The sequence below is a fragment of the Rhinopithecus roxellana genome, chromosome 10, assembly GCF_007565055.1.
Source record: "Rhinopithecus roxellana isolate Shanxi Qingling chromosome 10, ASM756505v1, whole genome shotgun sequence".
Lineage (NCBI taxonomy): Eukaryota > Metazoa > Chordata > Mammalia > Primates > Cercopithecidae > Rhinopithecus > Rhinopithecus roxellana.
Genome location: NC_044558.1, coordinates 26,945,247 through 27,089,425, shown reverse-complemented (window position 1 = coordinate 27,089,425; position 144,179 = coordinate 26,945,247).

The following is a 144,179-nucleotide window of genomic DNA, read 5'->3' as shown; positions in this document are numbered from 1 at the left end:
TAGAACAATAGCAATGGGCTTCCTTACTTCCCCCTCCTTTTTCTACTGACTGTGGCAAGGGATAAGAGAGAATACAACACCTCATTTTTAATGCTATCATCATTTTCAATATGACCTAACCAGTAAAAACTGCAAAATCAGCAGTAGATGTAGACCTAGGGATTGCCTTTAAAAAGAGAGATGGAGATGGAACACGCATGTGCTGCATCCAAGAAGCTGTCATTAGATTTCGGGATGAAGTTTGCTTTTGGCTACTGCTAAGTTCAACAGTTGCTACTGCCCCACTTTTGACTGGCTATCTTTAAAAGAAGTGATTTAGAGAATATTTTAAAAGGAACATTTACTGTGAAAAACATTGTCATAAATTTCAATTGAAAAAAAAATTTATTAGGTGCCTACAATGTGCAAGACAGGGTGCTCATGAGAATGGTCAGTAGTTTTCTTCACTGCTTAGATTCTAGACACTCAATAAATATGAATACATGGATTGATTTGGCAGGTCAAGGTTTGGAGGAATTCTTTTATACTTTCTACGTGTTGTCAGTTTCTTGCTGCACAATTTTTACAGAAGATGGTCTGAAAAACTTCCAAAATATGGATGAACTGAGCTTACAAAACCTAAATTATTCATGAAATATGACTGAAGGTTCGCAGCTTAGAGGTTTAGTAGCACCTTCAGGTCATGGAGTTCCTGTTCAGTTTGACTGATAAGAAGTCTAAGACTGTATCTTTGGCTTAGTGAGTTAGAGCTATATGGTAATGAACCCAGAATGCCCAAAGCCTGATCTTTAAGGGATCCTAAGCTGACAGTCTCACCAAAAAGGGATGTAACTTGTGCATTCAATTTTATTGGCACATAGTTGTATGTTTTGTGCATTCAATTTTGAGAGATGAGGAGGAGGAAGAGGAGCATGATACTCTGTCAGTCACTGTACTAAGTCGCTTGCCTTATTTAATTATTGTAAGAACTCTATAAAGTAGACAATTAATATCTCATTTTACAGTTGAGGGAAAAAAGGATTAGTAAGGCTAAATAACCTGCCTAGACATATAAGTGGTAGGGCCAGGATTCAGACTCACGTGGTCTGGATGTAAATCCTATACAGCAAGGAGTCAGTTCTGTAGAACTGCAGCAGTGAAAAGCCATTGAACTTGAGACTAGTATCTGTCCTGATTGCTCTGCCTTCCAGCATTCCATTAAACTGAGGGATTTTTAGGTGTCTTTATCTGTTTTTACCTATAAACTAAGAAAAATTGATTCTTGGCTACTTTTTTTTGTTAATAGCCATGCCAACCCTGAACTTGTGGGCACTAGTACATTCAGGTAGTAGTTGTGTCCCTATAAAAGTGACACAAACATCCTGTCTATAGATTCCTTCAGAAAATGTCAAACAAATAGTTTCCTTCCCAGCTTCCATGCCAAAATGGAGTATGTTTTATGTTTTACACCAAAGACAGGATCTGTGCCAAGTTTAAATTAAGAACAAAAGTCAAAGTAATGGTGCATCAGTTGTGGGTTTGGCAATGACAAGAAAAGAGAGCCTCAAAGAAAACTCATACCTTTTATGGAAACCAAATATTGACCACAGTTGGCACACAGAAAAGTGCACAGACAAACAAAACTGCTGGATAAACAAATCAAAATTACATAGGAAGCTGACACCCATTCTTTACAGTGGAAAACCAAAGATAAAAATGAGTCACCAATTTTATATTCTTGGAAAGGAGAAATATTCACCCATCTGGTAATATGTTTTAAAAAATATCTCCCTGAAGATATCTAATATTTCCAATATTTTCTTAAATAACAAACCAAGAATAACTTCAATGTGTTAATGTCACAGAACAACTGAGTATAAGCTCAATTATGAAAGAAAATAATTTCAATTGAACAATGTGTAAATTGCATTGTGTAATTTAAGAATACAAAATGTATGCTCGCATTGATACAATGCTTCTAGATTATAAAGGAACAATGTATGTATTAGTCCATTCTCACATTGCTAATAAAGATACACCCAAGACTGGTTAGTTTAAAAAGGAAAGAGGTTTAATTGACTCACAGTTTGACATGGCTAGGGGGGCCGCAGGAAATTTACCATCATGTTGGAAAGGGAAGCAAACACATCCTTCTTCACATGGTGGGAGGAAGAGGAGTGAGTAAAAGGGGGAAAAGCTCCTTATAAAACCATCAGATCTTGTGAGAACTCACTATCATGAGAACAGCATGAGGGTAACTGCCTCCATGATTCAATTACCTCCCACCAGATCTCTCCCAAATGTAGTTATGGGGACTACAGTTCAAATGAGATTTGGGTGGGGACACAGCCAGACCACATCAATGTGTATAGGTGGATATGCCTAGGCAGGGGTAGATATTGGATTTCAGGAGAAAAAGAAGTCCTTTCAAAGATAGTTCTATGCAAGGCTAGTATTTTTAAAGTAGAAAAGCTCATAAGAGTATAACCCATTAGTCAAATTTTGTGCCTTTTGTTATCCAGTGCACTTATGTTTACCCTGTCCTGACCAACACCAAACTCAACTTTCATATGCCTAAAGGATTCTAAAGAAATAGGACCAGTTCATTCAAACTAAGATCTATATGTTTGTGAAACTATATACAACAAAACCCTTTAGCCCAAGTCCGTTAATAAATAAAACAAAAAGAGAAAAAGAAAATTCTCACAGTTAGCTGTGAGACTGCAGGAATCTATAGCAAATAAGAATAAGTCATGTAGCCAGAGGCACCCTCATTTTCAATTCCACTGCTCAGTGAAATAAAAGAGGACACAAACAAATGGAAGAATATTCCATGCTCATGGATAGGAAGAATCAATAATGTGAAAATGGCCATACTACCCAAGGTAATCTATAGATTCAATGCCATCCCCATTAAGCTACCAATGACTTTCTCCACAGAATTGGAAAAAACTACTTTAAAGTTCATATGGAACCAAAAAAGACCCCGCATTGCCACGACAATCCTAAGTCAAAAGAACAAAGCTGGAGGTATCTCTACCTGACTTCAAACTATACTACAAGGCTACAGTAACCAAAACAGCATGGGACTGGTACCAAAACAGAGATATAGACCAATGGAACAGAACAAAGCCCTCAGAAATAATACCACACATCTACAGACATCTGGTCTTTGACAAACCTGAGAAAAACAAGAAATGGGGAAAGGATTTCCTATTTAATAAATGGTGCTGGGAAAATTGGCTAGCCATAAGTAGAAAGCTGAAACTGGATCCTTTCCTTACTCCTTATACAAAAATTAATTCAAGATGGATTAGAGACTTAAATGTTAGACCTAAAACCATAAAAACCCTAGAAGAAAACCTGGGTAATACCATTCAGGACATAGGCATGGGCAAGGACTTCATGTCTAAAACACCAAAGCAATGGCAACAAAAGCCAAAATTGACAAATGGGATCTCATTAAACTAAAGAGCTTCTGCACAGCAAAAGAAACTACCATCAGAGTGAACAGGCAACCTACAGAATGGGAGAAAATTTTTGCAATCTACTCATCCGACAAAGGGCTAATATCCAGAACCTACAAAGAACTCAACCAAATCTACAAGAAGAAAACAAACAACCCCATCAAAAAGTGGGCGAAGGATGTGAACAGACATTTCTCAAAAGAAGAAATGTATGCAGCCAACAGACACATGACAAAATGCTCATCATCACTGGCCATCAGAGAAATGCAAATCAAAACCACAATGAGATACCATCTCATACCAGTTAGAATGGTAATCATTAAAAAGTCAGGAAACAACAAGTGCTAGAGAGGATGTGGAGAAATAGGAACACTTTTACACCATTGGTGGGATTGTAAACTAGTTCAACCATTGTGGAAAACAGTATGGCGATTCCTCAAGGATCTAGAACTAGAAATACCATATGACTCAGCCATCCCATTACTGGGTATATGCCCAAAGGATTATAAATCATGCTGCTATAAAGACACATGCACACGTATGTTTATTGCGGCACTATTCACAATAGCAAAGACTTGGAATCAACCCAAATGTCCATCTGTGACAGACTGGATGAAGCAAATGTGGCACATATACACCATGGAATATTATGCAGTCATAAAAAGGGATGTGTTTGTGTCCTTTTTAGGGACATGGATGCAGCTGGAAACCATCATTCTCAGCAAACTATCGCAAGAACAGAAAGCCAAACACCGCATGTTCTCACTCATAGATGTGAATTGAACAAGGAGATCACTTGGACTCTGGAAGGGGAACATCACACACTGGGGCCTATTATGGGGAGGGGGGAGGGGGGAGGGATGGCACTGGGAGTTATACCTGATGTAAATGACGAGTTGATGGGTGCAGCACACCAACATGGCACAAGTATACATATGTAACAAACCTGTACGTTGTGCACATGTACCCTAGGACTTAAAGTATAAAAAAAAAAAAAAAAAAAAAACTGCCATTCTGTTAGTTCCTAAAAACTTTGAAAATTGATTATCGCTTCTTGTGAGTGCTATGTTCTGCCTTTCTTAAATTTTTTTGTGTGCCAGATTTGGAATAAAATCAATATGAAAGTATTTATCTTTCCCTTTTTAATGCTAACAGCATGCCTTGCCATACGCTATTGTACCACTTGTCTGTATGTCACAATTATTAAAATCCACTTCAGACTTTAAATGGAGCCCCGAGATCCACCCAATTTGCTTTACAAGACCCAGAAAGCCAAACAAGACAGTCATGTCCTATATCCCTCCCACCTCTGTACTTACCCAGGGTTATCTTTCATATTTCTTTGTTTTTACTTTTTTTTTTAGAGACAGGGTCTCACTGTATTGCCCAGGTTGGAGTGCAATGGCTATTCGCAGGTGTGATCAGAGCATACTGCAGACTCAAACTCCCGACCTCAAACAATCCTCCTACCTCAGCCTTGCAAGGAGCTGGGACTACAGATGCAAGCCAACAGAGGTTATCTTTTTTTTTTTTTTTTTTTTGAGATGGAGTCTTGCTTTGTCACCCAGGCTGGAGTGCACTGGCATGATCTCAGCTCACTGAAACCTCTGCCTCCCGGGTTCAAAGGATTCTCCTGCATCAGCCTCCTGAGTAGCTGGGACTACAGGCATGTGCTACTATGCCTGGCTAATTTTTTGTACTTTTAGTAGAGATGGGGTTTCACTGTGTTAGCCAGGATGGTCTTGATCTCCTGACCTCATGATCCGCCTGCCTCGGCCTCCCAAAGTGCTGGGATTACAGGTGTGAGCCACCGCGACTGGCCAACAGAGGTTATCTTTATGCCTTCCCATAACTTTCATTTATACTGTATTAAAATAAATTGGCATCTTTGATTTTATTAAACTGAAGAATCACCTGAAATATATCTCTCTAGCAGCAGCTGCCCATGGCTTCCCAGGGACTCAAGTCTACTTCTAAAGCTGTGACTTGAAAGAAAAGACCTCTAGCATTCTGTTCCATTGGTAATTCAAATATTTGAAAAAACACCTGGTCAGCCTCTTTTGGACCCACTCTGATATGTAGAGAGAGCACTCTCTTAAAATATGGCCCAAAGACAGCAGCACAACCTGCTGGATGTGGTCTAAATATCACAGAATGCAAAAAGTGCATGACTTCTTTTGGTCTTTACTATATTGCTATTATGCCTAAGGTTTTTATTTTTATTTTTAGCAGGAACTTCATATTTCTGGCTCATATTAAACTTATAGACTTAAAAAAAAAGCGTAGCTGAACCTTTTCAAAACATATTTGTTATCAAGCTATGTCTTCACTATCTTAAATTGTGTAAATAGATTTTTAAAAATATTTACATTTAAATTCAGTCCCGTAATTTTGATGCAAACCATCAACTCAGCAGATTAACTTTGTGTACGGCCTTTCCCATCCATCATACGAATACTCACTCTCATCTTTTTCTCACCTGTAACATCTTTTATAACTTCATCTAAGTTTTAATATTTTTAAATTGTTCTAAATGTTAAGCCCCATTACAGGGCTGAACCCTTCTAGGTTTGATCCCTGATTGTCTCTCAACATAACAGAATTGTTAGAAATGTGACATTGCCCTTCCATATACAATGATATTTCTTTTTCTGTTCATTGGACTCTGTTCTCCTTAGAAATGTAGTTCATATGAAGTAGTCCTTTATCATGTCTGTCATTGATGAACAATAACACATCTTTCCGGTAGTTCGGGTAAAACTAAGGTGGGAGAATCTTTCCTACTTCACTTGGTGGCATGGATAACTCATTTCCAACAATGTGGATGGTTTCTAGTACGAGTTTGTACATCACACTTACCTTTTTTCCTCCCGCTTTACTGAGGTATAATTGACAAATAAAATTGTATACATTTAACATGTATAATGTAAGGATTTAATTCACATATATAGTGAAATGATTATACAGTTAGATAAGACATCACCTCACCTACTTATCAATTTTATTTTTATTTTGTGGTGAGAACATTTAAGCTCTAGTCTCTCAGCTAGTTTTAAACACACAATACAATATCATTGACTAGAGTCACCATGCTGTACAGTAGATCTCTAGAACTTATTTATAACTGAAGGTGTGTACCCTTTGACCAACATCTTCCAATCTCCCCCAAGTCCTAGGCCCTGGCAACCACCATCCTACTCTAAGTTGGACTCTTGTAGACTTCACATCTAAGTGAGATTATTCAGTGTTTGTCTTTTTCTACCTGATTTATTTCACTTAGCATCATGCCCTCAGTTTCATTTATGCTGTCACAAATGTCAGGATTTTCTGCTTCATGGCTGAATAATATTCCACTGTATATATGTCCACCACATTTTCTTTATTCATTCATCCGTCAACAGACACTGAGGTTGTTTTCACGTATTGCCAACATTTATCTTAATTTAAAAGAACAATTTAAATCTTATCCACAATCTTGAAAGTTTGATGTATACATTTATTTTTGTCATGTAAAATAATATAAATCTTGGATTTGACAGCAAGTAAATCAAACCACAAATGGAACATGCACAATGAATCTGGCAACCAATTTGCTCAAGCAGCTTTATAGAGGAACCACCATGACACTGAATGACTGACATAATTTTCCATCTCAAATCACAGACTGTATTTTATTATAAAATTGCCAGTAGCAGGAGATCAGCACTGGACCCTTCCAGAATACTTTTCTATGATATCAAAATGAAGCAAATTTATACCATTGTTATATTCACATGCTACTTTCTGATTACTTTTGAAATACAATTTTTAAAACTTAAAATCAATGTTTTAATCTGGCAAACAGTAAAATTTTTCTACTACACTATTTTTTAGATAAATTTCACAAAACATAAACAACAGACTCAAGAATCTATTGTAATGTAAATGTATGTTATAATTCAATAAAATGTTTACTTAAAATTAAGAAAAAGAGTCCATACCAAATGCAGCAAGATACTATTTTCAAAGCCTAAAACATTTTAGGAGACCAAAATCATACCTGTCAAAGTGCAATTGAGTTTGACAAGTGTCCCTCTAATTTTTCATTTTTTTACACTTTAATAACTATTCAGATTATATGACATTCAGCAGAACTAAGAAGTAGAAATAGTAATACAGGAAAAATAAGTCATTGTTTCATCTCTCCAAAGAGAGTAACTGAAATGATGTATGTAAGAAAATAGTTCCCAGTTGGCTACTTCCTTGAATCACCTCAACTTCAAAGGCAGAGAAATATTCCTTCCTAATGTACCACCTTTCTATATTCAAAGTCATTGTGTCACTTTTTATCAGTAAATCCACTGTTCAACTATATAGAATTTTATAATTACTTCCATTCCCTCAATCCTCCTTTCTCCATCTCTTCCTCCAAATAGAATGACATTTCTCAGAAGACAGAGATTATTTAATTTCTACATAATTCTCATAGGGCCCAACACAGTGTTGGTGATGTAATATATATACACATACATATATACATACATATAGATGTACTTGTAGATAGATTGAAAACAGCTCCTTAACATCCCAGTAGGCCAGGAAACCCATTTTTACAATGCCTTCATCACTGCTTATACCAAACAGGTGCAGCTTGTCTGTGTTGACTTCTGATGGGGATTTCCCACTAGTGTTTCTAGGCAACCACCTGTGGTTTTCATGTTAATACATTTGTGTATTGTCTAAGGCTGTTTTCACAGAGTACAGTTGAATAATTGTGACAGAGACCATATGGTTTGCTAAGCCAAACATATTTACTATCTATCCCTGTGAGAAAATGTTTGCCAACTCCTGATGTAGGTGAAGCACACAGCTCAGAGTAGCCAACAGCCAATGGTAGAAACCACACTAGAGAAATTTTTTTCTTTTGACTGGTCTTTTAATACAGTTATTATTATCAGCTTGCTGACTGCACATCAGGTTACCATCATTTACTATTGGATTATAGGATAGACGTGCTCCTATTTTTTTTACCTTAAGTCTTTAACCAATTTTGTGGGTCTGCCTGGATTTCTAGTCTAAGTTTTTATAGCTGAGCCTTCTTGACCCCTGTGCCATTTACCCAGAGAAATCCCTGGTCTCCTATGCACTTGAGAGCTCACTGTTATTTCATTTATTTTGGAAGTGTATTGTTCTTTGTCCCTGTCTGTCAAGGACTACCAGAAGGGTTACAAAGTCATGCTGATTGATTCAGAATACACATGTAACCTCACTGAGACCTCATCATTGCTCACAAGCCTTTGATTCAGTCCTAATTGACTCCTTATTGCATTCTTCACCACAATTGACCGCAAGTTCTCTTACTGTCATAAAATGTCCTCAGTTTTCCTTCCATCCCAAGATGCCTTCAACTCATCAAGGAGTATTTACGAAGCAGATGGTCCTGCTTCTTAATTTCCAGAGATTATCGTCCCAGGCATGACATCTTACCATCTCCTTTCTCTCCACCTGAATATCTGGTTATCTTCATATCCATGCGTCCTTACACGCAACCACGTTTTCTAAGGCAATATGTTTTATCTGTGTTCATGGGCTTACCCCCAGTCTTCCCCTAGGCAATCTGTCCTATCAAGTGGTCTTTGCTCCTTCATCATTGTCTCTTTCAGTCACCAAACTGACTCAAATATTCCCAGTTTTTACAAGAACCAATGAATGCCACCTGGCTAAGCGGTCCAAACTGCTATGTATAAGATGACAAGAGAAAACCTCAGTTGCATGCAGAATGAATGATACAATACTTAACATTAACAAAGTATTGGTTTTAATTTGATACTCAGCTATTAAACCCAGCAAAAATTACTGCAACCCTTAGGTTTAAACCAAAAGACAACTCTTACATTCTAGATTGTTAATTTTTAAGATAACATGAAGTAACGTTAGTGTTCCTAATTCACTAATGACTAATTTGATACTCAGATATTAAAACCAGCAAAAAGTACTGCAACCCTTAGGTTTAAACCAAAAGACAACACTTACATTCTAGATTGTTAATTCTTAAGATAACATGAGGCTACATTAGTGTTCCTTATCACACTTATGTAGCAGCACCTCACTGTCCAAAATGAGACACACAGATAAGGTGATGGCTTACCCTTTGAAATGCAAATATTACATAGAAAGGTAGAGTTATCTAGTATCAAATGACACTGTTATGATGTATTTTAGGACCACTGTACTCTTTTAAAAAAAAGCTCATCTTCAAAAAAAGTTCACTACGACTTCTGATTTTAAAATAAATCACATAAATATACTTAACATTATTGTTTTTTTTTTTTTTTTTTTTTTTTTTTTTTTCTTTTTTTTTTTTTTTTTTATTATACTTTAAGTTCTAGGGTACATGTGCATAACGTGCAGGTTTGTTACATATGTATACTTATGCCATGTTGGTGTGCTGCACCCATCAACTCGTCAGCACCCATCAATTCATCATTTATATCATGTATAACTCCCCAATGCAATCCCTCCCTCCTCCCCCCTCCCCCCTCCCCATGATAGACCCCAGTGTGTGATGTTCCCCTTCCCGAGTCCAAGTGATCTCATTGTTCAGTTCCCACCTATGAGTGAGAACATGCGGTGTTTGGTTTTCTCTTCTTGTGATAGTTTGCTAAGAATGATGGTTTCCAGCTGCATCCATGTCCCTACAAAGGACGCAAACTCATCCTTTTTTATGGCTGCATAGTATTCCACGGTGTATATGTGCCACATTTTCTTAATCCAGTCTGTCACAGATGGACATTTGGGTTGATTCCAAGTCTTTGCTATTGTGAATAGTGCCGCAATAAACATACGTGTACATGTGTCTTTGTAGTAGACTAATTTATAATCCTTTGGGTATATACCCAGTAGTGGGATGGCTGGGTCATATGGTACATCTAGTTCTAGATCCTTGAGGAATTGCCATACTCTTTTCCATAATGGTTGAACTAGTTTACAATCCCACCAACAGTGTAAAAGTGTTCCTATTTCTCCACATCCTCTCCAGCACCTGTTGTTTCCTGACTTCTTAATGATTGCCATTCTAACTGGTGTGAGATGGTATCTCATTGTGGTTTTGATTTGCATTTCTCTGATGGCCAGTGATGATGAGCATTTTTTCATGTGTCTGTTGGCTGTATGAATATCTTCTTTTGAGAAATGTCTGTTCATATCCTTTCCCCACTTTTTGATGGGGTTGTTTGTTTTTTTCTCGTATATTTGTTTGAGTTCTTTGTAGACTCTGGATATTAGCCCTTTGTCAGATGAGTAGGTTGCAAAAATTTTCTCCCATTCTGTAGGTTGCCTGTTCACTCTGATGGTAGTTTCTTTTGCTGTGCAAAAGCTCTTTAGTTTAATTAGATCCCATTTGTCAATTATGGCTTTTGCTGCCGTTGCTTTTGGTGTTTTAGACATGAAGTCCTTGCCCATGCCTATGTCCTGAATGGTACTACCTAGATTTTCTTCTAGGGTTTTTATGGTATTAGGTCTAACATTTAAGTCTCTAATCCATCTTGAATTAATCTTCGTATAAGGGGTAAGGAAAGGATCCAGTTTCAGCTTTCTACTTATGGCTAGCCAATTTTCCCAGCACCATTTATTAAATAGGGAATCCTTTCCCCATTTCTTGTTTCTCTCAGGTTTGTCAAAGATCAGATGGCTGTAGATGTGTGGTATTATTTCTGAGGACTCTGTTCTGTTCCATTGGTCTATATCTCTGTTTTGGTACCAGTACCATGCTGTTTTGGTTACTGTAGCCTTGTAGTATAGTTTGAAGTCAGGTAGCGTGACGCCTCCAGCTTTGTCCTTTTGACTTAGGATTGTCTTGACAATGCGGGCTCTTTTTTGGTTCCATATGAACTTTAAAGCAGTTTTTTCCAATTCTGTGAAGAAACTCATTGGTAGCTTGATGGGGATGGCATTGAATCTATAAATAACCTTGGGGAGTATGGCCATTTTCACGATATTGATTCTTCCTATCCATGAGCATGGTATGTTCTTCCATTTGTTTGTGTCCTCTTTTATTTCACTGAGCAGTGGTTTGTAGTTCTCCTTGAAGAGGTCCTTTACATCCCTTGTAAGCTGGATTCCTAGGTATTTTATTCTCTTTGAAGCAATTGTGAATGGAAGTTCATTCCTGATTTGGCTCTCTGCTTGTCTGTTGCTGGTGTATAAGAATGCTTGTGATTTTTGCACATTAATTTTGTATCCTGAGACTTTGCTGAAGTTGCTTATCAGCTTAAGGAGATTTTGGGCTGAGACGATGGGGTTTTCTAAATATACAATCATGTCATCTGCAAACAGGGACAATTTGACTTCTTCTTTTCCTAACTGGATACCCTTGATTGCTTTCTCTTGCCTGATTGCCCTAGCCAGAACTTCCAACACTATGTTGAATAGGAGTGGTGAGAGAGGGCATCCCTGTCTTGTGCCAGTTTTCAAAGGGAATTTTTCCAGTTTTTGCCCATTCAGTATGATATTAGCTGTGGGTTTGTCATAAATAGCTCTTATTATTTTGAGGTACGTTCCATCAATACCGAATTTATTGAGCGTTTTTAGCATGAAGGGCTGTTGAATTTTGTCAAAAGCCTTTTCTGCATCTATTGAGACAATCATGTGGTTCTTGTCTTTGGTTCTGTTTATATGCTGGATTACGTTTATTGATTTGCGAATGTTGAACCAGCCTTGCATCCCAGGGATGAAGCCCACTTGATCATGGTGGATAAGCTTTTTGATGTGCTGCTGAATCCGGTTTGCCAGTATTTTATTGAGGATTTTTGCATCAATGTTCATCAGGGATATTGGTCTAAAATTCTCTTTTTTTGTTGTGTCTCTGCCAGGCTTTGGTATCAGGATGATGTTGGCCTCATAAAATGAGTTAGGGAGGATTCCCTCTTTTTCTATTGATTGGAATAGTTTCAGAAGGAATGGTACCAGCTCCTCCTTGTACCTCTGGTAGAATTCAGCTGTGAATCCATCTGGTCCTGGACTTTTTTTGGTGGGTAGGCTATTAATTGTTGCCTCAATTTCAGAGCCTGCTATTGGTCTATTCAGGGATTCAACTTCTTCCTGGTTTAGCCTTGGGAGAGTGTAAGTGTCCAGGAAATTATCCATTTCTTCTAGATTTTCTAGTTGATTTGCGTTGAATCCCTGAATAGACCAATAGCAGGCTCTGAAATTGAGGCAACATTATTGTTATTAGTTTTCTGACACATCTTACCACAGCTTTTTATTAACATATCATTAAATCAATGAAAATTTAAAAACTCAACCCACAATAAAAACTATGGCAAAGACCCTATCTAAAACATTATAGGAGGTTTGATACTCTATAAGCTCCTTAAAATTTGGTTGCAAAATCATTCAGTGTTCTATATATGCATCCATTGATTAAACGGAAGTCATTGCCTTGAAAGAAGTTTGTAAAACGTGAATTTTCTAGTTTACCCCTCTACTTCCTGTTCAGAAAAATCAAAGCCTTGAAAAACTAGGACTAGACAACCGTTTTCCATCATGTAGATACCTGTAATGTCTTATTAATAAGCTTATGTTATTAATAAGCATATGTTATTAATAAGCTTCTTAATAAATTTTCATATCTTATAAATAAGAAATTAATAAGCTTATTAATAAGCTTTCATATCATAAATATGGAATCATATAGATGTACTCTTTGGTGTCTTGTTTCTTTCATTTAGTATATTTCTCAGATCTATTTATTTTGCTATGGATATCAGCAGTATTTTCCTTTTTATTTATGAGTAGTATTTCATTTTATGACTACATCACAAATTGTTCATCCACTCACGAATGAACATTCATTTATGCTCTTTCTAGTTTCTGAAGATTCTGAATGCTATATCTATGAATATTTGAGTACAATTCTTTGTGTGGACATATGGTTTTATATCTCCTTGGGTGAATACCAAGGAGTAAATTGCTGTGTCATATGTAGGTATGTGTTTAACTTATGCAGTTGACTTTTGAGCAACATGGAGTTTAAGGATACCAACCCCCAGTCGAAAATCTTCATATAACTGTTGACTTCTCAAAAAATTAACTAAGAATAGCCTACTGTTGACTAGAAACTTACCAATGATATAAACAGTCATTTAACACATATTTCATATGTTATATGCATTACATATTGTGCTCTTATACTAAGGTAAGCTACAGAAAAGAAAATATTATAAATCACAAGGAAGGGAAAAGACATTTACAGTACTATACTTATTGATACTGTAAGTTTATATTGTCTGTTTACAAGATGAATCATCCATCTGAAATGGCAAGCCACCCGAACTGCAAAAATCTCAATCTATGGTAAGTAGTAAGTAATTCAACTTTTTCTTGTATAACTTTTCTCTGCTTCTTGGGAGCATTCCAACATCACTAGTGGCACTTTGGGTCCCATGGTATTATTCAGGTTTACAGTATTGCACTAAACATTATGATAAATACATGAGAACCATGAGAGATCACTTTTTACCTTTTTTTATTTGTAATTTACTGGAGAGATGAATGACTCAGGGTCACATGACATTTTAAGCAAATACTTGCAACATTTGAGCTAATCCCAATAGCAACAACAGGTAACTACAAAATTATTACAGAAGTACAGTATGTACCATAGTTAATTTTATGCAGCTTTAATTTAATACTCCATCTTTATATTTGTTTATTTTTCTCTGGACTCCTAATAGTGCCATGTACAATTTGTGCTTGTGTGTACAAGTTTGGATACATTTTAACTGTTTATAATAGATTTGTTTGTGTTTTATGGTAGTAAATGATAAAATAGACTAGTATCTACTTATATTTTATACATTTACGACATCCCTAACTCTTTCTTTATTTTTTGATATTTCTAATCTATGTGGTTCATCTGCAATTGTTTCAAATTGTCACAAATCTCCAAAAAATTTCCAATGTATTTATCAAAACAATCTGTGTATAAGTGGACCTGCACAGTTCAAAGCTGTGTTATTCAAGGATCAACTCTAAAGATGTTGCACCATTTTACATTGCCACCAGCAAAGACAATATGCTGAGATAAATTCAGTGAGGAAGGATTGCAAGGAAACTAAAATTGTACCAGATGAAAAAGGAGCACAACTTTTCCTGTGGATAAAACCCTAACATATACATCAAACTTGAAAAACGCTCCCAAAGTCAACAGAAAAAAATGCAAAGACCTAAGAATTATGCAATAAGACAACTCATACAGAGGATGAAGAATGGATCACTAATCAAATGTTTTTTGGTATACTAGTGAAGAAACCATAAAAATAAACAATAAGATATTATGAATATTAATTGAGTAAATAGTAATAATTAAAGAAAATGCTAATAATCAAAGAAAACTTTGTGAAGCTGTATATGAAGGTCAAAAGAGATTGTGGTCATGTTAAAGGAATATAAATTAAATAAATACAATTCTAATTAAATAAGATTCTCATTAAATGAGATTATATACCCATAGACATCTTAGATTTTCTTTTGTATAAGCATCAATTAATGTCAAAAAACATTAAGACAGGAAAAGGAATTAGTGATCCGTGATAAAACAACACGAATTTGTTATCACACTCATTTGTAAAACTACATTCCTAAGAAAATATTGAGCAGTGTCTACAATTTTAAGGGAAAAATAATTGGACAAACAATAATTGTTTATATTGTGCCACATTTTTATTCAAATATGAAGGTAAGAAAAAGACATCTTCAATAATACAAATTTTCTATTTATCAAACAAACTATTTGAAAATACACTCCATGTGGTTGAGAAATGAATCCTGGCAGTGAGACTAAAAACTAGTTAAATGAACTGGTTTAACTGTTGTCAATATAGTCAAATACAAAAACAGAACACTGAAAGCAACACACACACAAACAAAATGAAGGTATGTGTGACCAGGATATGTGTGTGTGTTTATGTAAAATGTATGTAAAATTAATAACTTAGTAACAATCTAAATACCAATCCTCAGACTATCATATTTATAATAATAAAATGTAGTGGATAAATTGATGAGAATAAGTTTTTAAAAAAATGTATGTGGGGATTAACACTTTATAAGGATTCTCTTTTTTCTCTGTTTCTCCTTCCGCCCACTTCCTCCTCTATCTTTGCGAATTGGATTTTTTTTTTCTGTTCTTTTTTTATCTTTTTTTTTTTGCTATTTCTAAAATCAACAAATAGGGGCTCCAATTCTTTATACCTAGTTAGAAAGAATACATCAAGGAATACTTTCCCCACAAACTATCCATCAGAGAATTGCTCAAGAGTCTTCTACTCTTTTCTCCCAAGCCAGAATCTTTTTTTTTTTTTTAATTTTTTTTATTTTTTTATTATACTTTAAGTTCTAGGGTACATGTGCATAACGTGCAGGTTTGTTACATATGTATACTTATGCCATGTTGGTGGGCTGCACCCATCAACTCGTCAGCACCCATCAATTCATCATTTATATCATGTATAACTCCCCAATGCAATCCCTCCCTCCTCCCCCCTCCCCCCTCCCCATGATAGGCCCCAGTGCGTGATGTTCCCCTTCCCGAGTCCAAGTGATCTCATTGTTCAGTTCCCACCTATGAGTGAGAACATGCGGTGTTTGGTTTTCTCTTCTTGTGATAGTTTGCTAAGAATGATGGTTTCCAGCTGCATCCATGTCCCTACAAAGGACGCAAACTCATCCTTTTTTATGGCTGCATAGTATTCCATGGTGTATATGTGCCACATTTTCTTAATCCAGTCTGTCACAGATGGACATTTGGGTTGATTCCAAGTCTTTGCTATTGTGAATAGTGCCGCAATAAACATACGTGTGCATGTGTCTTTGTAGTAGAATAATTTATAATCCTTTGGGTATATACCCAGTAGTGGGATGGCTGGGTCATATGGTACATCTAGTTCTAGATCCTTGAGGAATTGCCATACTCTTTTCCATAATGGTTGAACTAGTTTACAATCCCACCAACAGTGTAAAAGTGTTCCTATTTCTCCACATCCTCTCCAACACCTGTTGTTTCCTGACTTCTTAATGATTGCCATTCTAACTGGTGTGAGATGGTATCTCATTGTGGTTTTGATTTGCATTTCTCTGATGGCCAGTGATGATGAGCATTTTTTCATGTGTCTGTTGGCTGTATGAATATCTTCTTTTGAGAAATGTCTGTTCATATCCTTTGCCCACTTTTTGATGGGGTTGTTTGTTTTTTTCTTGTATATTTGTTTGAGTTCTTTGTAGATTCTGGATATTAGCCCTTTGTCAGATGAGTAGGTTGCAAAAATTTTCTCCCATTCTGTAGGTTGCCTGTTCACTCTGATGGTAGTTTCTTTTGCTGAGCAAAAGCTCTTTAGTTTAATTAGATCCCATTTGTCAATTTTTGCTTTTGCTGCCGTTGCTTTTGGTGTTTTAGACATGAAGTCCTTGCCCATGCCTATGTCCTGAATGGTACTACCTAGATTTTCTTCTAGGGTTTTTATGGTATTAGGTCTAACATTTAAGTCTCTAATCCATCTTGAATTAATCTTCGTATAAGGGGTAAGGAAAGGATCCAGTTTCAGCTTTCTACTTATGGCTAGCCAATTTTCCCAGCACCATTTATTAAATAGGGAATCCTTTCCCCATTTCTTGTTTCTCTCAGGTTTGTCAAAGATCAGATGGCTGTAGATGTGCGGTATTACTTCTGAGGCGTGACGCCTCCAGCTTTGTCCTTTTGACTTAGGATTGTCTTGGCAATGCGGGCTCTTTTTTGGTTCCATATGAACTTTAAAGCAGTTTTTTTCCAATTCTGTGAAGAAACTCATTGGTAGCTTGATGGGGATGGCATTGAATCTATAAATAACCTTGGGGAGTATGGCCATTTTCACGATATTGATTCTTCCTATCCATGAGCATGGTATGTTCTTCCATTTGTTTGCAGCAGCACATCAAAAAGCTTATCCACCATGATCAAGTGGGCTTCATCCCTGGGATGCAAGGCTGGTTCAACATTCGCAAATCAATAAACGTAATCCAGCATATAAACAGAACCAAAGACAAGAACCACATGATTGTCTCAATAGATGCAGAAAAGGCTTTTGACAAAATTCAACAGCCCTTCATGCTAAAAACGCTCAATAAATTCGGTATTGATGGAATGTACCTCAAAATAATAAGAGCTATTTATGACAAACCCACAGCTAATATCATACTGAATGGGCAAAAACTGGAAAAATTCCCTTTGAAAACTGGCACAAGACAGGGATGCCCTCTCTCACCACTCCTATTCAACATAGTGTTGGAAGTTCTGGCTAGGGCAATCAGGCAAGAGAAAGAAATCAAGGGTATCCAGTTAGGAAAAGAAGAAGTCAAATTGTCCCTGTTTGCAGATGACATGATTGTATATTTAGAAAACCCCATCGTCTCAGCCCAAAATCTCCTTAAGCTGATAAGCAACTTCAGCAAAGTCTCAGGATACAAAATTAATGTGCAAAAATCACAAGCATTCTTATACACCAGTAACAGACAAGCAGAGAGCCAAATCAGGAATGAACTTCCATTCACAATTGCTTCAAAGAGAATAAAATACCTAGGAATCCAGCTTACAAGGGATGTAAAGGACCTCTTCAAGGAGAACTACAAACCACTGCTCAGTGAAATAAAAGAGGACCCAAGCCAGAATCTTTAGTCCCTGGTGTGGAGCCACCCAGCCTCTGATAAAGTACTCAGAGCGTTTGGGAACTCACATCTTTGCAGGCAACTTACACCATGCTCGGTGTAAGAGGCTTCACTTCTAGGAGCTGTCTTTGCCTCTCATTTTTTTTCCACTTCTAATTCATCACCCAGGTAGAACAAATGTTCAACTTCTGCCTTCTCATAGCCACCTGGTAAGCCTTCTGTTTTCCAAGGTAATTACAGCAGCTTATCCTCAATAGAAATGGTTAAAGACTTCTTATCCTCCCATTTATCCTCTTAGAAAGTGGCTCCAAGTTTCAACACTCCAGATTAGTCTTAACCTGAAAATGGGATTTATCATTACACTACCATGGGTCAAATACATCCTTTACTAGGAAACATACCTTTATTAGTGTTTGATGAGCCCTAATTTCATTGTTATTCTTTTTGTGACCAATAATGTTTACAATATTGTCTCAAAAATAACTTGTACTGGAGTAACTGGCCCACCACCACCACCACACAAACATCACACATTTTTTCCTACGGATATTTTTTTTTTCAAAATCCGGTTTCCTTCCATCAATAGCCAAGAAAAAGCTTTTTGATGTCTACAATTGCCCTTATCTCTGTTGCATATCATCTTATCACTTTCTAGATGGCTGTTTCTATAGTATTTTAACACTCCATATCAGTTTACCCCACAATAGAAATGTCTAATTAAAGAAGAAAATTTCCACACATTCCAAGTATAGGAACTGAAAAGTAGTTGGTATGCATAAGAAATAGTAATGGCATATAATAAATGGTAAGGGTATAATGGTCATGTTCAGTTCTCAGTTCCAAAACCGGAAGTAAAGTGGCATTTTTTTACCCTTTATTTTACAGCTAATATTAAAATGGAAAGAATTGCCAACATTGTTATTTGATAACTTAATTGAAGAATATCAAAGCTTGCACATTTTCTTTTAAAGCACTGAAGAAATTATTCTAATTCACATAAATAACTGTTAAATCGTATTTTGCACTTTGTATTAAAATTCAATTTAAATAACGTAAATTTATAGTGAAAAAGTTACTGCGTGAGTCATTATAAAACCCTGGGACATTTGTCTTTTAGATTTGAATGTTTAAAGCTCCAGAATCATAGCCACTCTCTACTTATGAGACAATTATCCATGTGGATCTGAATTTTCCATCATCTGACATTATTCCAATTTAGTATTACTGTAATTTTCTGGGATCTGAAGAGTTGAGTAGAATAGTTGAGGTTACAATAAAATCTGTTTACTTCTCACAAACTTATTTTCATAAAATTTTAAAATTTGCTGCTTAAGGAATAGTTATGCTTTGGGTCAATGTGATTTAAATCAGTAATATACAATTTTCACTAGTAGTTGTGAATACTCAATTTAATTAGTTTTTCTAATAAAAACTGTTTTCTTGTTATCTGATATGACCTTAATGTTCAGTCACAGTCAATGAATGCTAACTTTGCTCTTATTAAAAGTGGCATAAGATTAAATACTAGAGATATACAGAAGTAACAAAAAGCTATAAATCTTATTCTGTTCATGAAGAAACATACTAACTAAGTATAGATATGGGATATACAGAGAAATGGATACATAGTCCAGAAATGTATAATATCTTTATTTTAAGAAAATATATACTGTCTTTTTTAAAGCATTGATACATTTGTCAAACTAATGTTGCAGTTTATCAGGATACAGAATGATAAAACAATAGCTGACATTTATATAATACATAAGAGGTAGTAGGCAGTATTTTAAATTATATCTTTTAATCCTCACAACAACTCTTTGAGATACATACTTTTATCCAGCTTAACTACTGTGGAAATTGGGATAATGAAGGCTAATTCCTGCCTCAAATCACACAACTAGTTAGTGCTAGAGCCAGTATTAGAATAGAAGTCTAGTTCCAGAAACTGTAGTCTTAACGACTCTCTCTTTTTTTTTTTAATTATACTTTAAGTTCTAGGGTACATGTGCATAATGTACAGGTTTGTTACATATGTATACTTGTTCCATGTTGGTGTGCTGCACCCATCAACTCGTCAGCACCCATCAACTCGTCATTTACATCAGGTATAACTCCCAATGCAATTGCTCCCCCCTCCCCCCTCCCCGTGATAGGCCCCGGTGTGTGATGTTCCCCTTCCTGAGTCCAAGTGATCTCATTGTTCAGTTCCCACCTATGAGTGAGAACATACAGTGTTTGGTTTTCTGTTCTTGTGATAGTTTGCTGAGAATGATGGTTTCCAGCTGCATCCATGTCCCTACAAAGGACACAAACTCATCCCTTTTTATGGCTGTATAGTATTCCATGGTATATATGTGCCACATTTTTAAAATCCAGTCTGTCACTGATGGACATTTGGGTTGATTCCAAGTCTTTGCTATTGTGAATAGTGCCGCAATAAACATACGTGTGCATGTGTCTTTATAGCAGCATGATTTATAATCCTTTGGGTATATACCCAGTAGTGGGATGGCTGGGTCATATGGTATTTCTAGTTCTAGGTCCTTGAGGAATCGCCATACTGTTTTCCACAATGGTTGAACTAGTTTACAATCCCACCAACAGTGTTAAAGTGTTCCTATTTCTTCATATCCTCTCCAGCACCTGTTGTTTCCTGACTTTTTAATGATTGCCATTCTAACTGGTATGAGATGGTATCTCATTGTGGTTTTGATTTGCATTTCTCTGATGGCCAGTGATGATGAGCATTTTGTCATGTGTCTGTTGGCTGTATGAATGTCTTCTTTTGAGAAATATCTGTTCATATTCTTTGCTCACTTTTTGATGGGGTTGTTTGTTTTCTTCTTGTAAATTTGTTTGAGTTCTTTGTAGGTTCTGGATATTAGCCCTTTGTCGGATGAGTAGATTGCAAAAATTTTCTCCCATCTGTAGGTTGCCTGTTCACTCTGACGGTAGTTTCTTTTGCTGTGCAGAAGCTCTTTAGTTTAATGAGATCCCATTTGTCAATTTTGGCTTTTGTTGCCGTTGCTTTTGGTGTTTTAGACTCTTATTCTGCCTCTAATTACATTTTTTCCCAAGTAATTTATTGAAGTATTATTTCCATATAGAAAATACATAAATTGTGAGTATACAAATGTATATGCCTGTGTAATCATTCAAATCAATGTGTGTGTGTACGTGAGTATATGTGAATGTGTGGGCTTGCACACTTCCTTCTGTTAATTATACACTGGTCAATTTATTTAGAAAAGTGAGTTAAACTTTAGAAGGAGGTGAGTTATAATTAAGAAGTCATGACAGTAACTAATATTTACTGAGCACTCACTAACTGGCTGCTATTGTTGTATGAGCTTTACATCTAGTGTCTCCTATAACCCTATGAAGAAGATGCTGAAATTGTCTCCATTTTACAGATGAAGAACTGAAGCACAGAGAGGTTAAGGAGAAATCCATAGGATTTGGCGTTTTCACTCCACTAACTGATTGATTAAATTTGTGAAGTAAAAAGAGGTGACTAGATGGATGGATATTAGGAGCAATCTTAAAAACCCAATAAAGAATTCTGCCATTATCCTTTTAAATTTAACTTGCCATACAGAATCCAATTAGACCTGGATTGGATGTATATGGTAAGTGATTCGCTATTAAACAAACAGAAAGAAGCTAAAGTTAAAGTAGACATCTAGAAACCTGAGGAGGAAAATGACTCGAAGACAGGAAATATTCTTGAAGGATGCACAAATTCAGAAGGATGGGGTGGGATGTCAAGGGAGGAAAAGAGAAAAGAGCAAGCACAGGAAATGCTGCATGATTGAAAAATGGTAAAATTGTCACCAAAAAGGAAACTAGAGAAGCATGAAAAAGCATATGTGAACCACTCCAGGATATGATCATATTCCATCACTAGACCAATGTGAAATACTGAAAACACACATATATCTAGAAAAACAGTGGCTGTTGAATTCTTACATGGTGGAAGGTAGACCAATTGTTGAACAACCCAATGAATGGCTATGAGACCTTAACAGAAATTGTATATACAAAATTTGTCCTTTAATCTGTGACAGATTTTTGTTTTTTGTTTTTTTTTTAAATAGTTGTAGTTGTCATCTAAATATTACAATATCAGGTTTGGCCTTGCTCTTTTGACTTTTGTTGCTCTGGATGAAATGCTCACCCTTACTCCCTCCTCACTTTCCTTTAGTGATTCTTAATCCTCAATGTACAGCAGAATCTCCTGGGGAGCTTTTAAAATTGTGTCAATACCTATATCCCCTGGAAGAAAAAAGTAAAGCAGTACCTAGGAGCCTGTTCCAAGTATGCTTGCCTCCTACCCTACCCTTGCAACGTTGGGGGCCTGGAAGAGTATTAGAACATAGAGTTGGCAATTTTCCCTACTGGACTCTGATACGTGCCACCTTCCTTTTTAAGAAACACTGTTCTATGCATTGTTTTTTTTTTTTTTTTTTTTTTTTTTTTTTTTTTTTTTTTTTTGGTGAGTGCAGCATTTCCAAAGGCCTGAAAGACTAATGACCCTTCAGTCTTCATCTGTGTCCTAGATCCTTCTCTTGATCCAAACCCACATAACCATATGACTCCTACATAGTTATACCTGAACACCAATAGAAACATCAACTTTAATAGATATTTTTTAAAAAGTGTTTCCTCTGCCTCCCTTATCTGAGTGAATAGTGTTGCTAGCCACAGAGTTATGCAAAATTTTTCTTTTCCCCTATATACTTATTTCTTTACCCTCTTCAAGTTAGGAGGCCAAAGGAAAGTTTAGGGGGAAAATAGTAACCTAGATGTAGGCTCAAATCATTTCTCATCTCAATTACAGCACTACTGTTGAATTGGTCTCATTGACTCTAGTCTTGTTCTGAAATCCATTCTCCACAGTGCTGCCCAAGAGACCTACCTGACCATTTCACTCACTTATCTAAATTCATGCAATGGGTTCATCCACCTTGTTGGGCATAACCAACATTCCTGTGGTGACATGTAGTGCCCCATAAGGGCAGTGAGAATACATACTCTATCTTGAACTTAGTGTCACTGGAGGCATCCTCCAGTGAATCACAGCTTCCAGTATTCATAGCCTTGTGTAGTTCTTTCCTCATGAAACTGCACTTCACTTTAACCATAACCAATTCCAAGTCTAAATTTTTACACTCCTGTGAGCCCTAACTTACCATGTAAGAAATATATCTATCCCCCTTTGGAGTGGCCACATGGAAAGAAGAGGCTTTGGAATTACATAACAGGGCAAAAAGAGAAGCCATGTTGTCTTAAGGGCCAGTTGATCCCAGACCCCTAGTTAATCTTTCAACTGGTCTAATCACATAAGTTACCACCAGCAAGACCAACATAAGAACCATTTAGCTGAGCCCAGCCAAAGTTGTAGAATCATGAGCAAATAAAATGATTGTGTTTTGAAAATGCTGTATTGAGGTATTTGTTAAGAAATAATAGAAAACAGTTTGCTTCTGGCTCTGGAAGGGTTTTTGTGTCTATTCCCCATATAGGTGTGTGTATACACTGACCTTCACTAGAATAAAATTGGTTTAATAGAACCTGACTGAGTATTTGATAAGACAGAACAAATAAGGTTGTTTTTAAAGAAATAACTTCTCATGCATATGGCCTAAAATATGTTTCCTTGGCTATATCTCACAAAGTGTGTAATAGTGGTCAACAATTACAGATATTTTTACAAGTTTTTACAAAGTGTAGTAAAGATACACTGAAAGACAATATAAGTTAGCTGAAGTGTGAATGAGTTTGGTAAATGCAGTTTAAAATCTGTTTTCAGATAGCAGAGGGGAAATGCAGATATCAGAAAGATGCAGGTAGACTAAGCCCATGAATGGTAGCATTAAAATGTTCTATTGTAATTTTAGTAGTTCTTTCTAAATATATGTTTTATTTTTAAGCTCACGGCATGTTGTGCATTTACGTATTGTATATGGCATTCCATTCATTCTATTAAGGGAAGTGTTTGCAGATATAACAGTAGATAGATTCAAGCAATGGACATTTCTATGCTCCATGAAAAATCCTATTTTAAAGTAAAATCCCATGTAAGGAAGTGAAATTTTACAATATGTCTTTCCAAAATCATTTTTTTCTGATCATAGTGATAAAATAATATCTAATAATGGAGAAAATTGAAGGAATATTGACAAATTTAAAGGAGGAAAAACAACTACCCCAAAGCCTAGGAAGATCTTTTAATCAAACTAAAAGAAAGAATGGGCTCCTATTAGGGAGTATCTTTTGTTTAAAGGAGGGCTTAAAACCTTTTCCTTCTTATTTTTAAGAAGGAAAATTATTTATTTTCCTTTATTTTTCCTTCTTGTTCAAATCCAGTTAACAATTTCTGAGCTCCTACTGTGAGCAGTGACCTACACTTCTTTTTATGTTAACTAATTCATTAATGATATTCTTTACACATAGTCATTTGTATTGCAATTCAAATTCTAATTAAGAATCATTAAACCAAATGTTTATGCTCAGAAGCAAATATTTTCTAGTACTCTCATTACCAAAATGACATATAAATAAATGATCAGTGCACTCATTTTCAATATGTATCTTAGAAGACTTTAAAATATCATGTCAAAATTTTCATACTTTCCTATATTTTTAAAAATCCTCTTCATTCTACTGTACATAAATACTTGCAATTATGGGAACAATATCATGTCCTTGATATCTGTACAAACATAATACCTTGTAGGTGCCTATCCACAGTACACTCACTGACATTTATATATCAATTTGCATATTATTAGGTTTTTTAGAGAGAAAATTGATTCAACTTCATCTTGTCCTTGGTAAAATGAATTATATCTGACTCTTCTTGTAAAACATCAAGGCTATTAAAACAAACAGATTTTCAAAACCAAATGAAGGAAATAACCTTGCTCCTGCCCTTCAGTAGTAATTCTGTTGTTTTTGCTTTCTAATATTTACTTTCACTTAAAAGAAACTGGTCAAGGTTAACACATGAGGCAGTCCTGCCAGGCAGAAAATATTTTTAATAGTAATTTGCTGGAAGCAATGGCTTGGGGTTGTGCAGTGTCCCTGGAACTGGCAGTTTAAAATCTCAAGATAGGCTGACTCATCCCTTCCACATTTGGAAGTTTAAAAAAATAAATAAATAAATAAGGTCCATCTTGCAATTTATTGCATGCAGATCTTGGAGGCCAGGTTGTAGATCATCTGCTCAGGCTGTAAAATTATAACAAAATACGCACATTTAAAACCATAAACTCAGTTGTTTTGATGTGTCTGACTTCTATAAGGGTCATCAGCCAATGCTTCAAAATTTAGTTTCATTCTAGACCAGGTATTAATCATGTATAGTTCGAGCCATCTGCAGAATTTTCTTCAAAGATTTTCATGTGGCTAACATACACACAGGAACTGGAAATTAGAAAGACAAACAGGCAAGGCCTGTGATTTCAACTTCACAGTTGTCATAAAGATTTAAAAGTGTGCACATGAAAAAGACCATGAATAAAACAAGAATTGAGAGGAAAAAAAGAAATGGCTGGTTCATCGAAAATAGAATATAACAGAAGTAGAGTTCATAAAGTTGATGGATTGCTGGATTTTTGGCACCAACCTATACTTTTATCCTCATAGCATAAGTGAACAATGATATTCTCACTTTGAATGGCTCAGTCTATACTCTGGATGCTATTCTATTGAAATGTTCCTCCTCCCCTATTTCTTTTCTATTCAGGGTCTTCTCTTTTTGTCTCTCTTTTCTAATTATTTCCCTTAAGTCTCTCTGATCCTGAAACAAACAAAAATCTTGACTTACCTTTCCTGACTTTGTCTCCTAACATCTTAAATATCTAGTTTCTCCACAAATTGAGTTTACTCCCTTACCTCGCATTTATTTAGAAAACTGAAAACAGGCTTTTAAATCAACCTCTTTAAAAAAAATCAAGTCAATTAGGGCTTGTTAATTATCAAACAGTTGAATGGTCTATTAGTGAAATTTGATCACTTTCTCCTTGAAACTACTCACAGTATCCTTTGCTTTCATGAAGCCATGCTTTGTTGGTTTCCCTCAGAAATCTGGCCCCTCTTCAATCTTCTCTGTGGTCTTTGTTTCTAGCCACCATTTAAGTGTAACTTTTTCCCCGAAATCATAACCACATTCTGCTTCAACATTTAACTTACATTTGTCAAGTGATCACAGACGATGTTCTGGAACATTGCTGTATCTCTCTGAGATGGTTGCAACCATGTCCAATTTATACAGGTGATTTATATGGTGAAACCCAAAACCAGATCAATAGAGGTCATACATATTCTCTCTCTCTCTTTCTCTGACTTTAAACCAAGTACCTAGTAAATATTTTTATTTCTTCAGATCACACAAATAAAATCTACCTCAAAGTATATTCATATTTTTCTTATCTCCCAAATTCTCTTCTTCCTATTTTTCTCATATTGATAAATGATTTTTCATCTAATTATCCAAGCTACAAATACTCTTCATGCCCTATTCCAATCTTTCACTAAATCTCATTAAATGTACCTCCTTATTGCCTCTCAGATTTGTTCCCTCCTCTCTGTGCCCACTGGTACACTTTGCCTCAACCAATGCCAGTCTCATGAATGTTCTCATTGCTATATCCCCTCCTCTGATATTTACAATTAATTTTCTATAATATTGCAAGAAGGTGCTTTCTGAAAAAAAAAAGATCAATCATATTATTTTCCCAGTTAAAATCCTTCAATGACTTCTTTTAGCTATCAGGCTAAAACCCAGAGGTCTTCACTATGACAAGGCTTTTCATGAACCAGTTTCTCTTATGTCTTCACACTCTTTCTCCACCAGTTCCCCACATGTACCCTTTAAATGTGCATCATACATCTATGCTCCAGCCCTACTTAGCTACTCTCAATTCCTCTGCTTTTTCAACAAATGCCATGTGCATTAGCTATTCCTTCATCTACAGTGTAGTTACTGCAGACATAGGATAATGAATAGTCTACATAGGCTTAGTAGTCAGGCTACTTAGGTGCGAATATCAGCTTCACTGCTCACTTGCTCAATGACCTTTGCCAACTAAACTATATGTGCCTCATTTTTATCATTTGCAAAATGGGAATGAAAACAATTTGTGCCACACAGGGTTGTAGTAAGGCTCAGATGAGACAATCCATATTTAGCAATTAAATTAGGGTCAGCAACAACCTCTCAGTAAATGTTAGCAATGATTACCAAACCTACATGTAATAAATTTATATAGGAAGTACTTAATTTTATCTGTTTTGGGGAGTGTTTCACAAAAAAATTAAGCAGTTCACATGCACTGCTGAGGTCCTGTAGCTTGAATCACCCACCCATGAAAGCACGTTATAAAGCAGTGAGAAGAGCCTCTCTTCAAATCTCCCTCTCTATAGGAATTTTCCCTGTGTGTATCAAATTCTTCTAAGTTCAGTAATGTCTACTGCCCTTCTTAAGTCCCTCCTCATCTGTTCTTATTCATTACAAGTCAGCAACCTAACACCATGATCTTTCTCTGAAAACTCTCACCAACAGATAAACAGCCCCACTTCATAACTTCTGCACATGGGCTACTCAGGAGGCCATTAAATTTGAGGAGGAAAAGGCACTAGGAATCCTTTATGAAGAAAAATAACATAAACTAGGAGCAACCTCAGGCTTTTCCAGTGATTCCAATCAATCCATGCTTTATCTTGTAAGGTGTTTTTTTTTTCCTTGTTTTCAAACTGTTCCTTTCTACTGACTCGTTCTCTGTAGCCTATAAACCTATTCAAGCTCCAAGCTCCTCCTATACAAAAACTGTCCTTCCCCTCAATGCTAAATGTAGTAACAGTTCCTCAATTCTCTTTCCTCTGTCCCTGGTAACTCAAGTCTTGCTGCAATTGTATTACATTTGCAATCTCCACTTCTTTAGCACCTACCCACTATTTTTTAATTAAAATATAATTTTATATTGAAAATTCTACACATAAACATTAAAAAGGTTGAATAATTTTGTAAAGATTTTTAATAAGAACTGCACTACTCCGTGTCACCAGCAGGTTTCATTCCTGAAAGGCAACCATTTTAACTCTTTTATCTGTGTCTTCCTGAATTTTTCTCAAGTTGATAAATGATATCCATGCTGTTTCCCATTGAAAGTTCAACAATCTCTTGAATTCCTATATGGAAGATGAAGATTCCTCTCTCTCTCTCTTAGTCTTAGTTTTACACCCTGGCTAGAATTTGCCAATCACAATTTTGGGAGTAATTAACATTCAGTGTTTATGTTATACTAACTAGGTAAATATGTTTCCTGCTGGGTTATATATTGTATCATAAAATCATTTACTTTCTTGTGCAACTTTTTTGTTTTTTTGTATAACTGAGTACCTCTTCAAGAAAACTGCATAATTTTCTATGTTCTTGTCATTAATTCTTCTATAACTCTCTACAATAGAACATATAGGATAATCCATTATTGTAACTTTTTTCTCTGAAAGACCTTCCCCTGGAATCCTCTCTCCTCCTCCAAAACTTAAGACTGGCTGCTGTGGGGACTGGTATTCAGGTGTTATCCTTTTCTTCAACTTCATTGTTCTGGGATTACCTTTGTTTCCTTTCTGCATTGAATCCTCCAATTTCTGAATCTCATGCTATCTTCATTCTTGATTTATTCTCTTAGTTTGATGAACTACAAATGATAGGAGTGGAAGAATTTTGAGGCCGCGTGTTTTCTGAAATACTTTTATTTTTCTTTGTTTTGTAATCCTTATGTCATTCAGAAATTAGCTGAATACCATTCTAGGTTGGCAATCATTTTCCTTTTGAGTATTTGAGTCATTGTTATGTTTTTATTCTAGTTTTTAGTACTTCTATTAAGAATATTCACCTTCAAATGTGCCCTTTACTTGTGAGCTATTAAGATTTTCTCTTGATCCCAAGTATTTTAAAATGTCATGATTTAGTGCCTTTTTGTCTTCTTTTTTTGGGAGGGGAAAAAAAGCACTATACCATCCCATTCAATGGGCACTTTTCATCTGGAAACAGTAATTCAGAGAGGCTTGTTTTATCTTTTGGCATTATTTCATTCCACATTATTTCACTTACATTTTCTCAATTCTGTCTTATTGGAACTCCTGAGCATAGGATTTTATTTTATTTGGCTGTGATATCCTCAGTACCTAGAACAATGCAAGACACATAACAATGCTCAATAAACATTTATTGTATAAATTAGAATTCTAGACTACTTGGTTTACTTTCCTCAATTTTCTTGCCTATTATGATTCTCCTTTGTTTTCTTATTAGCTGTTTCTATATTTTTCTCACTTTTAATTTCCAATCCTTACATTTTTTTAAAATTTCCAGAATCACGTGTTTTCATTTCTAAAAATCTTTTTGTTCACTAAATGTTCTTTCTAAATTTCATCCTATTCATCTTTCCTGTGTCTTTTATTTTTCCTCTGAGCATATCAGTTATTGCTTTTTAAAGTTTTTCTTTTGTTAACTGTATTGTGAATGTTTCAGTTTTTCTGAGTGATTATTCCTGATTTTCCCATTTTCCTTTGTCTTGCATTAAAGGAATTTCTCAAATTCCCTGGAATACTTAGCAATCTGTATGTTAAAGTGAGGCTTAAAAAGTAGAGAGTGAGGTTTGTGTGACTAGGTAGAGTTTACTCGTTCACAGATCTTAGAATAATTGGGTAGGACCTGAATGTTTTCAACAAGCTTCAAATGTCACTATCTAGAAATTAATTCTATACCCCTCATTCCCATATACACACCTCTTCCTTGAAATAGGAATCTATTATGCTTCTGTCTGGAGAACTAAAATCTTGGATATAGCATCCTGGGTAAAGAAGGAGTTGATGGCTTTTCTATTTGGTACCTAGATTTTTCATCAATTACCTTGTTTTCAGGCCCTCTACTGTGTCTGATATCCTGAAGTCTAGAATATTTCTGATTTAATTTTACCAGTAGGTAATCCTCCTGCTTTATATTAGGATTTAGGAGGAGTTGTCACTTGGCTGTGGAGGAAATCTGAAAGACGAATTGCTGCTGCAGAATTTCAACCTTCTCTCCTCTTCCTTGTTTCAGTAATTCTTGTTGCCTCCAATTCCAGGTCCCAGAGGTAAAACTTTTCTTTCTTGCAGGACCTTTCTTCTTCAGTTAGTTATAAGCTTCCTATGCTCTGATCACCATGTTTCTCTTACATTTCACTCCCCAAATGTCATAGACCTTACTTTTTCCCTCCTTTCCCCATCACTTTTTCTTGTAGGTTTTAATTCTTTGCTAATATTTTAGAAGGGTTTGAGAGGAAGTAAACACACATATATGAACTCAGTCTTCTATGTCTAAGGAGAAGATTTCCCTTCACTCTTCAAGTATGAAATCAGGCTTCTGTGCCTTCCTTGCCATTAAAACTACTTTAGGAAGAATCAATAATGGCATTCCACATTCTAAGACCAACACACTGATGATTGCCAAACCAATATATACCAAGCATACGTCTCTCTTCGCATCAACATACACTTGATCCTTGAACAACACAAGAACTGGGGTGCCGACTCCCTACGCAGTCAAAAATCCACATATAACTTTTGACTCCCCCCAGAACTTATCAACTAATAACCTAGCGTTGACTGGAAGCCTTACTGATAACATAGCCAATTAATATATATTCTACATGTTAGATGTATTATATACTATATTCTTACAACAAAAATAAAATGTCAAGAAAGTCACAAGAAATAGAAAAATGTATTTACTATTGATTAAGTGGAAGCAGATTATCATAAAGGTCTTCATCCCCATTGTCTTCACGCTGAGTAGGCTGAGAAGGAGGATGAGTAGGGGTTGGTCTTGCGGTCTCAGGGGTAGCAGAGGCAGAAGTGAAGCAGGTAGAAGGGGAGCCAGGAGAAGAAGTAGATACACTTGGTATAACTTTTGTTGAAAGAAGATCCATGTATAAGTGGACCCGTGTAGTTCAAACCCATGCTATTCCAGGGTCAACTGTATATAAGTGTGTTCTAGACATCACTTATATGTAAAATTGGATATCATCCAGTTTTACCATTGGATAAGTAAAATTGGATTCATCATTTCCTCTACCACCCTCAAACTATTACTGCCTAAATGATACTCTATCTACCATACTTCTCCAGCTGTAAACCTGTGCATTTCCTCCCTCACTCTTACCGTTTCCATCCAGTAACAAAATTCAATCAGTATTACCATACAGGCGTGTTTTATATCATTTTCTCCACGTCCTCAGTGGAGAACATGAAGAAATGGACTAAATATTGAAGAAGTAAACTAAAGAATCCTCAGTGCTGATGCTTTAGCCCACTTCTTCAGTATTCACTGGCATTATAGAAATAGTCCAATTATTCTTTCTGTCTCCAGTCGTGCACTTTTCACACTCTTGCAAGTGTTACCTTTCTTAAACTCAAGTCTACCCATGCCAATTGCTGTTTTAACTGTAATAAATCAGCCATATATTAGTCAAAACACTTTTGTCCACAAATCATCATAACCAACTCAGACAGGCTTAGGCATTTTGTGATTCACATGACCAAATTGCTGAAAAGGAAGTCTTGCCCCAACAGGACTGCAGTGAGCTGGGGGATTTAAGTACCACCAGGAGGCTCACTGGATCTCATCTCTGCTTCTCTCAGTAGGTTAGGTTTACAAATTCACCATGGCTATGTCTACTAGGTTGGAACCATAGCCATTTGCAGTTTGGAGTACACATTTCACTAGCTTTGCTATCAGAGGAGCAGAAATATTTTGTTCTTTTTTTCCAAATTTAAAACCTCTAAAAAAACTACTGATGAGGCCAGCTTGGGTGTTTTGCCCACTCCTATAGCCAGTGGGGATGAATAATATTGGCAGACTTCATTAGGATGAAAAGGGAAACAGTCACCCCTAAATGAGAGTAATTAGAAGAGTACTTGGCAATAGCAGTTGTCCATTATGTAATACAGCCTGCCTGGGCTTGAATTCTACATAATTTCCTAACAATATAACTGGCAAAAGCTACTTATCTTCTTAGTGCCTCAGTTGTCTCATCTATAAAATGAGGTAATTATAATAATTACCTCACAGACTCGTTGATTTAATAAGTGTAAAATTTTTAGAACAGAATTTTTAGAACCTGGGCCCTGTCATATCACACTTCTAAACTCTGCTGAACAATGTGTGTCTCCATGCTTCTTGGCCATTGCCCATGTTATTCTGTCTCCCTGAAATATCCTTCCTTAAATCTCTCTGCCTGTTTGTCATTTAAGCTTCATTTCAACATTAAAATATTTATACCCTCGACTTGGTAATGTTCTAAATGATACAAAAAGGGGTCAATGATTCATGCAATTTTAAAAAATTGTTCCTCTTAAGAGCTGAAATAAGAAGCAACCTTTTCCCTTTTTCCCGTTTACTCTTCTCCATGCCTATGGTTGCTGTCTACAAAGCTTCCACAGATAAAGCTCCAGCCCACAGCAAACATCAGGCCTTGACTACACTAACAAACTTCTCATTGGAACCTCCATGTTTATGACCCAGAAACCTCTCAAATATAATGCGTCCAAAATTGAACTCAGTCCTCCTACTATAACAGCTTTCTCTCAGCCTGTGCTAGTCCTAGTAAACGGAATCATGGCATCACCAACCTTTCAGTGGCTCCCACCATCCTGACCATCTCCTCTATCTACAAATCTGTGGATATTTCTCAATATGGTCCCCATCTCCTCATCTCTCCTTCTGTTGTCTTCATTCATGATGTGCTATAGCCGGAGGGATCATTTTGAATACAATCGTATTGTGTTTCTCCTTTGATTAAAATTCTTCTGTAGCTTTCCTTGTTTTTAACATGAAATCCACTATTATTACCTTGGCATACGAAGTCTTATATGAGATGGCTTTTTCTCACCTCTCTGTCTTCATCCTCAGCCATTTTTCTTACCAAACACCTGCCAGTTTGTCTCACTTCACACTCATCCACTGAGCCAAGCAGCTTCCTGACGTGGGGTCTTTACTCGTGTTCTTCTTGTTGTTATTGTTGTTTTACTCTTGTTCTTTTTGTTGTTACTGTTGCTTTTTGTTGTTTTGCCTCAAACACTCTTTCCCTGGTTTCTAAAGTGGATAAATCTCTCCACCCTCCAGCCCCAGCAAACGTCACTTTATTAGGGAAACCATGCCTGACTCTCCGTTTAAGAAATATTTTTTCCATTTTTATGGTAACCCGTTCTCCACTATCATGCCCACATCAGAATTTTAATAAATTCATACTCTGACTAATCCCTTACTTTCTTTCCTCCTCTCTTTCCCTTTAGTTCCCCCAAAGGCAGAGACTTTGTCTTATCAATGACTAAAACTCCATTTATTTGCAGGGCACCTGTCACACAACTCATATACAATACGTATTTTTAAATAAGTTAAGTGGCCAATGTTAGGTGAATGGGCAGGAAAACGATGGTAAATTCTTTCCATATAGGGTTCTGTGGCTGCGAAAAAATATTCACTGAAAAGCACTAACATGAGAAAATTCAAACCACAAGCGTAGGTGGACAATGCTAAACAAATTACATACATAGTATTTCAACTCTGGAAAAACGCACAGAAGGTAGATGTGTAAGGGAGAAAAATGATCCCCTCTCCAAAGATGTCCACATTCTAATCCTTCAAACCTGTGAATATATTAGATGGAAAGGGAAAATTAAGATTGCTAATCAGTTGACCTCAAAGTAAGCAGTCTGTCTTGGATTATCTGGTTAGGCCGTATGTAATTAAGTGTTCTTTGGGTGTGGAGGATGAGCCACAAAGGTCAGATTCAGAGTGATGCAGCATGAAAAAGATTCAGTCAGCCATTGGAGGCTTTGAAGATGGAAGGAAAACACAGCCAAGAGACAGGACAGCCTTTAGGGCTAGAAACAGCAACGAAATGGATTCTCCCACAGATCTTCCAGAAGGAATGCAGCCCTGTAGACACCTAAATTTAACCCAGTGAGGCCCATTTTGGACTTCTGAATTCCAGAACAGTAAGATAAATATTTTTGTGGTCTTAAGCCATCAAGTTTGTGGTATTTTGTTATAGCAACAACAGGAAACTAATACAATAGTTTACATGAGCATAGATGAGTTCACTTATTTTTTCTTTCCAAATTTTGCATGGTTTTGAGAGGTGACAACATGCTAGCAGCCCTCGCTCTTGGGGCCTCCTCGGCCTCAGTGTCCACTCTGGTGGTGCTTTAGGAGCCCTTCAGCCCGCCATGGCACTGTGGGAGCCCCTCTCTGGGCAGGCCGAGGCCGAAGCCGGTCCCTCTGCTTGAGAGGAGGTGTGGAGGGAGAGGCGCCAGCGGGAACCGGGCTGCACATGGTGCTGGTGGGCCAGCGCAAGTTCAGGGTGGGCGTGGGCTGGGCAGGCCCTGCACTGGAGCAGCCGGCCAGCCAGCACCACAGGCCCCAGGCAGTGAGAGGCTTAGCACCGAGGCCAGCAGCTGCAGAGGGTGCGCCAGGTTCCCCAGCAGTGACGGCCCGCCGGCGCTGCGCTCGAATTCTCACTGGGCCTTAGCTCCCTCCCCATGAGGCAGGTCTGGGGACCTGCAGCCCACTATGTTGGAACCTCCCCCTCCTCCATGCCACCCTGCCGGAGCCTCCCAGAAGAGCACCGCCCCCTGCGCCGTGGTGCCCGGTCCCATCAACCACCCAAAGGCTGAGGAGTGTGCTTGCACGGGGATTCTAAATGCACCAATCAGCACCCTCGCAAAATGGTCCAATCAGTTCTCTGTAAAATCAGCAAGACGTGGGTGGGGTAAGATAAGGGAATAAAAGCAGGTTGTCCAAGCCAGTCAGCAGCAACCCGCTCGGTTCCCTTTCCACACTGTGGAAGCTTTGTTCTTTCCCTCTTTGCAATAAATCTTGCTGCTGCTCACTCTTTGGGTCCACGCTGCCTTTATGAGCTGTAACACTCACCGCAAAGTTCTGCAGCTTCACTCCTGAAGTCAGCGAGACCACGAACCCACCAGAAAGAATAAACTGCGGATACACCATCTTTAAGAACTGTAACACTCACTGCCAGGGTCCCCGGCTTCATTCTTGAAGTCAGCAAGACCAAGAACCCACCAATTCCGGACACAGTTTTACAGGCAAGCTCTCTACAACTACCACTTTCTCTGACTTCCACCCTACTTTACCAGTATAGCTTGCAGCATTAGGCGTAAGACTGCCACGTTTTTACTAAAGACATTAAATTAAAAGAAAAAAAATATGGGGAAACCATCTAACTTGCAAAGGCATGTTAAAGGAAAATTAGATGGCAAATGTCCAGAAAAATATCCAGAGAAATTTTATACTTTTTCCTGCTGAAATGATAAATGAACACATTTTCGTCAGTTATATTAATATTACAAAAGAACTTTTAAAAATGTCTATAGAGTTTGATGGCTTTTAGTATGGAGATACAGAAATAGCTCCCAGGATAATATTATTACCCTTTTACTATTTTATTCTCTTCTTCTCATTTTATAGTAGTCATAAAATTAAGCAGTGAAATTTGGAATCTGGGAAGCATGTTGTATTTCCCATATGGAAAAGAAAAGGGAATTCCTCGATGGAAAAAAAAAAAAAAAACGTTTAATACCAGTATCTCCTAGATGCGTAAACTATCTTGAAATAAACTATGTGAAGAAAATACACACAGACACCTGGTAATATTTTATACTTAGGAAAGCTTAACGACAATAAACCTTTTAAGGTTAGTGAATTTACTGACAAGATTACAAAATGTACTCGCTCTAGAATTATGCATTCCACAATATTCTCAGTTCTACCATATTTTAAAGGGAGTGTAAATTCACTTTTGAAAGATTCGACATCTGAATTAGCATAGAACATAAACTTTCTTTATAAAGTTGACTTTAAGGGAAATTGTAAAACTTAAAATTTATACAGTATCTTCAATTACATGAATATTATGTTCTCAAATATTTCCTATAATGTTATTTCTAAAGACTTCTCTATTTCCTGCTCTTTTTTGCCCATGGTCAGCTCCTCAAACTTTCAAAGATAGGATATGGATACCATATGAAGACCTATCACGGAATGGAGGAAGTTATCTAGAGAGGACGTCACCAAGAGCAAATGGTAAAATACTAGCACAAAGCATTCAAACAGGCTGGTTTTATTTCCCTTCAGCACCTGCTGGTGGCAAACACAGTGTATTGCTGAATCCTCTAGCACGGAAAGGAAGGATATTGCAAATAGTATTTAGCACTTGAGATATTATTTAATAAACTGATTCCCCCCAAAGTGGCCTAAATACATTTTTAAATTTTTTTTTGTTCCTACAGTTATATATTCATAATATGAGCATATCAGGCAAGATAATTTGTAAGTTTCCTTCTAGAATTGAACCCCTTTGGGTTAATTTATTTGCAGCCACTGAATGAAAGTTTTTTAAAAATTTCTATTCTCAGAAAAAAAAAATACAGAAAAACTAGAATCAACTGAGAGATCTGTAAATACATAAGTGCCCATATATGTGGTCACAGCCAAAATTTTATATGAAAAAAGCAATTTTAAGAGAAATTTGTAATACCCTAATTAGATAGAGAATGTGGTATTATTTAGTACTGGTAATATCCAACATGTCTTGAGACTTTACATGTGTATCTTGAATAATGTTAAAATATGTTATATACTTTATCCCATTTAGTTACACAATAAACTATTGAGATAAGGGTTATTATCACCATTTAATGGATGTAGAAAAGTAATAATTTATTTGGCATTTAAAATTAATGAACAGAAATATACAAAAACTCAAATGTACTTCCATATTTTCAAGAATAAATGAATGAACACGCGTATTCATCACTTTAAATCTCGTATGTATGAAGCAATTCAACATGAAAAAGGCTTTTCATTATACTGCAAGGACTTACTGTTTAAGTTGCAGAAGATTGAAATAGAAAAATTCTAACTCATGGGACCTATTATAATAGAGATATATGTAAAAAATGTCAAGATTGCTAAGAAGATATGCCTCTAAATCTGTGTGGAGACTCAGAAAGGGCATCAACTGACTATGGATCAGGGTCTTCCAATTGATCCTCCTTTATTTTCATGACCAGTAAGCAAACAAGGTTGGCTCTGCACCCGGATTTCTGGCAGGGAGAAGGTGTGTGAACCAGAAGATTCAAGCCCTTCACAGCATCCATCATAACTTGAAATTTATTTGTATAACTGGGCAGAGATCATGTCTATTTTGTTTATCATTGGCTTCTTAATAGCCAGCAGAGTGCTGGGCACATAGTCTGGCTAAGTATCTGCTCAGTGACTCCGTGCAGTCTAAGTAGCGTGCCAGCCTCTTCAAGGAGGCTCATCATAATCCCTCCATAAATCAATTTAAAAAAAAAAAACTTTTCAATAACATTTAGTATAAGAATTAATTATTATAGTTTTGCAAAACTGAAATGTTGTTAAGGCATATAGAGATCTACTCCTTGGTTTACTTTATTGACAGTCACTTCTGTAAAATGTAGGGCTTAGTAAAGGAAAGAGGACTGAGAGGAAATGTTTGGTATATCACACCATCCCAGTACCACTGTCACTTCTACATGGGGAGAGCACGTGCTTTCTCTCTCTCTCTGGCTCTGTCTTTCTGAATAGAGACACTATAAATATATTTTACAGAAAATTAATAACATAGTAGAAAAACATTTAGTAAAACCCCAAAAGGCCAAAAAAAAAAAAAAATCTAGTAAAAATTACTGTAGCTGATCACACAAAAGCTACAATCATGCCCCTCAAAAAATCATATTCAGAATGATAATCTGTATACATTTACCTGAGCCTAACTTTACTGAGGTTTGTGCCAAGTATGTATGCATGAAGAAAAAGAATAATCATTTCTAAAGTTGGAGAGCTGAACTTCATGAGTGAGATTTTGGCTAGAAAATTTCTATCCTCATAAACACTGCATGATATCCAAGTAACAAGACAAAATTTCTATCAATGCCATAATATAAACATTTGGATTAATTCAAGAATAGTTCAGTTCATGCTTTTATTCCAATCATTTCCCTATATAAACAAAGCGTAGAAACAGCCTGGACACTCTTCAAAAGACTCCAAAGAACTTAACAACCCATATAATAACATGATTTAACAAAATTTCTCCCAGACTATAGCAGAATATTTTTTATTTTTTTCTATGACTGTAATTTATATGCAATCTGAATACTGCCCATTTTTAAAAATTACCACAACTAGGCCCATAATAACCAGAAGATATTGCTAAACAGCTATACCAGCATAATGCTTTGTAGAAGCAAAGGCTCAAGTATCAAAAAGCTGAGAACTACTACCACACACAATATCAACAAAATTTTATAGTACCTGTTGCTTTAACGTATAAATACACAGCATGTAGTTTTCCTGAAAGAGTACAAGTAGATCAATTATAGAAAGTCCTGAATTAGTCTTTTCCTGAACAAAGGATGATTATAATTCCCATCAAATAAAGTATGTTACACACAGCCCACTACACAGTGTAGAAAATACTACCAAACACGATTGAACTCATTTTTATATCTTTCCTTCTATGTAGAATTCCCATTCTTACAACCCAGCAAGAAGATAAAGAAAAATGTACATCATGTAAAAGGGTTGTTTGTGTGCTTCGTTACTTTTTTCAGTTTAAATATTTGTTCAGCAGAAAATTGAGCTGGGGTTTTCAGTTCCATTGAAACCCACGGAGCACACAGTTTATGACAACTGGCTCAGGGTAAAATGACAATTCTTCTAGGTATGCTGTCTTTGAATTTCCTGCTGACAAAAACCATTAGTAGTATGGTGCATTCCAGATCTGGTTAGGGTTGGCTGTCCTGAGTCAGAAAAGCCTATAAAGAGACTTCTTGATTCAGTTCATAGACTTTGGGATTTCAAATAATGACAAATGTATATTACCCCCCACAAATTACATAAGGGTCATGAACGGCTCTGAATTCCTTGGGAAAATGTGCCATGTAAATTGCTACATTCCCATAGAGCACTTTCCAAAAATGGCTGTTTAGAAGCTTATATGACTCTCAGCATTATGAACCTTAAATTACTGTCTTAGTTATCTCAACATAAAAGATAAATTATGAAAATCACTAGTTTATAAGATAAATAACTAAAGCTATTCTGTTCACCTTTGATTATATTTCATGTTTTTATACCCATGTTCCTTCCAAATATCTCGAATTAATTTAAGTGTAAAACATTTATATAAGTAAGTGAATTTTCAGGTTCTTAGCATATCTTAAATGGCTATAAATGCATTCAGATATGTAAGGGAATTCAGCCAAATACAAAGAAGAGATAAAACAAAAAGGTTAATTACCCAGATTTTTCAATACACTTTTTTTGTTTTGTTTTTTTGTTTTGCTGTGCTCGTTATACTTAGGAAAAAGTAGCAACCAGTCAAAATGAACCAGCTGTATGAATTAGGTTGGTAAAAAACTACATATACATCTTTTGGATCTATCCTGTAGTTATTATATATAATAAATAAATATTATATATATTAATTTGTTGTTTTACAGATTTACAAAGGTCCTAATGAATATTTGACAATATTCACACTTTCTAAATGAAAGAATAGAGTTTAAGAGCTATTAAATGAATAGTCCTAGCTTCACAGCTTACAGTGGGACCACTGGGTCCAGATGTAGACTATAGTCCGATCACTCAATAGCACGTGCTCCTCACATTACCAGAAACAAAAATAAGCAAACAAATCAAAAACACAAACCATTCTAGACCAGACACAGACCACACTTGCTGAGCTTATATCTATGGCCCTGAAGAATTAAAACTGATGTGCAAAATATCTCTGTTAATTAACATTTTAAGAAATCATAGACAGAAGTGATATTCGCAAGATGATAGAAGAGAAAGTCCCAGACCCTCCTTCCCTCCATGGAGACAATGACTGCACAAGAGTACATGGACAAACTCCCTTTGCAAGAAATCCAGAAACCAGTTAAGAGGCTCCTACACCTCAGTGAGCATGAAACCACTGCATCAAAAATGGCAGAAAAACCTGTTGCACTCCCTGGCTGTAGTTGCTTACTGGCTCCACATGGAACAAGTGGGGAAAACTCTCAGCTTCTTCCTAGAGAGGGAAAGAATTGCAGCTTGCAGCTAACATTCTGGTTTTTGAGGATGCTGCCCGAGATTCTAGTTATTCTGTTTTGGAGTGCTGATGGGACTGGCATACTCTAGAAGCCAGGGAGCTGCTGAAAAGAATGGAGAGCTGAGCAGCATATGGCAGCTGCAGAGAACCTGTAGTACTTCAAACAGACACAAGAGGAAGAAACAGAGTACAGTTTCCTGCAAAAAGAAGTCACCAAATCCTTCTAACTGGAAATTTATGTGCACATTTCCTGAGAAGACACCCACAGAAAAGGCTTGAGTGACCCCCTGAATCTCTAGCCAGCTGATTGGTAAAGGCCTTCCTCTGTGAAGAGCCTGGGAAAAGTGACAGTTTTTTCAAATGTGTAGATCGTAATAGAAAGTTACAAGGCACATTAAAAAAACAGGAAAACATAACTCAACCAAAGAAAAAAATTATAAACCATTAGCCATGTTAAAGAGAGAGAGAAAGAGAGAGAGAGAGAGAGAGAGAGAGAGAGAGAGAGAGAGAGAGAGAGAGAAACTCAAGTAAAATAAGAAACTGATGCCAGAAATACAAAAGATAACAAGAGGTTCCCAAGAACAATTATGTGCCAATAAGTTGGATAACGTAGGAGAAATGGATGAACTCATAGAAACACACAACCTATGAATACTGAACCAGAAAGAAATAGAAAATCCGAACATCTGTAACTAGTTAAGACATTGAATCAGTAATAAAAAATAATAATAATAATAAAATCTCAGCAAAGAAAAGCCAAGAACAAGATGGCTTCACTGAAGAATTCTACCAAACATTAAAAAAAAAAAAAAAAAATGCAAATTCTTCCCAAATTCTTTCAAAAACTTTAAAAGGAGGAAATACTTCCAAACTCATTTTAGGAAGCTAGTATTACCCTGATACCAAGGCTGGACAAAAACATTACAAGACAAGAATACTACAGGTCATTATCACTGAATAGTATCAATCCCAAAATCCTCAACAAAATGCTAGCAAAGTGAATTTAACAACATATTAAAAGGATCATACACCATGGCCAAGGGAAATTTACCTCTGGGATACAAGGGGGTTTCAACATAGGCAACTCAGTCAATGTTATTTAACAGAACAAAAAATAAAAGTCACATGATTATGTCAACAGGGGCAGAAAAATCATCTGACAAAACTCAACACCCTTTCATAAAAACACTCAGTGTACTAGGTGTATAAGATTATTACCTCAAAATAATAAAGAGCACATATAAAAACCCATGGCTAAAATCATACTCAACTGTTTAAAAAACTCTGAAAGATTTGCCTTAGAAAAGGGGCAAAGATTCCCACTCTCACAATTTCTATTCAACATAGTACAGGAAGTTTTCACAAAGCAATTAGGCAAGAAGGAGAGAAAAGTCATCCAAGTCATAAAGGAAAAGTAAAACTATCTGTTTTTGCAGATGATATAATCATAAATGTAGAAAACCCTAAAGATTTCAAAAAAGTTAGAAAAAAACAAATTTAGTAAAGTTGCAAACTACAAAGTCAGCATGCAAAAATTAGTTGCATTTCCATACACTAACAATGAACAATCCAAAATGGAAAATAAGAAAGCAACACCATTTACAATAGTACCAAAAAGAATAAAATACTTAGGAATAAACTTAACTAAGGAGGCAAAGACTTGTACATGAAAACTACAAAAGATTGCTGAAAGAAATCAGTGAAGGAATAAATAAGTGGAAAGATATCCTGACCAGGTGCAGTGGCTAATGCTTGTAATCCCAGTACTCTGGGAGGCTGAGGTGGGCAGATCACCTGAGGTTGGGAGTTTGAGACCACCTGACCAACATGGAGAAACCCTGTCTCTACAAAAAATACAAAATGTTTAGACATGGTGGTGCATGCCTGTAATCCCAGCTACTTGGGAAGCTGAGGCAGGAGAATCGCTTGAACCTGGGAGGCGGAGGTTGTGGTGAGCCGAGATGGTGCCATTGCACTTCATCCTGGGCAACAAAGGCAAAACTCTGTCTCAAAAAAAAAAAAAAAAAGAAAGAAAGAAAGAAAGACATCCTATATGCATGAATTGGATATTCAAATAAATCTCTATCAAAATCCAAATGACATTTTTGTAGAGATAGAAATAATCTTTATGGAACATAAAGGACCCCAAATAGCCAAAATAATATAGAGCAATAAGAACAAAGCTAAAGGCCTCACACTGCCTAACCTCCAAACATATTACAAAGTTACAGTAATCAAAATGATGTGGCACTGACATAAGGAAAGGCACATAAACCAATGGAGCAGAATAGAGAAGCCAGAAATAAATCCATGAATAAATTGGTCAAATGATGTTTGACAAGGGTGTCAAGGCTACATAATGGTGAAACAACAGTCTCTTAAACAAATGGTGATGGGAAAAGTGGAAAATCCACATGCAAAAAAAAAAATAAAATTTGTGGCTTATTGTACATCATACAAAAAATTAACTCAAAATGTATTAAAGACGTGAACATAGAACTGAAACTATAAAACCTCTAGAAGAAAATGGAGGAAATCTTCCTAAATTTGGTCTTGGTAGTGATTTCATGGATTATGACACAAAAAGCACAAGATACAAAAGCAAAAGAAACAACTATCACAATATCAAATCAATAAGCTTTTGTATAGCAAAGAAAACAATCAAGAGAGTAAAAAGGCAAACTATGGAATGGGAGGGAATGTTTGCAATTCACATATCTGATACAGGGTTAATATCCAACATATATAAGGAACTCCTACAACTCAGTGACAAAATACCTGTTAATTCAATTTAAAAATGGGCAAAAGGTTTCAATAGACAAAAGGGTCAACAGGTATATGAAAGTTATTCAACATCACTAGTAATCAAGGACATGCAAATCAAAACCAACTAAGACACTGCCTCACACTTATTTGGGTAGGTGTTATCGAAAAGTTAAACGATAACACGTGTTAGTAAGGATGTAGAAAATTGAGATTCTTGTGTGCTCTTGGTGGGAATGTAAAAAAATGCAGCCAGTATGGAAAACAGTATGAAGAGGGTGAACCCGAAAGGCAGAGCTTGCAGTGAGCTGAGATTGCGCCATTGCACTCTAGCCTGGGCAACAGAGTGAAACTCTGTCCAAAAAAAAAAAAAAAGAAAAAAAGAAAGAAAGAAAGAAAGAAAAAAAGAAGGAAGGAAGGAAGGAAGGAAGAAAAGGAAAGGAAAGGAAAGGAAAGGAAAGAAAAGAAAGAAAAGAAAAGAAAAGAAAAGAAAAGAAAAGAAAGGAAGAAAGAAAGAAAGGAAAGTTCCTTTAAAAATAAAAATAAAACTACCATATGATCCAGCAATCCCACTGCTGGATATTTACTCAAAATAATTATGAATATTTTGCAGCATTGCAACATTAGTCATACTAGCTAAGATATGTAAACAACATAAATTTCCATTGATGAATGAGTAAAGAAAATGTAGTACATGTACACAATGGAATATTATCGAACTTTAATAAAGAAGGAAATCCTATAATACGCTACAACATGAATGAAACTTGAGGACATCATGCTAAGTGAAATAAGCCAGATGCTGAAGGACAAAGACTGCATGATTCCACTTATATAAGGTATTTAAAGTAGTCAAACTCATAGAAGGAGAAAGTAGCATACTGATTTCTAGCAGCTGAGGAGAGGGGAAAATGGGGAGTTGCTGTTCAATGGGTGTAGAGTTTTGGTCATGCAAGATGAAAAAGTTCTAGAGCTCTGTGGTACAATAATATGCATATAGTTAATGGTACTGCATCATATACTTAAACATTTGTCAACAAGGTAGATTTTATGTCATGTGGTTTTTACCCCAATAGAAAAAGTATAAAAAATCAGAGATGCTCGATAATTCACCACATACACCTACACACACACTCACAAGCCCAGGCACAGACATATGTTTAATTTTTAGCAAGCTGCAAAGCATGATTGGTTTACTTTTTTTTTTTTTTTTTTTTTTTTTTTTTTTTTTTACCATGATGCTCTATAAAAAAAATTACAGGAAATTTCCTGAAAGTTTTGTCCTATCGGATTTCTGCTCTCAACAGAAGTTGTCTAATTTGCTTCCCAGACAGCATTTGCTTCATGCATATCACATTTAATATTCATGATAGCCTACTATGGTGTGAGTTGCAGGACCCTTTTTATAGGTAAGAAAATTAGGCATAAAAATATTAAAAGAGAATAAGTGGTATGATTTAGGCTGAAATTAGGTATGTCAAACTCTAACATCTAGAACAATATCTGGAATTTTAATCCAAGAGAATAATTGGGAATTTTGATTATTTGTAATCTGAGTTATTACTAGGAGATCCTGGGCAAAAAAATAACTTCATTTATACTTCTATATTTATACTTCATAAAATGTAAGTACAAAATATAAAGTCAAGGAGTTATATAAGGATAAGAATATAAAAATGCGTTTATTACAATTAATTAATCCTGTAGAAAAATTATAAAAACACGAAATTACTGATTTTGATTTTTGCACAATATACTCTGAAAAATATTATGCCACTTGTATCATTTATTTTTAATAATTTTTCTCTTGCAACTCTGTGAGTTTCTTGAGAACATGGTACATTCCTTATTCATTATTTTATATCTAGCACAAGTACAGTGTAACAAATAATTTCCAAAAATACCAAAGGAAAAGAAAACTTGCTATTACTTTTCTGGAAATGTAATTAGATTTCTTGAAGTCCAAAACTTATAAAACATAAACACTTAGATATTATGACATTTAATTTAAACTCTTATTTAGAAAAAAATTTATGACCTCAAGATTTACATAGATATGAAAGAAACTTGAAAATGAGACTGTTTAAATTTCATCTTAGGAGTATGACAAATTCCAAGAGATTCAAAGTTACAATTATAGATCTCGCACAACTGTAAATATAACACATAGATATATGTTACAAGAGAAGTAAATGACTTTCCTTTTGCCTTTAAATCTTGATAATGGCGCCAACTCTATATAGCTCTGAAAATTTTTTTCTAGGTATGAAACAGTACTGGTAATGTACCTGAGGTATAATTTTATAAAGACCCCATGCTCTCATTATGTACATAAATGGCATTCTGCATCAATGATTGAAAGCTACAATAACTTTTCTTTACTCTCAGCAAAATAGCACAGTGTGCAGAAAAATACACAACATGAAGTAAAAAAAAATGACCAAATCAGCAGAGGTTTTATACTCAGCCTCTATGTGCCTATTTAGTAATGAGACACCCTGTGGTGCAGCTACAAAAGACATTGAAAAAAGAACTCTGCATCAAAAATTATAAATGGTTTAGTTTAACATATCTAAAAATAGCATCCTCAGTAATTATATATTTCATTTCACTGATAATATCTTTATCATAGTAATTTAATAACCCTATTTATTTTTTTGGTAAAAACAATATTTTATCCACTGTGAATTTTGAAAATTATATTGTAATAATTTATAATGTATGTAAATGCATATGTACATATACATATTTGTTTTAGACGTGTTTAAAAGTAGTAGACATTCATGTTCAAAAAGCAATAGAAATAAGATAGAGATATAATACAAAAAAGATATAGAAAGCATAGTTTTAAACATAATTTTAATACCTAAAATGTGTACAATTTTACTGAAGATTTGATTCCACTATATACCAACAATATACTAACCAACTAAAGGTGTCGTTTTCAATGTTATACTAAAGATTGGGTCCATTTTATTCAAATTTCATTGTCAAATCATGCTTTCTATTAAATATTTCTTCTTTGCTCTATGGATTTAATATCACAATTTCAGGATTACCAAGACAAATATATGGACACAAAGTATTATAACTAATGTTTTTATAGTTCTTGCTTTTACAACTTCAATGGGAGAACCAAATCAATACCAAATGTAACCTACCATTTATCTACACTTACAGAGTACCTAATACCCTAACTTTACGCTAAATTAAATATTTGTCAGTTAAATAAATCAGGAAAAGTAAACACCATATTTTTAAGTAAAGGTACTTTGTGAATCTAAAAATTATGTTATGTATTTTTTAAATGTTTAACTCTTTATGCCAAGTGCGACTTTTAATAATACTTATGTGTTTTTTTCTATAATCTATTTGAAATGGCAAAGATTCCCAAATTGTTAGAGATACTATATAAAAGGAATAGATTAAATGTCTCTGCAGATTTCCTTCCAGGAAAGACGTAAGATTAGAAACAAAACCTTTTAATCCCAAAATTAAAAATGAATTTCATAGATGTTTAGTAGACATTTAATTATAAGCAAAATTGTAGGTAAATCATATGAAGTCTAATACATTTTAACAATTTTTCAATATTTAATGGGCACATGCCTTTTACAAGAGGTCCTATTACAGAAATCTCTAAAGGTATTAATTACTAGCGGAGTAAGACAAGAATGAAACCAAACCTCAAGCAAGGCTGTACCTTCAATTCTAAAAAGATTTGATGGGCTGTAGGACACAAAGTTGGATAAAGCCAGACAGATCAGGAACTAGATCTATTAATCTATCATTCTGTACAGGACTCAGCAGAGTTCTGCACGTAATTAGCAAGCTAGCAACAACAACAACGAAATAGCCTGAACTGAGGAATTTTCTAGGGTTAATTTCAGTATAGAATAGAATTGCTTTGAACTCTCTTCTTTACCCATTCATGCAAATATTTTGGATATTTCTTCACAGCTTCACTTCTCAAATTTCTAAGTTACTGAGATCTGACATCTCTGTGCCTTATATCCCCAACCTCTCAGGAAGATTTTGAGAAACAGAGCCTATAACATTAATTTCTTTACAATTTCTCCAAAATGCCAGTCACAAGTCATGCCCTCTAGATATAATATTCTTCTATATTCCCAGAAGAAGCTAAGAAAATATATAGACTTCAAAAAAAGTATATTTTCTACCATGCAGAAAATGTATCTTCAATGTAATAATATTATACAAAGTAATGATCACAATAATATTAGCAACTGATGTTTATTGGGCACATAATTTTGCTAGGAAATACTATCTTCCTAATTTTAGAAATGAGAAAAATTACTCTAAATGATTAATTACCTAGCCCACAATAACCAAGAAACTGGTAAGTACAGAGGTAGGATTCAGATCCACAGTGTCTATGATCTTAGCTACTACAAGATATTATACACGATTGTTTTATTTTCAACTCTTGCTGGTACATTTTTATAACTGATCTTAGACTGGAGACAGATAAAATGCAAGGGTGTAACAGGGGAAATAAAGACATCAAAGGTCATACAGAAAAGGTTTAAGGAAGATCGTAAAAGGAAGCTTGAAAACATAAACAGAATAAGCAGTAGTACTTCTGCTCAACATTTAACAAGCTTCATATATTCTACAGATTTCACTAAACACCATTTCTACTTCTGAATTCATTCACTTTCACTTAAATGTATAATTAAGAATGGATACATTATCAAAATCAAGTTTCATTGTAAGAAAAGTATTCACTATGTAAGTCACAAACAGTATGTAAAATTGAATATACAGTATAAAACCAAATTTGAAAACTTTATTAATAAGGCAATATGTAGGTACAGTTGTACAGCATAGTCAGATAATTTGTGCTTACACCATACTTTAGCCACTGAAGAAAATGGTATTTTATAAATGGAGAGAAACACAAATACTTAAAAAATCAGGAGCCAGTACACATACACATCAACCTCTGTCTATAATAAATTACTTGTTGATATTTTTCACACCTAAATAAATGTGCAAACGGACAGACCAGGCATGCATAGGTGTGACCATTAAGTGAAGTGTGATCAATTGAAAAAGCCATTTCTCGGGCCTGGCAATTTCTCAGTTGGTAGACATTGAGTTATGCTAGCTGCAGAGGTCTGGGCCTAAGCTGGCTTTTGTGGTGACCCTAGTATCAGAGGGGGTCAACATCAGACAGTGACTGTGAGTGCTGCAGCCATCACAGACACCTACAAAGAACTGAGTCACTTGCTCACCTTGCTGAGAAAACCAGCTATTAGCCTTGGAGTGTGATCTGTAAAATGTAAGCATATGTAATCTTAAGTGATTTCCACTAACTTGCTTGCCTGTATATCAATATGAGTCATTTGTTTGTATGAATTTCTTTTGTTTCTATACAAAATCTGGTTTACAGAACTCTGAGGCAATGATTGCTATCTCTGAGAGAAGTGAACTGGTTGACATTTTATATTCATTAAAATAAACCCCATTTGTAAAGAAAAATCAATAGTTGGGGACTTACTACAGTTATCAGTTACTAAGAATCCAACAGGCAAAACAGAGACTATAAGCACCATTGGATCACTATAAACATGTTCTGGTTAGGATATCAGGCTAACATTTACCTTACTGAAGTCTCTTTTCTAATGATAATGATTCCTTTTCTTTTTTTTCTTTTTCTTTTCTTTTCTTTTTTTTTTTTTTTTTTCTTTTTTTTTTTTGAGATGGAGTCTCCCTCTGTCGCCCAGACTGGAGTGCAGTGGCACGATCTCGGATCACTACAAGCTCCACCTGCCGGGTTCACGCCATTCTCCTGCCTCAGCCTCCCGAATAGCTGGGACTACAGGTGCCCACCACCACACCTGGCTAATTTTTTTTTTTTTTTTTGTATTTTTAAAATATGTTGGTCCCTAATTCATTACAGACTGCTGCTTTTTGTTTCACAAGCTTTGATTTAAGGATAGGGTCTCCAATAGATTTCACCGTAGAGGGATCCCATGTGCATTAAACTGGTGCTTTCTGGAAACAGTGTATATTCTTACAAGAAGAATAAATTTATGAAGGAAAAATAATATATGATAAATATAGAATTATATTCTCCCTCTATGTAAATAGCAGGATCTTTCATTGGTCCAGTGATTTTGTTTTTCCTCTCTCTCTCTCTGCTTCCCCTTAGTTTCTGTTGATGATGTTCACAAAAATATATCCCTTTCACTCTGAAAGGGAGATTGTGGCTTAAGGGGTGGACCAAAGTTAGATATGATAATATGCAATAATGAAAAATAATACAAAACAGTTAAAACTCCTGTTTGCTTTTAACATGCTCAAGTTGCAGGTGGCTTAAATGACCTGGGGGTTAAATGACAGACACACACAGACTTAATTCAAAAGAGCTAAATTTTTTAATGAAATTGTGGGTTTTAAGCAAAAGAAGAGAGAACACAGAGTGAGTTTATTAGAAGTGGAGGGCTATAGGAACAGCCCACCAGAGAAATGATAAAACCAAATACAGGAGACACAAATAGGATGCAGGAAGATCAAGACAAATGGGAAAGAACCTCAACTGTATATGTCATGACGGGGGCTTGGTAGCCAAACACAAATCAGAAAATTTCCTAAAAGCAGACTTAATGGCTGCTTAGTGCCTAATGGGATAGCAGTAAAAGCTTCCAGTCAAAATCTTCCAGTCTGTGGGTGCCCACCTCCCTCAGAGATCCCCTGTTCCACAGACCTGCCTAATCTCATTCAGGGCAGCTGAGTAGGGCTGACAGGACATCAGGGTACCTGCCCTTTAGCTGCTCCTGACACCACATTCCATACCATGGCCAAAAAAGGACCAGATCCTCTTTGTAATTTCTTCCAGTTTGTAAGTGATAATTTTGAGATCAGTTCAAAGTTCTTGACCTTTCTCCCATTTTCAGCAATAAAGAGATTTAAAAAAAAAAAAAATTAGCACAACATTCTCTCAGCTTTGACCAATTCCACTGAAGTCAGGGAAACGACATCATAACAGGAATAACAAAGACTGGGAATTTCCTACGGGACTAGAGATGCACAGACAGCAAAAGGCAGGGCAGAGGCCATAAGCAGAAAAAGCTTCCAATTCAATCCACAAGTGTGGGTTAGGCCACATTAACAAGACTGAAGACCACATGGGTCTCTGAGGCTCACCATGGTAATTCTGACACAAAGTAAGAAAAAGACTACAGATCATTGGGAAAATCCAAGTGGGTCTGATATTTCACAAAATTCAAAGCACTCAAATAATTTTGTTGTGTACTGAGTTGATTCAATTGGCAATTATTTCCAAAATACATAATTTCCAGTTAATTCATTTTTTTGAGAAGTGCAAAGTGACGTAATACTTAAAGAGTGTTTTAATTCAGCTTGTTTTATAAGGTCATTGATTTCGGATAAGATCAAGACATATGGTACAAAAGTTCTGACCAACAAAAATTAAATAACTTTAAAATTTGCAGAATAATTTTTTAAAATTATGTTTAAATGTAGCTGTCAAAGAAAGCTCAAATAAATTTTGCCAAATAGATTAGTTCATTTAATCTATTGCCAAGAACTAGAACAAAAACAGGACTCAATTCTTTTTCTAGAAATAAAAATAACATAAAGTGCCATTTTTCTATTATGTCAGAATTATATAAAAATTCAAGACAGCAGAAACAAAGTACTCAAGTCCGTGTCTGTGTGCATGTCTGAGATACTCTTCCATGACTTCGTTCTCAAAAAGTCACATCATAACATTTCTATTGATATGCTAATTAAGTAATGATTATGCCATGTATTATATTTCTAAGCACTTTTAAGTAATTTCTACTGGCATCTTTGGGGAGAAGATACATAAATCAAATTAATATTAATTTTCCCAATGAAAAAACTGGTATAAAAAATACAAGTGAGTTTCAACATCATGAGAACATTGGCAGATTCAAATTTGAACTCAGTTTTTTATTTTTATTTCAATCCACTGAGTCAGCAATCTGTGCATCTAAAATGACAGTTATCTGGAAGAGCCCCACACAGGTAACAGTTGCCCAGAGTCGAGTCCAGGAAAACTCAACAGTTTTAGATTCACAAGCTAAGCCTACATTAGGATTCGTAATTTTGCTTCATAAATGAGAAAATCCATGCAAAAGCCTTTTGTTTCTGAAATAATTTTCCGTGATCTGGAAAGAGCAGAAACTTTTAATGATTTGAAGTTTGTTATGTTTGGAATACATTTGGATATTTAAAAGAAAAAAGTGCACACCCTAATAAGAATAATCATTGGCTTTTTTTTTTTTTATTAGAATCTATTAAATACTGGCTTTCAAAATGTGGATTTCTAAGACACAGATTACTATACTTTTAAAACTAATGCAAGCTGACATTTTTCTGTGCTGATGCTCATATTAGACCCACATTAGAAGAGTTTATGATTCCATAATAGCTCATTTGGGTCCATGTTGTATAACTGGGTCTGCAGGGTTTGGCTCAGTCTTCAATGCTGGCGGACTGCACAGAGATAGCTTAAAAGATAGTTTGAAAATACATATGGAAGGGAAAACAAACCTTTTAATTAAGTGTCTACTCTATGCCAGGCACAATGTTAATTGCTGGAAATACAAATCAATATTGCAAAGGTTTCAATTTAACGAGGGAGATGGACGACAGCAAATAGGGAGTGCTTGTATCCAAAAGCTGTTTGCCAGACTATGATGATGGGCATGTTATGTAATTTAGTTTTTAAGTTGTCAAATGGGAATATACTTAACTCATCATTTTGTAAGCAAAGATTTTATACTTAGGGACTTTTTATAATTTAAAACATTGTTTGATATGATCCCTTCCTATATCTAGAAAGTATCTTCATGGCATCCATAATAGTTAATTAAATTTATTTACATAATGTTTCCCTTTTACTCTACTACAAGTCTGTTAAAGAAGAAGGTAACAATTCAAGCCTGGTCCTGAAGAGGAAGTAGGAATTTCGTAGGTAGACATATTTCACCCCAAGCAGGTGAAATATGCACGGATTTGTTTTAATCAGTATGTCAAGAGGGCATGCTTTTTTGTTTTTCTTTTTCTTTTTCTTTTTTATTTTTTGAGATGAAGTCCTCCTCTATCGCCCAGGCTGGAGTGCAGCGGCGCCATCTCGGCTCAGCTCCGCCTCCCGGGTTCCCGCCATTCTCCTGCCTCAGCCTCCCGAGTAGCTGGGACTACAGGCGCCCGCCACCTCGCCCGGCTAGTTTTTTGTATTTTTAATAGAGACGGAGTTTCACCGTGTTAGCCAGGATGGTCTTGATCTTCTGACCTCGTGATCTGTCCGCCTCGGTATCCCAAAGTGTTGTGATTACAGGCGTGAGCCACAGCGCCTGGCCTTTCCCAGATATTTTAATTATGGATCTCTCATATCTTTTGAATTTCACTGTGGGATGATTGATCAGGATCAGCCAAGATAATCATAACTTACCAACTGGCAGGCATTAGAGTATACACATGAAAAGTGGAGTTTCAAAGTAGGTCTCAACAGTGGATTGAAGGCATAGATCAATGTATTGAATCGACCCCCAATTTGAAGAAAGTCGTTTTATTGTGGAAAAGAGACAAGTATCTCATAGTCTGTGAATAACTACTGAGAAATGTAGTATGTACTCCTAGAAGTTTAATTTACTCACTAAAGTTATACCATTATTTTTTCAGCACTCATAAGGGAGATCTATTAATGTTAATTTAGTTTCCCCAAATGATTAACTAGGCTCTTTGGAGTAGTTTGCATGGTGATAAGTATACCTGAATTTCATTAACTTTTTATTAATTCATATCTCCTAGCTATCGAAAATCTTTTTTTAATTTGAAGTATGTGTCATAAAAGTTAGAGTTGGCTTAATAATAACTTTCCTCTCTTTATAAAAGTACTGTATTTCCTCAACTTTAGAGATCATGGACTATAAGATCACCATCTATTACAATAGCTTTGAAGGAAAAAAACACAACTACAATGGATGAACACATCAAATGTTTATTCTAATTTAAGAAAGAAACACATTTAAAAATATGCAGTTTGCAATCAGAAATAAGATACTTATTATAAAATATCTGAAAACATAAGACAAAGAAAAAAATCACCTGTAATCCAGCTATAATAAATTTTCATTAATAATAACAGAGAGTGATACCTCAATCTGTGGTCAGGACAAAACGCCCTTGATGGCATAAACTTGTATTACATAATTACCAGCTCTTAGAATAGCACATGTGACTTTGGAGGGGCTGAATTCATCTTTGATCCCCGGGGGAACAAACAATCCAGGTGAAATCAACTAATATGCCACATCTGGCTAGAGCTGTTGATGGTTATATTTGTCTTGTCCTTTTCTAGAAAGTGTGCCTGATGTAGCCATGCACTGGAAGGCAAAGACAAAAAATGAAGGTACAGTATCCCAAGAGTATAATTTTGGGGACTGGGTCGAAAGTCATTTCATAATTTTAAGTTCTCCTATTTTTTTAGCCCATAAAATCCCCTTTTAATTTCAGGGTAGTCTGAGATAGTTTTGTTTGTTTGTTTTTTGAGACAGAGTCTCGTTCTGTCACCCAGGCTGGAGTGTAGTGGTGCAATCTCTGCCTCTCAGGTTCAAGCGATTCTTGTGCCTCAGCCTCCTGAAAAGTTAGAATTACAAGCACCCCCTAACACACCCAGCTAATTTTTTTGTATTTTTAGTAGAGACAGGGTTTCGCTATGTTGACCATGCTGGTCTCGAACTCCTGACCTAAGTTGATCCACCTACCTTGGCCTCCAAAGTACTGGGATTACAGGCATAAGCAACTGTGCCCAACCTGAGATAGCTTTTTTTTTTCTCTCTTAAAAAAGAGTCTTGATTAATACAATATACAAATGTTACAAAGACATATTATCTCAGAGTAAAAATCAGACTACTCCATCCTGCTTCTCTCTGTCTCTTGCACCTTAAAAAATGACTATTTCCTATAATACAAAGTTCCTAAAATAGTATCATAAAATCTTTCATTTCACAAATATAAACTAGGTTTGAAATTCCAATATCCTAGGGAAAATCCACAGTGAAGTAGGAAGTTAGCACATATGCTAAGGACCTTTGAAGTAATTGGACAAGACAGAGAGAACAGAAATATGAATATATCTTCAAAATGTGAGAAGTAAACCATTTATATATCTTCTCTGGTCTACTTATATTATTTTTTGTAATATACCTTTTAACCACTCTAATTTACTAATGCTCAGTCTCTTAAAGTGGAGTCCATTTCACTCCACTTTAGCAATGATTGAATGCTAGCTTTTTAAATTATTTCCCTTAGCAATTAAGGGCTATGGAAAATCTGAAGACTCACTAAGAGGAACATTTTCACCAGAAAAAAAGTTATGTGTTTTGCTTTATATGAGGTAATTTTGATAGAATAGCATAAAATTGTTAAAGGATTTAACTGCAATAATTGCTGGATTGTCATAAGATTTCTAGACCATATGTACACAATACTATTTTGGATATCAAGCAAGTAGGAATCAGGGCTGCTTGACGGAGTAGCCTTTGGGATACGGCATCTTCATTTGTTCTTCAAAATGTAAACTGTTAATAATATCTTAAAAGCTTCAGATTGGCACTACTGCTACAAATGTGATCTATGTAAATCACTTGCCAATTATTTATAAATGCCACACACATGCACGCACTCACACACTCATACACACACAAAAGCATATTTGTAATCCTAAAGCATTTTAATAACTGTAAATATTATTAAAACTCATAGAGTAGAAAGCTTTTTATCTAATTTAGAAATGGCAGTAAACAAAAGGCATTAAGATAGAATAGAAAAGACCTTAGGCTCTGCAGCCTTTTAAATGTGTTTATTCAATATATGTTTAATTAATATTCTATGGCTCAGATTAATCACAGAAGCTCAAGATGGCAGTGACCTCAACAAGATCATCCATTCCCTTACTCTAGCATTATAAGCGAGAACAGTGTTACATTGAGAAGTCAAATGCGGTATAGATGGTCATGAAATGATTATTGGCAAGCCAGGAGTCGTATTAAAAACACAGTCAGTGGTCCAACAGTCTTCTCACTTGTATAGCATTTTAAGTAACTTATGTTGCAAAAGATACCTCTGTTTTTATCTGTTCCACAGTCATTCTTCTACTGACAGGATCTTATTTTCACATTGAAAATGACTACCTTCTCATGGAATTTAATTTTGTGAAATTGTCAAAAAGAAATGTTACTCTCTCCTTACTAAGGTGTGCACATATGGCCAGGCCAATTGGGCTGGTTCTCTCGGGAGGGAATTTGAACCCTCATATTTTGTTTGTGAAAATGGAAAATGTTATAACTATTTTGTAAAATTTTGGCAGTTTCTTAGAAGGTTACACATAACTTGCCATATTACTCAGTAACCGTATTCCTAGATATTTATCATGATAATGTAAACATCTATCAACAAAATAATCTGCATGCAAATGTTCAAACAGCTTTATTCAGAATAGCCAAAAACCAGGAACAACTTGATTGCCTCCCAGCTGAAGAACGGATAAATGAATTGTGATTAATCTATACAGTGGAATACTACTCAAACAACATAATAAATGAACTGCGAATACATGTAATAACACAGATGAATCTCACAAGTATTATGCTATGTGAAAGGAGACAGACACACAATCATGTATGATATGATCCCGTTTACATAAAATTGTGGAACAAGATAAACTTTAGGGACAGAAAACAGATCAGCTTTTGCCAGGAGTAGAAAGGGAAAAGGGGTCTGGCTTCAAAGATGCATGAGAAAAACTCTGAGATAAAGAAATGTTCTATATCCAGACTGTTGTAGTGGAGCAGGACTGAACAGATCTATACAACTCACCAAACTACATGACAAAATGACTGACTTTTATGAATGTATCTTAAGCCTCAATAAACCTGGCATTAAAAATTATTTTAAAAAGAAAAATAAAGACATTATCCAAATAAAGAAAAATGGAAGCAATTGGTCAGCAGCAGACCATCACACTACAAGAAATATTAAAAGTAGTTCTTCAGACTAAAGGGAATTGAGACCAGATGAAAATTCAGATTTATAGAAAGGAATAGAGAGAAACGAAAATATTTCATATAGAGGCAAATATAAAATACTATCCATTTTTCCTTCTATTAACTTACTTGAAAGGCCCTTGTCTATTTAAAGTATTGATAATATTGTATAACTGAATTTCTAATATCTATAAAACTAAAATATAACAGTAGCACAAAGAACGGGGTAAGTAGAAATATACTTTTATTTGTTTCTTACATTTCATGTGAAGTGATATAATATTAACCATAAGTAGAGTGTGAGAGCTTAGGATGGATATTGTAATACCTAGAGCAAAAAACAAAAAGCAAACTTAAAGGAATAAAAAAATTCAAATCTGTTTATTATGAGAGAAAGCAGGAAAAGAAAAGAGGCACAAAAAATACACAAGACAAATACAAAACTAATAGGAAGATGGTAAACTTGTTTCCAGAGTAAGAATAGATACAATGTACATATTTTAATAAATACTCCAAATAAAAAGGCAGAAATTGTCAGGTACAATAAAGAACAACACCCAGCTATATCCTCTACAAGAGATAGACTTTAAATAGAAAAGGACAGAAAGGTAGAGAATAAAAAGTTAACAAGACTTTTAACTTTTTCAGGAGGATACCTCAACTGTATTCTCACCCCTTAAATATTAATTATCTTCAGGGTGGTGTCTCTATTCCTTCTATGGTCTAACTTTCTACATATTCTAGGTGGCCACACCCATTCTCACAGCTTCAGCTAACAGCATTCCCACTTTGAATCTACTTAATCTACAAATCATCTCAGGCATTTCTCATCAACTCTCTCTTGGCTTTGATCTCCAGTTGCTTGGTTGACACATTTGGTTAGAGATCCACTGGATCCCTATACCCAAATTCAACATAATCACAGCTTGTTTTCTATCTACACTCTTCCTCGACCCACAATCTGTTCCACCTGTATACTCTATTTGCATTGACACTATCAGTCATTCTTCTTCCAGTGACAGGTGATATAATTGGAATAAGAGTTGAGCCCTAGAAAAATAAATGGAGAAATGATTTGCAGGCAAGCCAGCTGACAGAAAGATATACTCAAGTAGGCCTCCCAAAGCCAAAAAAGCTACCCAAGATATTAACGCTGTGATGGATCTCATAGAATGGAACAGGATGAGAGGGAGTAACAGGCCGCTCAATGACAGGCAGGTAAATCAAGAAACCAGCTGCCAGTTGTTTAAGCTAAAAACTTTAGTCATCCTCCACTTCTCTGTCACCTTTAGATACCACATCCTGGATCATTCTCAATCTGATGACAGTTTACTTTCTCATCCCTTTATCCCCTCCCTGGATGAAAAAATATTCTCTTCTCAATTCTTTACCTAACATTCTAACTTGCCATGTTCTTGCATAATGCTGCGCCTTTTACAGATTCTGTTTTCTCTAACTACACTATCATCTCCACTGCTTTTTAACTTATAAATTCCTACTCACATTTCAAGTTCCAGTTCAATTGTCACTTCTTCTGGGAATCCCTGGATTCCAAGCTAATTGTTCACACATGTATTTTCTCAAGCTCTTGGCACATATTTTATTTCTTAACTAATGGCGTTGTTTATAATTGTATTCCTTCCATTCTAGGCTATAAGAACTTTGAGGTCAGGAATAAAATTTCATTATTCTTTTAATTCAGGGTGTTTGTTATACAATCTGCTATATATAACCACTTACTAAAATCTTAATGCATGAGTGATTAATAAAATGAACCAGAGTGAAATTCAGAACCATGAGTCTATACAATTCTGAAACCATGAAAATGTAAAATGAAAAAGATATTTCTGGAAGTTTAATATGAGAAATAAAGATTGGGGCAAAAAAGCTCACACAAAGCATTAACATACTCATTTTGTAGATTTAAAAATTGAGAAAGAGAGATTAAGCAACTTGCTTATGGTTATAGCTCATAAGGAATCAGTAATTACATCTAGGACTGTCTTACTCTAACCTCTGTGCTTTCAGCCACTGTGATTAGTCAGTGAGTTGAAGCCATTTTGACCTGCCCATCACCGTTGGCAGATGCCTCACGACAAGCCTGAGGATAGTGGTAGAGAGAAGGAAGAGGGGGTGGACTATTACATGGTGATAGTGCATCTACAGGCCCAGGTAGGGCTGGGAGAGAAATGGACTCAGGGAAGCCTGAAGAGAAAGGTGACTGGAAGGTAACAGGGCTGAAGGAGTGAATTAGACATCCCAGGCTCCTCCAGGCCAGGAGAATTTACACAGGATACCAAGATGTGCTGACTTCTCTAGGAGAAGGAAACTGGGTCAGAAACAGAAAAACACAGCTCTATAATAATGTGAAGCATCCAGCTGCCAGAGGAAACATGCCAGCCAGAGAAGGTTTTCAACTATATCACCAAAGATGAAGCTAGTGAACTAAATAGGTACTGCGATAGAAGCATAAGATTTTGAACCGGCAGTAGATGGAAATAATTAGTAAATGTACATGAGTCAAAATCTTTAACCAAGTAGAAGTTATTGAAGAAGCACAATCACTTCTAGTACATTTATATTCAAGCATTAGATTATAAACAGGTGAACAATGAGTGTAGGAAGCCTATGCATGTAGGAAGCCTTGTCATTATTGACTTGTTCAGCAAATGCAACTCTGTTCTATTTATTTAACCTCCCAATTTTCCCAAGGGCTAGTCTGGTATATTAGTTATATGTGGCAGCTTAACAAATTGCCATAAGCTTAGTAACTTAGAGTAACCCATGTTTATTATCTCATAATTCCCATGGAACAAGAGACTAGGCCCAAATGAACCTCATCCTCTGCTTCAGTGTCTCTCCAAGGTGCTAGACAGGGCTTTGGCCTTATCTGAGGAATTAACTAGGGAGAAATCTGCTTCTGAATGCACACGGTTATTGGCAGAATTCAGTTCTTTATAGGTTGTTAGACTGAGGGCCTTGTTCCTTCCTGGCTGTTGTCCAGAGGCCTCTTTTAGTTTCTTACCACACGAGTCTCTCCAACATAGCAGCTTGTTTCATCAAAGCCAATAAGGAAGAGGCTCTACTAGCAAGATGGAAGTCGCAGTCTTATGTAACCTAATCATAGAAATAGCATCCTGTCCCCTTTGCCATACTCTGTTGGTTATAAGCAAGTCACTAGGACAGCATACACTCAAGGAAAGGGATTACATGCGGGCGTAGGTACCAAGAGGAAAAATTATTGGGATCCTTTTAGAGACTGCTTGCCACATGTAGTTTTGTGATTGAATTAGGTAAGATTTAGTAGATAATCTTTCTACTGTACTTTTTATTCTCTCTTCTTGGACTGACATAGTGTTATTCTTACCTTTAAAGATAAGGATGGACACAAAAGGATTTTTGCATACCTAGAACTAAGGACATGACAAATTATAGCTTCAAAGTAAGGAGAAAGTACTTTCATAATCTCCTCTGGGGTAGAAAATATAGGCCATGATGACATCTGATCACAAAATTCTCACCTTTCTTTATTTGAGGCACTGAGGGTAGGATTTTTTAAAAGTTCTCCCTTTAATATACTAAAAGGGAGAAGGTATATAATTTCTGGTCAGAGAGAAAGTCTAATAAAAACTTTACACAGCTTTATACTTCCCTTCAACATCTTGCAACATATATGGGATGGGGAGTGAAGGAGAGGGACATTTAGAGTTTTGTACATGATAAATTAGGAACCATACTCAGTAATTATTCATCATATTTTGTACCATACAGGTGAACAAAGAATAGTCATCCAGCCAAGTTTTCAACAAGTCCTGGCCTAAAGAGCTATAGTAACCAAAACAGCATGGTACTGGCATAAGCAGACACACAGACCCATGGAACAGAATGGAAAATCCAGAAACATATGCACACACCTAAAGTGAAGTCATTTTTGACAAAGGTGCCAAGAACATACCCTGGGGAAAAGAGACAGTTTCTTCAATAAACGGTGCAGAAAAACTGGATATTCATATGCAGAAGAATTAAACTTGACCACTGTCTCTCGTCATATATAAAAATCAAATCAAAATTGATTAAAGATTTAAATCTAAGACCTCAAACCATGCAACTACTACAGAAAACATTGGGGAAATCTCCATGATATTGGTCTGGGAAAAATATTGCTTGAGCCATACCCCACAAGCACAACCAAAGAAAAATGGACAAATGGGATCATATTAGTCAAAAAGCTTCTGCACAGCAAAGGATATAATCAAAAAAGTGAAAAGACAACCCACAGAATGGGATTAACAAAGGATTTTTTGAGAATGTTTTAGCATGGCTTATGAAGTTCTTAGGGCAGCTTCTGGCACTTACGTACTCAGTGAATGCCAGCCATTGTTGTCAGTGTAAGGATTATCCTCCACCCAGTGGGGTAATACAACTTCCATTGGAAAGAACCTTGCTGTGTCCCTGAGTTCCTATATCTTAGTCTCTTTCCATGTGAAGGCAACATGTTATCTCATGGATTTGACACTCAAAACATATCCAAAATGTCTTGGCATAATTATGGACAAAGCCAAGAAAGGTAGATTGGCCTAGTATCCTTGTTGTGTTCACAAGTGATCCAATCTCTCTTCTCTATTGTGACAGTCTTGACATCGATCACAATAGGTCTGAACAAAGCCTTCCTTACTATGTTAATAAATGTCAGAATACTTTTTTAACAATATTAAGTATCTAAAAGGGCCACAAAGACCGGAGATAACTCAAGGAGATACTAGTCGTGTTAAGTGTAGATTGGTAGTAGGCTATCATCTGTTACTCATTGTCTGGACACTGAACTCGGTTGTTAAGGTTTGTGTGCATTAAATGTTATAGCTTCAAAGGAAGAAGAGAATGCCTTTTTTTTTTTTTTTTTTTTTTTTTTTTTATTGAGACGGAGTCTTACTTTGTTGCCCAGGCTGGAGTGCAGTGGCATGATCTCAGCTCACTGCAACCTCCACCTCTCAGGTTCAAGCAATTCTCCTGCCTCAGCCTCCTAAGTAGCTGAGACTGTAGGCACACACTGCCAGACCTGGCTAATTTTTGTATTTTTGGTAGAGAAGGGGTTTCACCATGTTAGCCAGGCTAGTGTCGAAATCCTGACCTCAATTGTTCTGCCCGCCTCAGCCTCCCAAACTGATGGGATTACAGGCATGAGCCACTGTGCCTGGTCCTCACCATTTACTAATTTTGGTCATATCATTTAATAATTTTTGTCTCATCATTAAGAAGCCATAAGTACAATAAATTATTGCAACTATGAGAAAAACAAAATCAGCAAGCAAACATATTCTGGAACAAAAGAACAAATGAATAGCTCCATCTCTGACCTGTTTCTCTGCGTTGTGACATCAGTACATTCTGAGACAGCTAAGTATTAGCTTTTAGTTTGTAGGAGAGATACATAGCTGAGGTTTCAATCTAAGTAGCACCTTTTTTTTTTTTTTTTTTTTTTTTTTTTGAGAAAGAGTCTCACTCTGTCACCCAGGCTGGAGTGCAGTGGTGCAATCTTGACTCACTGCAAGCTCTGCCTCCTGGGTTCACGCCATTCTCCTGCCTCAGCCTCCCGAGTAGCTGGGACTACAGGTGCCTGGCACCACGCCCATCTAATTTTTTGTATTTTTAGTAGAGATGGGGTTTCACTGTGTTAGGCAGGATGGTCTCGATCTCCTGACCTCGTGATCCACCTGCCTCTGCCTCCCAAAGTGCTGGGATTACAGGCATGGAGCCACCGCGCCAAGTTGAAGAGATTGCTTTTATAATCATCCTAGGATATAAATTATTGTCCATGATGATATACAATCATCATGAATTCTAGGATTATAGAAGAGAAAAGAGATATATAGGAATAGAGATCACAGGTATCATGAAGAGTGATATTAAACATGGAATAGGGGATTGCATTACTGTAGCAAAACCCTCAGGAATATGCAAGGTGTCCCAGTTATTCTATTAATAAGGGACATAAGATCATAAGTATTTATTGTATATACAATCAGATCATCGTGTCAGTTGGGATTAAAGATTGTAAACACAGGCAGATGTCTTTGTATATGAAGAACATTAAAAATGGCACACAGAAAAAATAAAATAAACTGACGGTGGTGGTCCAGAAAGTTATGCGCCATGATGATTTGAGAGAAGAGAGAAAGTCCAGAGCAGAGGAAAAAGGGGGTCTTTTGTGAGCATTAACTACCAGCACAAGCAGGCTGTGAACTTGGCATCCTCAAGGCCAATCGAGCATAGCAAATGGTAACAGGTGTTGCCTCATGTCAGAAGAACTGGTGGAATAATTTGTTCAGCCCCAAGATTTCACCAAAACAATGTGAAAGTCTAACTGTGATAAAGTTCTCAGAGTCCCTTGCAAGTAACAAGAAGCTATAATGAGTAAAAAGTTGTCAATAAAATAAACCTCAATCTAGGAGCAATTCCATGGTTGGCATGAATGGAACTTCACAAAGTAGTCATTCAACTGATGCTAGATAGGGATGTTGGAGCAAATGATTTCTAGATTACAGACTGGATTATAACGTGCAGAATGTTGTACATAGCAAGGACTATGAGGTTGTATCATGGCCTAGTGTTGGGTTACTGGGTTAAGATACTGACATGGTGGTATTTGGTCGTGGACTACAGATATCTAGAAGTTGCACACTATTATTTCTTTTATAAAATAACAGCACTCAAGAACAAAAAATAAGCGACTGAATGAACATTGAAACATAATTACTATAACTCTATTTAAATAGCTATACATGCTTCTTTACTCAGATCCTCATGCAGAAGTCAGGATTCTGCATGGAGTGGCACTAACTACCCCTTTTCTCTCCTTTCTCTGTGCTCTGGACACTTTGGCTTTCTTTCTATCTTTTGGAGGGCTTTTATACATGCTGCTTCCCTAATAGGAACGTTCCCATCTTTATCCACCACATTTGGTTGGTTAAGTCCTATTCTTCAGATTTTAACTCAGGCATAACTTGTTTAGGGAAGCTTTCACTGATCTCTCACATTGGGTCAGGTCTCCCTGATGTTATGTTTCTAGTATTATATTATTCTATTCCACAGCTTTATCATAGTTATAATTTCTGTGCATCTTTGGTATGTATCTTTTTCTCTCAATGGACTATTAAGCTTTATAAGTGCAGAGACACATTATCTTTTTTTAAAATGTATTTTTGCACACTATTATTTCTTTTTTAAAATAACAGCACTCAAGAACAAAAAATAAATGACTGAACGATGAAACATAATTACTATGCCTTTATATAAATAGCTAAACATGCTTCTTTACTCTAAGCATTGGCAGTAGCTCAGCACCTTTATTAAGTAATGGTGCTAGATGGTAAAGACAAGGAGTTTTTATATTCATCATGATTAGTGCATAGTGCAAGGTTTAATGTATCATACCCCATGCTCAGTAAAGCACTTTGACAAATTAAATTAGTCATTAGTACAGACTATTGGTGACATCATTGCCATCTTACAGATTGACAAACTGAGGGCTAGAAAGGAAACAATTTCCTTAATGGAATAAAGCTATTAAATGGTAGAACAGTGCCTTTGACCCAAGGTGTTTGGGTCCTGGTCTATTTCCTCTTCAAAATGGTATTATAAAATAAATTCTTATATAGTAAAACCACAAATGTAAAATATTTTATTATGGATTTCTCATGGAACATTACAATATAATCATGGTATTCCTATATAAAATAATATATTCACTGTATAAACAGATGTATTTCATGCTTAGTACTCCCAGTACTTCTTATTTTTGTCTCCCATTTATATATATCAATGTTTATTGAGCAACAATTATAAGCGATTTCCCAGCTTGGCTGTACACTAGAATCACTAGAGAAACCTTTATACAAATACAGGGTATCATCTGGCATCCATGGATAAACATATAATGTCATTGCTAATGGTGATACCATAGGGTTAAAAGTATAGTCTCTACCTTTAAATATTCTCTCCTTTTAATAAGGGGGAATATATACATATATAATTCCTATATAACATAGGAAAGTAATGTGGGTAACAACCTAGGTGCTTTGATTTCTGACAGATCTGAGTTCAAATCCCAAATCCTCTATTTACCAGCTGTATAACGTTGGACAAGTGAATTTCTGAGCCTCAATATGTGAATAGTATATCATCACATATAAATTATGATATGAGGAAATCAACTTTAAAGTATATCTAATACAAAGCGATAACTCGAAAACAGTAAGATACACCTTAATAAAGGTACACCATTTGTGAAAATTCAAGAAAGAAAAAACATATTTGTTATAAAGGCTCATTGTCATTAATGTCTGGTCATTCATATTAAGTGTTTTTTAATCTGTCTATACTATGAAATTCATGTCATTCTTTCATTATGGAGATGAAGCATAATATTGAATAACTATAATAAAGATTACTTACAAGAAATGGCAAGGAAAAAAGTCATCTTTTATGATAGAGAAGATTGGCCAGAACACTGAGATTTAACACTTAGTAAATAGTAATTTCTGGTTAAAGAAATAAAATTTATGTTTGAGCAGAAAAAGTACAAGAATGGATATATATATATATACACACACACATATGTGCATGTGTGTATATATATATACACACATATATATACACACAGATATATGACTATATATATTCCTCTACCACAACTTTTCTAGATCATTAATTCATTATAAGAATTTGATAACAGAAAATTCCCAGAACTGTATGTAAAAAAATCCAAACTATAGACTTACAAGATTTTTCACCTATATTTATGAGATGGAATTACTTAGTTTTTTGTGAAACAACATCCCATCTTATAATTTTCGTAGCTACCTCCTCTTGTGAAACAGCAATATTCAACCTTCCATACAGTGATGTCACATCCTGTCATTAGAACCACTATTTGACACCTAAACTGTTAAAGACACAGTTTCAAATAAATCAAGCAGAAATTAAAGATGCCATAAAAATACATAGAAGAAAAATTAGGAGCACAATTTATTGCTAATCTTGAGGCATTTTGAAGACTTTAGTTTTAACTTTAGCAATAAAAACTAATGAATCAGAAACTCAGAAAATTGTTAACACTGAATAAGTGCTCCTTTTTATATTAGGAAGAGAGGGAAAAGAGGCAGTTTTTGAGTGAATATTATTCTAGACACTATATATATATATAGTGTCTAGAATGTATATATAATATATATATTTTATATATAAGTATATATAATCATTTACAATCATCCATGGTTGTAGCTTAAAATAATCCCCACTTTAATGGAGGAGAAAACCGAGGCCCTAGAAAATCATTAATAACTTGCCTATGATCTTATTATATGACAGAGTTGAGCTTGGAATGCACAGATTTCTGGCTGCAAAAACCTAATTCTTTTCATTATATTGCCCCATTTACAGCAGAGATGAGATAAAAATGCCTTTGACAGTAAGAAGAAATAAAAATATTAAGTTTTAGAAATTTAAAATATATTTTAATGATGCTTACAAAGTCTCAAAACATTTTAAATGATTAATACCATTTTAATTACTTTGTTAGTAATTACATTATCCTTTCTAAACAATGAGTTTTCTAGAAAATGTTAGTAGCCTTTTAATGTTCCAAACTCACACAATCACTGCTAAATTTATCTATATCCTTTGGAGTCTCTCATTTGTCAAAGTGACCCAAGACTTCCCTGGTGTATCAAGCTGAGACAGTTTGTTTCTTCAGTGTTTTGTAGGAACCATATGCATCAGAACAACTTGGAAAACTGAAAATATTCAGCCCCAATGAATCAGGATGTTTGAGAACATGAACTGAAAATCTGCATTTTATCAGGGACTGTAAATTACTCTGATACAGATGACCTGATGAACCTGTTAAAGCTGAATGTTATTATACACTAAAGTACAAGAACCACTTACCTATGAGAGGGAAAAAATAGCTTAATGTTGGTAATTATTCCATTTCATTCCAGAATGAGAAATGGAAAAGACTACTTGTGATTATATTTATTTGTCACATGATCATTATTTTTAGAGATGGGTATGGTAACAAATATTTAACATGCTATCATTAATTGCTGACTTTGCAATAATTAGTGCTAGTATGATTTCTAGAAATATTAAAATATTCAACTTTATGAAATTCTAGTAGTACAAAATATATGCATTATGTAAAATGTTTACTTCTCATTTTAATTATTGCCTTAAATAAAACCTAAAAATGAAACTTCAATTTAGTAATGGTGATTTGATGATGTCACCTTTATGATAAACCTTTACCTCAGTTTAGGTTCCTTCTAATTTTTTCTTTTCACTACATCTGAACACTACAATAGTATTTCTACAATCAGCTTTCAGAGAAAAACGTCTAAGTATGGTGCACTGCAACAGTTGCTAAGGTAACCACCATCTGCTACACCTTTAAAAGTTTTGAGTTCACAGACATCTTAACAAACCTTCCTGAAACATCCAACATAAAAGCCACTGCCTAGAGAAATTTGGGTTCTCTTGTATTGGTTTTACATCTCAGACTGGATGGTAGTATATGGCATCAAAAGAGGCTGATATTTTTAGTTACAATTTTCATCGCACTTCAACCATCAGTAGAAGACTAGATATGTCCTAAAATGGAATCTTGGATGAGCTCATCTTGATTCATTCAGTGATTTTAGTGCTACTTTGACTTGAACACTGGCATATCATGTTGAGCTTTCTGAGACTTTTCTTTCCCCTAGCAGCAGATGTTCAAGACATGAGAATAACATATTTTGCTTTGGAAAAGAAGCAATTTCAGCAGGAAATGTTATCGTTTTTAGAGTTGTTAATGCTTGGAAATATCTGCTGAGTGTGTTGAGACCTTTCATATTTGGTCCTATTGGTAAGGTCTTTAATAGTGCTCTCAACCCCATCACTTCCTTAACCCTTCTGCTTATACAGTCCTAAATCCTGGACTGCCTCCGTTACCCACTTCCCATTATCCTGGTTTCAGCTGATTTGTTTCAGAGAAAGTTATGAAACTATGTAAATTTGGCCACCTGAAAATTCAGGTTTTCCAACTTCAGTTGGCTGATCACTTCTTAGTAATCCTTTTATTTACCCCTTATTAATCATGTAGCACACTGTTCAGAGAACTCAGACATAACCTTCTTTTCCCTACACTGTATATCTCTAATCCATTGAATTTCTCATTTTTTTACAGCCTCTCCTTCATTATCTCTCAGTCTTTAAGATACTCTACAATCTAACTCTCATTAACACTCTTCCACTAAAACTTTATTCTCCAAAGTCATACATAACCTGCCCATCACCAATGCAACTGCAATATATTATTTCTAATAACTGTACTTTGATCACTGGTATTTGAACTATTCCACCCTCTTAGTCATATTTCTGCCACCTCATACTCTGTCTCCTTCACTTACTGATTCCTCAATCAAAATCAGTTGAACAAATATTCATTGTGCACCTACCATTATTTTGTCCCTGGACTAGCCCTTGGAAATGAAACAATAAGATAACAAGGTCCTTATCCTCATCCTCAAGGTACCTACAGCCTAGTGAGGAAAGCAGACAATAAACAAGTAATCAAAATATTAAGAAAGAAGTGGCATAGGGTAGAATGGGTACATATAGTAAGCATGTCTAACCTAATCTAGGGGGTCAGGGATGGTCTTTTTGAAGTGTCTGTGTCCCCCTTATCAAACACCATTTGAGCCATGTCTTTATCTCATTAAGAAGTATGTTCCAGATAAATTTTTAGCAATGATACAACTCTTAAACACATTCTTTCTTTTTTAACTTTTGGGTACTAATATTAATGGGGGGTAATGAACTGAAATGAAAGATTCAAAAAGCAAACAGAATAATTCAATATATCCATGTGTTAAAACTGAGCTTGTACTTACACTATTTAAAAAGAAATCTGTGGGTCTTAATTGGCTATGATATTTATATTCCGTTGGATATAGGAAAGAGTGTGATATAATGTTTTTACATACAACTAATATATACAAAATGCTGACAATTTTATCTTTATGATACACATTGAAAACAAGACATGGATTAAGTTGTGTATAAAAGTATTTTGAAGGACTATTCTGTCAAAAAGGTTGAAATCCCTATATGATATACTGATTTAAAATTTGTTATTAAGCCATAAGACAATGTGTAACATTCTATCCTGATCCTCAAATGGCTTAAATTCAAGAGAGGCATTACCATTGCTTTGGTAGAGAGAGGCTTATGGAACCGATCTAAGTTTATACTACTTGTGAACTTAGTGTAATAGTCCAGTTTTTTCTCATGAGTTTCTCTTTTTATTAGGCTAGAATGCTTCCATATGCTATTCTTTTTGCTCAAATTTGATCTGTTATTGAGCAACTCAATAGTCCGTTTAAAACTCTGGCAGATATAAGCTTGATTAATTAAGTTTCTTGCATTATCTCCAGGCATTTCTTGGGTTCATTGCCAAACTCTGGATTGTCCACAGATTCAGGCATTTTAGATCTTGGATTCTCAGAAATGAGTTTGGGATGCACCCAGAGGAAGAAAAATCAAGTGTATACTTAAGGACTCACTGATGAATACGGGCTCTAGCACGGCTTTCTTATGTCCCCTACTACCCCACCACAAGCATTCTTACACATGAACACATAGTGTGTCCAAATAATGAAATAATACCCCTAATAAAAAGAAGGTATCAGATCTAAGGCAAAAAAAGTGCCAGGCTACTTTCTGTTTTATAAACGGTTATCTGTCATACAAAAGGAGAGAATGCTCCACATCAGCCACTCACAGTTTTCCAGCCTGATAGTATAAAAGAAGTAGTAAACTTCTCCCCTAGACCAGGGATAAGACATTAGAAAATGTTAATAAGAAAAATCAAACCTTGTAAATAGGGAGAAATATGCATATGGTAATACTTGCAGGAAATTACAGATTTAGTTAATATGACTTGCCCAGAAGCTAATGGGATAGTGAAGATGTAAAGACTGTTATGGAAAAAAGACCCCACCGAGAGGCAGCATTGAGTCATGGACATGCACACATGTTTAGGTTTGTTTTGTTTTTTTAAAAAAAATTCTTCTACAACTCTGTTTGCATATTACAACACAAATCTTAATTAGAAAAAAAAATTATTAATTGAAAGCTTCCTCAGAGCTTTTATTTGGAAAGGCAGTAAAATAGAGAAACAGGCAGTGGTGTGTATTAAGACCTCGTACTATAAAGTCAGATGAACCTAGGTAAACTTGTGGCTTCACTCACCATATGCTTATGATCTGAATAAGTTACTTCAGCCATCTGCGCTCAGGGTCCTCATCTATAAATGGGCATAATAACGAAATGAAATAATACATGAGAAGTACTGAGCACCTATGGATGCTGTGTGTCATGGATGCATCATTGACTGAGGCTTAAAATATCCTGACAAATCAAAGTCTGAGAAGTCAAATATTACATATATAGGAAAAGTATAAAACAATTTTATAAACAGAGCCAAACTACAAAACCAATTTTAGAACAAAGCCTCTGATTGAAATAAAAAAAAAAATCCAGTGGGGCATGGTGGCTCACATCTGTAATCCTAGCACTTTGGGAGGCTGATGCAAGCAGATCACCTGAGGTCAGGAGTTCAAGACCAGCCTGGCCAACATGGTGAAACCCCGTCTCTACTAAAAATACGAAAACTAGCCAGGCGTGGTGGCACATGCCCATAATCCCAGCTACTTGAGAGGCTGAGGCAGGAGAATCACTTAAACCCAGGAGGCAGTTGCTGCAGTGAGCTGAGATTGCAAAATAAATAAATAAATAAATAAATAAATAAATAAATAAATAAATAAATCCCTTAATAATCACTATATCTAGGCTCTGGATATATCAGGACAGTTAAAATCAGGCACGATGGGGGAGGAGGAATTCCACATCTAGAGAGTCCAATTCATCCATTTCATTCCAATAAAACATCAGCTTTCAAAAACTAGGCACTTCTGTTGACAATGTTAAAGAGATATTACTATACTGGCTAAGAATAGCTCTGCGCCTACAGCATATATATTCAATGCTTTGTCAAGATTTCTAAACACTCTAAATGGCAACAGCATAGTGAGGCAAAATGTATTCATTGTGTTTAAATTTTTCTATTTATAAATTATCGTATGTAAACACAACTTTGAAAGCTGTTAATGGACCCCATTAGGCTTAGACACTACACAGGGTAGTTTAATAAACACTAAAACTAATTATTTTTAATGAGGTTTGAAATGGGTTGGCAATGACCTGACAAACAGCCATTCTTACAGATCTCTGAGGCTTGCTGGGTGGAGATGCGAATCTTCCGGGCTATTCATTTCAAAAAGCTCTTGAAAATGGGAAAATGGGAACATTGGTAATTAGGTATGAAGGATAAAAGTAGATAGGAAGCAAAAAGATATAAATGGAATATAAAAACAATAGAGTGTGTGTGTGTGTGTGTGTGTGTGTGTGTGTGTGTGTGTGTGTGTGTATCTTAAAGATTTGGGCTGGAGAATCTGTCGCTGAAGACAGTGAATGAACAAAGAGAGAAATGAAGTTAAGAGTTCTTCACCATGATATGATGCCATTGGAAATGTCGACCGGCAGATGGCGCACATGTCAGGAAACTTGTTTCACTGCACAAAAGAATTGCTCTAAGGCGCTTAGCAAATTTCGTGGCATGTTACACACTGCCTATAGGAAGCATGGTTAAAAGATTTATGCATATTTATCTGTTTGATTTTTTCAATAACCCATTCATAAAAATACTTTTCTATGAGAACACAGGAACAATAGTAGGTTTCATATAAGTACTCAAAGCAACTCATTAAAAATTTCAGCTTCAGAATCTTAAAAAGGAAGAATGAAATTAGAGGAGCAATATTATCTGACATTCCCCATAAACATTAAATAATCATGACAGTGTGACGTTGGTATTAGGGTACATGAATAGATTAATGGAACAGGTTACAGAGTCTGTAATGATTCTGACAAAGGTGTCAGCAACAGGGAATTCAACGGTGAAAGGAAAATTTTTTTCAAAATATTTTGCTGGGTTAAATGTATATCTGTATAGAAAAAAACGGAACCATGATTTATACCTCAGGCCATTTGCAAACATTTAACTGAGGGTAGATTACAGACCTTGGTCAAAATATAAAGTTCTGTGAAGAAAACATTAAAAGAGTATCTTGGCAATTAGTTATATAAGATTTTTTAGAACAAAAAAAAAAGGAACCATCAGAAAAAAATTATAATAAATCTGACATTTTCAAATGTAGTAATTCTGCTCATTAAAACACACCATTAAGAAAATTAAAAGTTGACTGGGCATGGTGGCTTATGCCTGTAATCCTAGATAATTTGGGGGGCTGAGGCATGAGAATTTCTTGAGGCCAGGAGTTCAAGAATAGCCTGGGCAACATAGAAAGACCCTGTCTCTACAAAAAACAAAAAAAGATAGGAGGTTCACTTGAGCCCAGGATTTGGACACTGCTTACCACTGTACTCTAGCCTGGACAAGAGAGTAAAACACTGTCAAAAAACAAGAAAAAGAAAGAGAGAGAGAGAGAGAGAAATGAAGAAAGAGGCAAGCCCCACAAAATAAGAAAATATTTATAATACATAAATCATACTTGTATCCATATTATCTAAATAACAACAATAAATAATAATAATAGTTAAAAATGGGCAAGAGACTTGAGAAAACCCTTCAGAAGAGTATATGTGAAAGCCAATAAGCACATAAAAACATGCTCAACATAGTCATCAGGAAAATGCAAATTAAATCCACAAGATTATCACTTCACACTCATTAGAATAGCTGAAATTAAACAGTGATAATGCCTAATGTAGGTCTGAATGCAGATCACTGGGATCACTCAGATATTGCTGCTGAGAGTGTAAAATTGTTCAACATCTGTAGAAAATCATTAAGCAGTTTCTCTTAAAATTATACTTACCTTATGACCCAGCAATTCTACTCCTACATATTTACTGAAAAGAAATCATAAAACATATGTCCCCCAAAATATTATACACAAATGTTTAGAGTAACCCTATTCATAATAATCTAAAACTGAAAAAAACTCAAATGTCCATCAGCAGGAGGGGGATATACAACTGTAACATATTCATACAATGGAACAATACTCAAGAAATAAAAAGAAATGAATTTCTGATGCACAGTAAATAAAGGAATCTCAAAAACATTATGCTTAGCAGACAAAGCCAGACATAAAAACACATCAACTGTCTAACTCATTGTTGCAATGTTTAAGAACAAATAATAATTTAAAATATTGTTTAAAATAATATTGTTAAAATGCCCATATTACCCAAAGCAAGCTACAGATTCAGTACAATCTCTATCAAAATTCCAATGACATTTTTCACAGAAATATAAAAACCAATCCTAAAATTCATATGGAATCACAAAAGATCCCAAATAGCAGAAGCAATCCTGAGCAAAAAGTCAGGCATCATACTACCTGACTACCAGTTTTCAAAATCTACTACAGAGTTCAAGTAATCAAAACAGCATGGTGCTGGCATAAAAACAGATACAAAAACCAATGGAAAAAAATACAGTATCCAGAGATAAAACTAAGCATTTATGATCAATTAATTTTTGACAAAGATGCCAAGAATACCCAATGGGCAAAGACAGTATCTTTATTAAATGTTGCTTGGAAAACTAGACAGCCACATGCAAAAGAATGAAATTAGACCCTCATCTTATACCATATAAAAACAACTCAAAATGGATTAAAGAACTCAAATATAAGACCTGACACTATAAAATTATTGGAAGAAAACATAGGAGAAAAGCTCCATGACATTGGTTTTGACAATACTTTTTTGGATATCACCCCAAAAGCACAGGAAATGAAAGCAGAATTACACAAATGGGATTACATCAAACTAAAAGCCTCAGTATAGCAAATGAAACAATCAGCAAAGTAAAGAGACAAAGTACAGAACGGAAGAATATATTGGCAGATCATACATTTGAGAAAGGATTAATATCCAAAATATATTATTAATAGCAACTTAAGCACCGCAACAGCAAGAAAACAAATAATCCTATTTAAAAAAATGTGTGAAGGACCTGAGTAGACAGTTTTCCAAATAAGACCTACAAATGGCCAACAGACATTTGAAAAAATATTCAGTATCACCAATGATTAGGAAATTGCAAATCCAAACCACAGTGAAGAATCACCTCACTACTATTAGAATGACTATTATCAAAAAAAGGCAAATGATAACAGGTGTTGGCGAGCATGTGGAGAAAAGAGAGCTGCTGCACACAGTTGGTGTGAATGTAAATTAGTACAGCCTCTATGGAAACAGTATATAGGTTCCTCAAAAAATTAAAAATAGAACTACTATATGATCCAGCATTTCTATTACTGGATATATACTCAAAGGAAATGAAATCAGTGTGTGGAAGAGATATACGTCATCCCATGTCCATTGCAGCATTATTCCTAAAAATCAAGATATGGAATCAACCTAAGTATCCATCAACATATGAACAAATAAAGAAAATGGAATACCTATACACAATAGGATACTATTTAGCCTTTGAAAAGAAGGAAATTCTGTCATTTGTGACAAAGTAAGTGAACCTGGAGGATAGTATATGAAGTGGAATAAGCCAGGAACAGAAAGATAAATACCCATGATCTCATTCATATGTAGAATCTAAAAGAGTTGAGCTTATAGAAACAGAGAGTAAAATGGTGACTATCAGAGGCTGGGGATCATGGTGGGCAGGGGCGAGGTAGGGGGTGGTGGGGGACAAGGGTGAGGGTTGGTCAAAGGACATAAAATTTTAGTCAGGAGGAATGAACTCAAGGGATCTATTATATTATACATCATGGTGACTGTAGTTAATAACAATGAATCGCATAGTTGAAAACTTTTCTCGCCACAAAAAAATATGCAACATAATGCATGTGTACATAGCTTGACGATGCCATTCCACAATATGCACATATATCAAAACATCATTTCGTACCATAAATGTAGACCATTTTTACTTGTCATTTTAAAAAAGGAACAAATGATAACATTCCATAAAGCTAGAAATTAAAGGAGTAACTGCCTCTGGGGGAGAGAGGTATAAATTGGAAAGAGAAATGCTGATTGCTGTTAGTTACATGAGTTTATACTTTTATAAAAACTCATCAAAGCATACACTTAAGATTTGTGAGTCTTGCTTTTGGAAATTATACGAGAAAAAGGGAGGGAAAATCAGTATCACAGAATACCTTGTGCCAGAAATTTACTGAAGAAAAAAGTTGATTATTAACACTACACCATTTGTGATTCGCTTCTCTCAAACTTCAAGTGTTGCTGACATGGAGATGTTTCAACTAGGTGTGATTCTATTTTAAATTAAATCAGAAAACAGCCATTTGTGTAATAAAGTGACCTTCACTTTGCTGAAAATACCTAGTGACTACTGTCCTTTGGCTTTGATGCTCTTTTACCATGAACTCACAGGAAACAAACGGAATTTTAAAAAAAGACTTCCTGGGAATATTAGAGAATTACTATACACAAAAGATTTGACATATTTAACATCACCAATAGAATTATCTATTACTTGTTTGCCTTTCATCAAGTAGGTATCCAGATCATGTTTTCTGAACTGAATGGTCTTATTAAGACTTTTAATTTTATTGCTCACAAGGGAGATGAAGTAAGTTGGAGAACTTACTGAAATTCTGAACTGAAATCTTTTCAAAATTAAAAGCTGTAATACGGTAAAGAACTTGTCAGAGAAGTGATCAAGCTATCTTCGAGCTGCTAACCATAAAGATAAAAAAAATACTAGGCAAATTTAAGTATGTAACCATGACTTCTGAAAAAGTTAAAGATAAGATGCCAGGGCCAGAAATCTAACAAAGAATAAAACTTCCGCCCCTCCCCCCAAAATCGCATCTCATCATCACAGTCAACCTTATTGAGGAATAAAAGGGAAAACTATTTTAATAGATTCTCATCTCCCCTGGATAAAAAATGCTATTCAGTACTCTTTCTGGGTGTCCATATTTGACTCTTTCTTCAGCTTCTACTCCACTTTCGACTCTTTCTGGCATTGGTTGTTGTCTCCTATATGAAACCAAGACTCTCTTAACTTTCTAGTCTCATGTGTATAGAGATATTTTTCTTATATTGTTACCTACTTTGCACATACCATGGAAGAAAAGTTTCCTAAAAAATCAATGAAAGGCACAAAGAAGATAGCATTCTTCTTCCTTGCTTGAATTCTGGGCCAACAGAGAAAAAGGATAAAAGACTTGGGCAATGAAGTACAAAATACCATCTTTCTTATTGTTGATGCTAACATTGCTGACTGTGGCTTAAGTGTGAAAGCTGAATAAGTCTCCTAATATTGAAAACAAAAGCTAGACAGTCTTACTAACCCATTCACAACTCTAACAGAGAAACAGAGAATTCCTGATACGAAGGAAAGAGAAAAGGTAGGCCATGAATCCAGTTAAGTAAATAATGCCTCCCTCTTCCCCTAGGGGAAGTGTGGGTGAGGTGGAAAGATGCAAATAGCGTTACCCTAATAGATATTCTTTCTTCAAGGAAGGAAAAAAATCAGCATTGGGTCGGGAAAAAAGTACACCTCAATTCCCAATCCCTTACCCTCCTGCCCATGCTCACATCACTCCCCACTGACATAAGAGTATCTATTCTGAAATTTTATCAGAAGCGAATTCAGACACTGGAACTCTGGATCCTATTCTTCTGTCTGTCCCTCCATCAGTCAATACCCCCTTCCCCTGTACCTTCTAACTTTCTTCCTCCCTCAGTATAACACCATAAAATCTCTATTGTTCAAAAGTTTCCCTTTCACTTGTGCATCCTCTTATTTCTATAAATCTTCTCTTTTCATTCTCACTCAGTTTAGCTTATGAAAGGCAAGGACATGATTCATACCTCCACACTGCCCATTACTTCTGGTTGGATGGTAAGCTGGCCTTCTTCCTACCCACTGATCCACTGACAATACTCTATCTAAAGTCAGCAATTGCCAGAGTCATCCAAGATTCTGGGCATACAGCACTCCTAATCCAACTTGATTTTTCTGGGTCACTTGACACTGTTGATTGCTCTTCCTTCTCAAATGCGTCTTGTCTTTTCTGACACCGTCTTTTGCCACTACTTCTTGCCTCTCAGGCTGCTGTTTCTCAATTTTCTCAGAGTTCATTCTCTTCTTCCACTAGTTGGTGCTCCCCAGTCCCATCTCCAGCCTTCCCTTTTCATACTCTGCATCCTTGCTGAGTAGGTTCTTCCAGCACCCTGGAGTAAACTATCACTTAAGAAGTGACTAATTGATTTTTTAACTGTCTTCTTGGCCTCTCTTTTGAGATCCAGACTTACGTATGTACCCCCGCTACAGTGAAGCAAACTCAACATGATGAGAAGGGCACAACTCATCTTCTCTTTCATCCCTGTCTATGTGTTCCATTTCTGTGAATGGCATTAAACTCTACCCATTCATTTGTAAGTCATCCTAAGGATTCAATCTCTCATCCATCTCCCTCCATCCAGTCAACACCACATCCTTTTAAACCTTCTCATAAAGTCTTCCTATCCTTTGTATTGTTTCCCCCATAACCTGTTAATACCCTAATAGAGGCCTTCAGTGTCTCTTGGACTATTATGATATTCAAATGTATATTATATTATCCCAGTTGTATTGCAACTTAACAGAGCTTAATATAAAGTCCTGAATTGGGGTTAAAAAGAAATCCAGAGTTAGTAGCCTGCAAATTCAAAATGAGTTAACATTGAATAGTAACTAATGTAGACTATGCCTAAAGTAGACATAGTCATACTTAAGATGCTTTTGTTCACAAGTAAAATAACACAAATTCAAACTACATTTTTGAAAGTTTTGGAGTTACTTAAAAGATAATGGGACTTAAAGACTCTCAAAGGATAATAAGATACTTAAAGAATCATAAAGGTTCTAGATAAACAGAAGCCAGAAGGCTTTCAGGAACTGGGCACACTCCCTTAATTTCTCCTCTCTTTCCTCTCTGTCCTTCTGTCTCCTTCTGATCACTCTGGGATTAGATTTCTCTGCTTCTTAGGGTACCATATGATATAAGATGACTGAGATAACGCTCCTGAGTTTTTACAGATCTATTAATTCTAACCACATAAAGAGACTGACAAGACCCAAATATATTTTTAAAATCCTGAGAAAGGGGTAAACAGCAGAAACAGCCTACCTACAATTGAGCTGGTCATTAGAAATTTGACGCTATACCAGCAAATGGAACAAATAAGCACCAGCTAGCATTCCGCAGAAAGTTGAGGAAATTCCTATAAAGGAAGTAGGGAATTCCTATGATCCTTCAAGTCCCCAAAGATAAAGCACTATAAAAATATGATAGAATGATGACCTTGAGTCATTAATAAAAAATAATGCTTAATACATTCTATTTTTGGAATCAGATGCCTGCAATATCTAAGATTTCCATAGAAACAATAATTTCCACTAAAATATGTTAGTAAACATTAAAAGTTTAAGTGCTTAAGCTTTAGATATTAAAAAAAAAAGTCAATCCATTCCTCTGGTGATGCTGAATAAGTGAAATACTCTGCTCCAATCCTTTCTCAAATAAGATTGGTTATACATTTTTTAAATAATACATTACTGTATTATATCTGTTGCTTCCTCCTAATTTACCACTTCCATTTGTCCACGTGCTGCATCTTGTTTTACTTAGTGGAATTTGTGTGTACTTCATTTATTTATAAATTTATATTAAATATTAATGCCTTAAAATAGAAGCTAAATTGTCAAACTCCTAACAGCAAATCAGTGCTAACAAGGCATAACATCAGAGTCTGCTATCTGTCCTTTAGAAAATTATACCTTTTAAGAATCTTAAAGTTGTAAGAAAAAAAAATATTATTTCAAATTTAATAAATTTGTGAAAAAGAATCTATTTACTATAAGAAAACTAACCAGTGACTAGTAAAGCTGGCTGTCTTGGCAATATCTTGAATTTTTAAAAATGACTTTACGTAGTTTTTATTTTTGAACAGTGAAATGCATTTGTTACATTAGTAGTTTGTTTAGACCTAAAAAATAGTTCGGTTCCAAAACACATATATTTATGTAGTAGTAACAGCAGCAGCAGCTGCCAACATTTACTGCATGCTTGCTAATAGTGAAGCAATGCACTGATTACTCCATTCATAACATCTCATTTCATCTTCTCAGCAATCCCTTGCAGGCACTGGTACATGCCCATTTTACAGATAAGACAATGAAATTTAGAGTAGTTAAGTAACTTGCTTAAGAGCTAGTAAGTGAAGTCAGGATTAGAAGTCAAATTATTCTGTTGAGGACAAGATACATAATTTGCTGTGCTAGCACAGAATGAGTATGTGTGAGGACCCTTGTTTAAAAATTAAGAATTTTAAGATGGCAACAGCAGGGTATTAAACCAATGCAGGACCCTTCTAAGCATATCCATGGAGCCAGTCCTACCATCAGGGCACAGAATGCGTGGCATCCCATTTTTTTATCTATCTAAATTATCTTTGTAAAAGAATCAGTTTTTGTAATGGATGAATAGTCAATTATAAACTGAGACTATTTCACATTATTCATGCATTCATTCAGTATTTCATATTATATGCTGTGCCTAGATATACTGAATAAATATTTGTTGAATAAGTGAATTACTTCTTAGCCTCAAACTGAAACTATCTCTTTAATATTTCATGTTGAAAATACCTCTGGTTAAATGTGGGGATGGGTTAAAAAGAGATCAATGGATCATGAGGAATCAATCCCCACCACTGATAGATACACTTCATGTTCCTTTGTGCTGGTTTAGGAGTTTTTAATGACTGTGAGAACCATTTTAAAATCTAATTATCATATCATGTCTATCTAGAGTCAACATTTAAATTCTGAGGATCTAAGCAAAGCTTAAAGGATGCTGTGCTCACTTCCCCGTCCTCCTCATACACCTCACCCTTACCCTAACCCTAGGCCCTTAACTTTCCCTCATAAATAGGGTTTTTTTGGAGGGAAGGGAGCCTTTTCTCCTCAATCCATGCCTGGTGAAGGACAACATGATTGATACTTAAACTATGCTTTTCAAAAGACTTTAAAGATTTTAAGACCTGCATGTGTTAGGCATTTGTCCTAATGCCCCTTGCCTAGATGACAGTTGATAGGTGCAGCAAACCACCATGGCACATGTATACCTATGTAACAAACCTGCACGTTCTGCACATGTATCCAGAACTTAAAGTATTTTTTTAAGTAAAAAAAAAAAAAGACTTTAAGGGGTAGTCTTGCCAGCCACACAGGACGAGTTCTGCAAAAAGAAAAGAAAGCCCACTCCTTTCTAACCCTGGGAGATTGGTGGAAGGAAAATTAAAGAGAAAAACGAATATAAGATGTGCTTGTCAGCTATGCCAGGGGTGTTAAGGACAGCCCATCATCTGCCTGGAAGAGGCTATGGGAGGACGCCACCTTCCAAGCCCCCTCTGGATCTAGGGAGCAGCAATATCAAGGTGGAGCACTCCTTTCAGGAAGAGAGAGTATCCTTAAAGCTAGCACACTGGGGCCTGTCAGGGGGTGGGGGGCAAGGGAAGGGAGAGCATTAGGACAAATACCCAATGCATGCGGAGCTTAAAACCTAGATGACAGGTTGATAAGTGCAGCAAACCACTGTGGCACATGTATACCTATGTAACAAACCTGCATGCTCTGCACATGTATCCCAGAACTTAAAGTAAAACAAACAAACAAACAAACAAACAAACAAAATGCTAGCACTCCTAAGCTGCTTGCTTCCTGTGTGAAGTAGATGATGTGATGACAGCCCTTCTGGTGGGTGAGGAACTGTAGAAATTCCCAGGCAGGGCCAAGCGCAGTGGAGAGCAGAAGTCCAGAGCTCAATGTCATTGACCATTGAGGCAAGACTGGCAGTACTGGCCAGGATCAAAGTCCAGGACAGAAGGCCATGTGTCAAGCAGGTAGATCAGGGACAGAAACCTGGCACAAACACACAAGGACCAGCACAGGAGGAAGTCTGAGGCCCTCCCAGGACCTCAGCTCTCACAAGGCACAACCTTCCGAGAACACTCACCCACTGACAACTGGACACCATCACAGCAGGGAAAGGTGGTTGAGGGGAAGGTGGTTGAGAGGAAGGTGGTCTGAGGAGCGTATTTTTACGTAAATGAGAGGCTGATGTTTACCTAAAAGGATCGCCTAAATGTTCAAATTGGAAAAATTTAAATTGCATTGGTGTAATGGTCAATTTTACATGACAATCTTTCTAGGTACAGTTTCCAGTTATTCAAACAAATGGGAATCTAGGTGTTGCTGTGAAGGTATTTTATGAATATGATTAAAATCCATAATCAGTAGGCTTTAAGTAAGAGAGACTATCCTTGATATCCCAGGTGGGCCTTTTAGTTGAAAGGTCTTAAAAGCAGAAACTGAAGGAAATTCTGCCTTTTGAATAGCACCTTCAGCTCCTGCTGGAGAGTTCCAGCCCATCCTTGAAAATCTACTCCAAGAACTGTCAACTTGCCTAGCCTGTCCACTTGCAATAGATCTCTTAATATATATCTCCTTCCAGTTCTGTTTTTCTGGCTGAAACCTGACTGCTACAACTAAATATCCACAAAGAAGACTGAATTAATAATTAACAATATAAAATGCTACATTTTTCTTTACTTCTGATTTGTTGCATGAGTTATTTAGTATGTGTAAATAAGCCCTGTGTACCTCAAGGACATCATTCATGGTCCCTGTCTTTGCCTGAAATTCACTTACTATATGCTCTATCCTTCCAGTTCTCACCTAAAAATCTACTTCCTTGAGAATACCTTCTTTGACCACCCATCTGTCAATTCAGATCCTGCTGTTAGAGACATGACATTTGTTCTCTCTTGTGGCACTCATACAGTTCAAATACAAATACAGAATATTTGTTTGCCACTCAACTTTCTTCTCCTCCAGAGTTTAAGCTCTATGAAGACAGAAGTCAGGTCTGATTTGGTCACCAATATATCTTCATTATCAAGCCTAGAACATATAGTGAGTACCCAATGAATAATAATTGAATGAATGCATGGATATAAATGGATGTGCAATTTCACAACCACTGAGTTTAAAATTGGAGTATAGACTGGGAGTGGTGGCTAATGTCTATAATTCACCACTTTGGGAGGCTGAAGTGGGTGGATTGCATGGGCTCAGGAGTTTGAGGTCATCTGGGGCAACATGGTGAAACTCCATCTCTACAAAAAATATAAAAATTAGCCACATGTGGTGCTGCATGCCTGTAGTGCCAGCTACTTGCTACTTGGGAGGCTGAGGTGGGAGGATCACCTGAGCCTGGGAGGTTGAGGCTACAGTGAGCCGTGATCATGCCAATATACTTCAAGGGCAACAGAGTGAGACTCTATCTCAAAAAAAAAAAATAAGTATAATTTGAAAATATCTCCATTTGGTGTTAGTTGAACTTGAGCTATATCTTCCAAAGAATACATGGGTAGAGTTCAGAATGTGTAATTAAGGGGCAAGAAATCCAAATGTCATTTAGATTTGTCTATGTAGTCAGCCCACTGAATATTACAAACTTCTTTTTAGTTAAGATGACCCAAACCACATGAGCTAAAGACAGCCCAAAGCCAAAGCCAGCGTTGTATGAAGAAAACCTAATAAAACAATTTGTTATTTTTACATTTATATAGAAACATTGATTTTATGGCTCTGTAAGACAGCAAAATGGCACAATATTTTATAATATTCTTAATAGTATTTTAAGACCCCTTTGGAAATGATGATTCATTTCATGACCTGGGATATTAATTTGAAAGTTAAAATTAGGTAATGAGAATTCAGGGAGTTAATATTTTTAACAAAAACATTTGCAGTGTATTAAGATCCTGAAGGCTAACCAAATTCTTGTTCTTTTGGTTTAAAAAAAAAAGTTGAATCTAAATATTAATTACCATTTTAAAAAGTAAGAGTTCATTATGTGTTAATCACAACATAGTAAAAGAAAAATAGATATGCAATAGAACTCATCATTATTATAGGTATTTTACAGTTTATAAAATGAAATATTTTCTATAGAAAACTCTTCCCATAAGAGAAGGATATGTAACTTCCTCCTCACCTATTTCTTTTTTAAATGGGTAAATCCTAATAAAGGTTGATATCAAACACCATACAAAAGTTCAGGAATAGGTGTTTGCTTTCAAATGAACTGGATGTCATTGTGCATCAGATTACTTGGATGAGTGTTCAAACAATTATTGCATCTTTCATATTTATCAAAATAAATGTCTTCAATGGCTCAAGTAAGTTTTGTTGCTTCAAAATAAATGTAGGAAGTTGAAAATGTGAGTTATACCTTAGGTATAATATTAAAAGAAAATCTTAATGGTTATTACTAGTGTTTATTAATGTTTCTCCTTTCAGTGAATAATAAAAAATTATTATATGTACTATAATAAAAAATTACTATTAAGTTCATTAAGCTCTGTTGAATCATTCATACGAGACCCTGAGTATGAGTCTCTTGCAATGCAATCTGATCATAAAAGAGGAAATTTTAAATGTAATATATGTATGAATAGTAAAGCCAAATTCATTGCTAATGGAGTTTTGAGAGAAATACTCAACAAAAAAAAGATGAGCAAGAAAGGCTGATATTTCCACAAGTTTATATCCCTGGTGTAATGCTTATGTGTGAACATTTTTAACAGTAAAAATGTATATAGCAAAATACACTTGATTACTTCTAAATATGAACACACATACAAGTAATAACTACTAATTTCTACAACACTAAGAACTGTGAATGTACAAATACATGTCAAGAAAAAAGTGGAGAAAAATAACAAAAAGAACAAAAGGCAAACATTTTCTTTGGAAGAGCTTAGTTGCTATTTTCCTCATTTCTTACTATCCCTCAAAATAGTCATACAGTTTTAAAATCAATTTTTACACTAACTAAAACTAGTTGTTCCTTTCCCACAATTTTTTACTTTTTTAAAATTTATTTTTTATTTCAATAGGTTTTCAGGGAGCAGGTTCTTTAGTTGTGATTTCTGAGATTTTGGTGCACCTGTCACCTGAGCAGTGTACACTATACCCAATGTGTAGTGATTTATCCCTGACCCCACGCCCACCCTTTCCCCTGAGTCCGCAAAGTCCAATGTATCATTCTTATGCTTTTGTGTCCTCATAGTTTATACATATACATAAATATGTATATGTGTATGCACCATGGACTACTCAGTCATACACACACACACACACACACACACATACACACAATCACCTTTTCTTTATCCACTCATTGATTAATGGGCATTTGGGTTGGTTTCACATTTTTGTAATTTCAAGTTGTGCTGCTGTAAGCATGCGTGTCCAAGTATCCTTTTCATATAGTGACTAATTTTCCTCTGGGTAGATACATAGTAGTGGGATTGGTGGATCAAATGGTAGATCTACTTTCAGTTATTTAAGGAATCTTCACACTATTTTCCATAATGCTTTCACTAGTTTACATTCCCACCAAGAGTGTAAAAGTGTTCTCTTTTCACCACATCCATGCAAACATCTATTTTTTTAAAATTATTTTTGGTTATGACCATTCTTGCAGGCCGCATTGTGGTTTTGATTTGAATTTCCCTGATCCTTAGTGATGTTGAGCATTTTTCATGTTTGTTGGTCATTTGTATATCTTCTTTTAAGAACTGTCTATTCATGTCCTTAGCCCATTTTTTCATGGGACTGCTTGTTTGTTTCTTGCTGATTTATTTGAGTTCTTTATAGCTTCTGGATATTGATCCTTTGTCGGATGTATAGATTGTGAAAATTTTCTCCCACTCTGTGGGTTGTCTGTTAACTCTACTGATTATTTATTTTGCTGTGCAGAAGCTTTCTATTTTAATTAAGTGCTATCTATTTATCTTTGTTTTTGTTGCATTTGCTTTTGGGTTCTCAGTCATTAAGTCTTTGCCTAAGCCAGTATCTAGAAGGGTTTTCCTGATATTATCTTCTAGAATTTTTATGATTTCATGTCTTAGATTTAAGTATGATCCATCTTGAGTCAATTTTTGTATAAGCTGAGAGATGAAAATCCAGTTTCATTCTTCTACATGTGACTTGCCAATTATCCCACCATCATTTGTTGAATAGGGTGTCCTTTCCCCACTCTGTGTTTTTGTTTGCTTTACCAAAGATCAGTTGACTGTAACTATTGGGTTTTATTTCTGGAATCTCTATTCTGTTCCATTAGTCTAGATGCCTATTGTTATACCAGTACCATGCTGTTTTGGTGATCATGGCCTTATAGTATTATTTGAAGTCAGGTAATACGATGCCCCCAGATTTATTATTTTTGCTTAGTCTTGCTTTGGCTATGCAAGTTCCTTTTTTGTTCCATATGAATTTTAGGATCATTTTTTCTAGTTTCTTGAAGAATCATGGTGGTATTTTGATGGGAATTGCATTGAATTTGTAGATTGCTTTTGGCAATGTGGCCATTTTCAATTTGTTTGTGTCATCTATGATTTCTTCCAGCAGGGTTTTGTAGTTTTCCTTGTAGAGGTCTTTCACCTCCTTGGTTAGGTATAGTCCTAAGTATTGTTTGTGGTTTTGTTTCTTGTTTGTTTGTTTGCAGTCCTTGTAAAAGGGGTTGAGTTCTTTATTTGATTCTCAGCTTGGTCACTGTTGGTATATAGCAGAGCTATGATGTGTATACATGAATTTTGTATCCTGAAACTTTGCTGAATTCATTTACCAGTTCTAGGAGCTTTTTGGATGAGTCTTTAGAGTTTTCTAAGTATATGATCATATCACCAGCAAGTGGCAACAGCTTGACTTCCTCTTTACTGATCTGTATGTCCTTTATTTCTTTCTCTTATCTGATTGCTCTGGCTAGGACTTCCAGTACTGTGTTGAATACAAGTGGTGAAAGTACCCATCCTTGTCTTCTTCCACTTCTTAGGGAGAATGCTTTCAACTTTTTCCCATTCAGTATAATGTTGTCTATGGGTTTGACACAGATGGCATTTATTACCCTAAGGTTTGCCTCTTCTATGCCAATTTTGCTGATGGTTTTAATCACAATGGGATGCTGGATTTTGTCAAATGCTTTTTCTGCATCTATTGAGAAGATGGTGTGATTTTGTTTTTAATTCTGTTTATGTGGTGTATCACATTTATTGACTTACGTATGTTAAACCATCCCTGCATCCCTAGTATGAAACCCAGTTGATCATGGTGGATTATCTTTTTGATATGCTGTTGGATTTGGTTTGCTTGTATTTTGTTGAGGATTTTTGCATCTATGTTCATAGGGAATATTGGTATGTAGTTTTCTTTTTTTGTTATGTCTCTCCCTAGTTTTGGTACTAGAGTGATACTGACTTCATAGAATGATGTAGGGAGGACTCTCTCTTTATCTTGTGGAATAGTGTCAATAGGATTGGAACCAGTTCTTCCTTGAATGTCTGATAGAATTCAGCTGTAAATCCATCTGGCCCTGGACTTTTTTGGCTGGTAATTTTTTAATTACCATTTCAATCTTGGTGCTTGTTATTGGTCTGTTCAGAGTTTCTATATCTTCCTGATTTAACCTTGGAGGGTGGTATATTTCCAGGAATTTTTTCATCTCCTCTAGGTTTTCTAGTTTATGTGTGTAAAGGTGTTCACAGTAGTCTTCAATAATTTTTTGTATTTCTGTGGTATCAATTGTAATATCTCCCGTTTCGTTTCCAATTGAGCTTATTTGGATATTCTCTCTTCTTTTCCTGGTTAACGTCAAGAAAGGTCTATGAATTTTATTTAGCTTTTGAAAGAACAAGATTTTTGCTTCATTTATCTTTTGTATTTTGTTTGTTTGTTTGTTTCAATTTCATTTAGTTCTGCGCTGATCTTCATTCTTTTCTTCTGCTGGGTTTGGGTTTGGATTGTTCTTGAATAAAATCTATATTCTGCAGTTTTTGGGTAGAATGTTCAGTAAATATCTGTTAAGTCCATTTGTTATAGGGTCTAGTTTAAGTCTACTGTTTCTTTGTAGACTTTCTGTCTGTATGACCCGCGTAGTGCTGTCAATAGAGTATTAAATCCCCTACTATTATTGTGTTGCCACTTATCTTATTTCTTAGGTCTAGTAGTAATTGTGTTATAAATTTGAGAGCTCTAGTGTCAGGTGCATATATATTTAGGATTGTGATATTTTCCTGTTGTACTCGTCTTTTATCATTATAAAACATCCCTCTTTGTCTTTTTTAACTGCTGTTGCTTTAAAGTTTGCTTTGTCTGATGTAAGAATAGCTACTCCTGCTTGCTTTTGGTGTCCATTTGCATGGAATATCTTTTTCCGCCCCTTTACCTTAAGTTTATGTGAGTCCTAATGTGTCAGGTGAGTCTCCTGAAGACAGCAGAAACTTGGTTGGTGAATTCTTATCCATTCTGTCATTCTGTATCTTTTAAGTGGAGCATTTAAGCCACTTACATTCAATGTTAGTATTGAGATGTGAGGTACTACTCTATTCATCGTGCTATTTGCTGCCTGAATACCTTGGTTTTTTCTTCATTGTGTTGTTAGTTAGAACCTGTGAGATTTATGCTTTAAGGAGGTCCTATTTTGGTGTATTTTGAGGATTCGTTTCAAGATTTAGAGCTCCTTTGAGCAGTTCTTGTAGTGCTGGCTTGGTAGTAGCGAAATCTTTCAACATTTGTTTGTCTGGAAAAGACTGTAGACCATATCTTTCCTTAATTTATGAAACTTAGTCTTGCTAGACACAAAATTCTCGGCTGATAATTGTTTTATTTAAGGAGAATAAAAATAGGACCCTAATCCCTTCTAGCTTATAGGGTTTCTGCTGAGACATCTGCTGTTAATCTCATAGGTTTTCCTTTATAGGTTACCTGATACTTTTGCCTCACACCTCTTAAGATTCTTTCCTTCATGTTGACTTTAGATAATCTGATGACTATGTGTCTAGGCAATGATCTTTTTGTGATGAATTTCCAGGTGGTTCTTTGAGCTTCTTGTACTGGACATCTAGATCTCTAGCAAGGCCAGGTAAGTTTTCCTCCATTGTTCTCTAAAATATGTTTTCCAGACTTTTAGATTTCTCTTTTTCTTTAAGAACACCAATCATTCTTAGGTTTGGGCATTAACACAGTTCCATACTTCTTGGAGGCTTTGTTCATTTTTTATTATTATTCTTTGTTCTTTTTTCTTTGTCTTTGATGGATTGGGTTAATTCAAAAGCCTTATCTTTGAGCTCTGAAGTTCTTTCTTCTTGTTGTTCAATTCTATTGCTGAGATTTTTCAGTGCATTTCGCATTTCTCTAAGTGTGTCCTTGATTTCTAGAAGTTGAGAAATTTTTTTATTTATGCTAACTATTTCACTGAAGATTTTTCCTTTCATACCCTGTATTATGTTTTTCATTTTTTTAAGTTGGACTTCACGTTTCTCTGATGCCTTCTTAATTAGCTTAATAATCAACCTTCTGAATTCTTTTTCTGGCAATTCAGAGATTTTGTCTTGGTTTGGATCCACTGCTGATAAGCTGGTGTGATCTTTTGGGGGTAATCAAGAACCTTGTTTTGTCATATTACTCGAATGTTTTTCTGATTCCTTCTCATTTTGGTAGACTAGGTCAGATGCAGAACTCAAGGGCTGCTGTTCAGATTCTTTTGTCCCATGGGATGCTCCCTTGATGCGGTGGTCTCCCCTTTCCCCTAGGAATAGAGCTTCCTGAGAGCCAAACTGCAGTGACTATTTTTGCTCTTCTGGGTCTAGCCACCCAGTGGAGCTACCAGGTGGTACTGGGGAGTGTCTGCAAAGAGCCCTGTGATGTGATCTGTCTTCAGGTCTTTCAGCCATGGATACCAGCACCTGCTCCGGTGGAGGTAGCAGGGGAGTGAAGAAGATTCTGTGAGTCTTGGTTGTATTTTTGTTTAGTGCACCAGTTTTGTGTTGGTTGGCCTCCAGACAGAAGGTGGTGCTTTCAAGAACGCATCAGCTGTGGTCCTACAGTGAGGATGCAAACTTGCCTTAGGGATGCCTGGTTTAGTATTCAGGTTTCTCAAGTGGTGGACAGGGCCATAGAGCTCCCAAGAGATTATGTCCTTTGTCTTCAGCTACCAGAGTGGGTAGAGAAAGACTATCAGGTTGGGGCAGGATTGGGTATGTCTGAGCTCAGAGTCTCCCTAGCTGAGGCTTGCTATGTGACTGCTGTGGGGGATGGGGTTGTGGTTCTCAAGTCAATGGACTTACATTCCCAGTGGTATTATGGCTGCCTCTGCTGAGTCATACAGGTCCCCGGGGAAGTTGGGGAAAGCCAGTAGTCACAGGCCTCACCCCACTTCCATACAGCCAGCAGTCCTAAAGGCTGGTCTTACTCTCACCATGCCCCACTAACAGCACAGAGTCTATTTCCAGGGAGCCAGTGACCAGGGCTGAGAACTTGCCTCAGACCACCACCTATGAAAGCAAGCTGAGTCAGTTTTTTGGCATATCAGGGAGCCTGCAGCAGCAATTCAGTTCCTTCAAAGGGTTTGTGGATTCTCTTGCCTTTCCTGTTATGTTCCTGTGGTAGTTCTTGGAGCAAAAGTTCATGATGTGAGTCTTCACATGCTGCTCTGTCTGTCTGAGCAGGAGCTGCAAGCTAGTCCTGCCTCCTACTCACCATCTTAATCTCCACAACACCATCTCCCGCAAAAATTTTTGCATTCAGACTTTACATTCTGCACAATCAGGAATGTACAATTAGAAATGTCTTCTTAGGATTTGGACATGAGACTGATAAATCTAAAGCAAAGTATACACATACACACATCCTATTTTAGTTCATACAATTTGTAACAAAAGTTTCATTTATAAGATAACCTTATTTTAAGGTGGCCATGAAATGTTTTGAGTTATATATGAAATTAAATATGAAACATCCATAAAATCTACTTCCAAAAGAAATCCATTGTTACCCAACATAAGCAGCAGATAGAACATACTCAATAGAAGTCTGATTAATCAAATCAACCTTACAAGAATATCTTTTAAACAAATTTTATCCTCCTATCTGACGTGAATATCAAAGTAAAATGCTATATTAAATAAAATGGTAATCTGGATAGCGTAAACCTCAAAGAAGCACAATACATCCATTTAAATAAGAGGATTTAAATCCTAATTCAATTTAATACCTTGAGCAGAATATTTAGACTTACTTAGCACAAGCCAATTGCTTTACAATCTTTGAATTTATTCTCAGAATGCATTAAATTAAATCTGCCATTTTCTTGTGGAATATTCTCTTTTTTCTAATAGATACTTTGCAACATTTGGCTTTTTATTTAACACACATTAGATTAAATAGTGTCTCTCTTCATATAATTCGAGTCATCTGATTTTTGTTTGTAGTCTAGCCATCATAAATACATTAATTCATTCTACAAATATTTGTCTCATGTTTACTATGTACAAGGCATTTGGTTTCAAAATGAGAAGTTACTGAAATACAAGTTAATGAAACCAAGATCTACTGTTTGGTCAATAATTAGAAGAGATATTGTTAATGAGTGATTTGAAAGACTCAGTAAAGGCACCCCGACTAGATTTAAAAAACAAAACAAAACTGTAAACATGTTGCTACTGGAAGCATCTAAGGTGTGTTTACATGAGTATACCTGAAAGAGTGGAAGATGGAATTTTACAAAACAGAAGAGATTAGAAGAAATTTTACATATAAATTATGATTAACAGATAATAAACTAATTAAAGTCATAATTACACAGGTTTCTTATTTTTGCAATGTGTCAAATAAAAAGAGTTTATCCTAGGCACTAGATAAATAATTTTGAGTAAATGAATTAAAGTGAAATGTGTAAAGGTTTTGAGATGTTATATGATGTGTATTTTTTCCCAATTTGAAAAATTATCAAAATAACATTTCTTTTGTGATTCCAGGCAAACTACATTAAGTTGAAGTGGAATGGTTACGATCAGAGGTATAATGCCAGAGAGATTGACAGGGATCACAGTGTGCCCTCTTTGAGTAATTACTGACTGAGCCTCAGTTGCTTCAACTGTAAATAGGAATTAGAAACAATCATGTATACTTCTAGTGTTTTTATTAGAATGAATGAAATGATGCTTTAAGCCTGGTATAAAGTACATGTTTAATAGTTTCTATGTATAACTCAAAGAAAGAACATCAAATTTTGAAGATATTATGAGATCTCTTCAGTCTTTACCTTCCCAAGATATGGGAATTTTTACCAATAAAAGAGACTTTCTCACAACTTTCTAACAAAAAAGAATAAATATTATCTTCATATAAAAATATTTTTCAGAAAACATAACTTTTAAAAAAGTATTAATTCTCATACAAAAATTAATATGAAATAAAACCATAAGGCCCTCAATATGAAAGAGAAAAGTAAAGATTTCTGTGATGTTGACTAAATATAATTATGGAGTTTTGATAATTTTCCTTGGTTTACATGGAAGTATTAGAATTGGGTTTCCTAAAGAAGTGAGTTTAATAATATAGATATGTCCTTGACTGAGTTTAGGGGGTCAAGTAATTCAGTCAAACTGTAAACACAATTTTATTTGCATATGCACCTACACGCTTTTTTCAGATGAAAAGTTCCAGGGGTTTATAAACTACAAAAGGTCAAGTATTCCAACTTCAAAAGTGTTGATATAAATTAAAACTCTTTGGTGAAGAACAATGAAGTAGCGCAAACTTGTTTACATAATTTTCATCAATATTTATTTTTAGGCAGGTCAGGTGGTGTGCACCTGTAGTCCCAGCTACTTGGGAGGCTGAGGCAGGAATAGCCACTGCAACTCCAGCCTGGACAACATCACAAGACCTTGTCTCTTAGAAAATAAACAAACAAATCAGTAAAATAAAAATCTGTGTTTACTGTACAAAAATAATGTGTTGTCACAGAAGAATCTATTATATGCAGATTAAGATTTTAGAGTGTTTTCTTCTTTTTGTTTTTTAATCTGAACAACTATAAATAAATTGACGGTCAGGTTTTCTTGCTTTTTTCATTTTGTAATCTGAACCAATATCAATAAGTCAAAGGGGAGTTAAGATACTACATCTTAACTGACAAGTTTGAACAAAGATTTGTTGATTAATTCAGCACTTAACTTTTGAAGTTCAACAAAATTCATGACTTAGAAGTTGTAATAGAACTGTAAGTGTAAACCTTATCATCTGTGACTTTAGCAGAGTACTATTAAAATAATATATTTTCCCTAGAACACGTTTGTCATTATTAACGATACTGTCAAATTATCAACTACTTGAACATAATTATAAGTGCACACTAAAAGTGTCAAAAAGAAAAAGTATTTAAATATCCTCAAGCATTGTGGGGCAGCACTGGATACAGATCTATTGAATATTTAGCGAACTCTTCCAGGAAATAAAATTAATAATACATTAAGCAGTACCTCATTCTTCATTGAATATCACAATTATTTGGTGCAGGACTAGCAAACTGTTCTGATATATAAGTAGGATGATTTTCATTGATATTTAAAGGAATTATTTTCAGTTCTTATTGTATTGCTAAAATAATGTAGATCCAAATATCTCCATTAAATATTAATAATATTTATTAGCTATTTCATGTAAGTATTTCACTGTTGCCACATGCCAAAACCTGAATAATTTCATAATTTTTAATTTTGGTTGATGTCACGTTTACCATCATGCTTGTGGTCATCAAACTATACGATGCTAAATGGTTAATATGTAGAAATGTTTTACATGACATCAAGTGTAACAAAGACTACACCAGGACTTTTCAATCAGGTTTAATAATAACGGCAAAAATATATTGATTGCTTGTTATATACCAGGCACTATTGTTCAAAACAACATGTACACATATATATCTACATATACCTATATACATAGATATATAGACACATATATCAGCTTACTCATGCTCACTTAAAAGAAATACTGCTAGCCGGGAGTGGTGGCTCACGTCTGCAATCCCAGCACTTTGAAAGGCCAAGGTGGGCAAATTACCTGAGGTCAGGCATTCGAGACCAGCCTGACCAACATGAAGAAACTTCATCCCTACTAGAAATACAAAATTAGCTGGGCGTGGGGGTGCATGCCTGTAATCCCAGCTACTCGGGGGCTGAGGCAGGAGAATCGCTTGAACTTGAGAGGCCAAAGCTGCAGTGAGCCTAGATCGTGCCATTGCACTCCAGCCTGGGCAACAAGAGTGAAACTCTGTCTCCAAAAAAAAAAGAAAGAAATACTGCTTTATATGTAGTATAATCCTCACTCATAGTCGAAAAAGTTAGCTTTGCAGGTTGCATATTTTTGTTTGTATGTGTGTTTTGTGAATACTTTTTTCTTTGTGCCCTTAGTTTCCAACTGATGTACTCACTGTCAGAACTGACAAATTGAAAACTCTGTAAACCTGTTTTTGACTTGAAAAGTGAGGGATGTTTTCATATACCTCACATAGTAGTCAGAATATAATGTATGTTATCATTATATCAGTTATGACTGGGAGGAAAACAGGTGTTTGTATTTTATATAGTTAAAAATCTTTATTCAAAAATTATTTAAGAAAAAATATTCTCCTAGTTAAGTGTGAGATGTCTAAAATGACTCTGTTAGTTTTAACAAAAAACTTAATAAGAAAGATTTGTGTTTAATGTATTCTTAAAGACTGTAATTTACAACATTTAAGTGAAAATTAAATAGATGTATTATTGTTGTAAATTGCAAATTATGCAATAAACATGATAAGGTATAAGCATTTTTCTTTAATGAAATCAAAGCCTGACAGTAAGAAATGCATCCTTAATGCACTTAGCATTGATCACATATTCACTGAAATACTTATCCTTTGGGGGAAAAAAAGGAAAAGGTGAATTTTATCATCAACATGCTCTTGGATAAAACAAAACTATTACTATTTAATTGTCAATTTCTGTTTTCTTTTTTTTTCTGCACATTGTCTAGTAGCTTAGGAATGGTATTTAAAGCTTGAAACATTTACAGTTTTAGTCCTTAGGAAATGTAAATATATAATCATCAAACCTATGTGTAAAGTCTCATTTTTATAAAGTTAAAATACATATTAATCATAGTTAGGAAAAGTATAATACTCTGGAGAAATTTATGCAAAAATCCATTCTCTCACCCAACAAGCGTTTATTAAACAAGTACTAGGCACAGGTGTCTGTTTCCCAGTGGCATAATCTGTTTCTGGGAGAATTTCAGAATTAGACCTTTTTTTAGTCCTAAGGGCTTTACAAAAAAGTTACTACTAAATACAGCAAGTTTACAAAATCAATATAAAAAAATCAATTGTATTCGTATATACTTTGAACAACCTGAAAATGTAATTAAGAAACAACTTATAATTTAAAAGGATAAAACATTTCAGAATAAATTTAACAGAAGTATAAGACCCATAAACTGAAAATTATAAAGCACTGCTGAGAGAAATTAAAGATCTAAAATAAGGTGAGATATATGTATATATATATTTATATATATGAAGTTATATAGTAAGGTGAGATATGCCATTTTCATGGATTTTAATGGATACAAGACTCAATATTGTTAAGATGTCATTCTCCTCAGGCTGATCTACAAGTTCAACAGAATCTCTGTCAAAATCCCAGCAAACATTATTGTAAAAATTAACAAGCTAATTCTAAATTTTATATGGAATGATAAAAAATCTGGAATAAATTTTGAAAAAGAAAGTCAAAGGTGGAGGATTTTAAAATTTAATATAAAGCTACAGTAATCAAGTAACATTGTGCTATTTTTATAAAGACAGACACATGTATGCATGTGCACAACAAAATACAAAATCTAGAAATATACTCACATTATATCAATTTTTTTTATAAAGGTTACTCAGTGAGAACAAGGAATGTCTTTTCAATAAACAATATTGGGATGATTGGATATCTGTATGAAAAAAGCACTTAGAATGTAGTCTCACACCATGTACCAAAAAAGAACTTCAAAATGGATTATATTTTTAAAGGTACAAGCTAAGATTATAAACATCCAGCAGAAATAGGAGAAAATTTGGGGGGCCTGGTATTAAGCAAAGATTTCTTAGATATTATACAAAAGGCATGATCCATCAAAGAAACAAATGGTTAAACTGAGCTTCAGCAAAATTATAAACCTGTGTTTCCAAAAAATGCCATTAAGAAAGTGAAAAGACAAGCCACAGAATGAGAGAAAACATTGGCAACTCATATATCTAAGAAAGCACTTCTGCCTACAATATATCAATAATTCAACTCAATTCAAAATAGCAAAATATCTGAGCATGTATCTTATTGAAGACAATATATAAATGATTAGTGCAAAAAACATTTTCAACATTATTAGCCATTATGAAATATAAATTAAAATGAAAATTAAGATACCACTACTCACACTTGAATGACTAAAATAAAGAGACTGACAAACTGAAGTTGTTGAGGGTATGCAAAATTAGAACTCTCAGACACAGCTTGTGGGAATGTAAAATGGTATGTCCACATTGAAAAGCAGTTATCTAGTTATTCAAAAAGTTAAATATAAACTTAGCATACTAGTCAACAATCTCTTTCCAGAAAAAATTAAAACATATATTTTAGACACATTTAAAGACTTAAAGGTGAGTATTTATGGCAGCATTATTCATAATAGCTTTAAACTGGAAACACTTCAAATGGCCATCAACTGGTGAATGGATAAACAAAATGGTATATCCAGACAACGGAATACTATTCGGCAATAAAAAGAAATGAACTATGGTTCATGCAACAACATGGATGAGGCTTTATAATATTACACTGAGTGTAAGAAGTCATGCAAAAAACTGTATTGTATGATTTCATTTTACAATATTTATAGGAAAGGCAAAACTATAGAGACAAAAACTAGTTCCATGGTTGGTTGGGATGGAATCAATAAGTGACTCTCAAACAGGCACAGAGAAACTTTTGGTGAAGTTGGATACATTCTAAAATTAGACTGAAGTAATGGTATACATATATACATACTTATATATAAACACGTATGTATATATGCACGTATATAATAGACACATATATGCATACAATCATACCGGTTTCCTCAAAATTATCAACTTGTAAACTAATAATAGTGAATTTTGTGTTTTATAAACTACACTTCAATAAAACTCTTTTTCTTTTTTTTTTTTTTTTTTTTTTTTTTTTTTTTTGAGGCAGAGTCTCACTCTGTCGCAGGGGCTGGACTGCAGTGGCCGGATCTCAGCTCACTGCAAGCTCCGCCTCCCGGGTTTATGCCATTCTCCTGCCTCAGCCTCCCGAGTAGCTGGGACTACAGGCGCCCGCCACTTCGCCCGGCTAGTTTTTGTATTTTTAGTAGAGATGGGGTTTCACCATGTTAGCCAGGATGGTCTCGATCTCCTGACCTCGTGATCCGCCCGTCTCGGCCTCCCAAAGTGCTGGGATTACAGGCTTGAGCCACCGCACCCGGCAATAAAACTCTTTAAAATAAAATGGAGACCTTTAAATAATTTGTGTGGAAACCCTTGGAGTATAAAAATGAAGAAGTATGTCTAATCCATTGGAAGACACAAAATTGGTTCATAAAAGTGACTCTCTCTGATTTGTTTTGCAAATTCCCAGCTCTAATAATTTAGTTTATGATACTACAATATTTGACTTAAATTCTGAGATAAAACAAAATTGATTCAAAATGGGAAAATGGGCATAAGATCTGCTCGGTAAAATGTTTCTGTTCCATTTAACAAAGCATATCTTGAAACTGATAGTAGTAGCTGAATTAAAGAACTTCAGTTAAACTTTTCCCCACCCACTATAAGTAATTTCTGATACATTAATTTTATATATGTAATTACCATAAAATAAGATGATTATCTCATATTCTTTACTTCAGGGGATATCTGCATGCTTTTTCTTGGTTAAGAAAACTAGAATTTTTTTCATTACTTGTCCCACATATATACATATGTATGTGTTCAAACATAAAAACAAATATGTATGTATGTGTACAGGCCTGTAATGAATTTGTACATATTACATGTGTTTATATATAAGAATATATTTCCATTGATGTATAAATATAAAGATAGAGCATTATTTTGTATTCACCCAAAAGTACCGCACTATACATTGACAATATAGCACCTTCTGGAAACTCCTCCCAGCAACAGCCCATGTCAAGAAGAAACTCAAGAAAATGATCCAATACTTTGTTTTGCACATATCAGTAGTGTTATATGGCTATAAAAAAATGTGTTCTGTAAAATTTTTCCAACACACGACAATATCAAGGAATTCATTAATTTTCAGTTAATCTAAAGTTGATTTTCAAATCCAATTAGAACCATGAATTTCCCTTTCTCAAATCAAAAAGAACAATTAAAATATATAAGTAATTTTAAGTCAGATTTGAGACAGCCTCCTCTTTTCAAATACATGTATGATCATATAATCAAGATATCAGTCTATCATTTTCTTTAGGGTTCTACTGAATATTTATTTATTCATTCAGTCAGTCATCAAATACTCAATTAGCATCTGTCAGTATCAGGCACTCTGCTAGGTACCAGTGATAGAAAGGGGAACAGGGACAGGTTCTGCTCTTGAGCAGCCAAAGCAGGTGCTTATGTAAGTCTACCTGAATATTTTGCCAGTTTAAAACATAAGATTCTCAAGATTCATCATAGAATCAGCTTTTGCTATGTTGCATTCTATAACTCTTCTTGAAAATCAGCAATATTAAAGGCTCTGACCCATTCTATAGTAAATAAATCTGTTTTATCTTCTGTATTCCAGTTTCTTAAATTTGTTTTATCTTCTGTATTCCAGTTTCTTAAATTTATTTGACTAGGTAATTTTTTTCAGCCACATAACCCTATTAATATCCATTGAACACACTTTGAAAAACACTAAAAGCTTTGTAAATTCCCTGTATAAAATCAATAGCTCTTTTATAAAAGAAAAATAGACGTATCTAGCATTGCTTTCATTTCACAGACACATGCTGATTACAGTATTTGTAAACTGACAAACACTGATTGCTTGATAATGGGCTGTACTATTTTTCCAGCCAGTGCTGAAGTATGGGAGTTATCTTGAACAATCTATAATTTTAAAACTCATTCTTGGCCGGGCGCGGTGGCTCAAGCCTGTAATCCCAGCACTTTGGGAGGCCGAGACGGGCGGATCACGAGGTCAGGAGATCGAGACCATCCTGGCTAACATGGTGAAACCCCGTCTCTACTAAAAAAATACAAAAATCTAGCCGGGCGAGGTGGCGGGCGCCTGTAGTCCCAGCTACTCGGGAGGCTGAGGCAGGAGAATGGCGAGAACCCGGGAGGCGGAGCTTGCAGTGAGCTGAGATCCGACCACCGCACTCCAGCCTGGGCGACAGAGCGAGACTCCGTCTCAAAAAAAAAAAAAAAGAAAAAAAAAAGAACTCCTTCTTTTATTAAAGATGGGTCTATTTACTTTTTACTATCCCTTAGGTCTATCCTTTGTCCTTTTCCAAAATCAAGGATTATGATACTTTTGTCTCAGGTATTTAGTTAAGTCTTTAATGGCAATGCATCTGGACATATGAATTTGGGTACATTTTGATAAATGTATGATTTTTTTCTTGGTATTACAGGCCTACATCTTTTTAGTATTCTAGTTTGGCTTTCGATTGTTCCTGTCAGTTGTTTACATCTTTATTGCTTTGAAAAGAGAGAATATTCGAGATTATAAAATGTGAAGGAGTAGAATTAAAATGTTTCTTTAAAATGACAGCTATTAGGTACTAGGGAGACAGAAGTAGTACAATAAAGAGAAAGGTGAACTTTAGGGAGTAGACTTTTGGACTTTTGAAGCAACACAGCATAGTGTTTTAGAATGAATCTATAATGAGAGTGTCTGAGTGCCAGCTTAACCAGTACCTATCAGCATGACTTTGGGCAGGGTTTTTAAACCTCTCAGAACCACAGTTTCTCATCTGTAAAATGGAGGTAATAATGATATTGGGAATTTGCTATTTGTTAAATACTGTTCTGAGTACTTCTAGTTTCACTGGTGTTAGCAACCTATGAAATAGGTAGTAGTACTATTACACTTTTATAGGTAAGGACACTAGAGAGATGTTAAATCCCAAAAAGCAGAGTAGAAAGCTACTATTTTTTGCCTTCTCTGCATTTTTCTAGTTTTTTCTGGTCATCACACCCCCACCACTACTTTGAAAGCTCCACCTTTCCCACTAGTACCCTTCCTTTCCCTGTCCACAGCTGGAGAATTGACCACACAAAAGGTGATCAGATTTTCTCTGAAATTAGATTCCCAAGCCCAGGACACCAGTTGTTGCTACACACAGCCCAGCACCTCTGACTCTTTCTTTTCTAAAGCCTGGATCTTCAGCTGTTCTTCTATTACATGAGTTACCAATTTAATGACATGAGTTAGTAGATATAATTTTTCCATGAATGGCCACACTGTATACTCTGTTGTATACAACTGACATAGACAAAAAAATAATAACCACCAGCTTGGCTAACATTCCAATTCTAGCCCATGAAACCTTAAAATCTGGAAAGATCACTGGCTTTCTGATGAAGCAGTCTCACAAACATGGTCTCAGGAAGTTAAGCACAGAGGCAAGCACTGTACAAATAACGCACAAGGTTTCAGAGGTTTTGTTTTGTTTTGACTTAAAGTATTTCAAAATCCCTGTGGCTATTAAATGATCTATTCCAATCATCATTCACATAAGAAGTAAGAGCTGCTGAAGAAAAAAAAGGCATGGGAAAATATTTGGGGAGTAACAAGCTAAATCACCAACAAAATGGATAAAACACAAGAATAGATCAGTCAGAATAAGTCTGAAAGGATTAAGGGCTCACAGAGAAAAAGCATTTGAAATGTTACTTCAATCGTTTTAAAGTCAGTATAAATATGGTAGGATGTTCTCTTGGGTTTTAAAGGCCAAAATTTTCTAAGGAACTGATAAAGTAATGTTTGCCAAAAAAGTAATTATGCAAGCAGCCAGACTGAAAAGTAGAAATCTTTTTTTATAATTAACTTGAGTCAAAGGGAACATATAATCTCAGACATTTTTCATGATGATACACCAGCAATGTGTGATATAGTTTTATCTATATTTTTATTAAGTCTGTCACTGAACTAATAATAGATATTAATAAGACCTTCTCTATGATCTTCATAAGTCTGTTATTAAACAATACCATACAAAGAAAATTTAAGTCATTAACTAATGTTTATGTACAACTGACATCAGGCTCCAAGAATATGAAACAAAAATCTATTTACAAAAGTGAATTATAATATACATAGTTTTTAAATTGAAGTAATAAACCACACTAAATAACTAAAGTCAAGCACATACAGAAATAGTATAATGGTTCAAGATACATGTAAAATGTTCTTTTCTCCATCAGATTTTTAAATTTAAATCTTTTAAAATTCTGCATTGGGTTAATTAAACATATTTAATATCAAGGCTTCCAACTGTATCTCCTTGAAACTCAACATCATATGAAACTACTTCATGACAGCAGAGAAGTGGCAATCAGAGATTGTTTTCAGGTTGTTTGTTGGTCTCTCCAAGTATTTATCAAGATTCAGCTTAAATAGTGATCTTCACAGAAGACTTTCTTGAGCCATCCTCTCCTCCACAGTAGAGGGTTAACTTCCCCTATTGCACCTCTCAAAACATCCCATACTTCTTCTTTAAAGATATTAAAACAAGAAATTAAACTACTCTGTGTGTGATTATTTGCGTAAGGAACATTTTTATTGCAAGTTTCATGGGGATCCAATTGACTGCTTTATGGCTACATCTGAAGAAGCCAGCACAAAGCCTGACACTTGGGAAGCACTTAGGAAATACAAATCTAAAACAGGAGGGAACAATAGAAGGTATGACATGGGTCAAATCTAGAGAAGGCAAACTTAGAAGACAAAAGGAACACAGGGAGAAAAGAGACCGGGGCCATACTACTGAAATGAGATAACGTATCTCACTGTATGTGAACAAAAAGATTGCTGTTTCAGCTTATTCTGGCTAAATGATTCATGAAGGAACCCTAACCAAAATAAAATAGCAACCCAAGTCTTCTTGGTAAAGAAAATAAAACTATTGCAAAGGCTAAACAAAAGTAGAGATTGTCACTTTAAAAAAATATACTAAATCATTTACCTTCAAAGGCATATGTCAAAATCTTTGGTCATAAAAAACACAGCAGAAAGGAAGTGATACAGGCAAAATGATCTTATATTTGTCACAGTGCAGAAGATTAACTGCTCAAATTTAGTCTATTATTACAAAATCATTTTTAAATAAGATTAAGAGGGTCACAATAATATATTGTTACAGTAAACATGAATTTCATTCTTTTATCTTAAAATTCAAAGTCTATCTTTCTATTTCAGATTTACTCTTCTTATTAGCATGTTGAGTTGTACTTTGTGAATCAAAGATAATCCAAGAACTCAGCTGTATAATTAGATGCAAACAGCATGATGTGCTAATTTATGCCTTTTAATTAAACAAGATAAATTAAGACTTGAAATACCAATGGAACCAATGGAATAAAAAATAACAGAGTGTGTGATGTATTACTATACTGGGTTTACATTTAACCAATTATCTTTCTTTTTACTAAAAATCTATACAGAAATAGAAATACACAGATACTATAAGACTGTCAACAGCCACAGGTCAAATGACCACCTATGTATTACTCAGTATATTATCCTCAATGCTTAGTGGTATGTCTACCATATAGTAGAAACTCAAGAAATATTCATTGGTTGAACAAGTGAATGAACATTTCATATCTAATCTGGGTTCATCTATGAGCAGTGGTCTCTCTGTAAAGCTGTTGGCTTAAACAAAGTCCAAGAATTTAGTTTATATTCTAACTATATTATAACATTTTATTTAGGAAATTGAAAATAGGCCACTGAAGAAGCCCAGATACTGGGAATAATCTGTGATTACAGCAGATCCCCTGAGCCTGATTCTATCTGGACCATGTTCCTCATACTGTCCTATTTCCCAGTGACTGACTCTATGACTTGCTAGAAGAACGAATTATGTCAGAAATAATGTATGTTACAATCAGAGCATTTCTAATCAGCTCCAGAAGAAATCCCATATTTACTCAATAGGCACCCTGACCAGTGAAATGTGGCAGAAGTAGAAAATTCAGGATGCTGGAATCATAGAAATTACTGTTAAAAACAATCTTAAAAGGCCTCATTAGGTCTACTCTTTCTCACAAGGCAAAAGTGAGATAGTTATTGCAAGCAAATAAAATAAATCGTCACCACCATTTTTACAATGGCAGATATTAGGGGCCCCATTGGTTACAGATATCTTCATAGTTTCCTTCATAACTGAATGAGCAGTATGGAGTTCAGGATAGCTCTTCCACTGAATGCTGGGCTCATAAGCAGGAAGCAGATATACTTGAATAATCAGTTTGGCCCTAATGCAACTAGTATCATTTAATAACCAGTCAGTAATTTATTCTAAGACTCTGTAATTTGAGAGATACTGCTATTAAACTACTTGTGTGCAATGTTCACTACCTTTGATATTTTTTATGTAAAACACCATACATGACTTAAAGTCTCCAACCAACAGCCCAATTAGTTAAGCAAAATTAGGGGTGTCTCTGAGTGTGTGTATGAATATGTGTGTTTCTGAAAAGATAATAAAGATCAGGCCTCTAACTATAGCAGAACTCTAGCATAATTCAGGATAAGACTCTGTTTGATAATAAATTCTAGCAGGTTCTTGGCCTTTATACTCCCGTAAAGAAATTTCTTTGAAACCAGGCCTTTACTTTTACTGGACAAAGTTGAAATATTCTATTTTATTTTGCATGACTTTCCAAATAGGCATGATTTTTCAAATCAACCAAAATCTGTTTAGCCATTGACAGAGAGTTCAACATCAGGGAAATACCAGAACCTGTTTTCTTCTCTTTGTTGTGTCATTGTTTTTGAACTGTTGCCAGGTTCTTCCTTGGTCTGAAGGGCCCAAAATTTAATATTATTGCATTTTCCCATCTGTTTTAGGAGAAGTTGAGATGTACACTGCAAATTAAAGTACAGAAAACCAGATTTTTATTTTATATGTTATAGAAATGGTAGATCTGTGCTTTAAAATCAAGTAATTTCCTGAGTGGCAGGCTTTATTTTTCTGAGGTAACACAGTAAAACATAATACAGGAGTAGTATCAATGGGAAAAAATGGTACATCTACAATACATCGTTCCATACGTTAGAGAGGGTTGAGATAGCGTAACAATAGTACTAACTGTAAAATGTTAATAAATCACTTTATTTAATATGAAGTAGAATATTATAAAAAAAAAAACAGCACTAAACAGTGACTTGATTTTGTTTGCTGGTCTTTTCAAGTGTTTAAGGAATGATACAAGGAGGGTAAAATAGACATAATATCTCAAGTCCTAATCTCAAATTTCTGAGATTAAAAAAAAATCATCTAGTTTGGGCAAAAGAAACAAAAACAAAAAAAAAAGCATGCTACAAATCTGTCTGCAGCTGGTTGTAGCACAGAGCTGTTTCAGAAGATGAATTACTTGAGATGATTGGGATTTTAGCTGATGCAGAAACAAGATAAAATGTAATTTGGTGTACCCGCTAAGGCGTTTAAAACCTTTCTAACACATAGGGAATTGCTCTCCTTTTACCAAGAAATGTTACTCCTTTATTTTTTTCTAACTGTAAATAAGTTACATGCTTAGTTTTTTAACTATTTTCATTGCTTACATATGTCATAACTTATTTTTCCATTCTCTTATTAACGGCACTTAGATTATTTCCAAAGTTTTGCTGCTACAGTCGTACTTTTTGTACACATGGGCAAATCTCTCTAAGGCACATATGCGTGTGTGTGTGTATACATATATATGTTCACACATACACCATGTATATATGTGTGTGTATGTCCAGGTATATACATTTTAAAACATATGAAACTGCCATTTTTATAGGTCAAAAACCAAAACGGTAAAAGTCAAGCATCAGCAAGCTCAGGTGGTTCAAACTAGTACTTAGAAGTGGAATTGATGGGCCACTTCGAGACTACTGGACCTTCCCAAATTAATCTCCAAAATGATTTTGCCATTTACATACACATTTAAAATTTCTTTTTATTGTATTTATTTAAGGTATACAGCATGATCTTTTGACATACATAGTAAAATGATTACTACAGTTGAGCAGGCTTCAAAGCGAGCCTCCTACCCTGCACACCCCAACCCCAACATATGCGCTCCTCCCAGACTCGCACCTGGACAACCAAACCCTTGGTGTTCTTCCGCCTCTGAGAGTATTGTTGAGTGTACGGGGCGAGTCTACCTGAATTTGGACCTTTCTACGTTTTGGTGAGGCCTGGACTTTGCCCAAGCTTAGTTCTTTCCAATCCTCCTTTTATAGAACAGAGATGTCTGTCTCTATCTGCAGGAGATTTGGGTTTAAGGGAAAGAAAGAGAAAGAGAAGAATGCCTTCTTCACCTCTGCTTCGGGACAGGAGGTTTGGGTCACAGTCACACAAAGGGCTCAACAGAAAATGTCTGCTTTCTCTGCCTTTGTCTCACAGCAGGAAGGCTGGGTTACAGTGCTGACAGTAAAGCACCACAGTTTTCACTCCTTTTCACCTAAAATTATATAGCGTGCTTTAAAAATTGCAGCTGCTTCTTATTGCTTTTAATTTGGACTTGCCTTTTAATCAGTGACCAATTCTTGTTAGTGTCAAACAGAAAGATGCATGAAAGTGAATTCTCTCATTCTGAAATTGAGAGACATTTGCTCTCTCTGGCCCATTCAGATGTTTTAAGTGACTGGAGAATATCCAGAAATGCCATGACGTTTGTCCGTGATGCTCATAACAAAACATCATGTTGTATACCTTAAATAAATACAAAATAAATTTAAATATATATAGGGCAAAACCATTTTGGAGATTAGCTTGATAAAACTCAGTAATCCTAAGGTCACCCCTCAATTCCACTCCTAAAATGTTACTCTAAGGTGCCCAAAAAGCATCACTTTGCCTGATACAGTGTTCTGGCCTTGGTCACTTTTTGAAAAGGAAATTCTAAAATTTATGAGAAACTCTTCCTCAAAACTGATCTTTCCGTTAAGGTACAACCCCCTCTTGGAAACACTACCTGGTTTTATGTATAACACCTATGGAGCTCCCATCTTGCAAATAACCTAGGTAAATGAAACATTACTTGATATGACCACAAAATGCAATATCCAAGAATAAGGGTCTTTTGAAATTCCAAAATTAATATATTTGCACACACAAATAGGAAAAGCAGGTTTAAGAACACAATGGGATGGGAGGACCACTTTCTATTGGTCCTGGCTAATATCTGAAAAGAAGAGATTTGAAAGTATTTTATTTTTAGAGAGAGCTCTCCATGAATTCCCCAAGAAAGCCCTTAAATGCTCAAACTGCCTCCTTGATGGAAAGGCACTCCAGCCTTCTCCAAGTCTTTTTCAGTCCCTTAGAGATGTAAATCTCACCTTCTTACCCTGTCTTTGAAGTATTAACATCCAGGGAATTAAGTAAGCAGAATTCCAGCCGAGGTATAATTTGAAACAGTTAAAGTTCTTTGGACCTACCACAAAATTCTATTTCTCAACGGACACCTTTAGTTCAGAAGAAAAAGAATCATAAGATTTAAATTATTCATTTTGAATTATTTGTGTGACTCTCAACCTTTTGTAATTCCTTTCTTCCCCCATCGGCAGCTTCTATTTTTGTGTTTCACTGTCTCTTTTAATCTCCCATCCGGCCTTTGTGGGTAGATGGCCAGCTGAGAAGCTGAGATCCTAGAAGACATGGTGTGACAGATGTGGGTTTCACCCAACTTGTAGTGAACAAAACTTTCCTTTTTTTAAAGCTGTTCTTGGGAGGGGTCAGGATCTTGGAAGGGCTACAAATGTTTGCCCCTTTTTTAGAGACCTTGGGTAAAGCCATAACAAACTTAATCGTTTTGGTATTATATATGCTTATTTGTGTTGGTTTTTAGTCATTTATTCAGGTATGCCTTTGACTTAAAATTTTGGTTTATATTTAGAAGGTAATAGAAACTTTTTTGTTGCTTTGTTTGTTTAGCCTACTCTTCTAAGCTAAATAAATCCATATACTCAGAAAGAAAGGACCCAGTTTATTTAAAGAAAAATTTTAGAGACAAATGGCTTTAAACAATGATTACCCTAGACCTCTAATAAACAAACATGCCCCATGTCAAAAATTCCTTCTTAGTGTAAATTTCAGAAAGGAAAAGCCAAGACACAGTAATGCTTGTTATTTGCCCAGCTAAAACCTGACAAAAATATTTTTTAAGAGCTTTATCATCAAAAGTCGACTTAAAAGTTGACATTTAGGCTGTATATGTACACATAGATTTTTGAGGCCTCTGTTCTACGGAAGCTTCTCAGTCTATTGAATTGCTTTCTTCTTAAGCCACTGATAATTCTGTGCGCTCCTTCTGTTTCTCCTCTTGATATGATTTTTGCCAAGAATAATGTAAAACTTCATTGGTTTTTCAGAAGACAAAATCTCAAACAGGCTTCTCCAAGACTTCTTTCATTTCCTTCTAGCTGTCCATCCTTCCTCTTGCCACCTTCGATACCACATGAGGGGACCTAAAGAAATCTTCTAACATCCCGGGGACCTCTTAAAGACAACAGAAAAGGTGAACAGACTTTCCTCTTTTTGGGGGGACGTCTGTTTGACCTCATGGAGCCCCGAGAATTGTGGGTGGACAGGTGCCTCTCAGGTATAAAGTTCTACTTTCTTTTACATTGAACCCCATGATCTCTTCAGCTTTTAGATGAATACATGCGTATGTGTGTATATGTTGTCTCTGTATGTGTGCATATGTCCATACATGTGTTTATATATTGTCTACATGGTACCAAATTAACTTAAAGATAAATTTGTGCTCATACAAGTAATAGGTAAGCTCAAATATTTTTCAAGTTCATGTGACTTGAATAGATCTTTTGGCAAATAAGACTAGTTTAATATTGTTGATTTAATAAAAAACTACTATGTTTCTGAGTTATTAGCAAAATACACATGTATTTAACTTTAAGGTTCTTGCTTTTATGATACTTGCCAAACACAGTAACATAAAAATGATTAATAGGAAATGTAACTTGAGACAGTGATTAGGTTTATCTAATTCTTCAGGAAATTTTCCAAATATAATTGTTAAGAATGAATAAATTCAGTAAATGTAAATAGGATAAAAATTTATAAATGAACTTTTAATAGTTATTATATTTTATAATACATCTACTTTAAAGATTTCTCATATCTTTTTTTGCCAAATAAGGTTTCCCAAATCTTTTTGGTAACTATACCATTAGAATTTTGCTAAACTAATTTAAATGAATGATATTCACTGAACATCTAAATCATTTCCAAATAAGATATGAAGCTAAGACAGTAATTACTAAATATGAGTTTAAGTTTATATAGTTTTAGTTTTTTATTTCAGATACACAAAAGATATTTAGATCTGTTAGTAAATATGTCCTGCTCCACACTGAAAAACTGCTCCACTAGAAAGCTTTTATTTCTAAAATTTAAAAAATATGTATTTATAAACTCATAAAGTATGTGACTAAGAGTTAAAAACTGCTTGCTTCTTAGGTTTTCTACATGAATTTAGGTTATTAAAAGTTACAATGCTAACTACTATATGAAACTAAAGCTAGACATAGGAAGTAAAACAATTCTGTATATAGAACATACGAGGAATTTAAGACACGTTTTATCAAGGAGTTTATAGAGTATAAGAATATATTTTTGTTGAAAAAAAGAGTGATTTTGTCTAGATTACAGATTATTTGAAGATTGTCCAGAACAAATGAAAGGGAAAAAAGTGGCATAAAACTTAATGGACATAGAAAGTTGGGAAAAGAAAGATAATAAGAAAAATTGCAAGAAGTTATAAAAGATTTATGAAAATCCTATCCTGTTGGGTCAAAGTGAACTGTGATTAGATGGATATGTTTATGAGGTTTTACTAAAATTAGCTTTCAGGTTAATAATACACTATTATAAGAGTAAAACTTGGTTTTCTCTTTGAAGCAAGATTTTGATGAAGTATTAATAAGAGATAACCAAAGACTTTTTTTCACCTTTTGAGTAAACTACAAAAGAAAAAGGAAATGACCAAATTTCTTTGTTAACAGCATCTTTCATCATTGCCATTTTATGTCTTGTGCTATTCCTTCTAGAGGAGTTCCTTCTAAGCTGCACAGTAACCAAGGAACCCATTTCCAGGTCATGTAATTCAATCTATTTGTAATATATGACTGATTTTTAAGCATTCCCATTGTGCATACTACCCTTAATCTTCCAGACTGTGGGAACACACAAAAGGGGTAATGAAAAATCAATTAACAAAGCTTACTGAAAGTTGTAACCTTCCCTGGCTGTTTCTTCCATTAGAATTGCGTAATTTACCTTCTATCCCATTTGGGAAACATCCACATTCTCCCTTTAAAATAATAATAGGAAAGCCTATGTGGCTGATTGAAGGAGCCTACAAACCAACTCTCCTAAAAGGTAATGTTCTTCATTATTGCCAAGGCCATATCAAGCTGTTAAAAAAACAATAATAATTAAAGATTTTTAAAACACTGAGCTCTTGGGAGACAAAGACATCAAAGATCATGGCCTCCAACCTGGATATTTTGTTTATTGGAAACACCATCAAATAAAAGATTCCTTCCAACCCCATTGGAAGGGGGCTATATCAGGTACTGTTGACCAATCTTTGTGACACTAAACTGAACGGCAGCGTCTCTTAGAATATTTGGTCATTCCTCTATCTACATATAGCTCTGAAGAAATCCAACACTAAACTATTTCCCTCAAACTTTTCTTGAGGCCTGGCTGCCCATCTATTTAAGACTGAGATTCTATTTGGGGGAAACCTGCTAAGTATCTGCCTGCCCTTAATTCTGCCTAACAAGATAGCTCCATACATTTCATTGGGAGAATGCTTTTGCCTTGGTGAGGTGTTGCTTTCCCCGAGCATATACGTGGAAATATTCCTATAAATGTAGGATATATTGCTAATGAAACAGCTTGCCTCAATTGCAGCTCAACAAATAGCTATGGATTCCCTGGTTAAGGTTGTACTAGACAATTGCATTGCTATAGATTATATATGAGTTGAAGAAGGAGGTATATGTATAATGGCAAATACCTCTTGTTATGTATACATAAATACTTCCCATGAAGTAGAAACTCATCTAGGAAAAATTAGAAAAGAAGCCACTTTGTTACAAGCCTCTAGAGAAGAACTGGGATATAACTTTTTTCATGATGTTTTTAGTTGGCTCCCTAATGGAATAGGTTATTTTTTGTTCTAGCATACAAATTTCTTTTTATTATAATTTTTTATGCATTTTATTTCTACTATTTCGATTATTAAAACTGTGTATCTCTCATTGTTTTACTTCTTCTGCGAAAACTAAAACCACAGCATTCTGAAGACTAGAGATGATTCAACAAGTAACAGCAGCCTTGTAAATTAAAGTCTTGGCTGAGGTCTCATTTCTGCCACTCTGTGATGTCATCCCAACTCAGCTTTGGGGCACTGTTAAAATTTCTCACTGAGATGTCTCCTCCTCCCCACCAACGTAGGACAAGACCATCCAAGAATGAGCCTTCCCAGAGATGAAGGCAACTTGACGTTCAGATTTTGCTCATCAATGCTTTTGAGAAAAAAGATTTTGATCAAAAAGGGGAAATGAGAAAGAAGAAAACTTTTGATCTGAGGAATATAAACTTCCTCTAAATTATCAGGCTCAGACAGGCATAGGAATGAGACAGCAATCACATCCTTCCTACTTCCCCCCTTGAAATAAGCAATCCTCTCTAGAAGCTGCTTGCTATGTAAACTCCTATATAGCCAATCACTAGTCAATGTCATTTCCGCAAACCAATGAGAATTTCTGACAAATAACTTTGTATCAGCCCACTCCTCATACTTCTCTTTGCCTTTAAAAACCTGCTTATAACAAAAGTTGAATGGAGCTCATATCCAAGGTTATTTGGGTGCGAGTCTTAAGAGTAACTGCCCTCATTTCGGCTCCAGTAAACTCTTTTAAATTATATTTTGTGTCTCAGCTTCTTCCTTTAGGTTGAGGCATTTAAATAAATTAACATATCTATCACCTTTCATAGCTACATTTTGTGTGTGTGATAACAGCACATAAAATCTACTTTCTCAGCAAATTTTCAGTATATCATATTATTAACTTTAGTATTCATGCTGTACTTGAGATTCTAGACTTATTCGTTGTATTGAACTGCCATTTGGGACAACATGGATTAAACTGGCAGATATTATGCTAAATAAGCAAAAACACAGAGAGAAAAATACTGTATGATATCACTTATATGCATAATCCTTTAAAAATGTCAAATAAATAGGAAGAGAGAGTAGCATGATGGTTACCAGGGGTGGGGAAGGGATGGAAATGGAGAGAAGTAGGTGAAAAGATATCAATTTATATTTTATCTAGATGAATATTTAAATAAAGTTTTGCTTTATTCAATTCTTCTCTGCAAAATGATTACTCTTCCTCAATTCACCAAGAAATTGCTTCCTCCTGTGTGTTGCACCACAACTGACACACACACTCTCTCTCCCTCTCTCTGCTGTATGTCTCTGTGATTAGATTTCTAAATGCATCATTTCTTTTTTACAGTACACTTGGCAATTACAATCTTCTACTTTTCTAGAAGTTTAACACCATAATTTTGTTAAAGGGAACAAAGAAACTACATCTGTATAACAGAGGAGATGTCTGATGTAAGAATCATCAACAAGTCTTAATCTCTAAGATCTGGATCTTAGAATGTGCCTGATGATCTGAAAGACATACAAGTCTCTGTCTGCAGTCATTCCCTACGCCATGGAGATTGCCCTAAACTCTTCTCCAAAACTAGTACCCCCCTTTTGACAGCTCAGGCTGAATGTTTCTCCTTGTCAAAATCCTTTTAGGCCTCCAGTCAGATTTGAGTCTCTGCTTCTTCTGTGCCATCAGAGCAACTGTGCATGTGATACATTTCTGTGTAAGCAAATGTATTCCTCACATTTGAAGCACAAGGTTATTATTTTTCCTTTGTGCTTCTCCAGGCACCTAATGTCTGTCTCTTCCATTGCTTGTAACCACTTCTCAGTAGACTGTATGTTCATATACCAGCTTCCCTTTTACCTGTGGTTCCTTTGTCTTTCTATAGCCAGCACTGAGCACCGTCATACTTAAAAGACAAATAATAAATGTGTGTACCTTAATTATTCTCCTTCACATCAACTTTGCAGCATGAGCCAACCACTGTTCTAACATGTGAGTGACATCAATTTTAATGAACAAAGTAGAAAAATCTCTGCTCTCATACAATTTACATTCTGGTTAGAGGAGATGGCTGATAAATAAACCAGTGAATATATAATGTCTCAGATCATAATGAGTGCTATAGAGAAAAATAAAATGTGCTGAATAAATTAATGAAGTTTCTGTTTCATTGTTCCACCACAGATTATGAATTACATAAGAGCAAAGAGTGGGTCTATTTTGGTCATTTCTGAATCAGCAGCACCTAGACAAGTACACCTGACTAAATTGTTGGCTAAGTTAATCAATGAAAGATATTCATGTAGTCCTTTAAACATATAAGTTGAGGATAAAAAAATTTTAAAAATCTGTTTACAGATTCTAGATTTATTGGGAATCCAAATCCAAATGGAGATAGTCCGGCTACCTCAAACATAATCTCAACAGGCATTTTGCCTGCATCTAACTCTGTAGTTCAAAATGAGTATGTTCTGTGCCCATCTCTAATTGTCAACGTGTAAAATATTTTGGCCATATATACATACTGTTACCCCTATGTTCTTTAAATAGAACCTTGACCATGCTCTGTGGAATAGAGTGGAGGTAAAAAAAAAAAAAAAAAAAAAAAAAAACATACCATGGTTCCAAATAAATACTGCATTCTTCCTAGAAAACGTTTAAACATTGTCTCTTAAGTGCATTAGAAAGCACATTTAAGGCAAATAGTTATACTCTAATAGTGACTTGATGTAAAGAATTAACAAATTCATATGATATCGATGACCTGGCCATTACAGACAATGCAATATCACTATGACGGTGACACTATAAGTATTACTGATTTTATTGTTTAGAGAATTGTAATCTATTCAAGTACAATGACAAAACAATTATTATATAAACTGTCACAAATTCAAAAATAGTATATGAATCCTCTCAAGTTGTTCCATTCTCCAATCACCCCAATATTCAGATTAGGTGCTTAGTAGATGAGAGAATTGCACTTTGTGCAGTAAATCTGTAGGTTTTTCTGAAAGACTTGCATACTTACTACATACATGAGACTATGACTTCTCATAGAAAGCAGATGCAGCACTGCTTCGCTGGATGGGGCAGTAAAGGAGATGAGATGCAAAGAATAGAAGAGGTATGAGAAAGTAGTAAACTGACAATAAGCACACTGCATGAATTTCTAGTCTTCAACAAAAACAATGATGAAGTAAAGCAAAGCCTATCTTTCTTGAGGGTGGTAAGATCTACGAAGAGAAATCCCAGTATTTTGTTCTTTGTTTTCAAACAAAGCAGGGGGGAACCATTCCCTCATAATTCCCAGAATGAGACTGCGTTATGAAGTGAAGTTCGACAATTCAAAAAATTATTCAAAGATTCTAGTTTTTAATTAATGCATCTAATTAGAACATGACATTAATTTTCCTCATAAGACTTAGCTACACTATGTTTCTCAATTAATGATCAATTGCTAAAGAAATCCCTATAGACAAGAAACATTATGTTCTATGCTCTGGTGCACAAATAAGATGGCAAATGCCATCAAAGCACACCACAAAGGTTGCTTTATGATGCATCAAATACTGTCTGTTGAGAACCTTTGACTTGTTAATTAAAATGTCAATTAATTCAGAAATTTTCTATGACACTAGTCAAATAAGGAAACACTACTTAAAAGCATGACTGCCATATCACAGTAGCATTTAAAAAGTAATTACCTTTGGAACTATGGCTAGCATACATCAGTTTCTTAATAGAACACATAACATTGTGAAACATAATGTAATACATTTAAAATAAGAATACTGACTGAACTATTACATTAGGCATTTAGAAGATATTTGTGAGAGGCAGCATTTAGCATAGACTCAGGAATTAGCTTAGATGTAAATTCAAAAGCTGTACTTGCTAAGCTATTTAAAGAGGAGCCTATTTTTATACCTCATTTCCACTTCCGTAAAATGGGGATAATAATAATGCCTACTCCATGGGCTGAATATGAGGATTAAATAAGTTAATATTTATAAAGTGTTTAGGACAATTACTTGTACATAGCAGCTGCTTATATACCTATATGATAAAAATAACTTTAAAAATACGTATCTTTGAAACATTTATATTTTGTTTCAATATTAGAAATTATGTTCAGCTTGGCCTTGAAGACAAAAAAGTGTAAAATTTCTGCAATTTTCCTGATCATGGTGATATTTTTCCCCTAATACTATAATAAACACTTAATCTTTAAAATTGCAAGTAAAGTTTCATAAATAATTTTTACACCTCAGTGATGGGTTTGCAAATGCTATGGTCAATTTTTTGCTATGGACCATAACAAATTGCTATGGTCATTTTTTTTTTTTTTTTTTTTTGTCACAAGCATTAAAAATCTCCCAAAGTCAAACATTTATTAAATCTGTTTATTTATTTTTCCTTTTTTTTTTTTTAAATCATACTTTAAGTTCTGGGATACATGTATAGAACATACAGATTTGTAACATAGGTATACATGTGCCATGGTGGTTTGCTGCCCCCATCAACCCGTCATCTTTATGAGGTATTTCTCCCAATGCTATCCCTCTCGTAAGTCCCCATCCCCCAACAGGCCCCATTATGTGATGTTCCCCTCCCTGTGCCCATATGTTCTCATGGTTCGACTCCCACTTATAAGTGAGCACATGTGGTGTTTGGTTTTCTGTTCCTGTGTTAATTTGCTGAGAATGATGGTTTTTAGCCTCATCCATGTCCCTGCAAAGGACATTAACTCATTCTTTTTTATGGCTGTATAGTATTCCATGGTGTATATGTGCCACATTTTCTTTATCCAGTCTATCATTGATGGACATTTGGGTTGGTTCCAAGTCTTTGCTATTGTGAATAGTGCCGCAGTAAACATACATGTGCATGTGTCTTTATAGTAGAATGGTTTGTAATCCTTTGGGTATATACCCAGTAAAGGGATGGCTGGGTCAAATGGTATTTCTAGTTCTCGATCCTTGAGGAATTGCCACACTGTCTTCCACAATAGTTGAACTAATTTACACTCCCACTAACAGTGTAAAAGCATTCCTATTTCTCCACATCCTCTTCAGTATCTGTTGTTTCCTGACTTTTTAATGATTGCCATTCTAACTGGCGTGAGATGGTATCTCATTGCGGTTTTGATTTGCATTTCTCTAATGACCAGTGATGATTAGTTTTTTTTTTTTTTAATATGTTTGTTGGCTGCATAAATGTCTTCTTTTGGATTTATTTCACATATTAAAGCAATTAAGTCATCCCTGTATGCTTATAAACTGGTTAAATATTTTTAAAGAATAATTATGTTACTGTTTCTGTTTTTGTTATAATAAAACAGACTATGGAGAGTAAGAGGCTGACTTTGGAATTCAACTAAGATTCACGTATTGTACTAGCTTTGTATTAACTCTGTTACTTTGGGAAGTTTATTTTGTTTCACAGAGCTTTAATTTTCTCATCTTCAAAATAGAAATTCTAATTGTTCCTACCTCACAGTAGCTTTTTTTTAGAAAAATAAATGAAGCAATTTAAGGATAATATTTATAGCAGAGTCTAGACCATAGTAAGTGCTCAATAAATGTTAGCTGTTTTTAGTTTTTACAGTAAAATGCTCTTTAATTCATTTTTAAGGTGCCTCTTCAGTAAGCCAGATAAATTAATCAGTCCCAATTTATCAGGAAATTCCAAGTAAAGCTTATTGTTATGAAGACTTAGGGCATCTGAAAACATCCACTGTATTTTATATTTTAATCAAATATTGCTATTGACACAAAACAGAATATACCTTTAAAAACACATAAAGATTTCAGGAGAAAATTTTGTCTACATATATTTACCCAACTTAAATTACACTTCTCATCCTACATAAAACATTCCCTTCTTTTAGAAGGCAAATTTGATCTTAAAATAGTATTTGCTAGAATCTGGGTACTGTGGCACATGTTTGTAGTGCCAGCTACTCAAGAGACTGAGATAGAGAGATTGCTTGAGCTCAGGAGTATGAGGCCAGCCTGGGCAACATAGCAAGACCCCATTTCTCTTTCTTTCTTTCTTTCTTTTTTTTTTATTTATTTTTTATTTTTTTATATATATATATTTTTTATTATACTTTAAGTTCTAGGGTACATGTGCATAACGTGCAGGTTTGTTACATATGTATACTTATGCCATGTTGGTGTGCTGCACCCATCAACTCGTCAGCACCCATCAATTCATCATTTATATCATGTATAACTCCCCAACGCAATCCCTCCCTCCTCCCCCCTCCCCCCTCCCCAAGATAGGCCCCAGTGCGTGATGTTCCCCTTCCCGAGTCCAAGTGATCTCATTGTTCAGTTCCCACCTATGAGTGAGAACATGCGGTGTTTGGTTTTCTCTTCTTGTGATAGTTTGCTAAGAATGATGGTTTCCAGCTGCATCCATGTCCCTACAAAGGACGCAAACTCATCCTTTTTTATGGCTGCATAGTATTCCATGGTGTATATGTGCCACATTTTCTTAATCCAGTCTGTCACAGATGGACATTTGGGTTGATTCCAAGTCTTTGCTATTGTGAATAGTGCCGCAATAAACATACGTGTACATGTGTCTTTGTAGTAGAATAATTTATAATCCTTTGAGTATATACCCAGTAGTGGGATGGCTGGGTCATATGGTACATCTAGTTCTAGATCCTTGAGGAATTGCCATACTGTTTTCCATAATGGTTGAACTAGTTTACTTCTTTTTTTTTTTTAAGACAGAATCTTGCTCTGTCACCCAGGTTGGAGTGCAGTGGTACGATCTTGGCTCACTGCAGTCTCTGCCTCCCAGGTTCCAGCGATTCTCCTGCCTCAGCCTTCCAGGGAGCTGGTTCTACAGGCACACACCACTATGCCTGGCTAGTTTTTGTGTTCTCAGTAGAGACAGGGTTTCACCATGTTGGCCAGGCTGGTCTCGAACTCCTGACCTCAGGTGATCTGCCCGCCTCGGCCTCCCAAAGTGCAGGATTACAGATGTGAGCCACCGTGCCTGGCCGCAAGACCTCATTTCTTAAAAAATAAATAAATAATGCTTGCTAGAGTTACCATGTGAAGCTCACTATTCATAAATCCTTAAATATAAATGACATATTTTCTCATTGTTTTCCCTTTAGACTTTCATCTTATTAAACTTATCAGTCATATAGATAATACATTTTTTAAAAATTACTGTTAAAATGAGAATTAAAAAAAATTACCACTAAAATTTTTTAATACATAAGACTAGAACATAGAATTTCCATGATTAATATGCACAGATAATATTTTTAAGGAAATTTCAAAATGGAAATAGGTGACACCTGTTCTAAAATTTTACACTATGAATTTTCATGTTTTACATATTAAAATACAAATGTTCTTGCAAGATGCTACAAAAGGAAGAATGCCTCTTTTTCAACATTTTTTATAACCATCTTGCTTACAACTGACTGCAGTCCCAAACTAAGATTAACCTTCAGTTGATCCCTTGTAGTAATGTTTATGATATGACACCATTTAAAACAAAGAAATTATTGCATAGGCTACTCCAAATATTATCAAAAATTACCTTCTTTGTAAAAATCAACGAAAATAATTGCAGAAAAATTAAGACGAACTGCTTAAATCATAAAATAGCAAAGCCTGCAATGAATGCTGGTGAGGATGATCCATAGATAAGGACAATGCAGTCTGAAAGTACAATCAGAAGTTACTAAAAGAGCCACTGTTTACTGAGCACCTGCTTTGTGTCAGGGACCAGTTAAGCTATTTAACAGTATCTGCATTTTAATGTTCTCAAAATCCCAAATAACTCTGGTAAAAAAAAAAAAAAAAAAACAATGAGAGATTTGTCAAGGTGATTGGAAACAAGATTAAAATACACACAAAAATATAAAAAATGGAAATAGAAATATTCCATTTACGTTAGCGATAAATTTATTAGACATCTACCAATCATTTTAACTGAGAGAAGGTAGGATTCAAGAAATAAAACACCAAACTATTTTTGAAGAATATAAAATAAGATCTGAACAATTAGAAACACATTTTATATTCTAATATGGGAAAATTTAACATGAAAATGTTACATTGTCCAAAATAAATACAAGAATTTGATGCAGTTTTAATTAGCATTCTAATAATACATTTTCCAAATAAAGTGAGTATATTTTAACACTCTTTCCAAAAGAAGTGGTAAATAAAAAAGTGATCTCGCAAACTACTCGGTCAGTAATATTATAGTGTATGGTTGAAATGTCTCAAGTTTGAACTTCATATTTACAAGAAGAATTATCTAATACTTTAAAAATAACTTCATTGCTAACAATTATTTACTGTTACCAACTTCAATGCTAACATAAAATATTATGTTTTTGGATTTAAATGGGTTTTGTTTCTCCTTTAAATATTTTAAGTGAGCTATTTAATATTTTGAAACTGCCTGAGATCTTTTAGATTGTATTTCTGGCATAAGTGTCAATACAATATACAGTTCTTTAATGAATAACTTTATGAATCTCATCGGAATGTTCATTTTAAGGGAAAAATGCCTGTTTTAGTTATTCATTTAATGTCTCCATCAAGAATAACACTTGATATACAATTGTAGATTAGCTTCAGAAAAATAATGTTATTTTACATTAGGTATATATTTGCTTTAACAATGAGTATTATGAAAACACTAAGTGTTTAAGAGTCTAACTATGGTAATGATGATTAATCTTTGGAATTCTATTCAGTTTAAGTGAAAAATATAGTCAAATATTTACAGATTTATAGGACTATTATAGTTGCAATCTAACTTAAGTTACTAAATGGAGATAATAAAACACACAACTGTTAGGAATATTGTGAGAATACAATTAGATAATACTTGTAAAGTATTCAATGTGCTGCCTAGCATATTATCTAAAAATCATTAAAATTAACCTAATAACTGAGTTTATTCTAATAGAAACATTTTTTCATTTATCTCTGAATATGAACCCCTAAATCAAAATTGCAAATATCTTGAAAAATAATTTTGTTCAAATTAGTGTTTTATGAAAGAGAAGACCAGTTGCAATAATAGTTAACATTTCTAGGTACCTATCAGGCACAAGGCTAAACATTAGTAAAGATTTTAAATTATGAGATATCTCTGTATTTCCTAAATCCACTAGTTATCAGAAAACACTTATACCTGCCTTATTTAAAAATCAATATACATATAAATTTATAGAATAAGAAAAAAGACAAAAATGGGTATATTGCTTTTAAAAGGCTCATTACTATTACAGTAGTGTAAGAGACAGATTTCAGAACTGTCTCCTTGACTTACCCAGTAAAGATAGTAGCAATAATAAACATTTGACAGTGATATGGTTTGGCTGCGTCCCTTCTCAAATCTCATCTTGAATTGTAGCTCCCACAATTCCCACGTTTTGTGGGAGGGACACAGTGGGAGGTAAATGAATCATGGGGGTGGGTCTTTGCCCTGATGTTCTTGTGATAGTGATAAGTCTGGTTTTATAAAGGGGAGTTCCCCTGCGCAAGCCATGTATCTTTGCCTGCCGCCATCCACGTATGACATCACTTGTTCCTCCTTGCCATCCGCCGTGATTGTGAGGCCTGCCCAGCCATGTGGAACTGTGAGTCCATTAAACCTCTTTTTCTTCCCAGTCTTGGGTATGTGTTTACCACCCGTGTGAAAAGAGACTAATATAGACATATATATTAATATTATTATATATATTAATTATATATATTATATTATATATTATATAATTATATATTATATATAACATATATATTAATATTAACCTTTTTTACAAAGAACATCAAAAGCATACTCCATTTTTTTCTCACAACCCCTTGGGAAAAACACACAAATGTCACCATTCTAATTGAAGCTAGGTAAGCAGAAGAACAGCATGATTAAGCATCCAGGTTATGTCTCTCAATGGAATGAGTAGGATATAACACAATTTTCTTTATTTCCCACCTTAACTCAATCCTTCCATGAAGCTCTGAATTGAGAAAGCAATACCAGGCCAGCTGCCCATAATTCTGTTCCCCAGTATATTCTACCACTACCCAGTCGATGACTAGAAAAGGAAAAGGTACAAATGATTTCCGGGTGCCTGCAATGTGCCAGGCAACATGGGTTATTTAGACAAACAGTACATTTTGGTGGTTTAGGAAAATGGAATAGGCCCTGGTATACCACTGCTGGATCCTGTGACATTAGATCTCTTGCTTGACCTCTCTGTGCTTCAGTGTCTCTCCCTTCTATGAAGCTGAATTATATGAAATTAGTATTTTTAAGGTTAAAAATGGTTGAATGCTGATAATTAAATAAGGTTTTTTGCCTCTGACATAATCCATCTGAAGGGGTGGCACTGAGTAAGAATGTCAATGTCAATATTATTATCATCCCCACAGAAGGGGAAACTGGTGTTTTCAGTCTCAGCTTCTTTGTGGAGTGCTTCCATTTGAACTTGGATCTCTGACTCCAAAGGCATTGCTGTCTCCTCTATAGCATGTTGTCAGCCACAGTTTCTGAGACTCTGCTAATGAGACCTAAGCTTTTTTTTCTTTTTTTTTCCAAAAGATTAACATAAAGCCAATTTTGCTTTCCAGGGACATTTTACAAATTAAAGCAACACTGATTTAATCGCTATAAAATGGCCTTTGTTTCTTTTCTTTCTTTTTTTCTTTTTCCATGATGGATTTGTTCCCTGGAGTAGCTGCTTGCCAAATGGTACCCTGGTGTCCTGAAAGAGTTAAGGCAGCTTGTATATTTGCATAATTTACAACCAGGGAGTAGCTGAGGGACTGGGAGAATCTGGTTCAGTAGGCCATTTAGAAATTCATTAAAATTTATTCAGCTTCACTAATAGTTATGTCCAAAACCTAAAAACATCAAAAATGTACTTCCAAAAGTAAAGTAGAAAATAAGGTAAACTTGACATGCTTATATCTGTAACTGCAAACTCTTAAATCACCCTGTTGTTTGGGGGTTTCTCCTTAAACACAGAAACTTATTCATATATTCACATTAGACAGTTAATTGAACAGAATAGAAGTTGCTATGGAAACAGTGTGGTATGCCCTAGTACTTAGTGAGGAAATGAACACTACTAATTATCACCAAACGTATGATATTTCTGCTTTTGTACTCTATAGTTTTTAATGCACAATCTGTTTAATGAGCAGCAAGTTGTTCACCCAGCATGCAGAGAGTGAAAGAAACCTAAAAATAGAAGAGTAAATCCTCAGGTGTGAATCTGCAAATTTTATTGAAATAAAGCAGTAAAAGACTTGTCTTTCTCCCATCTATCTTAGCAAGGATGGAAGACTTACTAGAGCCTGAAGCCTTAAATACAAACCATTAAGGTAATAGGAAAATACCGCCAAGAAAAAAAGAAAACTACCCTATTCTTCCTTCACGTCTTTAATATATTTCACACAGCCAGTTATACTTAAAAGACATGTATGGCATACTAAGGGCAAGGTACTGGGGAGGAGGAGAAGCTGGTCTGAAGGCACATGATTTATTCTGTTACAAAGCTAACCGTATCAGGTGACATAAAAGAGTTACAGCAATACATTCTACGGAGACTACAGAAGGTAAGCAGATTAAACCCAGGAAACTAAAGGAAATCGTTTTCAGTTGAAATCCTTGAAGGATGGTGCAACTCCAGACAGACATGTGCTCATAATGGTTAGAAGTAATAATTTGCTCATCTATAGGAATAGTCAGTAAAAAGTTGCTAATCTAGAGGCAATCTCTCCCTGAACTCAACCAGCAAGATGGTATAGACACTGAATTAGGAGGTTCCTCACCACCAATGAGAGGAATTTGAAAATGATCTGGCCTGCTGTTCACACGCCTACTCCTCAGAATTTCTGGAAGACAATCTAGCTCTAGCTTCCCTATCTTACATTAACCCTAGTCAGTTGACTCCTGGAGTCCATTGTCCAGATCCTGACTGTTTTTCTGTCATGTTGCTTTCATTAGCCTCTTAAGTTAAATCCATGGGACTGCTTTCAAAAACTACTTCTGTAACCATTGTTGCCATTCATTGGCCCTGATACAGACTCCTTTGAAAAGACCTTGGTTATGCCATAATAGAAATTTTGAAGATGCTGGTGTTGGTAGTAATATTTGTTTGCCGTAGCCTATCAAGGACTCATCTTTTATGGATTCGTCCGACCTATCTTCTCCCAAGCCTGCTTTGTTCCTATTTTCAACCTGGTAGGCATGCTGAGCTTATCCAAAAGGCAGAAGTAGCGAGCAGAATGTCATTTTAAGCAGAGGGGAGAGTTTTTAACTAATGTACAAAAGTTTACATGGCATATATTTAAGAAATAGTACATCATGAGAGTAATATAGGATATTACTACATAAAACATTATTCTTAGGTAGGTTGGTGCCACATTGCAGAGAACATTTAATTGTTTTGGACTTTATTTTAGGGAAAAATTATAGTGAAAAGGTATTGCAATAGTCTAGTCTAAGCAAGAGATAAAGAGAACCAGATAGAAAAGAGCTATATTACCCAAAACTTTACAAATGAAATTTTTAAGCTCCAATCACAATGCACATTAAATAATGGGCACTGAATAAATATTTGTGGATGATCTCAGTGTTGCCAGGTCAGCTTAAAAATGTCAAATGAAAGGCCACTTACCACAATTACACTTTAAAAGCCACATTATTTTCTGCTCTGTTTGTATAATTAATACAGCATTCTCAAAATTTCTATTTCACTTCATTTAGCACATAAAATTTATAATTAGAGATAAAGCATGCTGCAAATATTTATTGAATACTTATGTCCAAGTCAGTTGGGATCTTGTTGCTACACTGTAAAGAAAGACAGTATTTATGGGCTTAAAAATAAATCAATCTCATTTTTTACAACTTTATTGAGTTCATGCCAGGATAAATTGTTCTGAAGTATTACAGATATTAGACAACATTTGAAAAACTGTTCTAGACATTCTTAACATTTTGCAACATAAAATTATTTTAACTGTATGAGCAATTAAGGTTTACCTACTAAGCACATTAAATTCAGTATCTCCAATGGATTTGAGAATGCATTAAGAAATTTGTAATTCTGTAAAATGCAGAGGATATGTTTTGATTTTGGATTTTTTTTTTTTTTTTTTTTTTTTGAGACAGGGTCTCACTCCCATTTCCCAGGCTGGACTGCAGTGGTGATGAGATCATGGCTTACTGCTGCTTTGACTTCCTGGGCACAGGTGATTCTCCCATCTCAGCCTCCCCAGTAGCTAGGACCACAAGCATTCTCCACTATGACTGGCTAATTTTTTGTATTTTTTTAGTAGAGATAGGGTTTCACCATGTTGCCCAGGCTGATCTCCAACTCCTGGGCTCAAACAATTCACCTGCCTTGATCTCCCAAAGTGCTGGAATTACTGACATGAACCACCACACCTGGACAGATTTTGGATTCTTGAAAAGCAATTTGCAAATAGGAAAAAAAAAAAAAAAGAAAATAGATAACATAATGAATAGTTTAATTATACAAATTACTATTGAAAAATTCATGTATTTTACTGATAATTGTGTTTCTTCTCTAGGTTACAAATCTAAATCATGTTAAGCAAGAATAATCTATTTTTAACTTTTTAATCATTAATTTTAAGTACAGTTTATTTCCAGTTACTCATTTTGGCTTCTTTAGTTCATGGGTTATTGAAGTCTCTTGCTTCTGAAACCATCTCTTTTCTCATATTTTGGGGTGCTAAAATATTTTTATTGATACATAATAATTGTACATATTTATGGAGTACTTGTGATATTTTAATACCTGCATACAATGTGTAATGATCACATCAGAGGATTTAAGATATCCATCACCTCAAACATTTATCATTTGTGTTTGGAACATTGTAAGTCTTCTAGCTATTTTGAAATATATAACAAAATACTGTTAACTATAGTCACCCTACTGTGTTATCAAACACTAGAACTTACTCCTCCTCCTGTTTGTTTGTACCCAATAACTAATCACTCTTCACCACCTCCTACCTTTCCCAGCCTCTGGTAGCCATTATTCCACTTTCTACCTCCATGACATCAACTTCCTAAGCTCCTTCATATGAGTGAGAACATGTGATATTTTCGTTTCTGCTCTTGGCTTATTTCACTTAATATAATCACCTTCCATTTCAACCATGTTGTTGCAAAAGACTTAATGGCTTAACGGTTTACCACTGTATATATATACCACATTTTCTTTATCCCTTCATCCATTAATGGATATGTAGGTTGATTCCATATTTTGGCTATTGTTAATAGTGCTGCAATAGATATGGGGGTGCAGGTATCCCTTTGATACGCTGATTTCCTTTCCTTTGGATAAATACCCAAGTGGAATTGCTGGATTAGATTTTACTTTGATTTCAGAGTTCAGAGAAACCTTCACATTGTTTTCTGTAATAGGTTTACTAATTCACATTCCCATTAACAGTTTATAAGAGTTTGCTTTCCTCCACATCCTTGCCAGCAATTGTTGCTTTTTGATAGTAGTCATTCTAACTGGGGTGATATAGTATCTCATTATGGTTTTGATTTGCATTTCCCTGATGATTAGTAATGCTGTGCATTTTTTCATATATGTTTTGGCCATTTGTGTCTTCTTTTGAGAAATGTTTGTTCATGTCCTTTGTCCACTTTTTAATGGGATGTTTATTACTATTATTATTAAGTTGTTTGAATTCCTTTGTTGTCTCTTCACCCTGTTGACTGTTGCCTTTGCTGTGCAGAAGCTCAGACGTTTTTTAGCTTGATGGAATCCCATTTGTATGTATTTGTTTTTGTTACCTCCGCTTTTGAGGTTTGAGACATAACATCTTTGCTTACATCAATGTCCTGAGCATGTTCCAGATATTTTCTTCTCGTAGTTTTATAGTTTTGGATCTTACATTTTAGTCTTTGATCTACTTTAAATTGATTTTTTAATGTGGTGAGATATAGTGGTCTAGTTTCATTCTACTAAATATAGATACCCAGTTTTACCAGTCCTATTTATTGAGAGGGTATTCTTTCCCCAATGGTTGTTCTTGGCACCTTTGTTGCAAATCAGTTCACCCTAAATATGTGGATTTATTTCTGGGTTATCTATTCTGATCCATATGTCTCTGTGTCTATTTTTATGTTAGTACCATGCTATTTGTTCACTATAGCTCTGTAGTATATTTTGAAGTCAGATAGTGTGATGCCTACAGCTTTATTACTTGTGCTCATAATTGCTTTGGCTATTCAGGCTCTTTTGTGTTTCCATAAAAATTTTAGAATTGTTTTCCTTTTTCTGTGGAAAATGTTATTGGCATTTTGATAGGCATTGTATTGAATCTGTAGATTTCTTTGGGTACTATGGTCATTTTAACAGTATTAACTATTTCAATCCATGAGAATGGTTATGTCTTTCCATTTGTTTGTATTTTTTTCAATTCTTTCATCAACATTTTGTAGATTTTTGTTGTAGAAGTCTTTCACCTTCTTAAATTTATTCCTACGTATTTTTGTAGCTATTAGAAATGGAATTGATTTCTTGATTTTTCTGCTAATTCATTATTAATCTATAGAAACTACTGATTTTTATATGTTGATTTTTTATCCTATAACTTTTATAAATTTGGTTATCAGTTCTAAGAGGGTTTTTTTGGTAAAGTTTTTAGGGTTTTTTTTCCTGTATAAAAAACTGTTGTTTGCAATGAGGGACAATTTGATTTCTTTTATCCTAATTTGGGTGTCTTTTATTTCTTTCTGTTGCCTGATTGTTCTGGTTAGGACTTCCAGGAATATGTTTAATAAGAGTGGTAATATGAGGCATCTTGGTCTTGTTCCAGCTCTTAGAGAAAAGGCTTTCATCTTTTCCCTATTCAGTGCCATGTTAGCTGTGGTTTGCCATATATGACCTTTGCAATGTTGAGGTATCTTTCTTTGATGTCTGAATTGTTGAGAGTTTTTATCATTAAGAGATGTTGAATATTATCAAATGCTTTTTCTGGATCTATGAAGATGATCTAGTTTTTTGTCTTTTATTTTGTTGATGTCATATATCACATTTATTGATTTGCATATGTTGAACCATCCTTGCATCCCTCAAATAAATCCTACCTGATCATCATGTGTTATCTTTCTGATGGATTTGTTGGATTTGATTTACTGATATTTTGTTGAGGATTTTTGCATCTATGCTTATGAGTGATACTGGCCCGTAATTTTCTTTTCTGTTGTTGTATATTTGCCTAGTTTTGGTAATAGGGAAATACTGGGATTATGGAAGAATTGCGGCCTTCTTATGGATGAATATTTTGGGAAGAATTGGTGTTAGTTCTTCTTTATACGTTTAACAGAAAACCATCCAGTCCTGAGCTTTTCTTTGTTGGAAGTCTTTTTACTACTAACTTATCCTCATTACTTAGTCGGTCTGTTTACTTTTCTGTTTCTTCCTGGTTCAGTCTTGGAAGGTTGTATGTGTCCAGGAATGTATCCATTTGCTCTTTTTCCAACTTGTTAGGGTATAGTTGCCTGTAATAGTCTCTAGTGATCTTCATATTTCTGTACTATGAGTTGTAATATGTCCTTTTACATTTTCTACTTTGAGTCTTCTTTTTCATGGTTAGTCTAGCTAGTTTATCAATTTCATCTTTACAAAAAGTATTTTGTTTAATGATTGTATTGATTTTTAGTCAGTTTCATATAGTAGAACATATGTGTTCATATATTTTTTACTTAAAGTCTATTTTGTCTGATGTAACTCTAGTTATTCCTGCACACTTCTGTTTTCCGTTTGTGTGAAACTTTTTATTTCATCCCTTCACTTTCAGTCTATGTGTATCTTTGCAGGGGAAGTGTATTCCTTATGGGCAGCATATAGGTTTTTTTGTTTTGTTTTGTTTTTGTAAATCTATTCAGCCAGTCCGTATCTTTTAGTTGAGAAATTTCAACCATTTACATTCTAAGATGTTACTGATAGGTGAGGACTACTTCTGTCATTTTGCTAATTGTTTTGTTTTGTATATCCTTTGTCCCTTTTTCTTTTATTGTTTGGCTTTACAATTTGGATGTAATGATATCTTGTAACTCCCTTCTCTTTTTCATTTGTGTATCAGTTCTACTAGTGAGTTTTATACTTTTGTGTGTTTTCATTATATTAGATACCATGGTTTTATGTCCAGAAGTAGGACTGCCTTAAGCATTTATATTAGTACCTGGTCTAGTGGAGATGAGTTCCCTGTTTTTGCTTGTCTGGGGAAGACTTTATTTATTTATATAGTTTTCATTTTGGAAGGATAGCATTGCTGGGAATAGTATTATTGGCTAGCAGGTTTTTTTCTTCTTTATGCAGCACTTTGAATACATCATACTATTCACTCCTGGCCTGTATGGTTTCCTTTGAAAAATCCATTGTTGGTCTGATGGGGATGCCCTTCTATGTGACTGAATGCTTTTTTTCTTGCTGTTTTTGGAATTCTCTCTGACTTTTGATAGTTTGACTATATTTTGCTATGAAGACTTTTTTGGATTGAGACTATATGGAAATCTTTGAACTTCCTGTATTTGGATGTTTATAACTCTTGCAAAACTTAAAGATTTGTCAGCTATTATTTTGTGAATAGGTTTTCTACACCCTTCTCTTTTCTTTCTGGAATTCCCAAAATTCATATGATTGGTCACTTTATCGTGTCCCATAGGCCCATATATCATGTCCTGTTTTTTCATACTCTTTTATCTTTTTATTTTTTCTGGTCTGACTTGATTATTTCAAAACACCTGTCTTCAAGTTCAGAAATTTTTCTCTTCTACTTAATCTCATCTTTCCTGTAGCTCTCAATTGTATCTGTTACTTTTACTATTGAATTCTTCAGTTCTAGGATTTCTGTTTGCTTCTTTTTATGATATCTATCTCTCTGTTGATTTCTCACTTAGATCATGAGTTGTTTTCTGATTTCTTTGCATTATTTATCTGTGTTCTCTTGTGTCTCATGAGTTAATTTATTTTCATTATTTTGAATTATTTTTCAGGCATTTTATAGATTTGTGTGTGTGTGTTTACCTATTATTGGAAAATAATTGTGTTCCTTTGGAGTTCTCATATTTCATTACTTTTTCGTGTGTCTTGTGTCCTCATGTTGATATATAAGCACTTGCTGTAACAGTTGCATCTTTCAATTTTAAGGATTGGATTTCACAGGGAAAAACTTTTTCCTACAGATTTATCCATAGTGTTGGTTGAGTAGGATACTTTGGCTTTGATTAGGGATGGGTGCAATAGTGTATTCTCCATATGATTTCTTCGCTGTAATCAGCACTAGTGGTGTCTGTCTCTCAGTAGCTTAAGCTGCAGTAGTTAGTGAAGGCTGTGAGGAGGCTTTGCTGGGTACTGGGAAACGAGGTGGGTCATTCCTTGGGCATTAGTGGTAATGGCAGTGGGCCAGATGTGGATGAGTTAAGATGCAAAGTTTCTTCCTATAATCATTTCACAAGTATAATAAGAAACAAGTCTAGTTTTTTTATAATCTTATTTTCTTTAAGGAGATTGAGCTTTAAATTCACACCCTAAAGTTTTTCACAGATACTTTCAACTATAATTCTTTCTTTCACAAAGTATTTTCATACATATTTTTAAAACTAAAAACAATGAGTTATTAAATACATATGGTTCATATTCAGGGTTCATAAAGTACTCCTAGAAATGAGTACAAATAATTAAAAACTCAGTAGAATAATAAACATATAACATGTTATTCTCTGAAGAGGAAATAAAAGTGATCATATGAAGAGATACTGAACCTCATTTATTTTATACATACATATATATTAGTTTTGTTGAAGACTTTAAGGACTTACTTTTATTGAAGATATTAATGCAAATATTTTTACCATTTTAAAAGTTTTAAATTTCTTAAAAAATTTTTTTCTAACTTTTAAGTTCTGGGTACATGTGCATGATGTGTGCTTTGTTACATAGGTAAATGTCTGCCATGGTTGTTTGCTGCACAGATTATTTTATCACCCAGGTATTAAGCCCAGTATCCATTAATTAAATACATATTTTTAAACCTCACTGTATCTGTTGACTTTTTTACTATAAACCCATGGAAGGCAAAATCAAAGGTTGGAAAAATATGCAATCTAAAATAAGCCACTGAAATACTAAGAATTTGGGATGGCTGCCTTGAATTACACTACAGAATTTGAAAGGTCTTGAAGAGGTTAAAGCTAATGGTTAATGTCAATTTTAATTTTGGGATAAATGTTACCTTCTCAAATACACATCCCATAAATTGAAGAAAATGTATAAACCTTGGAGTCATTCTTCTTTCTCAGCCTCCATTTCATCCAGCAGCATATCCTATAAATTCCACCTTCAACAGCCACTTCATACCTTCTGCATGTCCACCACTTGGTCCAAGTCCAACCTCATCATTCATAGACTATGGTACTAGCCTACCTGCTTTCACTCTTCCCAGACCACAGGCTTTTTAATATAGAGTGCAGAGTGTTCCTTTTGAAACATTTGTGAGACAGTATCCTTTTTATACTTAGGATCTTCCGGTGGCTTCTGAGGTGACTCTGAGTAAAAGCTGCTTCTATGGGCTACCACAGAGTTCCCACGTGTTTGGCACTTGGGCTACCTCTCCACCTTTATTTCTTGCAACTTCCCTCTAGTTCTCTCATCCCCTACTGTTCCTCACATGAACGACTATGCTTACAGCTTATACACTGAGTGATTGCTCTACTGAACTGATTTCCTCACAGATATTCACATGCTTGTATCTGCCCTTTGTTTCATTTCTACTTTTCAAATCGTCACCTCTTCAGACAATCCTTTCCTGGCTAGCCCGTCTAAAATAACATACTCTGTCATTTTCAACCCACTTACCCTGCTTTTCTGGTGCTTATTGAGCTATCTGACATTTTTTTTTTCTCTCTTCCCTTTATTATGTAGGTTCCCTTGACATTATTGTATGCCTGATTCCCAGAGCAGTGAATGACACACAATGGATGCTTAAAAAGCATTTGTTGAAAGAATGGATGAGTTTAGATACAGAATTACTTCCTATAATCATTTTACTAGTGTGGTAAGAAATGAATCTAGTTCCTTGTAATCTTATTTTCTTTAAGGAGATTGATTCTTAAATTCATGCTCTGAAGTTTTTTCACAGACACTTCCATCTATAATTCTCCCTGGGGAACTGCTGTCAATTTAATTTAAAGGTTGAAATGTTTGTCTTTATGATACTGATAAGGATTATGTCCCTGACTGTTTTCAAGAGAAAACTCAAGGAAAATCCTGGCATTTTAGTATTCTTCGAGACAACAAGTGTATAAAGATATCTTTCTCTCAGAGAACAGGCTAGACCCAAATAATGGTGAGCAGGGGTAAAATAGATTTCCATGGATTTTTTTTTATCTCTAATTATGCTGCCTCTTAGATAATATTCATCTAAACTATTACTGACTTTGTTACATAATTTGTGCAAGAGCTGTGCAGGCACTTTGGATAGGAAATTCTCTGTCATACTGGAGATCTGTCACAGTGCAGAATGCTTCATTTTCCCGACTTCTACCAATTCAAAACCAGAGGTATTCTACAAGTTCAAAAACAATTCAAAACCAGAGGTACCAATTCAAAATCAGAGGTAAATCTCTAATCAAGATGCTCCCATGGCTCTCTGGTGCCTTAAGAAACACTGGGTAAGGTAAACACAGGCCTTTCTTATTTTTGAACTAATTTTATTTTAATTTTGATCTTATCTAATTTTAATATAAAAATCAATCTTTTTTCCAGTTACAGAAAAATACTATATTTTAATTTGCAAAGGACATATTCGTGCTCTTACAAATGTGTTCAAGTCTCAAAGTCCATCCTATATGAAGACATCCAAAACAGACACTGATGAGTCACTTCTATCACTCGATGTTTAGCAAGTCACACTTCAGTCAACATGGTTTGGTAACCATCACTTTCTAATGTGACATTGTCTAACAAAAAATTGTGTTACAGATATTACTAACTGCAAGTCACTGTGAAAACAACCTTCTCTGAACACATACAAATATGCACTGTATGCACCTATCTAGATGACAATAGAATTGCTACCTCTGCGTCTAATCTCAATAGTGTTTTAGACACCAGATAATGTCTTTACTAGAAAGTTTTTAACTATATAAGTTACAGATATACATTTATATATGTCATCCAGCTTTATGTTTCATAAATTCTCTATATCAAAATTAATTAATAAATGTAACACAATTTTACTCAGAGGTCACAGTGGTCCACAGTGATTAATATAATGTGGCAAAACCAGGAATTAAGATATGAGGATTTTATTGCTTTTCTACATATTTTGGAACAAGTACAACTAACTTAAGTCTCCTGTCTTCTGTATAATTACATAATCATTATCCTCCAACTTCCAGTAAAAAAAAAAATAAAAATAAAAAATAAAAAAATTCCATATGGATGAACATAGTTCATCAAGGAACATAGCTGCAGAGCACTATGGACCTTGATCAATGTGGTATTGTAGAAAAACAGACAGCTTGGGGGCCGGGTGCAGTGGCTCACGCCTATAATCCCAGCACTTTGGGAGGCTGAGGCGGGCAGATCACAAGGTCAGAAGATCCAGACCATCCTGGCTAATACGGTGAAACCCCGCCTCTACTAAAAATACAGAAACTTAGCCAGGCGTGGTGGCAGGCTTCTGTAGTCCCAGTTACTGGGAGGCTAAGGCAGAATGGCGTGAACCCAGGAGGCGGAGCTTGCAGTGAGCCGAGATTGTGCCACTGCACTCCAGCCTGGGAGACAGAGTGACAAAAAAAAAAAAAAAAAAAAAAAAAAGAAAGAAAAAGAAAAAAGAAAAACAGACAGCTTGGAATCAGAAGCTATGAGTTTCCTGCCTCTTCTACTCAGTTTCCTCATCAGTGTAACGAAATAATACAAATAACTGGAGCAAGTACCTTGCTAGAAAGATAAGAAAGAACATTTCTCCTCAGAAAACCATAAAATGTAAATTTAAATATTTCTATCATCCCCAGTCCTCATCATAGATGCCCATATACTATATTAACTTGAGACTTATTATTCCTCTGGTTCTAAGATATCAAATGAGAAAATATTGGGTAGTGAAATATTAATTATATGATTGTCATTGTAGTATCATTTTCCTTTGCTGGGACTTCTTGAGATCGAGGAAGGTATGTAATCAATCTATGTGGTTAAGAGTAGAGTTCCGGCTGAGCGTGGTCGCTCACACCTGTAATCCCAGCACTTTGGGAGGCCAAGGCTGGTGGATCACAAGGTCAAGAGAGCAAGACCATTCTGGCCAACATGGTGAAACCCCGTCTCTAATAAAAATACAAGAATTAGCTGGGCGTAGTGGCTTGTGCCTGTTGTTCCAGCTACTTGGGAGGCTGAGGCAGGAGAATCGCTTGACGTGGGAGGTGGAGAGTGCAGTAAGCCGAGATGGCGCCACTGCACTCCAGCCTGGGCAACACAGCAAGACTCCGTCTCATAAAAAAAAAAAAAAAAAAAGAAAAGAAAAGAGAAAAAAATGAGGTAGAGTTCACTGGCTATTATTGTATTAGCTTCTTGATTCTTCTTCAGAAGTTCAACAGAGTGTCAGATTTTACTCAGAGGTCACAGTGGTTCATTTCTCAGAGCTGATGGGTGCTGAGAACTTTGATGGGTAGGAGGGCATTACTTCTACAAATGTTAGAGTCTGTAACCACAATAACAAAATAGGGCCTAGCAGCTAGAGAAGAGCGTCTAGTGTTAACTGTCCCATGGGATTTAACAGTGCTTGATCTAGAAAATATAGGAGAAATAATTTTATAAATGGTAAACCCGTACAAGATAAACACAGTTGTTTATCATATTAATTTATATCACAGAAATACTGAGTCTCATGATGAACTCAAACAAATCACGAACTCAAATGTTCTTCAAGAATATCTTATTTGATGCATTAAACATTTGAGCTACTAGTTTTACCCCTTCTCAGTTTGTCAAACTTCTTTAACACTTGTGCCACCACATCTGCTCATTGTTTCAAAGTTTTACCACTATGTTACCAATGTTTCTGAGATCTTTTAAGTAGTTCCAAATACTTTATGTCTATTGGTTTTTGTAACTTGCCAAATTTTCTACTTCTCATTCAACATTTTTGTATAAATGCCAAATTTTTTTTTTTTTTTTTTTTTTTTTTTTTTGTAGTCTTTCAGCAGCCAGCTGTCTTGGTTCCTTTTTCCTAGCAACAGAAGAATAGCCGGGCACAATGGCTCATGCCTGTAATCCTAGCACTTTGGGAGGCTAAGTGGGGTGGATCACCTGAGGTCAGGTGTTCAAGACCAGCCTGGCCAATGTGGTGAAACCCCATCTCTACTAAAAATACAAAAATTAACCAGGCATATTGGCATGCTCCTGTAATCCCAGCTACTCAGGAAGTTGAAGCAGGAGAATCACTTGAATAAGGAGGTGGAGGTTGCAGTGAGCCGAGATTGCGCCACTGCACTCCAGCCTAGGGAACAGAGTGAGACTTAGTCTAAAAAAAAAAATGTTCAAATCATAAATGAAAAGTGTTAATTTGAAGACTTCACACAAGCATAAGTAATGAGTTTTTACATGAATGAATTCCACTGGGATATCTGCATTTTTTCCTCAGAAACACTGTCCAGCATCATGATTAATAAAAACTATTACATTTATTGAGCAACTACTATATATGAAGTAGCATGTGATAAGCAGTTTTCATCATTTTATAATGTTCATAAAACCCTATTATAAAGATCAGGAAACTGAGACTCAAGGAGACAAGTTGCCCAAGGTTTCATAGCTAGTTAATGAGTGGCAAAGTTAGGGACAGGAGGAGTAAAAGCTGAATCTCAGAAGTATGACTACATCATTTGTAGTCTTTCCAAAAATTATACTTATTTTTATTACTTGTTTTAAATGTCCTCTCCAAATGAAAAGACTCCTTAATTTTACAATGAAGAAACTGTTTGTTTGCAATTTGGGCACTAGAAGTAAATTCATAATTATCTACCTTTCACATCCTTTAATATCTCCTTTACTAAGATAGAACATTTAAACATTTGAAAATTTCCAAAGAGAGAGAGAGTGTGTGTGTGAGAGAGAGAGAGACAGAGACTTTTTGTCACATTAACGTGCAATATCCCTCTCCCTAAAATAATTACTTTCACTCCAAAGTCATTTTGAGAATGGAATATCTCATGTTGCTTTAAAAAAAAGGGAGAGAAAGAGACACGTGAAGATCAATGGTGATTTACAGAAAGTAATTCGCACCATGACAACTCTACTTATTCATTTTTCTTCCCCACGTGTCCCCTGTGATAGCAAAGGCATTTATCCCTTCAATAGTCCAAAAACAATTAATGCCATACATCATGTGTGAATCAGACTGACAGGACACACCATCTGCAGCACCCATGCAATGCCTGCTTAGAAGGCCAAGCACACCTGCAATCAAAGCTCAAAGACAAGGAAGTGTGCTGAGAGTCACAGCTAGATGTTTAACACATATGTTTTATTTACTTTACCAATAGAGAATATTGTCAGAGTAAATGGAAAAATGAAATGCAATTTTTCTGGTCAGAACAAAGGGCCAGTAGAAAAGATTTAGTCTGATTTCTGGATCTGCCTGACGTCATTCACGGCCTTAATCGGCAGAAGCTAAAGGAATCTAAAAAATACTATTGATGGACATAAATTCTTTTTGAAATATTTCAGGAAGCTTCATGGCTTCCGACAGCATTAATAAACCTAAGGGGGGTTGATGAGACAGCTCTATTTTCTGAAGAAGCACAAAGGATCATGGTTGGCAGTGATAATATGCCAATCTAAGAAACCACTTTTCAAAATATGACAAAGTATAATAAATGCTTTTATGAAGGCAGAATATCATGGTAAGTGTCCGATATAGTACTAACTCGGGTTACAAAAGTATATTATTTTCAAAGATTACGACAAGAAGATTCTTATTTTGGGAGCAAATCTCCTAAGGCAATTCTTATGTCCTTTAGATTTCAAAGCTATATTTTCTGGTTGCATAACACAAAGCTTATCCTGATAATGAAACTGAAAGAAACATAAGCCCCTTGGATAGTAGAAGAAACCTCAAGTAGGATACTGACAATCCATCTATTTAGATTTTGTGTGATTTTAATTCTTGATTTGTAGGTGGTGAGTGCTAGTAATATTTACAGCCTTGTCTTCCTATCTTCTTCCTTCTTTCTCTATTTCTCTGGAGCATTACAAAAATCAATGAATATTTTCTACAAAATACTGACATAAAAGTAATATTCAAGGATTACTACCATTTTTATTACAGTAGAATCTATTCAAGCTATTTTGTTGATATTATGAGAGATTATACATATACATGTTAAACACACTGCAAAATTTTAGAAATAAATTTAATTAGATAGTATTTAGTTGTATAACACTTTAATTTGATACTTTCCACATATCTCACTTATTTTAAATTTAAAATACTAACAGTAGTATCAACTAATATAATTATTGTTCAATCCAATATTGAGTGTCTGTGAACAACAAATGTAAGCCATTTCTAGTAGACAAAACATATGAAGCGCAATTAATATTTTGCTTGTTTTTTAGTAGTGCCTATCTAGAAATTTAAAATCATTCCAAAGAAGTATTGTATTGTATAGTTGACTATTGCTCAGGGTAACTAATTATTCCAAAACTTAATGGCTTAAAGTAGTAAACATTTATGATTTTGTAGTTTCTATGGGTTATGAATTTGTTAGTAGCTTAGCTAAGTGATTCTGGCTTTGCATCTCTAATGAGGCTGCAGTTGAGATGTCAGCTGAGGTTACAGTCATCTGAAGACTCAACTGGGGCTGGGGAATCCATTGCCTAGATGGTTTACTCACCTGGTCTAGATAGGAGTGAAACCATCTCTAAAAATTCTATACAATTAATCAGGGAAGAACGGGAGAGACAAAACCAAACCAAACTTTTAGCACACTTAGCATTAATCATTAGGTCAGCTTGCTCTCTGGCCTGCTTTCTCATAGTTGTTTGCTGACTATTGCCTCAGAATCACATAGACACTGTCGCAAGATTATTGTTTCCCTTAACTGCTCTGCAGATAATGACTTGAAAATTGTAAAATTTAAGTTTTCCATTTGAGATACTATTTTAGGTCTTGCATACTGGTGAAACTACTGAGGTAAGATCACTGACACCAGCTGGTCTGAAGGAACCCACTAGGAGGTGAACAAAGAATGCAGTTTTCACATCTGTTATTTTCATCCATCTTACTGAGACCAATCAATAGATCCAATTTTCCAGCCCCTCACTCTCCATGATACCCTTAAAAGCCCCAGCCCAGAATTTCTCAGGGAGGTAGATTTGAGGATCCCTCCTGTCTCCTTGCTTGCTGCCCTGAAATCATTAGACTGCTTCTCTGCTGCTAACCCTGTTGTCTCAGTGTATTGGTGTGTTACTGCATAGTAGGCATACAAACCTGGTGGTTCTATACAAGGAAGTCTCAGTTTTTTATCATATGCATCTCTCCATAGTGCTGTTTAAGTCACCTCATAAGATGGCAGCTGGAATCTCCCTAGGACAAGCGATGCAGAGGAACAAGACAGGGGCCTCAATGAGTTTTACAATCTATCCCTGAAGTCACATTCCATCTTTCTGGCAGCTGCCTATTCATTACACAAGTCAGCTGTACTCCGTTTAGGAAGGCATGTCAAAAGCATGAACACCAGATGGTGGGGATCACTGGGGAACATCTGGGGACTGGCTACTACAGTTATCAAAATTTTTAAAATATCAAAATTCACATTTCAATAATTTACCAAAATTTCAAAATTTAAGAATTGTCCAGTATACCCTAGCAACACAATATTCAGTTGTCCAAAGAGTTTCCAATACATGTGAAACTCAATGAGAAAAACTGTGAAATGTATTAAAGTCACAGAAGATGTGCTTGGGAAGCTCACAAGAATAGAAAAGATAAATGACTATTTAGTATCATGTAAATGCTATAGCAAATTCTATTATGTTCTTTTAGAACTGCAAAAAATTATGAAACCAGTGACAAGTTAAAATAATCAGTAATTCAAGTCTATGAGCAGTCTCTTAGGGTTATAAAATATAAAAGAAATGTAGAAAAGATGTTGAGATTTTCTGCAGAATATCATTCCACCTACACAGCTAGCAAGAGGTTTTTTAAAGAGGAGGTGACTAACTGCATGGAGCATATTTTAATACATAATCGTGTGTGTCTGTGTGTGGCTGTGTGTCTGCGTGTAGTACAAATAGCAGGTTTTGTAGGTGCGTGTAGTACAAACAGCAGGCTTTGGAGGTAGGAAGATCTAGTCTCCCAGCTCAGTTCTGATATTTACTGAGTCAACTTAGGCAAGTAACTTAGCATTTCTGAGCCCAATTTCCTCACGTGTAAACTGGTCCCCCCTACCCCATTGGTTATTCTGTGAGTCACAGAAGCCTATGCATATGTTGGTGATTGTACCACATCATATATACAAAGGGTCTTCAAAAAGTTCAAGAAAAATGCATATTATGAAAAAACTATGCAGGGATTTAAAATTTTTGCACCAAAATACCCATACTAACTTCTTTTATTGCCCAGGCTAGAGTACAGTGGTGTGATCTCGGCTCACTGCAACCTCTGCCTCCCTATTCAAGTGATTCTTCTGCCTCAGCCTCCTGAGTAGCTGGCATTACAGGTGCCTGCCACCATGCCTGGCTAAGGTTTGTATTTTTAGTAGAGACGGGGTTTCACCACATTGGCCAGTCTAGTCTCAAACTCGTGACCTCAGGTAATCCACCCACCTTGGCCTCCCAAAGTGCTGGGATTACAGGAGTGAGCCACAGTGCCCAGCCTCATACTAACTTCTTATGTCTGAATACGATATAGTTTGAGGCACTAAGAAGGATAAAACATCAGTTAGAAAAAACACTCCAACATGAATTCTGCTAAAATGGAAGAACTAATATGAAATTTATGGTGAAGCTTGGGTAAAGACTAGTGAAATCACTGACGCTTTATACAAAGTTTATGAGGACAATGTCCCCCTCTGCCCTGCAAATAAGTTAGTGTACAAATGGATAACTCATTTAAAGAAGGGAAGAGATGATGTTGAAATGAAATGCCACAGCAGCAGAGAGAGGAAACTATACCAATTGGAGAAGAAAAAATTAAATGTGTCTGTGCCCTAATTGAAGAAGACTGACAATTAACAGCAAAAACAAGATTCCACACTATAAACATCTCAGTTGGTTCAATTAGTATATACCCAAAGGAAAATAAATTGTTCTACTAAAAGACACATTAATTCATATGTTCATCGCAGCAGCATTCACAATAGCAAATAATGGAATCAATAAAGATGCCCATCAGCGGTGGACTTTATCAGGAGAATGTAGTACATATACACAATGGGATACTATGGAACCATAAAAAGAATGAAATCATGCCCTCTACAGGAGTAAGGATGCAGCTGGAGATCATTTTCCTATGCAAACTAACACAGAAACAGAAAAACAAATGCTGCATGCTCACACTTGAAAGTGGGAGCTAAACGCTGAATATGCAGGGACACAAAGATGGGAACAACAGACAGTGTAAACACTGATCCATAGATCAGGTACTATCATGATCACTATCTTGGTAACGAGGTCATTTTTACACCAAACTTTAGTGACACACAGTTCACCCATGTAACAAACCTGTACATATACTCCCAAACCCAAAATAAATAAATAAATAAAATACTTAATTAAAATGGTATAAATAATTCTTCATGAAATTTGTCTAATTACAAAATAAACATTTATAAATTATAGAGTTGTGGTTTCAGAAATACAAGTTGAAGAAAATTGACTGCATTTTAAAATATTTCAAAAAACCCAAGAAATATTTACTTGTTTCTATATCTCAAATTATACATACAAAGAAAAAGCAATATTTGCATGTGGTGTCCTTGCTCTACTTCATCACTTAGCTATCTTTTGGCTGACCTTCTCATCCAGGGCTCAGCTTAGAGCTTATATTTTCCAGTAAGTCTCCAGATGTTGCTACCACCTCTCCATTCAGGATTAGTAGCTACTCTCCTGAAGGAGCACATCCTTGATGAGAATACTATTGATAAAGATAATGATGACATCTACTATAACGCAGTAAACATTCTTTGAGTACTTACTATGCACCAAGCACTGGGCTAAGTACTTTATATCTATGATTGTGTTCAATCCTAACAAGTGTGTGAAAGCACGTAGTTTTACTACTACATTTACATAGGTTAAAACTGAGGCACTCACTGTGGAAGGTCACACAGCCAGAAGGCCCAGAACCAGGCTTTGAATTCAGGCAGTCTGACTCTACAATTCGTAGTCTTAAATGTTCAGTGAATACTGCCTCATATGATTTGTTTTTGAATGCTGATTGCATAGGACAGTGCCTGCTCAACACAGGAACTCAATTCCATTTTTCAAAGAATAAATGATTTAAAATATATTACATTACACAATAGTGATAAATATTTTTAAAAAAATTTTAAATGTCTTTTTGCAAGTATAGTCAGGCTGAGGACAAAAGGGGCCTAGAAGATACAGGGCTACTAACATCCACATTGAAAGGGTGACACTTTCATTACATAAAATTGTATGTATAAGAGGTGATCTGTGCCCAGGCTTCCTTTCCTTAAACAGCAGTGAGTCTCAACCAAGGACAGTTTCACCCCCCAGAGGACATTTGGCAATGTCTGGGTCCATTTTTGGTTGTCACTACTGGGAAGGTTGTGCTACTGACATCTGGTGGGTAGTGGCCAGGGATGCTGCTAAGATTACATTCCCCACATAATGCATTGAATAGCGCCACTGCACCCCAGCCTGGGTGAAGGAGCGAGACCCTGTATTTAAAAAAAAAAGAGAGAGAGAGAAAGAAAAGAAAGCAGGAAAAGAAAGATACAGACAAAGAGGCATTGCTAGAATCACAGTTCCAGTAGCAAGGCCCACATCCATATGTGTTGAAAGACAATTCCCACTTTTATGTAATCATACACTTCATGTTACAGGGGGAAGCCCAGCGGGTGGAAGAGATAACTAGAATCACGGGTTCATCATCACATGGATCAAATCAAACCAGGGCCATCAGGTAAACTTGGTTTGTGGTTAAATAAATGGCATTTCAGAGAAAAACTTGGAAGTTCCTAATGGACAAAACGGTAACACCAAAGGAAAGTTACAAATCTTCAGTAAATTGCCAAAGGACACAGAAAAACAAATGGAAGTGTGTGGGGGTTTATACTGTGAAAAGGCCATTTTTCTTCACATACTGCTCTTCCAGCCTCACCCACAAACACTGAGAACAATACACTTTTCTAACTTACAGGCAGGAGTGCTGGAAGTATAATGGCTGCCTTGAATACCAAGAATTTCCCTTCACTGTACTCTGTAAAGCAAACATGAAATAATGACAAGAAAGAATAATAGGAAACAAGAAGGCAGACTTCAAGGACAGAGGATACCCTGAGTCTTTGAAACGTGATATTCATGTAAAAATGTTGTTTACCCCTCACTGTCTCTGGCCCTGCTGCTAACTCTTTATTTCCCATACCTCTTTCTTGACTACATTGCTCCCAATGCCCTAAAACTATGCACCACTGTGTTCGACTGATTTAGACACCAGCAACACTGGTCAAGTGAAATGAAAGTTGTTGAGTTCTTTTTTTTAAAAAAAGAACATATTTGAAGAATGTAGAAGAATCAGTCTATGCATAAAATGCTCTCATTGTACTGTTTAGAATTCTATTCTGAGCAAACTCTGCCAACAACTATCCAATAAACAAATAAGTACAATCTAGCGTATTCTGTTTCCATGGCAAAATGTGTCTATAGGTTAATGAGATTCATAATTGCTGCTAAGGTAGACTATTTTTGTTTTATTTCGTTCTCATGCTGCTAATAAAGACATACCTTAGACTGGGTAATTTATAAAGGAAAGAGATTTAATTGACTCACAGTTCAGCATGGCTGGGGAGGCTCAGGAAACTTACAATCACGGCAGAAGGGGAAGTAAACACGTCCTTCTTCACATGGAGGCAGCAAGAGGAAGTGCTGAGCAAAAGGGGGAAAAGCCCCTTACAAAACAATCAGATCTCATGAGAACTCACTCACTATCATGAGAACAGCATGGGGGAACAGTCTCCATGATTCAATTACCTCCCACCAGGTCCCTCCCACAACACATGATGATTATGGTAACTACCATTCAAGATGAGATTTGGGTGGGGACACAGCTAAATCATATCACTTTTCATACTGAAGGGGTTGGCACTTTAAAATGAGAAGAAATAACAGGCTATGAGAATATTTCTGGAAAACCATCATTCTATAAAATAAAACAATGTTAGGGAAAATATCTTCTTGTTCTAAAATCTGTTGTGATGCCTTATAAATCTACAAGGAGTAGTGTTAAGTTTAGATAAAGGCACACACCCATTAAGCCAAATTATATGGGGAAAGCAATGCAGATAATACCAAAGGGCCACCTGGTCTCTCCTGTTGCCTCTCACCTCCAGGGTGTGTAAGGAAACACTAATTCTGAGGATGAGAGACTGAAAAGTGTAAAGCCTTTTTCTGTGAGAACACATCACTTGCCTTCACATAAGTACCTCTGCCTGGAAATTATAGATTTATCCAGCAATAGGTCAAATATTTAATCTCCACTTTATAAAAATTCAAAATTGTGTATTATCTACAAGTGCACATAATGATTGGAGACATCTATGAGAACTGATTCTTCCACAAGTAGGGTCAAATAATGGCTGTGTTTCCATGCAAGTCACATAGTACAGTGTATTTAAAATAATATTATAACATAATTTATCCAACAATTATGCCATACTTTAAAAAGTCTGTTCACACTTTTTACTCTAGGATTACGAACTCATGCAGTCTAGTCTTTTCCAAAAAATAAGCTAAAAGCATTTTTTTCTAACAGTTCATTAAGCAATAAAACTAGACATGTACAGTGAAATCATATGAATAAATATTTCCTCAGATATGTGGCACAATATTTCCAGGATCATTATCTGTTGAGCTCAACATTTTACGGGACAACAAAAAGCAATGAATAGTAGCAAACATCTTTGAATAAATGAATACTAGCTTATTCAATCAATATATTAAAGCATGAAGAGAAGCTTGGTCCTTTTTCTCCCAATGGGCAGAGCACTGTTAATTTGTTTAAGAAAAAAAAAGATTATACTTAATAACCCATACTCCATTATTTATTTTTATTAAAGCACTTTTTGCTCATCATTGTAAAGTATGCACTTTTAAAATACTCCAGGAAAAATTAAGACTGTGCAATATATATATATAGCATGATTCAATTTCTGATATATGTAAATAGATTATAATTATTTAAGGATACACACAGGCCTGTTAACTATAGTTGCTTCTAGGGAGTAGAACTGGTGATTGAGAAGAAATTTCTGAAAGACTTCATTGTATATTTTTTATGCATTTGAATTTTCTACTATGGGCACATATTTCTTTTAAAATAAAAACTGGTTTTAAAATGTTTTAAGAAAATATTTTATAGGAGAAAAAATTGCTACTATTTACATTTAATGTTTCAGTATTTTGCCTGTCCTCACCAAACTCACTTGAAATTATAATTTCTTTTTATCCAGAAAGTGAAGGCATTAAAATCTAGGCCTGGCAACTAATTTTTTCCAACTCAAGGAAAAGCTTTCTGACAAGAAGAAAAGATAAACAAAATGGTCCAGGAATATAAACAGAAAATTAGGAAACAAAATTGCTTGTCAGGATGGAGATTTTGCTTGGAAGCACTAACTTACAAAGCGCCCTAGTTAAAGTAATTTTGCTTTTACTGTCTGATGTGGCTTATTAGATATAAAACTAAACTCTTCTGTTTTCACACTGGCATTTCAAATAAAGAAAATATATATTATTAAACACTCAAAATTAGCAAACAAAAATGTAACTCTTAAGCAGAGCTAAACAGGTTTTTTTTTTCTAATAGGCTTTTTTATTCTAATGGAGGATTTCGATATTATCTGAACACTGGACATCCTGTATTCTCAAAGGTTTAGTTTTTACTTCTCTCTTACTCTATTTTCTTGTCTATTTTATTTCTCAAAGTTTATGGATCATACACATCTTCATCAAATATACACACACTTAAAATATCTCACTTTGCAAATAAAAAGCGAAAAAAGAGCTGCTTTGCTTCTCTCTGTACATGGAGACCAGGCTCACTTTCGCTGGCAGCCTACTCAGCAGAACTTTGCCTCTTTCAGTGCAGTGGGGACACAGAAAGCCTCATAGTCAGTCACATATGAAATGTTCTTTGAAATTCTGAGTGTCAATAAATGGAGTCCAACTGATTCCAGGTCTCTAGGATGAGATCTTAACCACAGAATTACGACTCTGTGACCATTTCTATCTGTGTGCAGCCAACACAAGTCTGATCGTACCTGACTTGTCTATTGATCTATAAATGAGAAATTGGATGAATTCCACAAACTGACACATCTCTTTCAACATTACAATTCGGGTTCTGAGTGAACCAGAGTAGCTACTTCCTATTTATTTGCCCATTAGCAAACAAATTGAACAAAATGCCATATAATACCAAACGCACTTATCCACACAGACACCTGACAAGGAGGACATCGAGATGAAGTAAAAGGTGTACTTGAATGTGTATATATCAGAGACATGGCAGGAAGATAACTTCGGACAAATGTTTTCTACGTGACAGCACTTGAGGTTAATTAAGAATGACTAAGAAAATAACATTTTTCAAAGACTGTAGGCAAGTATTAGCATATCTCAGAAATCAGTAGTTCAACAGCATCGTTTATCCTCCTGAAAATAGTATTCGGCAGCCTTCTAAAATTTTAAATGATGACTATTCAAGAACACCTTGTGAGATTATACAAAAATACATTAAAAATGGAAATGTAAGGCCATAAGTAAAATATCAAAAAGACTAGGAGAGAATAAAGTTTCTTTTTTTTTTTTTTTTTGAGACGGAGTCTCACTCTGTCGCCCAGGCTGGAGTGCAGTGGCCGGATCTCAGCTCACTGCAAGCTCCGCCTCCCGGGCTCACGCCATTCTCCTGCCTCAGCCTCCCGAGTAGCTGGGACTACAGGCACCTGCCACCTCGCCCGGCTAGTTTTTTGTAGTTTTTAGTAGAGACAGGGTTTCACCGTGTTAGCCAGGATGGTCTTGATCTCCTGACCTCGTGATCCACCCGTCTCGGCCTCCCAAAGTGCTGGGATTACAGGCTTGAGCCACTGCACCAGGCCGAGAATAAATTTTCATGTGGTTGACATTCATTCAAAAATGTATATTGAACTTCCCTGTCTTGTACTAATTGTTGACCCACAGAAGTGGAGATATGATATTGTATGGGAAATGAAGTAAGGGCTCAAGGAGCTTACAAATCTAACTTTGTTTAAAGTATGTGATAATATGATAAGAAAGGCCTAAATAAAGTGTCGAGCAGCATCCTGACAGAGAGCTTCTGAGACTGTGAGGACTGCCCTGTGAAGGCAGTATCGGAATGATGGCACATGTTAGTAGGTAAAGATGATTACAACATGTCACTCAGGGAAAGGTACTAGCATAAACCAGTGGTTCCCAAAGTGTGTTCTACAGACCAACAGCATCAGCATCACCTGGGAAGTTGTTTAAAATGCAAATTCTCAGGCCCCATCTCTAACGTATTAAATCAGCAACTCAGGGATTGGGCCCTGTAAGCTAACTTTTAATAATCCTTCCGGGTCATTATGATGTGGACTGAAGTTTAAGCATCACTGTCATAAAGACATACTGAGGTAAATACAATGCTTTTCAAACATTTAACAGTGGATTAGTAGCATCAGAATCAACTAGAAGGAATAAAAGAAACTTTCAGTTCCACATTTGATGTCTCTTAATCCATAGGAAAAAATTCCCCAGGTAATATTGCTTTGTAGCCAGACTCTGGAACTACTGGAGTTGCAGGAGCTTAAATAGGAATTTAAAATGATGCCAGGTTGTTGAGGAGGGGCCTTCAATGCAAGTTTGATGAATCAGATTTCAGCAGGAAGCCACTGAAAGCATTTAAGTGTTTTTCGGTTTTGGTTTTTGGGTTTTGGTTTTGACTCTCAAATTGAAATATGACACCCATGCATAGAATTGTGCACAGATCATCTGTGTGAAACTCAAAGGATTATCAGAACATAAATAGTATTGCAAGATTTGGAAGCAGATAAAGCAATGTTTCCAAAATATTTATATGCCAGTGGTCAGAGGTCCTGTGTTAGGAGGCAGAGAATCAGGTAGAGACACCAAATAAAAATGTGATTACCAC